At 31.4% G+C, this 121,896-nt stretch overlaps 3 protein-coding genes and 1 long non-coding RNA gene across 7 annotated transcripts; 3 read left to right on the forward strand and 1 right to left on the reverse strand.

Moving 5' to 3' along the window:
• Positions 1–44,873: 44,873 nt before the first annotated feature.
• On the forward strand, positions 44,874–49,747 carry LOC134681108 (uncharacterized). The gene is made up of 3 exons (XR_010100568.1): positions 44,874–45,059; positions 46,684–46,710; positions 49,674–49,747. It is a non-coding gene; the product is annotated as an uncharacterized LOC134681108 (long non-coding RNA).
• A 1,900-nt stretch (positions 49,748–51,647) lies between these two features.
• Positions 51,648–64,442, forward strand: LOC134685031 (uncharacterized). The gene is made up of 10 exons (XM_063544431.1): positions 51,648–51,810; positions 53,256–53,430; positions 54,858–55,097; positions 55,375–55,479; positions 56,524–56,631; positions 57,629–57,880; positions 58,988–59,154; positions 59,534–59,686; positions 60,032–60,179; positions 64,132–64,442. Exons 1-10 carry the CDS (start codon positions 51,652–51,654, stop codon positions 64,440–64,442), a joined length of 1,818 nt encoding a protein of 605 aa, XP_063400501.1. The 5' UTR covers positions 51,648–51,651.
• A 714-nt stretch (positions 64,443–65,156) lies between these two features.
• On the forward strand, positions 65,157–84,692 carry LOC134681098 (G-protein coupled receptor GRL101-like). Its single transcript, XM_063540528.1, has 18 exons — positions 65,157–65,258; positions 65,672–65,885; positions 68,429–68,842; positions 69,799–70,005; positions 70,850–70,928; positions 71,623–71,795; positions 72,314–72,457; positions 73,060–73,173; positions 73,738–73,854; positions 75,101–75,307; positions 76,222–76,540; positions 77,298–77,467; positions 78,865–78,999; positions 79,563–79,679; positions 80,106–81,668; positions 82,097–82,221; positions 83,278–83,335; positions 84,505–84,692. Exons 1-18 carry the CDS (start codon positions 65,190–65,192, stop codon positions 84,690–84,692), a joined length of 4,413 nt encoding a protein of 1,470 aa, XP_063396598.1. The 5' UTR covers positions 65,157–65,189.
• A 3,139-nt stretch (positions 84,693–87,831) lies between these two features.
• Positions 87,832–113,264, reverse strand: LOC134681113 (serine/threonine-protein kinase TBK1-like). 4 transcript variants are annotated; one of them, XM_063540557.1, is made up of 19 exons: positions 112,963–113,047; positions 109,862–110,137; positions 108,739–108,870; positions 108,005–108,134; positions 105,401–105,491; positions 105,003–105,102; positions 103,826–103,986; positions 103,088–103,198; positions 101,676–101,855; positions 100,433–100,635; positions 99,382–99,532; positions 98,377–98,557; positions 97,413–97,519; positions 96,851–96,967; positions 95,563–95,664; positions 94,627–94,711; positions 91,812–91,876; positions 91,024–91,092; positions 87,832–88,567 (listed from the first exon to the last, which is right to left on the reverse strand). In XM_063540557.1, the coding sequence occupies exons 2-19, from the start codon at positions 109,955–109,957 to the stop codon at positions 88,504–88,506; spliced, it is 2,145 nt and encodes a 714-aa protein (XP_063396627.1). In that variant the 5' UTR covers positions 109,958–110,137; positions 112,963–113,047; the 3' UTR covers positions 87,832–88,503. The 4 variants fall into 4 exon arrangements, with proteins under 4 accessions (XP_063396627.1, XP_063396645.1, XP_063396617.1 ...); XM_063540547.1 differs by lacking the exon at positions 112,963–113,047 and adding an exon at positions 113,128–113,264 and having other exon boundaries at positions 87,833–88,567; positions 109,862–109,994; XM_063540565.1 differs by having other exon boundaries at positions 87,833–88,567; positions 109,862–109,994; positions 112,963–113,074.
• Positions 113,265–121,896: the final 8,632 nt, after the last annotated feature.

The following is a 121,896-nucleotide window of genomic DNA, read 5'->3' on the forward strand; positions in this document are numbered from 1 at the left end:
CAAGAGTAAACTTCACTTCATCTTAATAAATTATTTTGCCTAAACCAGTTTAAAGGACTTTAAATCAGTGTCGAACTAAATATACCATGCAGACTGATTACGGTCAAGGAACGATAAACTGAAGGAAAAAATCTTTGATATGAATTCGTTGACTTTGCAAATATGCTATAAGTATCTAGTAATAAAGACAACTGACAACTGCCTGCATCATACAAAGTAGCCCTCCATATTATATATGTGCATGTCCAAAGTCAAGAGCCATTAATGAAGTTATTTCAGTTTGTTGCTTTATATCATATTTGTTTTTTGTTCATTTTATTGTTGTTGTTTTTTATATTATGTCGTTACAAACATTTGCACAGGTAAATCAAAATAAAAACTTGATTGAATTCGTTTTTACATGATTCTAGCTAAATTATAATAAAAAGTATATCGAATTCTTCGTTACGTAGCTTTATATAGAGTTGTAAAAGTGTTGACGCGCGCTATTAAAATGAAGCATTCAATTCTTTAATGAATTTCAAACTACAACTACATGCAGAAATGCGCTTGAAATAAAAGAAAATTTATATTTTAACTTAATCATTGATATGTTTGAATACAATTTTAGTCTCGCTTACACTAATTGTTTTCCAGAAAATAACCTTACCATGAAAACTTGACAAATAACATAGACTGAGGAGAAGTGTTCAGTGTCTAACTATACATTCAATTAATCAGTTTTTAATATACTAGATATTTTATTGGATCCATCTTTTACAGTGATAATCGGAAAAATTACATCAAAGCTTAACCTGATTGATATCTGTATGACATTTTACCATTTTTTGTAGAAAGTGCTTTGGTGGAATGCATATTCAAAAAGTTAAACGATCAAATCCATGTGACAACCATCGTTCATCATGATAATGAGGAAACTATTTTTCAAATAATGGACGGATTCGATATAAGGCCTAAGTACTCTGCCAGTGATGCCCATATTATTGAGTTAAAGAAAATGGAAAAATGTCAACAGGCCATTGAAGTCACATGTCATTTCTCACAAAACAGGGTATATAGATCATCTCTAGATGGAAGCGAGATACACAATAAACAAACTCAAGATAACTGTGGATGTCCATTTGTCGAAAATTGTCATTCTCATACCGACAAGTAAAATATTTTTTTTTATAATTTAAGATTTAGAAAGAAAAGGGATAAATATACAACGGGAAAAACATTATTAGATGACTAAACTAACAAAGCCTTGCACATACTTATATCTATTCCATTGCTTACTATCAAATATTTTTAACTGATGTTTGCATAGTGTGTACTTGTTTTTTTGTGAAATGTCATTTATTAATGTTAGAGGAGGGTTGATGCGCCCTAAAATCATGTTCACCTCTTTCCCTCATATTGTATTGGCATGTCCTAAGTTAGAAGTGTGTATTCATTAGGTTGGGATCGGTTGCTGTATATTCCATAATTAATTATCATGTTTATGGTACTGGTAGTTATTTGTCTCCTTAATCATACCAAATAATCTTATTTCATATTGCATCAAAACCAAATAAGCAACACAAACCCCAACATTAACTGCAATAAAATCGTTAACTTTGGTGGGGATAACAGTTATTACTCTATCTTGATGGAGCATCCCGTTTGAGGTTTTATAGAAATATTTGTGAAGTTGAAATAAGGGACTGATTTGTCTTATTTTAAATACTTAGTTAACATCTAAATTTTACAAAAAAAAATGTTAAAAAGATTGATTCGCATAATTTTTATATTCTTAAACATATCCGTCATTTGAAAAAAAGCTTGACAAACGTATAGAATATAAAAATATGGTCAGAAAATACCAAAGAGAAAAAAACATCTTTAGTTGATGAAAAAATATACAACCAAAATGTCGAAGACCGAAACAAATGAATAAATGGGAAAGTCCATACGGATGATACAGTAAGTTACAAACATGACACACGAAGAAAACCCGAACAAGCTACATATCATTCCTTCCTACCAGAAAAAAACAAGACTGGACAAAAGAAACCCCAGCGCAAAACGGACAAAATTACATGTGTTTCGTAAGTCAGCGAAGAGCGTTCCTTGCTGTTCATATCCGTCATCTTGTTCATGACGATAATAATTTAACATGGGTAACATGTCAAAATTTAGGAGTTTAAAATCCAGAACAATATAAGGGAATATGACCATTTTGAACCGGCTAAACAGGCAAAAAATATGTTCTATTTAGAAAACCAACAGTCGTACTTTTTAAAAGACATTTTATGTTAATTTTAACATGTTTAATTATACATAAGTAAATGTTTTTTCAAAGGATGTTTTTTTAACCACACACTCGTTTGCTTCCACAGTTTTTACAATCCATAGATATATCTTCCTATCCTGATTTAAATGTATGTTTTGTTAGATTATATATGCTTTTAAAGATGTAACTGTGGTAATGAACTATATGATTGGTACTCAGCTGATGATAATGAAGTAAGATCAGACAGTGGTGTTCTAAAAAACAACAAAGATCTACCGGTTAAAAGGATACGTGCAGAATGGACAGCAAGTTTTGATTCTTTCGTGAAAGTTAATCTAGGGCCATTAGTATGCGAGGAAGGTATTTTAAAATTTAAATGATATACTTTCAACGTTAACAGTAGTCAGTTTGTTTTCGGCAATATTATGATTTAATTCAAATTTCAATGATATTGCAAAAATATGAATTTATTATTATGATACTATTCTTATATACGTCAAAGATGGGAGAAAAATACCAGAGGTACATTCAAACTCATAAGAAAAAAACCGCAGAATAAACAAACACAAGTTGTATCCTTTAACTCTTTTCGATATTCAAATTTAAAAAAATAGTCCTAACAAAAAAAATATCACAATTTTTGTTTTCCCCAATTTAATTAAGAAATGAAAAAATGTTGACGGGATTGTAGTAACGACAATGTAAACATATCCGTTATTATCTGTGAAACGTATATTCCATAAACGTCAACCAACTCGTAATGGCGTCCATAAAATGTTCGTACCCAAACGAAATCAACTACAAACATGATATCGTTTTCAAAAGCTTTACAATGTTCAATATATTTCAGATGTTGCAATAGTGTCAACTGTTTTTTTATGCAGTAGAGGACAAAGTGTACCATCACATGTACTTTGTCTATTAGATTATGACGAAAAAGGAGAATTGATTGGCTGTAGAGATCTGTCACATCTCTCTAACTGTGGTAAAGTATCTGATTCAACATTTCCAACTATTTAAAAAGACCCATTTGAAAACGTTACGCGTTCATGTCGATAAGGTAAACGTTTTAAAAACTATAAGTTGGTTACTGCTTGTAAAGAAAGGTCAAGTAGACTACATATATCAAGTAACCATTGTTCAGTATTAAAATGAGTCTATAGGTACATCGTATTTGTAAATAAAATTGAGAATGGAAATGGGGAATGTGTCAAAGAGACAACAACCCGACCATAGAAAAAACAAAAGCAAGAGTCACCAACAGGTCTTCAATGTATTTGTAATATTGTTTATTTCAGAAATCATGTAATTGTATAACAACCTTAGTCTATATGTTCCTTGAAATCAATATATACGCGTGTTAAACATGTGTGTTGTCTTAAGTCGTTATTAATATTTGCCTGTTAGATTGTTCAGTTTTGTTTTCTACAGAAAATGACGAAAACTTGTACCATCACTGTTTGTCAGGTCTGTTATGTACAACCATGGAACGTTTTGTAGTATATCAATTTAATATTTGCGTTTCTATATCACTTGAAAATAAATCATGACAGTATCTTGTTTCAGCTTTCAAACTTTTGTATCTGGGCGTCACTATTAAGTCTTGTGTGGACAAAATGCATTTCTGGCGTATTTAAATTTTGAACTTATTGCCTTTTGTCGGCTGTTGTTCGTGTGATTCTTTGTCAATTGTGTTCTCCAATTTATTTATATTGTAGCCTGTGGTGTTGTGTTGTCATTTTGATGTTATATTACACATTGCCATAAAAGTGCGAGGTTTGGCGTGCCACAAAACCAGGTTCAACCCACCATTTTTTCTTTTAACTATGCCCTGTACCAAGTCATGAATATGGCCATTGTTATATTATAGTTCGTTCTTGTGTGTATTATATTTTAACGTTGTGTCGTTTGTTTTCTCTTATTTTCGAGTGTTAATTCACATTGCGATAAGACGTGGCACGGTACTTGTCTATCCCAAATTCATGTATTTGGTTTTGATGTTATATTTGTTATTCTCGTGGGATTTGTCTGATGTTCGGTCCGTTTCAGGGTATGTTACATTTTAGTGTTATGTCGTTGTTCTTTTATATATAATGTGTTTCCCTCGGTTTTAGTTTGTTACCTTGAATCTGTTTTTGTCCATGGAGTTATGAGTTTTGAACAGCGGTATACTACTGTTGCCTTTATTAATGTTTTTTTCATAAATAATTAGAAGGTACAAAATGCTTACCATTTTTAAGAAATTCTAACGAATTTGCAATCTGGTACTCACAAACTCAAGACAAAAGGTGACTTTTAAGCTTTGTTTGATTTCAATATGTTTTGATCATTGTTCAACATCGCACGGGGACTTTTAGTTGCTATGTTCGAAGTTATCTGGTCTCTGGTGCAAAAGGAGTAGGTCCGGTAAGACCCCTTTTTGGCCCCAAAATATAGCAGTTGTACAAAATTGTTACAATGTAAACTGTTTGTTATTTATTGTACAGTAGAATGTTTCTGCTACATGAATATGGACTGTTTTTAACAATACAATGCACATATATCAGGTACTAGCACCATATAGTCAAGCTAAATTACTTAAATCTTCATAATTCCATCATTTTAGTTAAATTTTAGACAGTTTTCGTGTAAAACGAAAGTGGCCGCATTCGTGTTTATCCCTAATATTGGAATTTAAGTTGTATTTTATGATAAGTCATAACATATATAAAGGTTAAGGATAAATTTGTGACAATAAACATCTGAAAAGTGACATTTTCCGGCAAATTTGGTAGATTTTTCATATTTGAGCTTGAATCGGGTCGTTCTTGATGACATAATCAGTTAAAATCTTTCACATAAACTAATTGATTCAACTGAAATAGACACTTTTAAAGTGTTTAAAAAGTGGTCAAAATCTTTCGTCAGATGAACCTGAAAATTGAGGCCAGAATCGGTCCTAACCGGACCTCCTCCTTTCCTCATTGGCAATTATACGATATCTTTTCTTTTTCATATTGTTGAATTTTAGCAGAAAAATGTTTCAAAAATATCTGTTTTCTTTTTCTCAGAAGAAACATTGTAAAAATCCTTTCTGATAAGTTTTTTGGTAAACGAAACGCGCGTCTTTCGTAAATATAAAATTTAATCCTGGTATCTATGATGATTTTATTTCCGAGCGTATATTTTTTTTCAAGTTATGTGTTCGTTAAAATGACACTTATTGGGACTATTTTTCTTTACATCTTAAAATGAACCAAGTTATTTTGCAGAACAGTTCCTTTGTCCCCCAGGATATTTAAAATGTCAAAACAATTACTGCATTCCTCCAAAACTGTTATGCAATGGAATTCAGGATTGCCCAAGCGGTGAAGATGAATATAAATGCAGTAAGTTTAGACTATAATAAAAAGATATGCTGACAAAATAATAATGATCTAATACAACACATTTTGCATATGCATGCATGAGCTAAACCATTAAAAAGTATTTTATTTTTCGAGCAGACGTAGTGTTTGCAAGTATGGACTACGTTAACGTTAATTGTCTTCGTCTATGGAACGCCACGACTGCCTTATGTTAATAATCAGCATTATACGCAGTGTTCACAGCATTATATGAAGTGATCTCGGCATTATATGTAGTGCTCACAACATTATATGAAGTGATCACAGCATTATATGCAGTGCTCACAGCATTATATGCAGTGTTCACAACATTATATGAAGTGCTCACAACATTATATTAAGTGCTCACAACATTATATTAAGTGCTCACAACATTATATTAAGTGTTCACAACATTATACGTTTTTTGTTGTATGATGAGATTGATGTATGATGAGATTTATGAATGATGAGATCATTCGGTAAACTTCGTTTTATAGCGGAAATTACCGAATCCATAATTGGTAAATTACGGTAATGCCCAGCAAACATATTTAAAAAGTTATTAAAATCATGTTATCATAAGGTAGCATACAATATTTAAAACTGATTGAAATAAGTAAGGAAAAGATGAAACTGAGAGGTGAATGATTGAAGTAGTTCTGTTCGTCGTAAGAAATACGAATGGCAAAATGTAAGTTAAATAATAAAAAGTTTATTTAATGGAAATATCGAAGGAAAATTTGTATGATATATTCTCGAGTTCATTTCCTACTGAAGAAATTTAGCAAGGTGCCACTTTATAGTCCGTACTCAGTTTTAAAAAGCTTAATTACCTTTTAAATAAAACAGTCAGCTTTCTATAACACATAGGTGCCATATTACGCTAGCTTATATATGTCATGATAGACCCATTTTTGGTATCGATTTTCAGAATTTGGCATTTTTACATGAATAAGTATCTAACAGATATGGAAAATGCAGTTTAAAGCATTTCACTGTAGGTGTTAAACATAACTTTACATCAATTATTCCATTTTTTTACAAGCTTTTTAGCACGGCAAGTACTAAGATTGTCTTAAGCTTTTAAATATGATCAGCAGTCTTATATAGAAATTTAAACTTTCATAGAAAAATTTACCCTTTCAAGACCCTGTTTAACATTTTCATTTAAAGTTATCATCTCTTATGAAAATTGAGTTTGTGGGGATGAATAAAACATTTACTACGTTTGTTCGTCAGTTTGCACGGTACATACATGTATATATATAAAAGTGGTATGCTTGCCAATGAAACAACTTTCCACAAGAGACAAAATGACATCACAGAAATTTTAAACAGCTAAACGGCCACAGTACGACCTTCAACAATGAGGAAAGCCCATACCGGATAGTCAGCTATAGAAGGCCCCGAAATGATAAACGAAAAATATTCCTAATTTATGTACAAACAAACGATCGAAAAACTAACATGTATATAACACATTAATTAACAAACGACAACCACTGAAATAAAGGCTCCTCCTGACTTGGGACGGCCACATATATGCAAAATGTGGCGGGCTTTAACATGTTAGCGGGATGTTGGTATCCTCCCTCTAACCTGGGACAGTGGCGTAACAGAACAACATAAGAACGAACTATGAAAATCAGTCGTAAAAGGCTTTTTAGTTTTCTCGTTTGAATTGTTTTACATGGTCGTATCGGGGCCTTTTATAGCTGACTATGCGGTATGGGCTTTGCTCATTGTTGAAGACCGTTCAGTGGCCTATAGTTGTTAATGTTTGTGTCATTTTGGTATTTTGTGGATAGTTTTCTCATTGACAATCATACCACATCTTCTTTTTTATATTAACTCATTAGATGGGTACAAAGGGTCTACAAATATAAATACATATGATCTAACAAGAAAATAGAGTGAACGTGCATGTGGGCGGGTACTTGTATATCCCAACAATAAAAAGACACTATAAGTACTGATCTGAGAGTATATAACTAATATAGTACCATGTTGTTGATGAAAAATAACATCACTCCAGACCCTTTTGTTTTCCACATAATTAATATTGCCAATAATTAAGAAGTTCCGGGTCGAATCGATACCAATAATATATTCACCTGTTAACTATTACATTATCTGTACGTTCCGCATCTGACAGGAGTACCACGAAACGCTGTATTTAAGATTTTGCTATATACACGGGTCATAATCACAGGGTTAAAAATACTTAATTCAATCATTGTCACATTGTTCCCGATTGTAGTACTTTAATCAGTATGACTTTCTAAGATGACAATACGAATAATAAAAATCTGGACTTAAAATAAGGCGTATAGGTACAGCATGTACAGTTTTCAATTTGTTAGACGTAAAACAGCGAATCAAAGATTCAATTTTATTCATAACTCATAAAGGACAAAACTGTTGATTAAAAAATACTCCTTTCCAGAGACTTTTGTTTTCCAAACAAAATCAATAATACCAATATTAAATTGACAAGTTCCAGGTCGACGGGTTCAAACAGAAAGATGTTAAAAGCAGAGAAAACTTCATCTTATAATCGGCATGACTTTATCAGATGACAATACCAATACTAAAATAAGGCTTACGCATAGTTATATTCTTTAATTCAGTCACAGACCCGCGATATCACGGATGTGTTCTAGTAAATATATATACATATTAAGTTGTAAATATGGTGAAACTAATCCTCAAAATAAGTTTAAAATGCCCTGGTGTGGAATAAACTTGGGTTAAATTGATCATACTTCTTAATTTACTTATTTCAATCCGTTTTAAATATTGTATACTGCCTTAATGATCACATACATGTATGATAATAACTGTTTAAATTTGTTTGCTGGGCATTAATTTACCGTAATTTACCAATTATGGATTCGGTAATTTCCGCTAAAAAACGAAGTTTACCGAATGATCTCATCATTCATAAATCTCATCATACATCAATCTCATCATACAACAAAAAACGTATGATGTTGTGAACACTTAATATAATGTTGTGAGCACTTAATATAATGTTGTGAGCACTTAATATAATGTTGTGAGGACTTCATATAATGTTGTGAACACTGCATATAATGCTGTGAGCACTGCATATAATGCTGTGGTCACTTCATATAATATTGTGAGCACTACATATAATGCTGTGATCACTTCATATAATGCTGTGAACACTTCGTATAATGCTGATTATTAACATAAGGCAGTCGTGGCGTTCCATATTCGTCCATGCCTGCATGGAATACGCTTAGTTTTCAAATTTTCATTTTTACATTATATTAAAAGGTTCAGCAATATTATCAAGTGTTTGTTATATGTTTAACAAGATAAGTTATAATGCACAATATTTCTTTAAATGATTTTTAGTTTGAATTTGGGAAAAGAGGAGAGAAACAAATGATAGTAACATGAAATAAAAAAAATAATCGAACTAACATCATGCAATAAAGCGGTAAGGAGTAATACAGTTTTTCTTACCTTGATGTTGGTTTCCAGTTTTATGTTATGCTTTTTTTTTTATTGAAATTCCAAACAAACTACATTGGTAAAGTTGTAAAACATTTTAGAGAGAATTTACTGCTTACTCTGCATGTTTTAAAATAGATATACGAGTTACATCTATTCAGTATATACTGGTCAATGCGTTCTTAATTTTTAATGTAAATACTTTGTGTATTTCACAGGCAAACCGTCGTGCAGTGGTCTTTTTAGATGTCAAAGTAGTAATGTGTGTTTAAATCCAGAAAAACGTTGTAATGGATATGCTGATTGCCCACAATTTGATGACGAACTAGTCTGTCAAACAGAATGTATAGAAAATTGTAAATGCAACGGTTTATCAAGAAAATGTATATTTGAAAACTCCGTAGAAATATATTTTCATTCTGAAATTCGAAAAATTGACCTGAGTCTGTCAAATTTATCATCGTCTAGTTTAAAATTGAAAGAGAATATCCTTTTGGCAGAATTGAATGTATCTTGGACAGAGCTGAATGATCTTGAAAGGTTAGAGTTTGGTGAACTTCATAACCTGTTTTTATTGGACATATCTTTTAACATGTTGACAGCTATTCCAAGAAATGTTTTCAAAGGATTAATTCATTTAAAAAGTCTCCTTCTATTTGGAAATCATTTCCTTGAAAATATTTATCCCGAATCGTTTTCTGGATTACAAAGTTTGCCGATGATATCGTTTCAACAAAGTAATCTTCAATTATTAACAGAAAATACTTTTACTGGTTTAAAAAGGTTAAAAATACTTAATATCACAGCCAATAACATACAAATGGTTGAAGATTTGCAGGTTTACCAAAATTGAGAATTCTAGACATAAGAGGAAACAAAATAATGAAATTTCAGAAAAGTATATTTGAAGGTCTTACCAATCTAAAGAAACTATACTCAGATGCTTTCGTATTTTGTTGCCTTAGACCGGATTCTGTAAAAGAAGAAGATTGTTTACCAGCCAGAGATGAGTTCTCATCATGCTCTGACATGATGAGAAACGATATACTAAGAACGTGCTTATGGATTATCGGTATATGTGGTTTGTTTGGAAACTTGCTTGTTCTTGCTTACCGAATTTTCTATGACCGAAAATCGTTGTCAAAGAGTTACGGGATATTTATAACTAGTCTTGGAATTTCAGACTGTTTAATGGGTATATATATGTTGACAATAGCTTCGGCTGATGTAATGTTTCGTGGAAATTACGTGTGGAATGACCTGTCATGGCGGTTTGGAGTCCGTTGTAAAATAGCTGGAATTTTATCTACAGTGTCTAGTGAATGTTCGGTAGTATTTCTCTTTCTAATAACAATCGATCGATTTATTGCAGTCAAATATCCATTCGGGGAAAAAAGATTCGGAAAAAAATCAGCAATACGTTTATCCGTTTTTGTTTTTGTGACCTCCCTCATCCTAGCTGTTGTTCCATTACTTCCTGGATCATACTTCGACGGAAGTTTTTATTCACGGTCTGCAGTTTGTCTTGCATTTCCACTTACTAGAGATAAAGCAAATGGCTGGGAATATTCATTTGGAATTTTTATTGTGTTCAATTTCATCTTATTCGTGATAATTGCTGTTACACAGTTAGTTATATATAAGGAGGCTACAAATCCGATTCATATAAGATCAACCAAGAAAAACCAGGACTTAACCATTGCAAGAAAGCTTTTCCTTGTTGTATTCAGCGACTTTTTATGTTGGTTTCCAGTTGGCGTAATGGGTAAGAAATGCTGCATAGACGAATGTGGTTTGTATGTTAACATCTTTCTTTAATATTTATCTCTGTTATCTCAAGTTGACTGAATTATACATTAAGGAAACAAGTTTCTAACATAAAAACAACAGCAGTATACCGCTGTTAGAAACTCATAAATCGATTGGGTAAAATCAAATCCCTGTTACAAACTATACCTGAGGGTTACACATCAAATATAAGAGGAGAACAACGACACAACAGAAGCACTAAAATACAACACACACAGAAATTAACCATAAGATGTTTTACAACAACTGCATTTTCTTCTGATAATATCCAGATCCTGCTCAATGAATGAGCAACTAGAAAGATAAAAGGACAACCAATAATAGAAATAAAAAAAATCTTACTTTGAACGACAAGTTTGGACACTACAAAATCAGATATTTATATATTCGTGAGCGATAACCCTATACTTCTTCATTTACGATTCGCGTTATTATGCCAAGAGGTCAAAAGTACATCGGTAAAAAACTTTAGTTAAAAATAGTTTAAAAATATTTTGAATTACTTACTGTTAAACGGATTGCTTGATATTACTAAATTGGAAATAAATCATACGCAACGGGATGTTTACTCCAAATCTCATAAATCTGTTAAAAAGATCAAGTTGTTAAGACCAAAAATTAGGGAATTGCCTTTTCTAAAAAAGAGCAAGTATTTGCGTCGACAATATACATGTTTCTTGCAATACATGCACCCCTCACCAAGCTTGTTTAATCAAGTAACCATGGTTGAGGTACAATGGAAATCCGGATATGTCACTGTTAAACGTCAAATATGTATTCATGGGATTGATAATATGAAAATATCAGAAATGTTTATAAATTTCCACAGTTGAGTAAAGTCAAAAGCAAATACTGTCAAACTTATTCAAGTAAGACGTTATCGAGTAAAAACTCTTGCTTTGTTCTTCTTACTGATTTTTTTTTGGTAGGGGTGCGGGTATTTTCAAATGAATCGAAATGAATGATGTCGGTGACATATATTTTCAACTTTATACATGTATTTATAAGATCCTTTCTTTTTTTAATGATAACGCAATATAGAAATATACAGTATACTTTGCATGCCTTATGACTAAAAGTCAAGGAATAGTAAATAGGCTATGTTGTAGAACTTGGTAAACATTTTGCATACAACTTTAGCTCGTTGAATAACGTCTAAAAATTTAAATAAAAAATGCCTTTATCTTTTATATTTCTGAAATGTTACTCCTTGAATCTTTTTAATATACATGAATATTTGTTTAAAAGGCATAATAAGTTGTTGAAAATGTGATTGTCTTAGAATATAAAATTTCCTATTTTTTATACACAGACATTCTTTTAAAAAACTTTATGTTGTTGGTATAAAAGTTTTCGTTTTAATGATGATAAATTATAATTTATGTTACATTTATAAGTATACTTGTCCCTTTTCTTATATTTTACTTGCAGGATTTATGGCATTAGGAGGACATGTCATTCCTGCCGAGGTTTATGCATGGACTGCTGTATTTGTCTTGCCAATTAACTCTGCCTTGAATCCTTTCCTGTTTACGTTTGCGTCTATCAAAGAAAACGTATGTATTTATAATGTTATATTGCTTCTCTGATATCTTCATTCCTTTCAAATACATTTTAGGTTGTAATCTAGCATAACAAAATGAAAATTTCTTTGCACTTTTAAAAATTTAATATGGAAACAAAGATGGATCTAGTAAGTACCACCTTATATTTTGGTTCTCATACGAATAAGTTTATGAATATAGTTTATTTTAACAAGCTTGAACACTTAGGCTCATAATATATTGAAACAAATTATTAATCAAACAGATGACAGAAATACAACTATCTGTCATAAACCTCTCCCTATGTTGTGGTGATTTTCTATTTTTAACAAAAACATGATATACAAATCCTTATCAAACCATACAGAACTTTAATACTGTTTTACATACATTTCTTTTCAGAGGCGTTCGCAAAAAAAGAAAACATACCAAACTGGGTCTTCGAACTCGAAAAGATCAAACGGTAAATTTTTAAACTATAAGCAGGCAAAATATACAACGAATTTAACAAAAGTAAAGCTTTGTTAGATTTAATTTAGTTGCTGTTATAAAAAAAATGATATATGTGAAATACATCAGCAAAAAGAAAAAACGACACATTACCTGCCTCATCCAGGTTTTTTTTAAATTCTAGTTATATTTACTCTTTCGAAGAAGTCATACACATACATTATCGTAATGATGGTTATGAACAACTTTTGTTATAAGATATTTGCGGAAACAGTCATATACCTCCGGTTATGATTATGATTACACTTATATATTTACAGTTAGCATATCAATGGTGGGTCGTCTCAAAGTGTAAATATACTCATATGAGTTTTTTTTCTTTAGTTGAATAACATGATTTAAAAAAAAAAATATGTGTATGGATTAAGTTTTATAAACGGTGATCATTTCTGGACATGATGTAAATCATACGGAGTATGATAAAACGGTAGAAAATCATTTTATCTGTTATGTATTATCATGTGTAAATTACATACTTATAAAAGTGTCTTTCTATAACATTATTGCCATGACAATTCTATGGGCGAGTATTGTGAACATATTGGAAAGGACTTTTGCAGTCAGTGCTCCCCCCCCCCCCCCATATGATTTGTTTTTTTTACACATTGTGATAATGATGTAGAATGTATCAATGGCACTCATACCATTTCCTTTCATTTCTATTCACATCATATTATATAAAAGAGGAGAGAATTAAAAAAAAATGGTTAAGTATTAGTAATGGGGATTGGTGACATCCAATAATGCGATATGAATATGCGCTGCTTGAATTTGTCACCGACAACACCTATTTACAATGGAACAAACATCATTTGGTTTTACTATGTATCGAATTTTTTTTTTGTTAATTTGACATGACCCCTTGTTTTTCGTCAACTGTAACAATAATTCAAAGTATAATTCTAGGTACAGACCTACTGTACGCAAAAAAAGATGTCTACTGTTGAGTCACAATTGTTTGATTGAAATGCATTTGCTACAGGCACAATAACAGCTTATTTGGACAATCTACGAGGCAAAAGCAGAAGTTTCAACGATGAACCTACAAACGATGATGATACGGTGGATACCATCTTGACAATGGTAGAAAAATTGCTCCAGGAGAATAAAATCAATGAAGATGACGTGCAGTATATCATTAGAAATCTCACCAATAGCATCGACAACAGCAGCATAACTAGGAAAAGGGTATGATGATAGCTGCACTTTTCATACATGTTTTGCATGTGTATACGTAGTTAATGGTCTATCATATATAAACATTTGAAGAAACGACTTACGTTTTCATAATATTTATAAAAAGAAAAAAAAACTCGAACAGTCAAATAAAAAACTGTCAAATAAAAATTAATTCGTATCTTAATGCTTATACAACAGTATTCAAAAAGAAACTATTAAGATAAATGATACAACTTTTATCACCAGGAAACCAAAGCAGATCTCAATTACAAATAAAAACATTTCTAGGAATGCCTATCATGTGATATGAACAAAAGCATCAAAACCAGACAATAAATTCTGTAAAAGTAATAAATAATGTGTCCAAGTTAAACTTCATTGTCATAAATAAAATATGTGAAAAACAAACGGAGAGAGATGAGCTGCACTAAACCTTTCATATATAACCAATAGTGATATTTTTAATCTTTAATACTTATGTCAGTACATTAAAAAGATGGCTTTACTATAAAATTGAGAATGGAAATTGGGAATGTGTCAAAGAGACAACAACCCGACCGTAGATAAAAACAACAGCAGAAGGTCACCAACAGGTCTTCAATGAAGCGAGAAATTCCCGCACCCGGAGGCGTCCTTCAGCTGGCCCCTAAACAAATATATACTAGTTCAGTGATAAGGAACGCCATACTAATTTCCAAATTGTACACAAGAAACTAAAATTAAAATAATACAAGACTGACAAAGGCCAGAGGCTCCTGACAGGCACAAAAATGCGGCGGGGTTAAACATGTTTGTGAGATCTCAACCCTCCCCCTATACCTCTAGCCAATGTAGAAAAGTGAACGCATAACAACACGCACATTAACATTCAGTTCAAGAGAAGTCCGAGTCTGATGTCAGAAGATATTACCAACAAAAAAAATGACAATAATTCATAAATAGCAACAGACTACTAGCAGTTAACTGACATGCCAGCTCCAGTCTTCGATTAAACTGACTGAAAGATTATGATTTCATCATATGAACATCAGGCACAATCCTTCCCGTTAGGGGTTTAGTATCATACCATCATAACATATACGCGAAGAACATAACCCGTGTCATGAATGTGTTTAGTTCCGATGCAAAGACCCTATAAGTGAATCAATATTAACGCCAAAATATGCAATCTTTAATGACCTGACAACAGTATCGTAACTATATTCCTTCTTAATAAGTCTTTTCAAAGGTTTTGTTAGTTTCTGAGGTGAATACTGACACCTTTGTACTATGTCTTCTTAATGCATTAATGTCGCTCGTCACTCATAGTGACGTAAAACTGTGTTTATTTACAATTTTGAAACAAAAACGGCAAATAAGTATAATGCGTAATCAAAATATATTCGAGAATGATACCGCAATCTAAAAACCAATAACAACATTTAGAGGCAGTCATATAAATTTAACAATTGAAAAGTGTCTAGACTCGATATCAACTTCTTAATTGAATCAGTCAAAACCAGGTGTGAAATTTTGGACAAAACTTATTAAATCAACAAATGCATATCAATATTTCTCTTATTCTTAAAGGATTTATCATTTTCCTGACCTCTTGGTTATTTGTAATTAATCAACGTATGGTTCGTTTGATCACATTTTTGCATGAGTCAAAATGTTATAATGGCGTCTAGTTTTCTACCTAACCTCTGTTTTCTATTATTGTGATGTCATGACAAAAGTGACCAACCATGTCTGATGACGGTAAGTAGAAAAAACACTGCGTTTCGCAGATTATTTCGAATGGAAGGATTGGGTCTATCTGCATATTCACTATTGTTTAAACCCCATTAGAAAAATCAAATTTTACAACCAACTATTGCGCAATGTGATATTTATCCACTCTCGACTATAAGAGAAAGGTTATCATATCACACTCAGTACAGTGTTATAGTCTATATTTTAAAGACTATGTTCAAATTGTCTATGTTTCTATGAATATGATAATTTTAGTATAAAATGCATAAATGGAAACACAGAAATATTGTATACCTTTATAAGATAGACTGTTATATTTATTTTTTAAAAAAAGTTCGCGTATATCACATATTAACAGACATTAAGAAAAAAATATTAAATTTTAATTTGAAAAAAATATTTTTAAATTGCTTAATTTCTGCAAATGTATAAAAGTCATATAAATAATATTATATTTTATTTTCAGTACTCAAAAGAAAAAAGACAACAACAATGAACACGAAATAAGATATTAACTACTCAACATAACACAACAGATATTTAATAATCGAATACTGAATAATTAAAGCAGAACTTTTCGAAGAATTCAAATAGAGAAAAATATTCAACGAGTGTCCGAATAACACATCAAATCACGAATGGGCGTAGTAAATAATCAGTGTTGTGCGGCCACGTGTATCTTGCATGTGACATTATCAGTTTGTATTTCACTGGGAAATCGTTGTAATGCATCACAGCCAATGTAATAAATGTATATAATTTAATAAGAATATCTGAATCAGATGCTCTATTGTACATGTTGTAATCTCGTGGTTATATGTTTTTCATGTCTTATGTTGTCTTGAAAACAGATTAAACAAGAATGTGTCCATAATACACTCGCACTATCATTTTCTGTGTTCAGTGGACCGTGAAATTGTGGTCTTAACTTTAATTTGAAATCAAAATTAAAAAAATCATATCTTAGGGAACATGTCGACTAAGTACAAGTTGATGTGACGACAACTTCATCAAAAACTACCTTGACCAAAAACTTTAACCTGAAGCGGGACGAATGGACGGATGAATTGATGGACGAACGAACGAACGAACGAACGAAAGACCCACAGATCATAAAACATTATGCCCCTCTAGTATCGTAGGTTGGGCATAAAAATACCACTATTATGTCTCTTGTTCCTTGTTAATTCACCGTGAAGATTAGAATCCATTGCAACAAATATTTATAATATTCTTTGTAATTTCGAATTCAGCAAAAAAAGTTAAAAAAAAATATAAAAACTTTAAAAATATTTTCTTTACAAACATGCTTACATCGATCGTTATAAGATACTAACCAAATGTTGTACGCATTAACGTTATAAACTATTGTTATCACACATCAAATTATAGCTTTTAACCTTATGACACAAACTAAAAAACATGAATACAGCTTTCCTTGGTGAATACATAGTATCACTTTCAAATTGATGCTATCTCTGTTTTTCTGAGGGATTATTTAAATGTATCTCTATAATACTTTTTTTATATTCATGTCACATTCAATGATGAATTTATAATTAGAATTTAATGCTTTCATTATTTTTTTCCAAAGGTTTTTTTCAAATGTTCTCTAGTATATAATGTTGTACATTTCTGTCGCTTTGTAAACTTTAAAGACAGATCAATATAATTTTTTTTTGTTATAAATTGTAGACTGCAAATGCACTTCGTACTTCATTCAGCCTTTTTTTACTTATTTATTCGAGCGTCACTAATAAGTCTTTTGAAGACGAAACGCCCGTCTGGTACAAAAATAAAATTTCAATCCTGGTATCTATAAAGAGTTTATTTCGATGATTTATGAATTTTTAGACTGCGACACATGCTGAGTACATCATCATTGATCATTTCTAATAACTTCTATAGAAAGTAAGAAAAGTAGTATAACAAAATAATTGAACCCTAAAGCAATGTCAAAAAGGGGAAGTTAATGAAAACAGACAGAATAAAAAGCTCTCAATTATCGGAATAAGTGACATGTATGAAAATATATTTACATTTACACACTTACTTAAGCACTTCTGTAGAAACAATACATCTAACACAGAACATCAAAATCATATTCTAATACAACTACGTTTGTAACGTTTATTTTGTTTGGATAACGTCACTTATTTACATGGCATTAATTGACAATTGATGCCTTGGGACATACGCGCAAGCGCAGACGGCAAATGGCAGATTTTAAATACATGTTTTAACGTTGTTTTCTGTCAGTTTCATTAGAATGGAGATAACAATATTGTATTTTAAGCTCCGACGGCATCAATTGGGGATTTGATGGTCGCAAATACCCGTTTACTGTCTCCGCTAACGCGTCGCCAGTAAACTTAATTCGTGACCATCAAATCCCCAATTGATGCCGTCGGAGCTTAAAACACAATACAGTTATCTCCTAATTGTTACTAAGTCTCGTGAACTTGACACGGATCAGAAAACAGTTTCTTTCTAGGCAAATACAAATGGAATAATTGTACAGACTATGTGCAATAGCTATCAATAATAAATATTTTTTTCAAAATATGCTTTAGCGCATTCATGAGGAAGAAAGGGAAGAAATCGACGCTACCTCAGCTTTACAGTCTCGATCACGTACTTATACAACGATAGTTTCATAATTTGAAAATAGGCTAGCCATGCCATGGCAAAATTAAAAAAAGACCAAAAGACAAACAACAGTATATAATACAAAGCAAAACAAAAAGCGCCACGAACCCACCCAAAACCTGTTGGTGATATCAACTTCTCCAGAAGGGTAGGCAGTTCCTGTTCCACATCGATTGAATCATGTGTTTGCGGTCTTTGATCTTTAGATACGTCAAAGGTCGTCTGATTTACAATTTCTGACAAGTTCGGATTAGGATGACGTGTGATGACTTTAGCCCAGAAGATGCTTATAATCCTGTGGATTTTTTAACAAGTTGTATGTGCAATGTTGATGCTATATTTGTCAATACGCTTGAGTTTTACCAAACGATACTTTGAAGAGAAGAAACGTTTTTAATTTTTTTTTGGCAAACTTTATCATGAGTATAGTAGGAGTAAGTATATATAAAAAAGAAGAAATTTCGTATTGTTGAATCATCAAGCTAATAAAACTCAATTTAGTAGACTATTTTCAAACATTACTAGAAAATACATCTCGCACTATTTTTATCTTTTTAATCAGAGAAAAATAACATTTCTTATTATAAATACTTTAAATCTGACAATCCCGTTATTTAGGTAACTGTCTTCATCGGGCATAGATTACCTTAGCATTTGGCAAAACTTTTAGGAATTTCGGTCCTCAATGCTCTACAACTTCATACTTTGTTTTGCCTTTTTTTTAACTTTTTTGGATTCGAGCGTCACTGATGAGTCTTTTGTAGACGAAACATGCGTCTGGCGTATATACAAAATTTAGTCCTGGTATCTATGATGAGTTTATTTACAGATAACTATGCAAAAATATTGTTTTAATTTTTGTACTAAACTGGCTGATATGTAAAATATTAAACTTGTGTTGAAATGATTTTGGTATTGTGTTAAACTACTATATGTAACTTTCCGGTGAATTTTTATTGTACATACTTGAATGAAATTTTATCAAAACGATAAAAGTTGTTCAACTATATCACTATTTTGTTAACACTGAGGTTGTGAGTTCGAATCTCACTTCAATCTTTAAGTTGATAAGCTAGGATTGTCAGTTTTCCTGGCAAAGATATGTGGTTCTGTCCACGAAATACCACAATAGTGTTGAAAGTGGCGTTAACCACAAATCAATCAATCAATCATACAAGATCGACAATAGAAGTTAAGTTTATTACACCATAGTATAATGTCTCAAGCATAGTAAAAAAAAATGAACAGTCTGATCTAAGAGAACTTCAAACAATACTTTGAAAAGCTTGTTATTGAAGAGATAGTTATTTTGCCAGTTTACAGTAATTGTTGCCGTACGGAGATCTATGAGAGTCATTTTGGTCTCTAGTGGATAGTTGTTTCATTGTCAATCATACCACATCTGAATATTCATATTTAATTCCGTGGTTGTACAATGCAATATAATGGTAGTTTTTCTGTCACCTTTTTTTAAACACACACACGCACGCATATCTTTCCCCTTTCCTCAAATTTGATTATTACAAAATTGACCATTTAATCTATAAAGCCAATTATTTTAATGTGTCAGAAGTGAAGTTTTGTTTGAAATTATGATATGTAGTATTGGCATATGACAGGCGACCTTAATGTCAGTGATTACACTGTTAGTTGTTAAAGCTACCGAAAACCCAAATTTATTATTACAAATTTATCACAAATTTGCATTTTTCTTTCACTTTAAAACTTAAACCAGTAGTGGCAATTGGTTATAGATAAATGAGAAGAGTTCACTGCTCGAAACATTTGAAAATATATTTTAGCTAATTGTAATCACCATTTGTTAAAAAAAAAAGAGAAACGAAATACTAGTATACCAAATGACAATCAAAAGTTCATGAGAAACTATCGAAGTCATGACAAACTATCGAAGTCATGGCAAACTATCGAAGTCATGGCAAACTATCGAAGTCATGGCAAAGGAAAAGAAATACGACGACAAGACAAACAGCAGTCCACAAAACATATTGAATCAAAGATTGATCGAGCAAAATAAAGACTGATCGAGTAAAACAAAGACTGATCGAGCAAAACAAAGAATGATCGAGCAAAACAAACCCACAAAAATCATTCGGGATAATTTTATTATAAATATTGTTTTTAAGAATTGGAACTTCTAAAATATTGAACAAAAGTGTGTACCGTAAATGACGATTCATTCGCTCATCCTAGTTATAATAACTACGAACTTTTATTTGGAAAGACATGTATCGCCGCACCGCCCGCTTCCGCAACTGTCAATTAATTATAGTTTCTGATTGATGATGCTTAAAAACTTGGCCAAGACAAATGTTGGTGAAAGAGGATTGAATCGCTCACCACGGTTGCATTTACAAGTATTTGAAAGTGTATTTTATATCAGCATGACCGCAATCATGGCAATTTATTTTTGTTGATGCTTTACAATTTAGTCCTGGGTATTTCTTGTATACAAACAAGAGAAAATTATTTTAGAAAAAAGGTTGGTAAATTTAATTATAACCATTATACATTTTCAGATATCTCCTTATAGCTTTACACTTTATAGTGTAAGACCTGTTGGTGAACTTCCGCTGTTGTTTTTTTCTATGGTCGGGTTGTTGTCTCTTTGATACATTCCCCATGTCCATTCTCAATTTTAGATTTCAACGATTGTGTCTGTTAACTTTGAATGAAAATAAGGTGGTGTGGTAATATGCTTGCCAATACATTGGTGTGCTCTTCTCAAAAGTCTTTTTGACAAAAGCTGACAACTGGAATTTGTCAGGATAAGCTTGCATTTTATTAAATTCAAAAAAGTATATCACTTGTTTTGGATTCCTCTTCTAATGTACATAAAGAGGTTATTAGGCCATCTAAAGCTTTGGATAATTATATGCATTATAACTGCGGGTAGTCAATGATCTTTATCAAAGGCCTATCTCCAACAATAAACATTTTGAAAAGCTTAATATTTCACGTGTAGTTTTTTGGTATAATAATTCTTTTCTAAATATATTCAGAATTTTCCCACAATTGATATTCAATAGTGGGCGCCTCTTTTATTTGAATGTCTGCCAATAGTTTACACCCGTTCAATACACGATGGGGACTACCGTTTACTGCTTACTGGTATGAGAAAGCAATACTGGTATCCGTTCTGTAATTGTATTACAGATTAAATAGAAATTTAAAATTGAGAACAAAATTGGGAATGTGTCATAGAGAAAACAACATGACCAAAGAGTAAAAAAAACAAAGGCAAGTAATGGCTCTTTAACATAGCGAAAAAATCCCGCATCCGAAGGTGTGCTTCAGCTGGCCTCTTAAAAAAAATTAGTACTAGTTCAGTGATAATGGAGACCATACTAAACTCCAAAACATATAAATGAACTTATCGAAAACAACGTTTGGCCAAATGACATACAAATATAAAGTAAGAAATATTTTATTTGGCAAAAGTACAAAATTGAACGGCCACCGCTTGACAAAGAATTGGACTGCCGAAACCATTATTGGCAAGTCCGTAGTACATGTATATAATATTATTAAACCTTATTGTCCATTCCTTATTCCCTATTTCCACATTATTGTCCATTCCTTATTGCTTATTTCCACCTTATTGTTATTCCTTGTAATTTCATTTTTCTTATATTTCAACATAATATCCTTATTAACGTTATCGCTTCCAAAATATATCGGATGATGGCCCTGGGAAACAGAAGCTCAGCGGATACATAATTCCATTATGGGAAAAAACATACAGTGGAGATCACTTCTAACCTCTCATTAGAACTGTCAGAATAATCTGTCATAGAACTGTTCTAACCTGTCCTAGAACAGTTCTAGCTAGAACAGTTCTACCCTAGAACTGTTCTAGGTAGAACTGTCAGGATCAGTTCTAGATAGAACTGACTAAATCAGTTCTAGGTAGAACTGTCAGGATCAGTTCTAGGGTAGAACTGTCTAAAACTGTTCTAGGTAGAACTGACCAAATCAGTTCTAACCGTAGAACTGTCAGCAGAACTGACCAAATCAGTCAGGACTGAAGAACAGTTCTAAATGACGTCACTGCAGAAAGGGCACTTTAGAATTTAGAAGAAAAATCAGTTCCAATTACTTTACTATATATAATAGCAGATTTTCTATATTTTTTACTGATCAAAATTTACATGTACATTTGTACATGTACAAATATCGAAGTGGATAGGAGGTTATCCAACTCATTGGAGAAATATTATTATAAGATTGCAAATGAAACATCATTGTTTACGTTTTTTCGTTCCCCGTTTTTAACAGGCTCTTCGTAAATATAACTGCATTTGATATTCAAGGACATTTAATCTTAATTTACCTTGTTTGCCTTGGATTTAAATTACATTTATGATTTAGGATTCTGTTTTGACAAATGTTCAAACAAAAATTGTACAGTGGATGAATTATGGGATTAATGAAAACAGTGTTGTTAACGTAAAAAAAACTATGTACATTTGCATTATCTCGTTGCCAAACTTATCCATGAACGATTATGAATATAAATATCTTGGAGTCTGGAACGTCAGAAAAATAGACTCGATCTGAACATGAATGAAATATTTGCCACTGGACGTTAGGCTACAAACAAAACCAATCATTGTCCTTCTTCAAATTATATTAACAGTTTAGTCAGTATAATATCCCAAGAAGAGAACTTCTCATACATGTACTTTTCATAAAATAAAGTATATGAATCAGTCATGTGAGTGTTGGATGATGCCGTTAAATAGTTTTGTTTACAAAAAAAACCATCATTAACTACATTTTTTTGTACTGTCTTAAAAAGTCACTTTTGTGACGGTTCATTATTTAATTATTTAAGTTTGGATGTAACGGGTCTTCTGACGTTATTATGTTATCAGCACCCATAGACATAAGCTAGTCATGTGACCGTAACGTCATCAACGTTTTTTCATGGTTTGCCAAGGTTTTAACATTTTGTTAAAACATGTAAAATGGAATTTAGAATTAAATTATAAGAAATGACTGTAATACTTTTTTCTATTAATTCGAAATAACGTAAAAAATGTGGTGCACACTGTTAAAAAAACGACTACGCGCATTTTTCAGTGTGCACTAAATTTTTTATGTTATTTCGTCATAGACAGAAAAAATATTACAGTCATTCCTTAAATAATAATATTGTTGATACAGAGGAGAAATAATGGCGCTCTGAATTGATGTGGTGTCCTCTTTATCATACAATATCTGTCCTGACATAGAAATATTATTGGTTTACAATGAGGCCATATTTACATGATAAAGAATATATGTTAAGTTTTGGTTGATGAGGTCAAATAATTTTGTTATTAAAATGACTCAGTCTGATATATCAAAACTACTGAAATTTGTTAACAATTCAATATTTTGAATAAAAAGAGGACACACTGTCATTTGAATTATACAATCCATCGTGATCGGTTGTTGTCTGCTCTATGGTGGGGTTGTTGTTGCTCAGACACATATTTTTTGTTGCTCAGACACATATTTTTGTTACATGAGTCAGTCTGAGGTATGAAAACTAACTGATGTTTGTTTCTGATGCGATATTTTGAATAAAAGTAGGAAATGCTGGCACTCTCAATCGATGCGATTTCTTTTTTGTGGTTGTTGATTTCCAATATTGAAGTTATTTATAAACTACAGTCCCTCTTTACCTAGAATTATAACTGAAGTACTGTCCAACTATATCATGTATATAGACTTGCATAAAAAAAAAAGCAAATATGGTCAGTTTTGGTTGATGCGGTCAAAACATTTTATTACAATACTCAGTCTGAAGTATGAAAACTACTGATATTTGTTTACGTTTCAATACTTTGAATAAAAACGGGATATGCTGGCACTATAAATTCATGCGAACAAAATTTTGAGGTCATTGTTTTCCAATATTGCTGTAACTTGTATATTATAGTCCCTCTTGACTTAAAATTATAACTTAATTACTGTGCAGCGATATAGATTTGCAGAAAGAAAGAGCAAATAATGTCAGTTTAAATTAATGCGGTCAAAATATTTTATTACACGACTCGGTCTGAAGTATGAAAACTACTGATATTTGTTTACGATTCAATACTTTGAATAAAAAGAGGAAATGCTGGCACTATGAATTCATGCGAACAAAATTTTGAGGTCATTGTTTTCCAATATTGCTGTAACTTGTATATTATAGTCCCTCTTGACTTAAAATTATAACTTAATTACTGTGCAGCGATATAGATTTGCAGAAAGAAAGAGCAAATAAGGTCAGTTTAAATTAATGCGGTCAAAATATTTTATTACACGACTCGGTCTGAAGTATGAAAACTACTGATATTTGTTTACGATTCAATACTTTGAATAAAAAGAGGAAATGCTGGCACTATAAATTCATGCGAACAAAATTTTGAGGTCATTGTTTTCCAATATTGCTGTAACTTGTATATTACAGTCCCTCTTGACCTAAAATTATAACTGAATTACTGTACAGCTATATAGATTTGCAGGAAGAAAGAGCAAATAAGGTCAGTTTAGAGTGATGTGGTCAAAAGATTTTTGTATAACAGGTCCGTTCGAGGTATGAAAACTACTCGTAAACGGATATTCACATTTGTTTACAATTCAATATTTTAAATAAAAAGAGGACATGCTAGTACTATAAATTGAGTGCAAATAAAATTTTGAAATCATTAATGTTTTCCAATATAATTGGTATCCTTGCCTAAAAATAAACTGGATTCCTACAGTGTGCAGCTAAATGTATATAGATTTATATGATGAAATCAATTATGATCAGTTTTAGTGGATCAATGGCAGACCCCCCTTTTTTGACGGTCAATGCATTTGAATGAGGACATTTAGTTGGACCCTCCCCCTTTTTCCTGGGTTGGGACCCCCCTTTTAAAACTATTGGATCCGTCCGTGGAGGTCTGGGCAGGAATAACGTATTACATTAAGGTCAGATACTTTTGTTATGTACAACGAGTCATCATGACTCCCCGAATGACAAATGTAAAACAATTGAATAAAAATGCCCCCCCCCCCCTCCCAATATTAACGGCTTAATTTATGTTCAAAAAATGGAAGAAAACAAATAATTTATGTAACACATCAACAAAAGAAAATCACTTAATTACATGCTCCTGACTTGGAACAGTCACATACATGCAGAATTTGGCGGGTTAACTGACATGTTCTCTTGCCGGCGAAAAATTTGAAATAAAACCGGCAAAATAGCAAAACTCTTTATAATATTAATCGCTATTTTGCCGAAGCCTTTATATTTAGACAAAGAGTTCTTAAAACTTATAAATCAATTTTAGACGTAGAATATATAAATCAATTTTAGCCGTAGGATTTATAAATCAATTCTAGCCGTAGAATTTATAAATCAAAATCTAGCCGTAGAATTTATAAATCAATTCTAGCCGTAGAATTTGTAATCAATTCTAACCGCAGAACTTTTCTAGAAGTAGAACTGATTAAAACTGTTCTAGGGTAGAACTGTCCAAATCAGTTCTAGGGTAGAACTGTCAGGATCAGTTCTAGGTAGAACTGTCCAAATCAGTTCTAGGTAGAACTGTCCAAATCAGTTCTAGGTAGAACTGACCAAATCAGTTCTAGCTAGAACAGTTCTAACCTAAAAGGTGTCAGGCTGACAGTTCTACATACTGTTCTCCTGACAGATTCTGGCAGATTTAACGAGAGGTTAGAAGTGATCTCCACTGTACTTCATACGTACAGTAAAACTCAGTTTAAAAGAAGTGCGAATCGGGTGTAAGAATAGATAACAAAAGAAACCTTGTAAGTGTCTGCCTACACGTAATATTACCAATTCGGTCACTTTCATTATAGTGCTTTCGAAATCAATTCTTTTGCTGTAAGTCAATTATACAATAACAACAAAAAGTATCTATACATTAAAATGATTCCATTAAATAGGCGCATTCAACAAATATTTAACAGACCATTTGAAAATATTTGAGAAATATCTAAACATTAAACTAATTAATTAGAAATAATAACGTTGTGACTAATTATTTATTAATCAACTTAATCAATTACAAATATTCATAATTGACATTTTAGATAAAATAATACAAATTCTTTTGTAGATTGAAATAATATCCCATTTTCCAATAGTTTACATATGAATGCAAGAACGCATTTAAGTACAACGTTTGGCTTCATTATTATATTTCAAACTTTTGTTCTTTTGTTACGAAAATCCTTGCAGCGACTATAAAGTCACTAATGATTTTGTTAGCTACGATTGTTATCACTAAACAATATGTGCTTACATCTGTAAATGTTTAACTTTTAAGTTGAAAAATCATTAACTATTAATTTAGTCTGCAGGGTAAATATTTTATTTGATAATGTTCAGGCATAACGACCTTGATGCTGTAATCATTTAGTGACACAATTTACATTTATATCCGATCCTAGAAAATGAATTAACGTTCGTCTGTATGATATGGATGGGCGAACTGGAGCAATTATTATACTTTAAATCGCGAGTATTCACACATAAAAATAATGATCTATTTATAGTCAGATTCTCGGATGGTTTATTACAGTATCTATTTGATTTATTCATAATTTAAAATACAACTAGAGAGTGTTCGATATAGCCAGGAATTCCGCTTTAACAGATCTGCAGAAGCCGTCTTAAACTTTCTGTTTCGTATACAGTTTTCTGCAAATAAAAAAACAAATTAGCGGTGTAAAATGCAATATCACGGCTTTATATTAAAGTCAGCCGCGCGGAAGTTTTACGGCTGCAATCCGTTTTAAGTTGACCGTTATGTTACATGTATATATGTGCCTCGAAGGACTACGGGTAATAATTATCAATTATTTAAAACATATATATTATATGTTACACTTACCGTTGTGACAAATTTGTCCGTGTCTTTCAATTCTGACATTTATTTGCTTAAATACTATGAACTTTGAACAAGCTTCATTGAATTGCGAGAACTCTGAGGTATGATTTGTGCTTAGTGGGTTTTTTGTTGCAGGGGTGTATAAAATTAATACCCTGTCACGTCTACTCTGTGTTTTAGATGCTTTTGTTTTTTTGTATTATCGACCTGATGAGTTAAGGACTTTTCAACATATTTAGTTCTTTTGTTGTACTATAATTTCACTATCCAATTCAAGGTTATGGGAAGGATTGTACGCCCGCAAAAATGTTTATCCGCGACACTTAACTTCTATGCATTTGATGTCTGGTGGAGAGTTTTCTCATTGGCAATTCTATGATATCTCTTTTTGTTTACATCAGCAAATGAAATTATCAGTAGGCTTTACCTACCTTGAGCAACTAAACACGACGGAAGCCCCTCGTGAAACATTTGAAACAACATACAATGTACATGTACATGTACTCTTCCGGAGCACTTGACTTCGATCTATTTTTTATGTGGGGCTCATTATGCTCAAACTCTGTGTCTTAGTAATTTTGTGTAAATTGTGTAGATCGTCATTTTTCATGTTCGAAGGTACATGTGGTAATATGTGTTCTCTTCGCTGTCTGATTTTGATTTCCCCCCTTTTTTTTATCCTATCACTATTTTTACAAATTGCTCCAAATCTCAAGAGGTTTTTACACAAGATTTGTTTACGGAAAATAGTGTGTCTATCCAACATCGAAGGTTGCATAACACAGAATTATTTATATATAAAATGGAGGGCGCATTACTGCAAGAGTGTTGCTGTGAAAATAAAGGCGATGTAAATTTTGCGAGTTACTGTTCATGTTCTTCTAACTTCTATTCCTATATATAGTGTAACTTGCGGCAATTGTTATGTCTCAGTCAAATATTTAAGATATACCGCTTTAAAACTTTCATTCAAATTTGTATCACTATAATCAAATCGGAAATGCATTAATACAATAAAGATTCACATGATGTGTTAACAGGATTTTCAAATCTTTCGTGAAAATATTTTCCTGGTTATGTTAAATGGACTTAAACCTGTAAACAATCTTTTTTTGTTAAAAGGTATATTGAATAACTGACACATACTATCATCTTCTAATATATGACAATATAAACTGTAAGAGAAACGTCCATATTAATGTATTTTCAATGAATTTATGTGTAACAAAACGTTATATGTTTATAGAGATAGCTTCAAGTTCGTTTACATCTTGGATTAAATTCATAAAACTATGCTCAGTGCTCTAATTGAATTTTCAATTATAACGCATTGAGATATTTTCAAATGTTTTTTTCAGAAGAAAAGAAAAAAAATGAAAATGAAACTATTCATGCATATCCCATAAAAATACAAATAATAATAATAATAATTTATTTTATTAAAGTGTCACATACTTACGGGGCGCCGAATGGGACTCTTGTGGTTTTGTACTCAAAATTCAATTTTGTACGGACAAAAGTGACTTTTGTTCAACAAAAATGAGTTCAGTTTAACAAAATTTGTATCATACTACAAATTTGAAATTTTGTCATACAAAATTATCTATCAGCGGACAAAAGTCACTTTTGTCATGACAAAATTCATTTTTGTTACACAGACTTGACTTTTGTTACCTAATTTGAAAATTGAGCGACAAAAGTCAATTTTGTATTTAAATTAGTTTAGTTTGGTTTCTGTGAACTAATTTGCATACAAAATCGACTTTTGTTACACAAAATCGACTTTTGTTACACAAAATTGACTTTTGTTACACAAAATTGACTTTTGTTACACAAAATTGACTTTTGTTACACAAAAATTACTTTTGTTACACAAAATTGACTTTTGTGAGACAAAATTGACAAAATTGACTTTTGTCTCAACAAAATTGACAAAATTGAATTTTGTCTCAACAAAATTGACAAAATTGAATTTTGTCTCAACAAAATTGACAAAATTGAATTTTGTTACACAAAATTGACTTTTGTTACACAAAAATTACTTTTGTTACACAAAATTGACTTTTGTGAGACAAAATTGACAAAATTGACTTTTGTCTCAACAAAATTGACAAAATTGAATTTTGTCTCAACAAAATTGACAAAATTGAATTTTGTCTCAACAAAATTGACAAAATTGATTTTGTCTCAACAAAATTGACAAAATTGAATTTTGTCTCAACAAAATTAACAAAATTGAATTTTGTCTCAACAAAATTGATTTTTGTCTCACGAAAGTCAATTTTGTCTCACGAAAGTCAATTTTGTCTCATAAAAGTCAATTTTGTTGTTACAAAATTGAATTTTGTTGTTACAAAATTGAATTTTGTCATCACAAAAATGAATTTTGTCGTCACAAAATTGACTTTTGTCTCAACAAAATTGACTTTTGTCTCAACAAAATTGACAAAATTGACTTTTGTCTCAACAAAATTGACAAAATTCACTTTTGTCTCAACAAAATTAACAAAATTCACTTTTGTCTCAACAAAATTGACAAAATTGACTTTTGTCTCAACAAAATTAACAAAATTGACTTTTGTCTCAACAAAATTTACAAAATTGACTTTTGTCTCAACAAAATTAACAAAATTGACTTTTGTCTCAACAAAAATGACAAAAATGAATTTTGTCTCAACAAAAATGACAAAATTGAATTTTGTCTCAACAAAAATGACAAAATTGAATTTTGTCTCACAAAAGTCAATTTTGTCTCACAAAAGTCAATTTTGTCTCACAAAAGTTAATTTTGTTTCACAAAAGTCAATTTTGTCTCACAAAATTGAATCTTACCGTACACAATTGACTTTTGTGATTTAATTTCCATATCAGGTAACAAAAGTCAATTTTGTATGCAAATATGTTTATATTTGCATACCTTTAAGACAAAATTCACTTTTGTCATGACAAATATGAATTTTGTCTACAAAAATGAATTTTGTCATGACAAAAATGAATTTTGTCTACACAAATGAATTTTGTCATCACAAAATTGAAGTTCTCTCAAAACAAGTCTGTTGTACATAGTTTTGTAAGACAAAAATGATTTTGTTATGACAGAATTGAATTTTGTACAAAACCACAAGAGTCCCATTCGGCGCCCCGTAATACTTGTCTACAGATTGTTTATACAGTTTATATAATATACATTGCACAATAATAAAATAAGACAAATACCCAGCCTAGAAAGGCTTATGAGACACTATATATACAAATATATATCTATTTAACAAATACAAAATAAAAACATAATAAAATGTTAAAAATGTTTAAAATTATCCGGATATTACACATCATAAAAAAAAAAAAAATTATTAACATAAGTAGTTAAAAAAAAAAAAAACCGAAAAAAACACCAAAAACATATCTTTTAAAAATAGATATGACAAAATTAAGTATGACGTAAAAAATAAATAAATGATATGTGATAAAAGAATATATTTTAAAGAGGTTATACAAACAGATTGCGAAGAATAAAACGAAGTGATCTTGTTTTATTAAAACCCTCTCAGTAAAATAGTCAATAAAAGAATATGATTGAAATGAATTAAAAAAAAAAAAAAAAAATAAAAAATAACTGTTACTTTGACTTTTACAGAAATATACAATCATGAATTAAAAAATAAATAAATTAAATATAACTTTGACTTTTACAAAAATATACAATTAAGACTGTAGATTACTTTTCAGAGCGCGACGTCTTCTTATCATATTATGCACCAAGATAGATAACTCGTATTGTAATTCAGCATTTTGAATTAAAAATACAAATTGATTAAAATCTGACTTTGTACAAAAAGAATTATCCATGACCATAGCTCTGTGAAACAAATTAAACCTTAAGTCACTGTAAATGTCACAATTAATCAAAAAGTGTATTTCATCTTCTACAGCATTATTACAAAATGGACAAATTCTTTCTCCTAACGGTATTGGTGGTTTCGTATAACGACCCGTCTCGACAGACAGAGGTAAAGTTCCACATCTAAGTTTACATAAATTACTTCGTAAGTGGCGTGGCATTGCGTTAGTAACATAGTGTTCAGGTTGAAGGTCCTTCTTATAACGTCTATATAGCCTCAATTTGTTTCCATTCACATTCGAATTGTCATTCCAAAGTTTGGTAAACCACAACTGTTCGTCTAGTTTTCGTAATTTACTTTTAATCACTTTAAAAAATAGTTCTTTGCTAATTCCGGGCTGCATTAAGTGTTCTACAGACATGTTGCGAAATAACTTAATCACATTACAGTTCCAGGATCTACGTTTTCGTTTCGACCATAAATGTATCTTATAGAAAGTACGAGAATTATCTGAATTTTCAAGTTTATAAAAGAATCTCAAAACTTCCAGTCTTTGTTTAGCATGACATGACAGCCATCCTAAATCACCCTGTACTGCCGTATTGCTAGTCAATTTAGTCACTCCAAGGAATATTTTACTAGCCCTATTTTGTACGTTATTAATGAGTCTATGTTCAGTAAGTCCCCATATCGATGCACCATATAACAATATTGGTTGTACCAAACTTTCATACAGTTTTGTGAACACTTGATATGTCATACCACCATAAGCGTAAAATTTCACAGTCAAACAGCTCAAAGCTCGCGGCTGGCAGATTTAGAGAGTTCTTTGACGGTTTTATTCCATGTTACATGTTCACTGAACCAAATGCCTAAATATTTGTATGAATCTACATATACTAAACTATGACTTCCACAGAAAAAATTGAAAGTAGAACGTTCAACAGAGCTAGGCCTAAAATGTATGACATTTGATTTACTACAATTAATACTTAATCTCCATTTATGGCACCATGCATTAACACAATCAAGCATACATTGTAAACTTGCCTCACTTGGACCTAGTAAGACGATATCGTCTGCATATAGTAAGATGCTTACATTTATACTATCAATATCAATACCCTTATTCAAAGACTTAATTTCTGTAGCTAAATCATTGATATACAAAGCAAAAAGTGTCGGAGAAATCAGACACCCTTGTTTCTCACCACATGAAACCGGAAACATTGACGTAAAGACGTTGTTAACACGTACAGAACATGTTGTGTTGTCATACAAAGATTTAACAGCATTCAAGATTTTTCCGTTAACACCAAACGTTTGTAATTTAAACCATAAACAGTCCCGATTCACATTGTCGAACGCCTTCTTCAGGTCAATAAAGCAGGCAAAAGTTGACAGACGTGACAATTTACGGTCATTGATGATAGAGTACAGACTATATATTTGATCTAGGCAGCTTCGCTTTCTACGAAATCCACATTGTTCATCAACCAATACACCCGAATCTTCAATCCAATCTCCAAATCTAGAATTAAGAATGTCACAGTAAACTTTACATGGCACCGACAAAAGTGTTATCCCACGATATGACAAAGGAAGCCGAACGTCTGTACTATTTGGTTTCACTATTGGATTTATAATTCCTTGTTTCCACTCAAGTGGCGAAACACCGTTTTCAAAACAAAAATTTATAATATTTTGTAACATATCGATACAGGTTTTGTTTTTTAGAACTTCTGCTGGGATATTGTCTATGCCAGCTGCCTTTCTTAATTTTAATCTGCTCACCGCTTTCTCAACTTCGCAACGAGTGATAGGTTCGTTTAAACAAGATGTATCAACGTGCTCCGGGTCTGATGAAATTTCCCCCTTCTTTATTCCGTCTAGGTGACATTCATCATATAACATGCTGTCAGTTTGATCGTTGAACAATGTTTGATAGTCCGTTTTCCACTTTTGTAATTCACGTTCTTTGTCCGTAGTAACTTCGCCATTATCATCAATAACCTCCCACGGTATCTGATCCCGCCTGTCATTTGAAATTCCAATTTTGCCAATTTGTTTCCAAAAATCTCGAGAGTTCGTTTTTTCAAGTTCAGTCATCAAATCCATTTGAAGTTTATTTTGATAAGTTCGTTTTGCTTTCCGTAAATGTTTGTCAAAATCGTTTCGGGCAGCACAATACTCTTGTTTTAATTTACGTTTAATGTTTGTGTGGTCACTACATTTTAGCCATAACTTTTCCTTTTTGCTTGCTGCGTCCCACTTCTGTTGTAGTAAGTCACTCCAATAAGGCTTTAAGAAAGTCTTTGCCTTACTTTGCTTCGATTTACATTCATATTTGATAGGACTGGTTACAGTAAGGCCGGCTAGATCCATTTCGTTCATTAAAAAGTTAGTGAATGAACCATATACTTCGTTGATACATCTATTTGATGAAAGTTCATTTTCAATACGGTTGACAGTTTCGTTGATTCTTTTAACACCATCTTCCGAATTCAAGAATTCTGTTGTTAACCTTGACGTATCATATCTTTTATTTCCCTTGAATTGAGTTTCAAATGCTGGTTCATCATTCGGACGTTTGTTCATAACAGCTAATTTCCATTCAAGAATCGAATGATCCGGTGTTTTATCTGGCACGTCCATGTTGTATCGGTCGATCAGGTCGGATATCATATTCACTTTAAAATCGCTCACTGAAGGTATAGATTCATGCGGTACCATAACATAATCCACAACAGACTTTCCTTTCTTTGAAACGCATGTATAATTGTTTTCGTTTCCTATACGGCCGTTCAAAACACAAAAATTACTATCGACTAAGAAATCCACAAACAAATCTCCATCGTGATTCTCGGTTTTATCGATTACCTCACGAGAAGGGATGCGATCAACACCTTCAATAAAGTCAGTATTATATCCGATACGTGAGTTGAAGTCGCCAGATATACACACTGTTCCTTCATTTTGATACATATAAACCTGATAGAGAAGGTCGGCAAAAAAGGTTTCTGGGTCACACCGTCTTGAAGAACCTTCCGGTGGTAAATAACAGACACACAAACAGAAACATAAAGTTGATCCCTTTTCTTGTAATTTAAGGTGGTATGGGAGTCTAAAATAAAAATGATAGAATTTGTTCATACTTTGCCAAAATGTAGTATCTATTGATATATGTTAAAAAATATTATAAAAATGATAGGTCACCGTGCATTTTTTCAAGCTACGGGTCGTGACAAAATGACACATTTTGTATGGATTATACAGGAAAAAACACCATTTTGTGAATAGAAACTAAACGAAATGATAGAATTGTAAAATAAATTAGGAAAATATAGCTTTCAAACAATGCTTTGATAATATCAAAAGAAAAGATAGGGTCACCGTACGTATTTTCCGGCTAAAATACAAAGTAGGAAAATTCCATGAACAATCCAACAGAAAATGCACTGTTTTAGAGTTATCTCCCCTTAAAATGACAATTTCAAAATATTTAAAAACAACCAAAAATAATCTACACTTGTACATATATTTATATTTATAAGTTATATTCTTATAAATTGGATCTTTTGAATGTAAAAACACATGAAATATCTGCATTCTTGCATCAAATTTTGCTAATTTGATAGAAAATATGGACCTTAGATTCTCTGTTTTTTACAATCCAAGATGGCGAAAGACACCCATACCACCTTAATCCATAGAATATCCTCTTTTGAACAATCTAGCAAGGTCACATCAAAAAATTTATATACGCTATCTTTGATAAGAAAACATACACCGCCTGAGCCTCTCTTAGCATTGCGATGCAACAACGAACGGTTATTCCCTACAAATCTATATCCAGGTACGCTTATGGTATCAGAATTTCTTAAGAATGTTTCACATAAAGCTATAACATCATAATCGCCACATAGAAGAACGCTTTTCCTAAACGCTGAATTATCATTGTCATATATAGACCACCCATTTACATTCCAAGAACTTATACAACTCTCAAAACACATCAAATTTTAAATGTCTGCATGTACGCAAGTAATAAAATCGAGAACACATTTAACCCATTTGTATGAACCGAAAAATCGATAGTCTCTAAATTTGGTGTACACATTGACACCTAAGAGCATACACACCCCTTCTCGTCCGATGAAAAGTCAGTTTTTTCCCTCTAATTTTCATAGTACTCATGGCTTTCCATGCACTATGAAATGCTATACATGAATGACTTTTCATTGTCAGTTAATTATGAAAGTGAACTCTTTTAAAATTAGCTGCACTAACGAAGTGTACAATCCCCTTAAGGCACTTTTCCTTGGAAAAATATCCTACTGATTGAAGATGAAAGAGCAAAGATTAAAATAAAAACATTTTGAATTTTGCCAATTTTCATGCATTTTCTAACGGTACACATAATATAGAATACCCACACAAAAAATTGGTAAGGATAAAAAAAAATGCTATTTATTTAATTTATATACCTTACATTTGAGGGAATTATTTTCTTTTTCTTAAAAAAACAAAAACACAATGCCAGACTACTGATATATAAAACAAAGGTTTGTTTTGGGAGAAACACAATACATTCAAATTTATCAATAAAAGTTAAGAATTTAATGGTGAATGGTCTGAATTTAAATATCCATACAGAGAGTTTTATATTTATAAAAAAAAATCAAATTTCAAAAAGAGGATTTATATAAAATTGTGTTGCTTTTTTAAAATAAACAAAATCTAAAGATATATAAGTATTAAATCTTACCTTAAGCAGAAGCTAAACAATCTATCCTTCACATACTATTCCATTGCTATTTCATTTCATCCATTGAAATGATCATTACTTAATATTTTTTGTATTTAGTTCATTATAAAAAGTGAACTTGTATTTAGGTTTGAATATTACAATGGGAAAGGATAGTTTTGTAAGGTGTATCGAAAGTGTGAATATGTTCTAAATTAGTCAGACAATACTTGGTCATGTTTTATGAAGATTAAAGTCCTCGGCTTCGCCTTAGGCTAAAATCTCCATAAAACATGACCAAGTATTGTCTAACCTATAATACAATTGCCGTGTGAATTCATTTACTCATTGTTCAATGAAAAAAGAGTACATGACATGGTCAACTTGATTGGTTTAAATATGATAACCCTTACCTCATAGGAATTCACTATGTATGTGTCGGTTAGTGTATAGAATGGTATATATTATGAAATTTAGAGCGAATGGCTTGCCCCAAGCTCTTAGTTTCATAGCATATACATTTCTATACACTATCCAATTTAGCACATATTTACAACTTGAGTAATCCAGTAATAATTCTGTTGATATATGTTTTGGCTGACAAGGTGTTAGTAGCTCATTTACGTAAAATATGTGATTTCAAAAGAACATTGACTCCAGAATGAAAAGATTGTAGCTGCTGGTGTAAGTATGTTTATTGATATAAAGCTGCATTTTTTTTATACATGTACTTATTTACATGGTAAGATGACAAAATAAACTGACCCAAAGCATGCAATTCTTAAATTGCAGTGGAAGCTTTAAAGTGGAAGTTGCAAAGTGTTTTCAATATCATTCAAAAAGTAAAACTATGAAGTGAAGTTTTCTATCTCCAGAGAAAGGGATGCCTTTTTTTTTTATCTATTTTACTTTTCTATGAATATAAAAACAATGAAACAAGGACCTAAAGTATACATATATATATGGTCCCAAATTGGGTTTCCCCAATAGGGCATGTTTTTTTCTTCGCCAAAACAATATATTTTTCGCCACTTTATTACTTTTTACGCCAAATAACATACAAATTTTCCTTTTTTTCTAACTCACCCCACACCGAAACCGTTAGTTGTCCCGTTTGAATGGTTTTGAACTAATTGTTTTGGGGCCCTTTATAGCATGTTGGTCGGTGTTGAAGGCCATACCTTGACCTATAATGGTTTACTTTTATAAATTGTTATTCGGATTGAGAGTTGTCTCATTGGCACTCAGACTACATCTTCCCATATCTATCATATGGTCCGACCATACGCGTGCGGTCCTAATACTCATAAGCATACTAGACAATTCGAATTCAGACGTACATACATGTACATATATTGTATAAGATGAGATGTATGTTTGTTCTTAAAAGAGTATACATCTAAGATATTTTATTATCTGTTTTTCTTGTATCTTGTATTATTTGTTTTATTGTTTAAGAATTGGAAACCGAACATGGCTAAATGCTACATCTGTGAGGAGGAGTCTGATTATGCAAATATAATAATTGATCATACAGCAACTAAACACATGATAACTTCCTTCCAATCAAAGTAAAGTGTCTAAAAAGTGGAAAATATGAATATTTAAATCAAGGCATTACAATGTTGTTCCTGGTGTCGTTCGAAGCACTGGCCAATCTATATGGTGATAGCATATAGTATACATATTTTGTATTCGTCTATCATTCCTAAAGGATCATAGTTAGGCTAATGAACTGTTCATTTCATCGTTGATTTTATCAAGTTATTTCTAAATGAACAATGGAAAATAGTTGTATAACGCTCTCCAAACAGAATATTTGCATTAAATTGAAAAAAATATTCATTTTGATGTGTTCTTGATGACTTATTGGGAATATATGATATATTGTCCTTCACTTAATTACAGTCATAAACTAGAAAAAAGTCATTTTTTAAAGTCTAAAATACCTTCAAATTTTCTGTAAAAAAACCGGACTATTTGTCTAAAAACCCGGACGATTTCACAGTTGCTCTCGAAAAAACCCGGACAATAACAAACACAGATATTTGTTTTTAATTGAATACAAGGAAATTGAGCTTCTTTGTTGATCAAAACATATACAGTATTCAATAGAAGCTGGGTAGTAATGTTAAGAAATGTTATAATTACGAAATATCCGTTAATAGAACTTAATATCGCATGTTGTATCACTCGAAAAAGCCCGAATTACACTAAAAAAAATGGACCAAATCACTCGAAAAACCACGATCCTAGCCTGACACTATACCTACCGTGGATATAATAAATAACTGATACATATTATCATCTTCTAATTTGTGACAATAATATTATCATATAAACTTTAAGAGAAACGTCCATAGGTACATGTAATTCAATAAATGCATATGTCGTAATGGTAATTAAATACGATGAAGAGCCCGTAAATGCTGATACATGCTTAACAAAACTGAGTCTCTCGTTTCGTCTACTGTCAAACTTAATAAGTAAACATAATTATCGTTAGCCTGGCATCCCGGCCCGATATCTAGCTGATATAAGTTGACCTTTTCTTTATTTAGTCAAATTATGGCGACATTTGATGTTCAGCTATATTGCAATGGAATATTTGTTGAGAAAAGGGCAATGCCCACCTGGACGTTAATCCCTTATACTCAAGAGGTTATTCATGGTTGTTTTGGATACAAAATGTATCTGCCAGGTACAACTGTACGTATATAAAGCGACTTTAAGTCCACGAATGCAAGATGCCACGCTCTCTGTGCGTAAACATGTAAAAGGGGACTGGCAACAACCTTTTTAAGTGGTCCGTATGCGCCTTTTTTCAATACAAAATTTCATTACTCACAAATCATACCATCTTTTATCACTGCATATTCATCGCCCTTCGTCCAATTTTACGAAACCTGCCTTGTGACATTTTTGTAATTTTTTATCAGAACTTTTTTTTAATTTTTCAATTTGTTTTAACAAATTAATTTAAGTATTCCCCTCCTCATTTTTTTCTTTTATTTTTCATGAAACATTTGCCAAATGACGCAAAGCAAACGTAAACAACAAAACTGCAATCAAGCTACTCAGTCAATATAGATGTAGTGATTTGAATGCAACAGTGAACGGCCGATCCTTTATATACAGTTTATAGCTTTCTTATGGCATTTTAAATTTTCATCATGGTCAAAGCCTTTTATCTTTAACACAATGGTTTCATAGATTTTTTTTGATTTCCGTGTGGACATAAGTTGTAAAGATATAAAAACTCTTCGCTTTTTCAGAATATATTCTAAACATAATAATTCGAATTGAATCAAATTTAATGGGCTAATAATTTCAATTGAAACGATTATAAATATGTCCCAGTAGTTTTACTGGATAATGATGTAGTCTATTATGTACCGTTAAATTGCCTATAATTTCGTGTTGAAATTAATAATTAAATACCCACGTGATTTTGTAATATTCTGGAATTATATTAGATCTTATACTGTCAGTGTCAAGATGCACCAATTATTAGTGTTGATGAGGATTACAGCAGACAGCTGATTACACCATGTCTATCATCACCAATATTTTTATTTCATCTATATTTTTTAGATATTGTTTATCTTTCATTATGCCACTTGAAGACTTTAAAGGTAAGCAATTCATAATTATACTGACTATTTGCATTATTGATGTAACAGTTGCATAGATAATTTTATTATCTGCCGGACGTACCATCGAGAACATTTTGATACATTTAAAAAAAAAATGTATTTGTTTATTGTCCTGATTTTCCAATTGCACATTTGTGTTTCTTATGGAGAATGGACGTATTGGATAATATACATCGAATGAAATAGAAATACAAAAAAACATATACTATTACCTTTTTTATAATTCTGCTTATTATTTTTTTAAGTCTCAATGACTATACTAAGTTCATTATTAAGTGTTTTGATATAGAGGTATTAAAGGCCAATTTACCTAAATGAAATTTAAAATTTTACACAAGGGTCAATTAAAAGTTTTATAATGTTTTGAATTTCACAATATCTCATCTCCATGGAATTTCAATTTACTAAATTATGTCTTATTTTTGAAAAGATGATTGAATCAGAAACGCCTGCTGATCGACCTTAACACTTATTTGACAACTTTTGAAAATTTTAAGTGTTTATCCCAAATATTTATAGAAACAACATTATAAACCGGACAATAAAATATGTTTGGAGGAAGGTATAGAGACAATAACTGGTTTGTCTTTAGTTGTCGGCTCGAAACAAGAGAAATAGCTCAAATACAGCTGATATACTAAATAGTTGTTGTCTTTATCCTGTGGAATTAATTTTGTACATTTTGTTTCCCATCCGAATCGTTGAATTTGTTTTTGGATGAAATTGACATGACATATACACGGACCGCAAAAATGACCCCAAATTTAACCATCATGATGTACATGTAAATAGTAATTTGACATATAATAGCCTTTCGCTCACAACATCAGCAGAATACCAAGAGGCTATCAACGTTTAGTAAACATGTACATTTATCGTGTTTATAAATCTGTGTACCTGTATTTGTATTTATGTGTAGTAGAAAGGTCGATTGCAGAATAACTGTTGTTTCGTCATTCGAGGGAAATGTTACGTTTACACACAATACATACATCAAAATGCCATTATGACCAAAGAGATGTAGCGCTAAGATATACTTTGAACTTATTAAAATGTGTAATATAAAAAAGAAGATGTGGTATGATTGCCAATGAGACAACTATCCACAAAAGACCAAAATGACACAGACATTAACAACCATAGGTCACCGTAAAAAAAAAATTAGCATATGATACAGATTCTTTGATATAAGAATTTTGATATATAATATTTTGACTGTGTGAGTAAAATAATCACAGAAGGAATTAGCCCTACCTTTTTTAAAATTGTGAATTCCCGGTTTTTTTATGAATAACTAAAATTGAGGACAGAAAGTATTCGTAATTTTGACAGTATATAAAGATTCAACCTTATTTCTTGCACACAAAAAAAGAAATTATAATAATACGTTAATAACAAAACCATGTTAGAGATCATAGCAACAGATAAGATATCATAACTGGAACGAAAAACCATCAGGGTTACAATGTTATAGGACATTGACCCATTTAAATCAAATCAAATGAAACTCAAACATATCATATTTGCTATAATTATCGAGTATATATGTTCTTACTCTAACTTCATAAAAGGGTCCGTATCAAATAATTTTAAAAGCAAAAGATGTACAAATATATGGGGAGGAATGTAATCAAAGAATCTAAATAGAATAACAAAAGAACTGTATACGGTCAATTGTGCATGATACCCTTGGGATATCAGTTTCAGTTAAATCTACAAACTATAAAGTAAAACATAATTATATTTGTTTACATTTATATTCTAAGCATTCAAAATCTGGAAGCTTTAATCAAGTATACAAATGATATATATTGTCTAGCTTCATTATTGACATATTATAATAATATGGATTTCTTTCAAATTCTTGAATATTTCATCACTTAGTACATTTGACTATTTTCTAGCAATTTTATTTTTCATGTCTGTTTTTTTTTTGTTTTGTCGACTAATCGTACAATTATGGTCATATTCAAAACAAATTAAAAAAATTACAGCTGTAACACGTGAAAGTGTTATTATAAGTAAATAAGAAGCAACTAACAAAATAAAGTTATAGATTTCAAACTCGGAATGTCCAGAAGGAATTACAGTAGTTAGTTAACTAATGACCAGGTTATTCAAATACTATTAAATCAAAGTTCATCTGTAGCATATATGTTGATTTTTAGAGATCAAATAATTGGACGAATAGGCGTTTGCAACAACAAAATAAAACAATCCTTAAATAAATGTATATATGATCCTAAGGGAAGCATAAATTGCGAAATGATCGATTTTCGTTTATTCCGCCAACGAATCCAATCGTATTTTGCATACTTTATTAATGAAGTGACAGAGAAAATTATTATTATTTTTTCTGCATCTATCTTTCAAAACATGAGACCAGGTATCAGCTTTGAAAAAGCTTCAGTCACACTCAAAACGTCTACACCAGTCCGTAAAAAAAATTGAGTGGATGTGGCCTATATAGAACTTTTAGCTCTGACCAGATTTATAAAATGGATCATAATGCGATCCTATTTTGAGTAGTTATTTCTTAGCCCTTTCTCTTTACGCCAATATCGACTTTATACCGTCTGCAGCCCATTTACTTTATTTCAGATCGGGTAAAACTACACGTTCATCTCATGAGGACACTTTTTTCATGTAGTCAAAGCGTTGTAGGACGTTCAAAGTACATCAGTTCCGTTCATGGCATACCGTTGAGCACCATTCCCGATCAAACCCGTCTGTAAAGTTCGTAAACAGACCGTTAATATATAGATGTTACTACGCATAGTCCGTTTACACAGCTGGGGCGGATCCAGCCATTTTTGAGGGTGGCGGAACCCAGGAAAAAGTGGGGTTCTAACATATATCTCTATTCGAATCAATTGAACGTCCAAAAAAGGGGGATTCAACCCCCGGACGCTCTCCCTCCTCCTGGATCTGCCACTGTTGAATACAGTCTAAAAACGTTCGGCATCATTTCTCAGAACTAAGTGAAAACGAGTTTAGTTTGACGGCAACAATAGACAAATGACATACAAATGTAACGCCGAAAGGCTGTGTATTTATCCCTTTCAAATCTTAACAAAAAAAACCTGTTAAACGTTTGAAAAAAAATCAGGAAACTCCTATCTTTTAGTAGATATATGTTTCATTATGAAATGCACAATTTTTAAGAATTTTTAATTAGTTTACTGAACTGGTCAATTGTGTGTGCTACAATTTACAAAAAGAAAGTAAAATCACAAAAATTCTGAACTCCGAGGAAAACTTAAAACTGGTAGTCCCTAATCAAATGGCAAAATCAAATTATAAAACGCATCAAACGAATGGACAATTCAGCAACAGCTGTCATATTTCTGACTTGGTACAAGATACAGATAGTATTAACAATTAATCTAACAGTTTTAGATACAAAACTATTAATTTGCGGACACTTGGAATTTTCGAACGAACAAAATATTCAAATTTTCAAACATGTTCAAAATTTCTTAAAAAGGTCTAACAGATTTCTTATGCCTTGATAGAGCGTTATTATTACTTACACGGAACGTCATCGTTGTCATCAATTCCGTGACAAGTCATCGTCACAGAATTATACGATTTTTCAAACTTTCTTTTTCTGTTTTCATTTTCTCTCCTCTTTACTTATGAAAACCAGTATTATATTGTATAAACTGTTTGTTTTATATGCATACCCATTATAGTATACTATTATTGTAATTTTATATTGTATTATGGAGAAGACTTCATATGTATGCATTTTACATGTGTCTAATCCATTTTGCCTTAATTCAGCAAATAAAATATGTTTAAACTAAACTTTTAACAGTTCTTAAATAAAACACATCCATATTGAATTGATTGACATGTTCTTCACATTTTTTTAACTTTATCTAATTCTAAGAAGAACGTAGTTGATGATTGTAACGTTAGCATAATCTTAACTTGGTTGTTGTATAGAATTTTCGCTAGGTATTTTCAGATTCCGGAAAGCGTTGTCCAGTGTTTTTTCATCACATTTATCATCTTTTGTTATAAAAATATCATATTGCATTTTACTGTTTTTGTCAATAAATAGACAATTCATCAAGTATTACGTCTGTGGGTGAATCTGCTTACTTATTGGCATGGGTACAGCGAGTAAACGTCCCTCTTTCTTCGTACATGTGAAGTGCGATACTATTTTAAAAAGAATGGCGAGGACAAAAACACAACTCAAGCAGAAAAGATGTGATAGAAAAAATCCTTTGATTTTAGGGGCCAGGAGTATTTTGAAAATGATTAATGTAAATGTATACAAAAGAGAAAATAAATGTTCGCGCGGCAAAAAGAAATAAAATTATAAATCCGTAGAAAAATCCCATTGCCTCTTTTCCCCCTTAAAAGCAAATGGCCGTCCCCAATGTTCATATCAACTGGACAAAGTCCCAGTAACGTACATTGGACCTGTCGATGTAACTGTACGCCTTGTTTGGTCATATGGACATATAAAAAAGTAGATGTGGTATGATGGCAAATGAGACAACTGTCCACATGAGACCAAAGATACAGGCATTATCAACATATGTCACCGTATTTTGGAAGTGACTCGGTACTTATTTATCCCGCCATTGTGTTTTGATTGTTCTATGATAATTTTTGTATTCTTGTCTTTCTTTCATTTTTTGCTAGTGTGCTTTGTCTGTGTATGCCTTTTCGTGTTTCTTTGATAAATTTGACTTGGATCTGTGCTTGTGCATACCGTCTTTATGTGGTTGTGCTTTTGTATTGTTTTTTGTATTCTTGTCTTATATGTTATAGAACAATGTTGACTGCCTACCCCTGTTTTAACATTTTTATCCATTGTTTCTATTTGTTTTGTTCACACAAAGTTGTCTATATGGTAGAATTTGATGTGACTGTCATGCAAATGACAGATTTAGCTAGCCATATAAACCCCCATTTTCTACATAAGAAAATGCCTATACCAAGCCAGGTTATCCAATCGTTTGATGTGTTTGCACTTTTGATTTTGACATTAAATTAGAGACTTTCCGATTTGAATTTTCCTCGGAGTTCATCATTTTTGTGATTTTACTTTTTGTTATCCTATACAATTATTGTATGTATTCGAAGCTATCAATAATATAAAATCTTTAAACAACATCTTCGTGGTTCTACAGGTGCAGATTGTATAACTGATGGAATGAACAGTGTATATAGCGGGACAATAAATACTACCAAAAGTGGGCGAATTTGTCAGAAATGGTCTTTACAAATTCCTCATACACACGATAAAACATGGTTAGGAGATAATAACTATTGTCGTAATCCACACTTGTTTCCTGGAGGACCATGGTGTTTCACTACAGACGAGAATGTACCATTCGAGTATTGTGACATCCCAGTATGTGGTAAGATAACTACTTTTGTTCCAGTAAATAAAAAAAAAAGATAAATTATGATTGCAAATGAGACAACTCTCCACAAAAGACCAAATGACACAGCAATGAACACATATAGGTCACCGTACGGCCTTTAACAACGAGCAAAGGCAATACTACATAATCAACTATGAAAGGCCCCGAGATGACAAATGTAAAATAATTCAAACGAGAAAACTAATGGTCTAATTCATGTACAAAAAATGAACGAAAAACAAATATGTAATAAATCAACAAATGACAACCACCGAGTTACAGGCTCCTGACTTGGGACAGGTACATACATACAAAATGTGGAGGGGTTAAGCATGTTAGCGGAATCTCAACCCTCTCTCTTACATGTACCTGGAACAGTGGTGTACTAGTACAACGTAACAACGAACTATAAGTTGAAAAGGGCTTAACTCATAAGATGGATACAAATGGAAATACTACACAGAGTAGACGTGGTCGGTTATCTGTATATCCCAACAACAAAAAGACACTAAGTACAGATCTGAGAGTACTCGCTGTAACTGACAGATAGTTCAAAGCCACTAACAACTATACTGAACGACTTTAGAAACGCAACACTCATTTTGTTGATTTTTTTTACCAAATCTTTTTTGATTCTCTTACAACTACTTTTCATGCTTATCATGCTTCTTTCTTCTTACAAAAAATCAAAATCTGACTTACCTGTGGTTATTGAACATACCAAATTTTTGAAGTCGCACGAATTTCTTAAAGCGAAATTTTGGTCCCATGAAAGATTGTTTCAGTTTTTTGCTTTGTGAAACAGTTCTTTCAATCCTTTGCCTGATTTACTTTTTTTTTAAATGTTGCATCTCCATTTCGCCAAGTCTGAGAAAAAAAAACAAACAAAGAACTGAATTAACCCTTAAGAATACTGCAAACATGAAAACATAAACATAAATGTGCTGCAACCATACCGTATGACTTCAGAAACTTGTTCTACTGTCCTTCCGACAACGATACAAGTAGACAAGATTTGTTGCTGGCCATCAATGAACAGATCAACGTGTAGTGACAACGAAACATCAACAGAATTTGAGTATGCAACGTCATTTGCCAATCATGTTTACGGCCGCAACGTCAATTGCTAACCAAATTGCCGAGTCCCATTTAGTACAGATTCATACCATAAATGTTTCCAATGAACTGCATTGCCAAAGAATTGACCGAAGGAAAACTTGTAAAGCCCTCAAATTCCAACAGCATTATTGCCAAAACCAATTAATGGGTTGAACAAATGCAAAATCAGAAGGTTTAAAACAGAACCCAAAAAATGTCAGGCAGAATTTGTTGACCTTTCTGACAATCATTTTGGCGTTATTAACAGAATAATTTACCAAATTGTCGTGCTATATTACACTATTTACTGAATTTAACAATCATCGTATAATGTACATTAAGCTGTCAGTCCACACGAACATCGCTCCCTATTATACGTGTTTAACAAGGAGCCTTGAATGTTTTAAATATTTACTTCCTGTACTCGTTATTTATTTTTCTGAATAAAATATGATTATTAATGATATCAATGTCGGAAACTTTCCTTGAATTGACTATTAATCATATGGTTTGATTGCAGAAAAACGTCCAAACGAAAGATCAATCGGTAAGTAGTTGTATACTGCATGGCTGAATCATTAATTGTTCGTTTGGAATTCGTCTAAATTTGCTTATTCATCTGAAACATTTTTAACGATTTTAGTAAAAGAACAACATTCAGAACATCTCCAAGACTATCGTACAAAATGTAACCAGTCAATGTGTTTCTTTTATTATTTTTGTGAACCTACTTACATTGTAAACTTTATTTTATGCGTATTTGACTGCCTATGTTGAATTTATCCAATCATACTAATGTTGAATTTATCCAATCATACTAATGTTGAATTTATCCAATCATACTAATGTTGAATTTATCCAATCATACTAATGTTGAATTTATCCAATCATACTAGTTCTTCATAAATCCTTTAAGCTCTGTGCCATGCGGAGGAAGCGCAAATACCAAAATTTAAAATCTTTGCTTTGTCCAGACCGATATGTCCAGGACTACTAACACTCAATATATATGTTGTAAGCACTAGCACACGGAGGTGGATTATTCAATATACATGTTTGAGTGTAAAACGTAATTTCTAATACGTCTAGTAAATGACAATGACCGTTTGTTTACACAGTATTACTATGATAAAATACATAATGATATCTGGGTTTTTTTTTACATGATTTAGAATTTTCTATTCATCTGTTCAGTCACTTTAGTGTTTAAGAATAAATCATTCCACTAAATGTAAGGATATTTTTTATAAACACCTGATTGAGTAGTTTTTGCATTACTGTGCCCCTCTCCAGTCGTGGACCTCTGGTTTTCTTAGTCTTGTTTGTTTTTATAATTTTAGGTTTTTTTTTTTATTTTGAGTTATGTGTGTCGTCCATTTTTTCTGAACTAGTATACACTGTTTTAAGGGGCCAGCTGAAGTCCGCCTCCGGTTACTAGATTTTCTAGCTGTGTTAAAGACTCATTAGTTACTGGCCTTCGGCTGTTTTCTGTTCTTTGATCGGAACCGAACCGAAAGAGTAACCTAGAAATATAGCCACATTTGTCTTTTTCTGACCTGTAGTAAAAACCTTACCAAAGTGAGACCTCCGCTATTGTTGAGTGGGATATATAAATTCCTAGCAATGTGCAATCAGAACGAAGTAAAATCGATGTATCATGTTGAGAGTTAGGCACGCTCTCTGAATGTAAACAACACTTACAACAACTCATTTAATATTCCGGTAGCTGGTATTTTCCATGGTAAAATTTCTGTTTTCATCCAACCTGCCCTCATTTCCAAGTAGAAATATAACTAGTCGTATCGTCCTGGTCGACTCGTACTTTTGCAGATTATACATATTGTATGCATTGTTTATTGGTTCATGTCTAGAACATGCATGTAATATTTGCCACTGAATCTTACGAAGAAAAAAATCAAATCGATCAATTTAAACCGTTTTTTTAACAGATTGAATAATGCTTCATATGTTTCGTTTTCTGTAGAGTTCTTGAACAACCATCCGATATATATTAATAAAAAAATTTAAGAGGTAAAAACATACAAGTGGTACGCGGAGTTGATGCAAAATCTCCAGGAATATTTGCTATGAAGGAGTTAATGAATTTTACAAGTGCATCTTAATTATGAACTTTTCGCCACATTTTACAATTTGACGTTGTATTTGACATGAAACCAACTGTACTTGTATGTAAGAATCATCCATTCAGCATTTCATATCTGTATTAAATTAACTTATGACAATTCATCTTCCACTAGATTTAATTAAACAATAATAAGTCAAATTAAATTATGTATCATGACTCTTTGTCCTTTTCACCATTGGTCACACATTTGGGAATTACACTGTGTTTCCCTTGTTCTTAATTCAAGTGAAATGATTTCATTATAATCTAGTGTTTACATATTATACGTTATTCAGCGGGCACATGGAACTGTAGTTCTTATAAACGATAGTTCAATGCTGCTACATGTAATTACTTCTCGAAGATCATCCCTTGATAATCCGAAACAAAAGAAACTGAAGTAGCTGTTAAAACCCTTGAATTATTAATTGATTCCAGGATTAACCTTATACCCCCGATGCGTATGTAAATGACTAGCTGCATAAATACATTTACAGTTAAAACAGTTGTCTAGACAGCAAACTATACTTGTTGTTTAAAGAAAACGTCGTTCTTAGTTTGTTTTTATTTTAAATGAAATCTGCAGATTACTCAATTTTTATTTTTTAACGTTAACATTTGACTTTTTTAAGACCGGAACCTTGAAACGTTTTTTTGATTTTTTTTTTTTTTACTTTTGAATTTGCAACTTGACTTTCCTTTATTTACATTTGTAAACACATATTACACTTCAGGCTAAGCATCTATATGTTAAAGTTCATGGTCATGAATAATGCTTTTAAATTATCACACATACATTTTACATTGGTAAAATGACATCGTAATAGCTTTCATGGTATATAATGTAGCATGAGCATGAACTTTTATCATTTTAAATGGGTTATACGAAGGAATTGTGCTTATTGAGTTGGAGGTTTTACGCCAGATTTTTGGACTCTTTGTTGGGCGCGAAGCTATATTATCAATCATTATCGGGATCATCATCCGATGGATGGGCGAATCAGATGGCAGCTCAAGTTGTTTCCGGTTCAAATCTGAGTGCAAGTGTACTTGATGCAGCCGTCTTCTAATATTCTATGTTGCACAAAGTTAAAAAGTTAAGAACTTCTCCTGGATAGATATGAATCAAAGTTTATTGTTAAACTTAGAAAATATCCTTCTTATTTCCATTTTATTAATTCAACAAAACTTACCTTTACTTTGATGATAATTTTGCGATAATTTACATCCCTAGAAATAATATGTTGTAATTATTCTTGACAGTACAGTTTACATCCATAGATTCGAAAATAATCAGTTTATATAGACAAGGATCAACGTGATTTTAAAATATGAAATTTTTTTAATCGATTTTGCAGGTTTTACATTTTATGATTGAATTTTAGATTGTCCTGCGGTGAAATGTTATAATGATGCAACACTCCTACTGGAAACATGTACTTGTAGCTGTTTATCACCCTTTTCTGGACTGTTCTGTGAAACAGGTATGGATTAGAGGTTACACATATTTGTATAATACCCGACTGCTTTATTGTAACTCTACAAAGTACTGTTATTTCGACCGATGCTGTACTGCCGCTTTGTTATACAGAATTTTGTGTAAAACAACTATTGTTTTGAAATGCACAATTGTGGTAGCATTAACACTAATATTGAATTAAGGTACATAACCTAATATGCAACACTTACCTATAGTCAAGAAGTGCCTTAATGCTATACTTGTCTACTGCACGTTATTAACTAAGAGGAAGTCGTGTAGACCATTTTTGTGTGAAAACCCCGGTGAATTACAATCACTCCTTTAGTTCTTTTGTACAATGCAATTAAACATTATAACTCAAAACTATGTAACTTCGAGCTTATCTAAATTAAAAATATTTAAGGGTGTGCAGATGTATTGTTTTATAAACCTTTACATATCAGTGAATATGATTTAGAAATGAAGCCAACACAGTGGCCTGGTGGAAATTATGCACTTCATACATCTATGTTTGGCTGTCCTGAAGACGTTGACTACGGATGGATGACGGGATATGTCAACATGACACTGCTGCCTAAATCAAGGAACATGTTTTGGAATGATCTTGACTGGTATACATTCGAACCCCATATTCTTGGTCCGTATACTCAGCAAGCAATACAGATTAATTTTTGCATTATGAACTCAACAGCTGATAATCCATGGCCAGCTGGAAATTATTGCATATACAAAGCTAATGACATATGTCCGATCGGTAATATTATTATTAAGTAACAATGTCATTCCTATTTAAAATTGCATCAGATAAAAAACCAAATGGGAAAATTATGTTTTTAAAATTTGTTTACTTTTGCTGAAAAAAAGCAACGCTATTGATAATGTTCTCTGTGGTCCCAGATATTATAAACGCTGAGTTCCATTCCTATTATAATGCAGCAATTTTTAAGGACCATGTCTTATTGAAACCAAGAGGATATTGAAAATACGTCACCGGGAAGAATGTAATTCACTACGTCTTTATGATTGTGTCACTTCATCCTCGATTTAGCATTGCAAAATTCTTCAAAACATCATATATTAACACAAACCTCCTTTGTATCTTTAGTTAGTTCAACTCGTTTTAATCGTATTTCCATAATACATATAAATAAGAAAAATACATTTACAATACAATTTAGTAACAATTCTTGCCGTTAATATAATCAATGTTGTATCCTCATGAAACGGTTTATAAATAAAATTGAGAAAGGAAATGGTGAATATGTCAAAGCGACAACCACCCGACCATAGAGCAAACAACAGCCGAAGGCAACCAATGGGTCTTCAATGTAGCGAGAATTCCTGCACCCGTAGGTGTCCTTCAGCTGGCCCCTAAAATATGCATAATAGTACAGTGATAATGGACGTCATACTAAACTTCGAATTATACACAAGAAACTAAAATTTAAAATCATACAAGACTAACAAAGGCCAGAGGCTCCTGACTTGGGACAGGCGCAAAATTGCGGCGGGGGATAAACATGTTTATGAGATCTCAACCCTCCCCCTATTTCTCTAGCCAATGTAGAAAAGGAAAAGAATAACAATACGCACATTAAAATTCAGTTCAAGAGAAGTCCGAGTCCGATGTCAAAAGATGTAACAAAAGAAAATAAATGTTCATATCATCTATAACCGGCTAATCTTCTGTGTTTGAACGATACTAAAATCATTCAAAAATGCTTTTAGACGCAAACAATTTAAAACGTTAAATATTCCATAGATCCGAATATTTATAATTTTTGTAGTTTGTTACATTGTAATTATAGTTATTGGTTCGACTGCATTACTCAAACAATTGTCTCATTTCCATTTATATTACGTCAGGTTTTAACGAAGGAAGTATGACAGTACGTGGTTATACCTACGAGTTAGGAGGAGATCTACCAGATTTAAAAATAGACAATTCTACAGACCTGACTTTAATGTATTGTTGTAGAGATGACGGAAACGCCGATGAACCTATACAATTGCCACACGACTTCCCTTTTATTTTGTTTTTGGTATGTATGAATTATAAATTTGATTTTTTTTTGTATCTATGGATAACAAAATGATTCTTATTAGAATGCAACAAGTGCTCAACCATTTGGTTTTTGTTATCATACTAATATTATAAAACGGTTGGCACATGGTGAAAACCACTTGCATGTGTCATGCCTGTATCATCTTTTCGTGTTTGGTGATTTCTACATATAAAAAATTAAAGCATTTTGTTAATCTTTGGTAGAATTTCAATGGAACCAATATCAATTTAAACAAAGATTGCTTGTGCATTATGCTATTTAAAGAAACCATTTTTATTTTCATGTTTAAATACACCTGTCAAAATCTCTGGAACCAATGAGTTAATTATTATTTTGAATAATATTTGTGATGTATGTCGTTGATGGAATATGTTCGTTGTTGTGTTGTGGATTGCATGTTGTGTCGGAATATCATATTATTTGTTTGTGCGTTTCTCTGTACGTGTGGTGAACGTTCTCGGGTGTCCATTTGCTATTTTTCTGTCACGTAGTACAATAGTGTTATGATTATAGCAATACTTTTTAACATTGTCATTCAGCATTAAACCAGGTTTAACGCATCATTTGTTTTAAAATGTGCCCATCCAAGTCAGGAACATGAATAGTTTGTTTCTATGTAATGTTTGTTGGCGTAGGTTTTTGTTGCACTTCAGTGTCCATGTTGTTCCTCTTATAGTTGATGTGATTCCCTCGGTTTTAGTTTGTAACCCGGTTTTTTTCTCTCTCTATCGATTTATGACTTTTGAACATCTGTATACTACTGTTGCCTTTATTTGCAAAATTTATTTTCCTAATACAAAAAGAGTTACACTAACAAGATCCGTAACAATGTGCATATGGTGGACGTCTTCAAAACGTTAGGTCATTTTTAATATATGGAAAGTTAAATCGTATACTAGTTTAATGGTATTTGAAATATTTTTAAGAAATCTAATTTTTTGCTTGACATTAATTCTGGGATGATGTTCTACTAACCAGTGCAATGACTGTTTGTGGAACACAAGCAAAATTGTCTTGATATTCAGGCTAGCATTGGAACTATTAAAACACACGTTGGTTCATATGATATCTTCATTTCGTTTGTCCATATTACAAGAGCCCGTCTTGCAATAAAGTATGCCTGTACTTTCTTTTCTGTTTTTATAGATTAAGTTTACGTTTTCCGTTTTGTTAATATGTTTTCCACAAAAACATCGAAGTTACGAATCGTTTCATCGTTTAAATTCGTCACTATTTTTCGTGAAAGCACAACGTTGCTGACATAAAGAAATTTCTACTATGGAATATACTGAAGAAGGTGGGGAATACGACAAGGATTTTCAACTGACATATAAGATGTATTCTGTCAACAACAAAAACGCGTGTTTTGAAACCCATTAAAAGTTTAAAAAGAAAACGCTATACACCTATTGTTATTTTAGGGGCCAACTACCGACACGTGCCAAGAAGTGGATAATATGAAATGGACATTGGATGGATTTTACCTGGTCAACGAACATCTTAACTTTGAATATGATGGATTGCATCCTAATTTTACTGGCCATGCTGTTTATCATAGACATGTAGGCATACCGTTGTGCTACTATGAGCCATTAAGTACGTAGTTATTTCATTTCAAAAACATTAGTCAAATGAAAAAATCGTTTTTTTTATATACTAGTATATCCAATTTATAATGACTTATCCCAAAACCTTTGATTCTAATCTGCAGTCACAATTCTGCGGTAATTTCAAAATAAACTTCCGTGTTTTACACTTCATCATACCGTATAGCGGGTTATTTTCGCGGGTGTAAAATTTCGCGGTTTTCATTGAATAAGGTATACGAAAAATTTTGGCGGTTATTATTTTGGCGGATTCAACATTTTTAACATTACCTTTGCATGCACATATTTAAATTGGCGGAATTTATTTTGGCGATTTTGTTCTATCCGCGAAAATAAGCGAAAATTTACACCCCGCGAAAATAACCCGCTATACGGTATCATTTTAAATATTGTAATGAATTTCTCATGTTATCATTAAACGTGTGCCATCATTTAAGGTAGACATAAGTTTTCTCGAATTAAATATAACTGCATATATACATATGAACAGTATTTAAAAAAAACATTAATACAAAAAGCACACATTATATACGAATGTATCATTTAACTGAAGGCCATTCAAAGTTGATGTATATATGAACATGTACTTACAAATGAATCACACATACTTTAACTAAAATTTTGATAGGTGTATTTCTTCTTTAGAGAATCATGAGAGATTTGTTTGGTCAATTTACATTTTCTCTGATCAAAACTTTAATCAGTGTCAAATAAAATGAAATATTTTTGGAACAAAGGAGGTGTAGATATATGAGACAATATCTGAAAAAGTAGAATGTTTGGCAATAAGAAAAAAACAAAACAAATGTCTTTAGACGCGGTATTTTAACAGCAGAATTCGAAGGACGCACATTGAGGATCTAGGGACTGTTGTCTGTAATTCAAACATTGTTAAATTGGGTAACAATGGCAATTTATAAAAATGGTCCAAAAAATAAAGTTCTTTCAAGTTACCAAAGTGAATCAATTTAAAAAAGTTTCTAATGGGATTAAGGAATAAGTTTAAGACACTAATTGTGGTTTTCTAGTATATACTGCAATAATGTATCCAATGCCAATTATTGACTTTAACATTTGCTATACGAAAGAATTAGAAATATATTAAAATATAGTCAGATATGTCGGTAACATGAAAGACTAATGAGTAACATGACAACGGTAGCAGGACGGAGTTGGCAACAGAAAGGATTTTTTTTGTGAAAAATAGGACATGGAAATAAGAATTTTTCAGATATTGTCTCATATACAGGTGGTCATTGAGAAACCGAACATGACAATGAAAAAGAAAAACACTTCAAAAGTCAGTCGTATATCTGAAAATTCTATTAAGATTATGAGCAAAAGCTTTCTTCAAATGTCAGGTGGGTCAAATTTACTTGTGTTGCAAAGATTAAAATGACCATTATCATGATACAGGTAAACGAGAGTGTGTCTTTAAGACTGACTTCGGAGCTTCATATAAAGGTCACGAAAATATTACGAAATCAGGGAGGCACTGCAGCTTATGGAAGGATAATAGCCTTGAGTTTACTACAAGTACCAGATGGATAGGGGAATTTGAAGAAAATTACTGTAGGAAAATCGATATGGGATTGAAAACTCCCCCTGGTTGCTATATTGGTGGTGAATTTGAAAGCTGTGATATTCCAGAATGCGGTAATCTAGTTACAATTATGATAATAAGTTGTATAATCTGGACTGCTTTTAAATCAGATAAATGTTCTCTGTTCTTTTTCAATGGTACAGTCCGATATCTTTTTGTCAACAGTCTCAATAATTTTCGCTTTAAAGTGTGTTCAATATGCGTTAACTGGAATGAACATATTTTCGTCAGTTTAAATGTCTAACATCATTATTACAGTTTTTTTGTTTTAATTTGTAAAAGATGTCTTATCGGAAGACAGGAGATACCTAAATGAAACCTTTATTTCAGAGGACGACCCAGAATATTTGGAAATATTTGGAAAGGGGAGAAGCTACAACTCAGCACCATCACTTAGCAGCACACCTGCTTCTTATGCAGTGGATGGTTTAATTGGTAACACATAAAAATTATTTCCTTTTCTGAGAAACCAAAGGTTACTTTACATTGCAATTTGTCAGGTCATCCCTCTGATCGTCTTTTAATCTGTTTGTCCAAGAATTATTTTGAACTTTATACTTATAAAATTTCATTTTTTTTTTTTTTTTTTATTATCATATCTTATTGCAGCAGTTGTTGTCAAAGGACACAATCCTTGAATAATCAATTTTTGAGTAATCAGATATTTAGCATAAAGAAAAATGATGAGACTACCAATACAATCAAAGAAACGATCCGGTTGACATTTTGCGAATTTGAAATCAATAGGATCTTCCTTAATTATACAAAGGTGGTCGTCTGTATGCATATGTCAGCATTGAATATTCAATCTTATTTTATTCGTCGTTTCTTTACTATACTCACAAAATATTTGTTTTAGGTGTATATGACTCGATTTTAATGTATATCTGAAGAAATTCATTCAAACATTAATATCTTTGTATAGAAATTTAGACAAAAGAAGATACCGATAGCAAAAATATCGGGATTTATATTCTATATAGAACAATGTAAATTTCATAAAAGTTTTATAATATGTTTGTCTTACTATATATAGTAATGTACGAAAGTAATGATGTCAAATAGTACACGTAAACGACATTCAATCGGCGAAACATTGCTATCAAAGCAATTTCAATCCGTATAATCGTTTTCATTATAAAACTTCATTGATGTCAACTTATGTAAATTTAAAAACGAGTCTATGATTTTTTTTTCAAACCAAGTGAAACGAATTTGCTTATATCAAGAAGAATATGTAAGGTTATGGAATCAGACAGGAACCAACAGAAGAGTAGAAACTAACAAAACCTTCAGCAAATCGACTTTTCCAATATCAAATACAAGCAGGAACATTTAATGAATACTTCGTCATCAAATAATACCTACTTTAGGTCGTGAATTTAAAGGTGATCAATCAAAACTTTGGAATATATTGAAGATGGACGTCTTTCGATAGATCTGTTGTTTTTATAGTGTAACAGTTATTTTTATCAACAGGTGCAGGACTAACTTTTAGAAATTCCAGATCGTATTCTAAGCCATGGTATTTACTTAATTTACAAGAGTATGTTGAAGTTCATGCAATCGTTCTTTACCGAATGCAAAGTAAGATATTGATAATCGTACACATACATTTTACATAAACTTATGTCGCATGCTATGAGACGAAATGAAAGATGTCATCATATCAGGAAAATATCTTCAGCAAACTTATTGCTTTTGATGATGCAATTGTCAATTCGTTGGAAACTATCAACAATTGCCTGACAAAGAATGCGATTACAATATTAAACACACAGTTTTAGATCCAAAAAAATACTGAGTTAAATTAGAATAAAAATTTACAGGTATTAGAATAATTAACATAGATTGACTACAAAAACTCGTACTTTAGAAATCAAACATTCTGCTTATACAAACAATGACAGAAGTATGACTGTGACGACTATAATGAATATAGATTTTTTTTAAATGCCAATATAAAAAAGGAGATGTGGTATGATTGCCAATGAGACAACTATCCACAATGTTTACATATAAATAAACAGATATGGTATGATTGCCAATGAGACATCTCTACATAAGTAACCAAATGTCACAGAAATTAACTACTATAGGTCACCGTACGCTCTTTAATAATGAGCAAAGTCAATACCGAATAGTCAGCAATAAACGATACCAAAACTATCAATGTTAAACCATTCAAACGAGAAAAACAACGGCCTTATTTATTAGCCTGATATATATTTATATATATATATATATATATATAGACATAGTTTTCAATTTAGACTTGTATATAGAAATAGGAAGATGTGGTGTGAGTGCCAATTAGACAACTCTCCATCCAAATAACAATTTAAAAAGTAAACCATTATAGGTTAAAGTACGGCCTTCAACACGGAGCCTTGTCTCACACCGAACAACCAGCGTATATGTATAAGGTTGAGAAGTAATTGTTTAAATGAAAGCCGTTATTGATACAACAAAAAGCACAAATTGATAAGGAAACTAATAAATCGTGAAAAGTATAAACTCTGCAAGTTTTTTTTTGCAATAGCGAAAAAAGGATAAAATGGACTTATAATGTCTGTATTTTCAGTTTGGTTCCCAGTAAGCCACAGATATGTAGGAACGTATGTTAGTAAAAATAGATGGGATTTCCTGACATATGGAGCATACAGATGTGAGGAAAACCGAAATCCTAGGAAAAATGCAATATTTCGATATCAGTGTAAACGTCCTATTGTCGGACAATATGTCAGTGTGACAAATTTTGACTTTACTAATGAAAACGCTAGACAGGGCTACTACCATTTCTTTGAAATAGAAGAGATTCAAGTGATAGGAAAATGTAAGTTTAAACACAATTGGGTTTTTTTTCTCAATATTTTTGCATCAAGTACATTTAAGAGACATTGATTGTCGAATTGCGTAACTGGTGCAGTAAATAAGAAGCAACAGTAGTTTACAGCTGTTCGAAAGTCGTAAATTGATTGAGACTAAACAAACCCTGGTTACAAACTAAAACCGAGGGAAACACATCAACTATAAGATGAAAACAACGAAACATCAGAATTCGAAAGACTGGAGGGTAACAAAAAAACAAACGACATTGCAACACACAGAAACGAGCTATAAGATAACAACTGCCATTCTTCCTAACTAGGTACAGGACATTTTAAAACACAAAATGATGGGTTGAACCTTGTTTTGTGGCTAGCCAAACCTAGCGCATTACAGGACAGGAATACTAGTACAGTACACACAAATGAAAAACATTCAGGACAGAGAAAATATCAATTGACAATACAATAGTACGTTCCGACATGCTAACCACCGAATAAAAAAGAAAATTGAAACTGTTCATGATGTTACTTTTGAACTGAACGATATATTTGCGTTGATGAATTCTGGGTTCTAATAATAAGTAATGGCTCAGAGGCTGCAGAGAACATTTACTCTGCTAGGTATTTGTGATACCAGAATATGAAATTTAAAACGAAACATTGACCATGTTAACGAAGTAAAAAGTTTTTAAACTAATCTTCAACCATGTATATATTATTTATAATTATTAAAAGAACTTGTACCGATTTAGACTTAGATAGAGTTGATCAATGTCACATGATTCTATAAAAATGCTTGTTATATGTGTCCTAAACATTGTCAGTGTAAACAACGCTGTACCAATTTCATTGAGGCTTGAACTAAAGTTGTTCTCTATTTCATCAGCAAAATAGAATAGCCAATTTCAAAATTCAACATAATCTCAGTTAAATCTCTTTTATATAAGTAGTGTGCTGTGTTCTTGAGACAGACATAAAATATCCACACACAGCGAATTCGTTATGTCAAAAAGATTTCTGTCAGGTCTCAAAATTCTTCTTTTAAAATATCTGTGAGTCGGATTTGATGTGTATGCTCAATGATGCTGACCAATTTTTGTCTTTTTTCAAAGCAACAATGTGTGGACGACAATTAGGTCTCATATCCGGTGATGTTTACGATTACCAGTTAGAATCGTCCTCGAGGAAAGACAAAGATCATCTATCAAACTATGGTCGTTTATTCTTCCCAGAAACTGGCTGGTGTTCTAGTTCTGATGATGTTTCTCCATGGTTTATAGTATGTTTGTCTTTAATAAGAGAATCCCCATGGTTTATGGTACATTATTTTGAAATGAATTAATACCTTTTGTAATCTTATTAACAATATTTGAAATATAAGAGGTTTAATCTATTTAATTGAATTGTGCTTCCTTACAGATGCAAGTTAACGTCACTCATTGGGTGACATTAAAGAGAGACGAAATATAACAGAGGTACATTCAAACTCATAAGTAGAAAGTAAAATGATGACGCCATGTCAAAAAAACAAAATATACATCACTTAACAACACGCAACAATTTCATTTAATATTTTCAATAAATATATTGTACATACATACATGTACATCATATTAAACTTAGAATTTGCTAAACTCTTCAGGAACTGTATTTTTAAGGTTGATTTTATTGTGCCTTTAAAACTCCAAGGTGTTGAGCTACAGGGAATAAAAGACGGTTCAAATGCACAATTTATTGACTCGTTTAAAATAATGTATGGTAATGACAGGAGCAACCTAACTTTTTACGAGGACCCGATCGGAACAGTGAAGGTTTGCTAAAAACTTTTATTTTTCATCATTAAAACCGAAATTTATGAACCAACAAAATATATAATTTTTCAAGAAATATTTATAGAGACAAATTTGAGATTTTGATTTTGAGACACATTTAAGAACGTTTTTCTAATTTTTGTATATGCTCTCTATACATGCTATACAAATATTCAGTTACTTTCTATGTCTTCAGTTTGTTATATTTTAGAAATTAAAAAAGATAAATGCATTCCTTCTTCGATTTTCAAAGATGTATGCAAAATTTTACCAAAATCTGTGACATAGCCTATTTACTGTCACTTTACCTTAAATGCTACTGACATAATACATATTTTTTTTTAGATATTTATAATCAATCCGATGATAAGCCCACTGTCTATTCATCAGTTTATTTTTAATAAAGAAATTTATGGCAGATACCTTAAAGTGGTTCCAGTGGATTACAAAGAAGCATGTTTAAAACTTGAAGTCATTGGTTGTCCAAAACAAGGTATGAGAAAAAAAAACGATACATAGACGGCACACGTAGATGAATTTTAGTCTTAAGCAGACTTTTTGAATTTAACATTATCTGAAAAGTCTGAGCATTAAAGTATTTACTCATTTTCATTCTTTTAATTAACCTTCAAACGTTACCATACGATCACATATAGTACTGTTCATAAAATTGAAAATAATCTGAATGGATACGGATAAATAAACACTATTGACCAGTCTATATAAAGCCTTAACAGATTCAACTGGCTTTAAATAAGAACAATAATCAATTCATCGCAGTGGAACACTCTGAAAAGGAACTAAACTCATTGCAACTTTGAGATAAAGGACAGTAATACAATCGCTGTTTATTTGCTGATTGTGTGTTATTTTGTTGTGCACGTACTGATTGTGTGTCAAGAATGGATACCACTTATCCTTTGTTGTATTATCATGACGTTATTTATGACATTAATTTAGAAAAACATTAAGAAGGTCTTTTATTTCTGTTGTTATAAGTCTCTAGCGTGGACATTTTATAACTTTCTTTTTAATTTAAGACATTTCTCAAATTTATACAATTAGTTCATAGGTTTCTCTAAAGTAGTACATTACATTAATAGCAATACTCATATATGAAGACCCTAATTCAATACTGAACGAATAACAATGAGATGAAAAACAACGATCCAGAGTTGTTGACGCTTTTTCTAAACATATTAAAACTTAATCGAGAGTTGTCTCCCTTTGTCTGTTGTGAATTATAATTCACAAATACCAAATACTAACTAAAGACTTTCTGTATATAATACTCATTTGTGTAGAGGTTCCATCCTCTGTATTTCATATACAACTTATACAAAAACAATCATTTGAATTAAACATACATTTTATTACACCAACTTGTATTTACATTTTCATGACTAGAATATACATTTTTTACTTTGTGGCATTACTTTTGCTACAGAGTATTCTTTAATATTTTGTTGAGGCGCCAGGGTGACTACTGATTACCTATACACAATGGCTATCAGCTGACCTATGTTGACATAGTGTCATAAAACCCCTGGTAGTTAAATACGGTTACACCACCACCTACCATGGGGAGTGCCCGGGGAAAACACTCGTATTACCAATGCTCCAGTTAGCGCCCCACCTGTTGGCAGGTGTAGGCCTCCCTTCTATAAGATGAGGTGGAGGAGGTCCCAGAGTCACCCATCTGTAGACCACACCGTTACCACTAACCACATTTTCCAAACCTGCAAATTTTATAACTTGTCAGGCCCAGAGCAAGGGCCGAATGAAATAATCCCCTAATCACTACCAGTCTCCCTGGACCTCCCCCCATTCAAAATTGACTCTGCGCCTTAGAATAAAAGAAGATAATCGATTTTTTTTTAAATGTCTTGTTTTCGTTCCAATTAATATAATTGTTAATTAATAAAAACTAAAATTAATGCTGGATGCACAAATCACAATAGTCCATAATATGTTAATAAAGTGCTTAATAACGGAAATGTCCAATTCATAGAAACGCAAGTTTATTCGAAATTATCCTGTATTGGTCCAATACTATGAAGGTCCTGCTTGGATACTGGTAACCATAATATGCCAATCAAATACAGCAAACAGATGCCTGAAAATATAAAACAAAAACAGCAGCAACTATTCTCATAGGGAGGGCGGGCGGGTTTTAAAGTTTAACTAATTTGTGTAACACCTGCTTTCTAGTCGACAGCAAATTAACAAGTGCCCGATTCGGGAATTCCAAAATTCTAATTCAAGCTGACACGGGAATTCCAAAATTCTGATTCAAGCTGAAAGCGCCCTCAATGGCCATACCGAATATGGCAATGAGCTACAGGCTGCAACACCCACACACCCACACAAATATTTGATTGAATTAAACCAGATTATTGAAAATATGAAATTTTTATAATCTCTATTAGTGTAAATCTTAATGAAATAGAATAAGATCGTGTTTTAAATTGAAATAAATACACTACTACGAGGTAAACGTGTTCTCGGTCAATCAATTAGGAAATTATATAAAAAATAACACTCCACCTCTCACAGGCAGAATTGATCTTAGATTAATTTGTCTATAATATTGTATCTCCCTATTTATCATACAGTTTGTAACGCTTTAATGGATATCTATAGTCTTCAAATGTTTTGTTTTAACTAAATCAGAAAAAACGGATAAAAAATTTAAAGTTATTCAATAAATGGAAAACTATAGTTTTTCATGAATAGGTCAAAGACGCCGGTAAAGATACACCTATGTCATGTAATTTCAGTAATTCAGAAAACACTTATGGTCTCATTTCCCATGTCATAACAGGAGACCTTAACATCGTTAGCGACCGAGAGTTAAAATCATCCCTCTGTAAAGGACCTAAATATCGTCCCCCGTCAATTATTAATCTGAATGAGTGTCTTAATATCATCCACGACTCACTCCGTACCTACTGTTCGAGATGGGTAAAACGGGGAAACAGCTGACAAAAAATCTTTGGGTATATAAAAAAGAAGATGTGGTATGATTGCCAATGAGACAACTATCCACAAAAGACCAAAAATGACACAAACATTAACAATTATAGGTCACCGTACGGCCTTTTGGACTATTTTTAATTCAGTATTGAAGATAGTTGATATTCGAATACAACATTTTACTCTTAACAACAACCATAAAAACCCTATTTAGCGTATCAAATATAAACTAAAAGAACTAGCCAAGGAATTTGTTATTGTCCCGGCTGATAAAGCTGCTCACAATATCATTATTGTTTGACGTAAATTGTATATTGAGGTTCTGCAAAAGGAAATCACGAATTCACCAACATTCCAACTGACTTCATGTGGTCATTATATACATTTCCTGTTTACAAAACTTTGAATTTATCGAAAAACTAAGGATTTTTTTATCCCAGGAATAGATTACCTTAGCCATATTTGGCACAACTTTTTGGAATTTTGGATCCTCAATGCTCTTCAACTTCGTATTTGTTTGGCTTGATAAATATTTTGATATGAGCGTCACTAATGACTCTTATGTAGATGAAACGCGCGTCTGGTGTACTAAATTATAATCCTGGAACATTTGATAACTATTCATTTTCAGAAAACGACATCTGTAACAAACACAAACGTGTAGCTACTTCTGTTCAAGCAGAACCAAATACAATGACATACCAACTATGTACTGGCTTCCGAAGCTACAGAGAAAAACTTACTACTATAGATTTATTTCAACTTCAAGCCATTGTTCCACTACTTAATTGTCTATTCTACTTACTGGTACACTTGGTACAATAAAAAACCTGATAATAAATTGTTTCACGCGTCAGTAGTGCACCAGCTGAGGACTTTTGGCGCGTTTCCCATTTTCATGCAGACGGAGTATCTAGCTTCCAGAGTTGATATGGCTGATGAGATCCTGAGACGATCAGAACTTTGACGATCAACTGTACAATCTGATTGCTGTTATCATTGTGAAAGTCTGAAATTCGTGCTCTTTGGAACAATATAAAGTATCTTGGTTGCTTATGAAATTAACGGGCCTAGACACGACCAACATCGATGTCGCAGTTCGCTGTGTTTATTTTTGCATATCTAATCTGGTTTGCAAAACAATTAAATGACTTAATTCAATTAGACAGTTAATGATCCTTTGTATGCTTACCCTATAAACCCGCTGAAAAAGGCATGGATCGTAGGTGAAACTGCATTAATTATTCAGCAACATAGCCCATTTACTGTTCCTAGACATTACGTTATACATAATATACATTCGTTAAACGAACAGAAATAACATTCTGAACAAAAAGTCAGAAAATACATGAAAACATTCGCATTTAGAATAATTTTTTTGATTTTATATCATAAAAACTGGGAGATGAACGTTAAAACAAACGTGTATCAAAAAAGCCACTGTTTATATTTTGATGTGTTATTTGTAGTGAGACGTGACTTGTGGTGTAGAGATACAAAATTCGACTTTGGTTTTGAAGTCCTCAGATATCATTCGTTTTGGATGGCCGAGCATCATGATATAGAACGTATGGGCAAAACAGGAATAGATTTGAAACAATGTTTTGAACGCTGTCAAAATATATCTTGCACTTCCTTCTCATCTGAGTACCCGAACAGTCGTTGTACACTACATTTTGGACACAAATATACTCCGGAGTATCATAGATGGTGGATTGAGGGTGTCGATCCTGGAAATGTCTACTATCAAAGACTGTGTTTTAAAGGTTTGAATTATTGATATTTATGTAAAGGATTGCGTTTTATCAAAGCCTGAATATGAATTTAAATCGCATTATTAGTTACGGCAAAATAAAAAAAAAATGCAAACTACAAACAAGGGAACAGAGATAAAACGAAATATTATTTAGAATTTGAAATTCAAACACATGAATATGACATCAAATTGACCGTTGTAACAAAATTACTGTTGATTTATTTATTTTCAATGTTCGTGGTATGAGGAAAACTTACATATTCGTGGAAATTTCATTTCGTTGATTTAGCAAAGTCGGCACTTATTTCTATAGAAAATGTGTAATTCATTGAACATTAAAATTCGAGTTTCTCCTGTACCCACGAATAACACGACAATTGATAACCTACGAATATTAATGAATCCACTGTATAATCTTTTTGAGATTATCTTATCAAAACTCTTTTAAAGTACATTGCAGGTCATAAAATGCATTGTTCAATGATTTGAGCGCTATCACCTCTTTTACATTTTAGTTAGTTGTGTCGATTGGTCAAAGACCAATTCGTGTACTAGTTATAACTTTCCGACTATTTATAATGTTAACCAAAAATAAAATTAAAACTTTCAAAACATCAACAACAAGTTTGTTTTTCAGACTTTTTAGAGTTCAACACTTGTGGTGGTGATGTATTTTTGAAGAATGATAATGATGAATCAACTATTTTATCTCCAAACTTCCCCTTCAATTATGGTCAAGGATTAACTTGTGTTTGGTCTATTCATTCCACCATGTTTATTGAAATAGAAATTTTGTCTATTTCACTTCAGAGGAAAATTCTATTAAGTGAAATGCAAAAGGTATGTATGATAATCGCTTTAAAGGTCAAAACTTTTACAGCTGTTTAACATTTGTCTTCAATGAAAAGCAAACAAGGAAATCAGTAGAAATAATTGTAAGATAACAAATATGTTTTCTCAAAAACGTGTGTCGAAAGTTGCCTTGTTATGTTGATATGTCATTTCAGTAGTAGTTGGTTTATTTTTCAACGAAATCTCATCCCCTTGATTAACCCACCTACAGAACAAAAATAATGTGTTGCGATCAAATTATCCTTGCAAAACACAGTTGCGTATCTCTTATCAGTTCTGTAACTTGTATATATGGCAACGTTATTTCATCTGAGATCAGCATTGATAATCGTTACCGTTTTACCTTTTGACAATGATTTTAACATGTTTAATTAACAATTATTTCTTTTTCTTTTATTCAGATGAGTATATATGACATTAACCCAGGGCAATGTGAAGACTCACTGAGCATTATAGATCACGACGGATATGGAAAAACTATTCTACCAAATGAAGATCAACTAAATGGAGTCAAGCTGTTATCTGCGTCCAATAAAATCAAGATACAACTAACATCCTGTTATCAATATCAAAGGAATAATCAAAAGAGTTTCGAATTAAAAGTATCCACGATTGGTGTGTATCATTCAACAATAATATTCAGTATAAAGTATGAAGGGAACTTTTGAAGCGTGCATTCAAATAGTATACTTTTATATAATAATAATATTTCCATTTGCAATTTTAGATACGCATAGTATATCTTTTAAGGACAAGGATTATGCTCACAATTTAAACTTAAGTAGTTAGTCAGTTATGATTCTTTTTATATTTCGGGTTATATATTCTGCAGATCGTTGATATCAAACAGATATATCATGTTATGGAGGGGTATTTGCGAAAAATTCCTGTCAAGGGACTATAAAATTTCCCGAGCCGGTAGGCGAGGCAAATTCGGTCCCAAGACTAGTATTTTTCGCAAATACCCCTCCATAACATCATATAATTATAGGTTTAATTAAACTGAATAAATTTTGATTGAAACTCTTTGTAAAGGTGAGGATAATTTTGTTTTACTTGAAAGCTGTAATTCATTAACATGTTTATCCATAATTTTGAGGATAAGAGAATATTATCAAAGAACCGCGTGAACTATACATGGTGTAATACGCGTTATCTTTCTTCTTTTATGTAACGTCGTATCCGAAAAATATTGGCGGGAAAAAACTCGAGAGGGTCAAAAATGAATATCCAAAATGGCCAATACCATGGTATTAGCAAAAAATTCGCCGACAGTGGTGAACAACAGGTAAAATCGTTTGAAATGAGGAAACATATAAGAATACGCGAAAAATACAATGGCTATCAACCAATCAAAATCTGGCTTTTTTATATAAGGTGTAATTAAACAAAATATATATTGAGCTCCACCTATCCTTCTTATTTTGTACAAGATAATATGGTACGTTATTTCAGAGATAAAACTATTCACATGAACAACAATTAACTTGTAGAATACCCGAATGTGTTCAATCCTTCTATTGCAGCCTTTTATATTTGCAACAGTAAATGTTAAAGGTTATTCGCTATATCAAACGAACAAAATTACATTCTGTTTTACATTTAGTGTAAATTAAATAATTAATATTGTCAATTTCTCTATGTAATTTGATTTTTTTTTTATCCTCACATGGTATCTTCATCTTTCTACTATACAAATATATGGTTGAAATAGGGAGTTCAGTGGGAAGCAAGACTCAATGTTATGCATTTTATTGATGCATGATTTAAATAACTATCGTTCATAATCTTATTTTTACATCTAGCATTGTGAATATGGGTGATAAAAATTATGAGGTTGTTTTAACATTAAGTAATATTTGGTATATGCTTCAATGTACAAGCGCATGCAAATGAGTTAAGGATCGCCATTTGATGAATTTCAATTGTGTGTTAACTAGACACATTGCGATAATAGGAGGGTCGTAATATGTGAGCCGTCATGGCGTTATGGCAAATAACGTTATTAATCTGGTCAAGTAATTTTTATGAAACTCGATGCGACATTAATGATAGATTATGGGTGTGAAAATCCATTTTCAAAAATGTCGATATAACCATTTAGATTACATCAAATTGCAGGATAAATTCAATATTCGTACATAGACAGATTATAAAATGTATTTGTAGTTGTTATGTGTTTGTTTTGTTTTTGTCATAGATCTGTTATCGCAACTAGAATGATTGCATTTTGTAAAAGACCACATTACAACCTTTTAACATCGATTTATGTGTTTGAAAGAGTGTGTATATCATTGGAACATGTCTCATATGCGTATATATATATATCCCAAAAAGATCTGTTTATTTAAGGATGTACACCTCTGAGGAGCTAACAATTTCTAGAATACATTTTTTTCTAAACCTGATTTTTGGGTTTCTAAGACAGTAAAAAGATAATTGGTGAAGAAAAAATCATATGGTGGTGCGCTTCTTTTTTTGCTAGGGCCCTCTGAACATGCTGAAAGTACCCAATTTTGTTGATTTTTCCATTTTTCATCAATTTTTACCAATTTTTGGGCTATTATTGTGAAAAAAAATCAAAATTCCACAATTGAACTTGTTTTCATACTCTCAATAAAGATGAAGTGGACCAATCTGAATAAATTCAACTAACAAAATATAAATAGGTGTAAGTATAAGATGGTTTTATCATATTTTAATGCTTTTTCGTGTCAAATTTACCATGTTGTCAATTTTGAAATTTTGTGATTTTTCTCTGTTTAAAGAGAAAAATGCATATTATTTCAACTTCCTTGTCATAAATGATTGAAAAAATTACTTATCTAAGAAATTTGAAAAAAAAAGTTATATGGGATGCTTAAGTTTCTGGTAAAATCATTATTTGTTCCCTTCACCCATTTTCTACAAAATAAATTTCACTTAAAAAGACTGACTTGATTAAAAATAAAATTTGAAAATTTAATTTCTCAAAAACTACTTATGGGAAATACACAATTCTTCACAGATAAGTTTGATTATGATAATTATCAAATTCATTGCTATTTTCCACTTGTATCACATGTTTCGGAAATAATTCCGGAATGAGATTTCAATGAGACTGAATGAGACTGAAATGTCAGAAGATTACATCCTTAAACTTTAAACAAATATTTTAGATTTACCAGGATGTGGCGGACTAGACAGTTGCTTTAAAACATGTAACCAGCCTTCAGCCTACATTTATACACCAGGATTTCCTATAGCTTATCAACCAGGCGAGGCATGCTTCTGGAAGATCGAAGGCGTATATGGTCAATTTGTAAAACTCACTATTATCAACTTAGATGTTACAGATGACTCATCATGTGAAAAATCCTTTATTTCTGTTTATGATATAGACATACAAGGACAAGCAAAATCCTTAGGAAAATTTTGTAAAGATAATCGGCCATACGAAACATTTATATCAAGTTGGGAAAGACTTCAAATTGAATTTAAAGCTGCTACTGATATACCGGGAAGTGGAGGATTTCTGGGAAAATATGTCATGAAAACTTTTATACAAGAATCATTCGATGTATCAAATGACAGTAAGGAAACAGTAAAATCACAAAAATGCTGAATTTAGAAGAAAATCTAATCGGAAAGTCCATAATTACATAGCAAAATCAAATAACAAAACACATAAAAAACGAATGGACAAAAACTGTCATATTCCTGACTTGGTATAGGCATTTTCAAATGTAGAAAATGGTGGATTAAACCGGGTTTTATAGCGCTAAGTCTCTCACTTTGATGACAGTCTCATCAAATTCCGTTATATTTACAATGTATTTGTACTCGTAATGTGTTTGTTCTTTTTCCCCTTTATTAAGTTCCATTGTGAGACAGTATTACGTAGTTTAAACAAATGTTACAATGTATTATAATGTTTTATAAACTTGTTGTTAAAATTATTAAGTTGAAATTTCTATTTTTAAAATAACGAATAAAATGGGATAAGGTTTAGAACACCATTGTCTTATATACAAGAAACGCGCGTCTTAAATTATAAGTTTGCAATCTTATTCTAGTTTTTGTATAAAAAATATAACAAAGATTCTACACTCCGAGAATAATAATTTTAAACGGAATAATTCTTTTTTCGAATGACAATCAAAACTTTAAACACATAACACGAATGAAAAACAAATATATTCCTGACTTGGTACAGGTATTTAGTTATGTAAACAATTGTTGGGTAAACCTGGTTTGAATTAATTTTATTAATATGTTGACGTTTTTACATCGAAAAAACAAAACACCACGTTAAATTATTTCTATGCGTTCGAAACTATTTTCTCGTCTACCTGCAATTGAACCGTCATCAAACAAATGTTTTGCAAACACCTGAAGGACTCATCTGATTCTGTTAAATTAATTCATTGGACATAGTTTACACATTTATCTTACCTAGACGTATATAGAGTATGCATGTATATATATTGAGACATAGAGACGTTAGTTTCTTATATTTTAAGAATAAAAAGTTATATAATATCAATAGGTTGCCCAGACAACTGGCATGCATTTAGGAACAGTTGTTATAGTTTACAGAAGAAAAACTTTGGCATTACATGGATTGAAGCCGAAAATGAATGCAAGATTAACAACGGTCATCTTGTTAGCATAGCTGACATTTCTGAAATGAAATTTATTCATTACCTCATTACTGCTTATAAAGATTATCTAGAAGGTGATCGTGCATATATAGGTAGGTCATTCATTAGATATAGGAATATATAATATATATATATACATGAACGTAATAAAATGTACTCCACTGCAAAACACCTACGAGTAAAAACATATGACAGTATATAAAATTGCTATAAGCAGTAACAATTTTAATTAACAAAAAACCTTCCTGGGTACTATTTATTTCATAAGAATTAGCATATATTGTCAAGACTGCAAATGTTGTCGCAATGCGAGACATAGCGATCCTTCATTTCTTCGTAGACATGTTTATGATCAAAAGCTAGTATGTAGTAAGAAATTTTGTGAAAAAAATATTTCCTGTTTTTCCGCATATTACTTATAAATGGACTTAAAATTTCTTCCATTTAACTTTATATCCAGTCTGTAGGTAGCGTTCTTAAAACATTTATTAGACTCATAACAAAAGGCGAGACACTAGGTTCCGCGGAACCCTTACAAATTTATTAATGTTCTATGTAATGTTCCAAAAGACTGCGCCAAGTAGGGATCTTGAGGTTTTTTCTATGCTGTTAACATTTATCTAAACTAGTGTGAGAACATTTATAAATAGTATTCAAGTACAATGCATGTGACTAACATCTGAAAAATAACACGAACATGAAAGTTTCTTTTATCAATATATTACTGTATAATAACGACACTTGTTTTGGGTTAACAGTCCTACAGTAGAGTGAAGCTTTTTTTGTGATTTTCAGACGGGATAACTGAAGATCAACGTCAATGTTTTATAATGAAGCTCACAATATTTTTCAAAATAAAACAAAGTGTTTACGTTTAGTAGTCGTATCTGCTGTTTAATTTTTCAAATTAATTCTTTCAAAAATTTCACAACAAAGGCCTGAAGAAGAAGACTAATGGTTATTCTATGAGGGACTATATTTGGTCGGATGAAAAACCTTTGACGTTCACTGCATGGTAGGTATAATAATTACCATTAACACACACATAGTTGTTTGTCCAAAATGGAATGGTTGGCCAAGTTTAACAGATGTCCTCCATCATGTCATGCACAACTGCTGAAAAAAAAATTAGACATGAGTTATCACGGGAACATATTATCAGGACGAAAGATACTTGATAAGAATGATCTGCATACCATTTAACGGGTTTTTCGTGGGGTTCGTGTTGCTTAGTTTTTATTTCTATGTAATATTTTATAGAATTGTTTGTTTTTTGGATTCACATGTGTCAGAATATTGTTTACACATACATAACTGTCCGAACAGTCTCTGGAATGACAAGCTCTATACTGGTCATTTGATATAAATATCAGCAAAGATAAATCGTAGCATTGAACACGTCTCATAAATGGCGTTTAATGAAACTTTGCGGAATGTACAGTATTTGTAATTAAGGTTTGTTGGATATAACTTTTAACTTTAAGCTTTTTCAAACCGAAATGTACAATATTACTTCTTCTATATATGTATTCCCTTTCTTTAATCGTTGTTTTGGTCTTTTATCAAATAATTAACCCCGATCATCACTAAATATACATACATTGTGGGAATGTTCGCATGATGCAATGTACTTTTTTTTTATCTTTAAATGCATATTTAAATGGATTTTAATTTTTGTTAAACAAATTTTTTTTCCATTCTTTAAACAGGTTTTTTGATAAAAGTACAGGATTTGCACAACCAGATGGCTTAGAGAATGAACAATGCTCAATAATTCAGCTGTTTAGTATACACAATATAAATGCATGGCATGATGTTGCTTGCGCCTACAACAAAATATCAAACTTCATTTGTGAGACAGAAACTGTTCCAAATGTTAATGGTAAGTCATTCTTCACTCCAAACAGATTAATGGCTGTTTCCAAATCGTGCTTTTTTCAACATTTATCTTCTCAAATGTATGCTTATTTGACACAAAATAGTGTCTCCATGTATATTTATCATTTCCTTCATAAATTTGAAATGTCTGTTGCAAACGAATAAACACTTTTATCAGTTGCATAGAAATTTTTTTTGACGTTTTTATCTTGCTTTTCGTGGTTCAATGGATATCAATCAATAATGGGGTTATGATTTTTTTGGCATGCGATCACGAAGTGTTATTTTCTGTCTCCAATTAACTAATTATCAAATAAGTACACTACACGATGTTAACCCTAAAAGCTACAAATTTTAATTGTCATTAATTAATTAATTAATCAGAGACAACAGGGATATCATCTTAAATCTTTTTCCACTAAATATTATAATAAAATACTATCGTTTATGTTAATTAAAATGATAGGGTTTTCATGGAAACAGAATTAGACAAGTTGATTCTCTTATTTTGATTAAATGCAGATTATATCAGAAATTCAATAAATCAAGTAACAGCACAACCCGATGAGATCCTGTACCTATGTTACTCTGGTGAATATATTCTTAATATATTTCAATGTGATGCGGTGATAGATTGCATTTCTGGCGATGATGAACAGAATTGTTGTAAGTATTTTGTTTTATTTTCAATGTTCTTTTTTGTATATACATTTTATGAGTATTGTTTTTAGCAAGTAATACCACTGACATATCTTAAATGATTCCCTTTCTATTATTCATATAAGAACTTAGGGTAACAATAAATAATTAGTTCACACGCAAGCCTATGGAATGATATGTTTAAGTTGTGAAAAAGGCTATATTTCGAACAAAGATGGCGTCAAGTTAGATTGGTCTACAATTATAAAAAGGAGACGATTTTGTTTCAATCAATGCTGATACGTATATAACTTGCAGTGTCACAGTTGAATTAACGTATGAATCAAAATTAGTTGTAATTCATTTCCTCGGAGTTCAGTATTTTTGTGATTTTACTTTTTTCATATCATTTTCAAAATTTATCTGTTTTTTTTTTTTTTTTGCTTCTTTATCACAATAAGACGTTGTTTACCAGATAAATTAGATTAATAATGAATTCTTAAAGTATAACCATGTATTTGATGCAAAGATTTATGTTATTATCGTATTTAAAATGAATTGTCAATTTTTGTACCGGAATCCTTACTATTTAATCTACTATGAACGTTGTTTTTTTTTATTTATTCCAGCATCTTCCTGTTCCAATGACCAGTTTACCTGTGAAGATGGCAGCTGTATATCAATTAGTTTACATTGTGACTTTATTCAGCATTGTCAGGATGGATCGGATGAAAAATTTTGTGGTAGTAAAATTTATTTTTTAAGGAAGTATAGAATCAATTATATTGAACCGGTATGTGTCATGTGTGTTTTCATGATTCGAGGTTCGCAATACTTTTATATTTAAAGCTTACATTTGTGTATTAATTTTTATTAATTTAATTTTGTGTAGGTATTTGTATTCCTGCAGTTGTCACTGAAAACTTTTGTTAACATTTAGAACAGTTCCCCTTTATAAGCCTTTATAAAGATTCGTGGGTTGGTTTGTATTCTTCATCTGCAAACTCTTCAAAGGCAAATAAATCTATAACATAACCTTTTTAATGTTGATGAAGAATCAAATGTTTGTGCGTTGGCTTAAAATACACCGTTTTATTGTATTTGAGAAGACTACACAATATTTATTCCTTGGTTAGGTAAGCATAAGTGTGGTTTATAATGTATGGTTATGCATGTATAGCAGAATATGTTTATCCTGTTGAGGAACCGGTCATTTTGAATTCCGTTAGACTCTTTTTTGCCTTTATATCTTTTTTTTGTCATTATTCAATTCATAGACTACTTAAGATGTGTTTTTTTAACATTAGAAAGACGATCATGTTCAACAAACGAGTGGCAGTGCAAAAATATGCAATGTATTCCTGTACATCAAAGATGTGATTTTGTTCCTAATTGTTATGACAAATCTGATGAGATATTGTGTGGTGAGAACACTAGCGTATATTAATTCATACATGTTTGCTTTATAAATGTACATTTTGTTGTAGATGAATATAAATGTCTATCAGTATATTTCGTGTTTTTTCAAACTCTTTAAAATTCGCTCTGAGCAAAAATCTTTCAATATGCAATAAATATCATTTAAAAAAATATGTCAAACTGTGCCAGATTTATCAAAAAAAAATAATTTTTAAATACTACTCATGATGCAATGAAATTAAGTAATTGGTTACTGAGGGAAATTATGACAACGGGATATCTCGCAATGCCTTTCGATTTCGTAACTAAAATAAATTTTCTTATGATTGAGACGAAGAAGTGTTAAGGTCTGAATTTATTCAAACTTATTAAAAACCGATCTCTCATCGCTCCCGTTTTCGTACGCGACATATCTGAAAATGGGAGCGATGAGAGATCGGTTTTTAATTAGATTGAAATTCATCTTTACAAAAAGCATATGTATAAAAAGAGTTTATAAATAATCATCTTCGTTTTGCTTAATATTTTGATAATATCCGATGAGAATCCGTATTCAACTTTCTTTTTGTTATTTGAACTAACAAATTTAGCTCATGGTTTTCTTACCATGATGAATGCTATATAACCTACTTATTAAGTTAAAATCATACCTTTGCGTTAAAACTGGCTCGATCATTATTGATTTACTATGATCGAATATCTGTTTTCCATGTAATTACACACTGATATGTTCTTTTTGAAGCCACGAACTTTTTTTTTCTAATTTCGCCTCACTGAATACGACTTATCATCGATTGTTTAAAATGTCATGGGACACGAATTGCTATTGCTTACAGAGCACTCGAGTTTAAGTATGATTTTAAATATATTTGTTTTTCTCTAGGTAGTGTTGTGACTTTATATTGTCCCCTTAATATTTTTGCATCTTTTTAAAATTAATAAGGGATTTTTTTCCAATAATGCATTATGTATGAACCTAATGAAATGAAGTTATCCTTTAATACAATACGATGTATGCTCTGATTGGTGTTGTATAATGTGAATTTGATTTAATAATAAATACACGGTTGGCTTTTGTTTTACTAATTTGGTTAAAATCTAATCAAGGTCTGAACATTCAAGAGCATCAAAAACCTGTCAAATTTTACTGTGTCGATTTTCTTGTATGTTTAAACACAGTTGGTGTGGTTGTCTTTCAATTTTATGTCATGTTATTATTTGGTAAATCATTTATAAAATCATGTATTATAGAAATTTGTGGATCAAACAGTTTCCAATGCTACGACCAGACCTGTATACCGTTTTCGAGAGTTTGTGATGGAGTAATTGATTGTAGCGGGCTTTTCCATGAAGATGAATCTGAAGACTGTCTGAAGAAAACACAACACACTTGCAAAGATTGGTACGCCAGTGGTTCGAAGGAAAATGGAGTATATCTTATTGATTTATATCTAAACGGTATTATTTTTAAGTTATAGTTGTAAAATGCATGTTATTTATCTACCATGCCTAGTTCAATTAAAGATAAATAGTGTGAGGTGAAAGGAAAAACACGACAAACCAAGTAATGCACACAATTTTATTATCATTATACATGTTATATGAATGTAAAAGGTATGTAACTGATGTCTGTAGGTAGACTTTTGATCGAAATTATTCTCCATTTAGATACGCATGCCTATAGGGACGGAAAGCAAAGCATAACAAATTATTAAGTTGTATATGGACAAAATGCTAAATAAACAACGCGTTCAAAACAATTAAAGGTTAAATTTTGAATTATTATATATTTTTAACAAACGAGGAGTTCTCGATGGCCTAGTGTTCGTATTAATCGTACTTATGTAATAATGTTTTTCAACACTGAGATTGTGAGTTCGAATCTGGCAGGTAGAAAGTGATTTGAACGTACGTTTTCCGGCCAAAGGTGTATGGTTCTCTCTGCTTGTTCCTGTATCCTTTACTAATACAAACTGACGTCCAAGAAATAGCACAATAGCGTTAAAATGGCTTAAAACACCAAATAATCAATCAATTTAACAACGCAATTTATAAACTGGAACTTAACGCAGAAGTATATTACAGGTCTGATGGTATCCTCCATGATGAGAAGTCGACCATAATATCCTATTAGTGGTACAAAACGGAACAATTTGGTTTTCTGGAAGTTTGTCTAAGATAGTATTATGTGTTTTATTCACAAAACAAAACATTATATATTGATACTAATATAAGAAATTCAACGTTAATGCATATAATCAAGTTTTCTTATGAAAATTGTATGGAAGGAAACAAATAAATAAAGATAGTTATAACAAGTTGCACGTATATTTATATTTCTTTGGAATTTCTTCAATTTGTTCATATTTTAGATAGTGCATCAGTAGAATGCATATTTGATGAATGGGAAAACTATACCCAAATAACAACGATAGTCCACCATGATAATGAGGAGACAGTTACGGCCACCCTAGACGGATATGATATAATACCTGTCTATTTTGCAAGTGACGCACATATTGAAATCCTAAAGGGTATTGGCAAATGCAGCCAATCAATAGGCGTGTATTGCCATTTTTCAGAAAATCGAGTGTACAGATCATCCCTAATCGCAGGCATCATTGACAACAAAACGCCTCAGAATGATTGTGGGTGCCCATTCGTTGGAAATTGTGATTCTGATATTAAAAGGTATTTTCTTCTTGTAATAATTACCAAATGTATCATGGTAATCATTGTATGTTTCAGTATGTCTCCTTATCTCTACCTTTGTTAATTGGTCTATCAGAATAAAAGGATTTAAAATATATTGTTATATTTTTAAAACATTGTTAAAGAGAGATCTTTGAAACTTGTTTTATTCCTATACTTTTGTACCTAAAATACCAGTAGTATAGGTCATCACATCTGATATACAAGCAATGTCTAAATTCCTTCCATTATTTTTATAATCACAGTTTTCGAAATATCTCACATCTTTATTCTGCAATCATGGAAAGAAATTCTAACATTGTATATATTTTTTGCAATTAATGGCAAACACTGATTTGATTTCATAACTGTAGCAAAATAAAAACGTATGTGATGTGTACCTTGAGTATAAATTGGGTCTCTGTTAACATCCCCAATTCGAAAACAAAAATATGATATACATAGAAACTTGTTTTCATTAATAAATAATTTAATTTTGGATGTAACGTGTCTTCTGATTGGCTGACGTTATTTTGTTTTGAGCCCATAGACATAATTTAGTCATGTGACCGTGACGTCATCAACGTTTTCATGGTTTTCTACGGTTTAAAATGGAATTTATAATTAAATTATAAGAAATGACTGTAATACATTTCTGTCTTTTCGAAATAATATAAAAAATGTGGTGCACACTTTTTAAATAACCCGCTACGTAATAAATAAGTAACATTGATATATACTTTACATTTTGATTCAGATGTAACTGTGGTAATGAGCCATACGACTGGTACACAGCTGATAATAATGAAATACGATCAGACATCGGAGTTATATACAATGAAACACAACTTCCTGTAAAACATGCCTATACACTGCCAACGACGACTTACAATAAATTGAATCTTGGACCTTTAAAATGCATTGAAGGTATTTTATATAAGATTCGTAAAATTATTTGTTTGTTACTGGGGTATGAAGAATACACATTTTAGTAGTTCGCATAAATTAAGGTGTTATTCGAATGTACATGTTGATAAAAAAAAAACAATGAGAACTACATGTACTAACTTTTATCTGATTTCTTAAATCATTTTATTTTGGTTTTTTTTTTTGCCTGTACCCTTATAGATATAGGAAAATGTGGTTTGAGTGCCAATGACACAACTCTTCATCCAAATAACAATTTATAATAGTAAACCATTACAGGTCAAGGTACGACCTTCAACACGGAGCCTTGGCTCACACCGAACAACAAGCTATAAAGGGCCCAAAAATTACTAGTGTAAAACAATTTAAACGGGAAAACCAACGGTCTACTCTGAATAAAAATACGAGAAACACGTAAAAATTAAATAAACAAACGACAACTACTGTACGTCATATTCATGACTTGGGACAGGTGCAAACATTTGCAGCGGGATTAAACGTGTTAATGGTGTCAAACCTTCTCCCTGAAACAATACTACAACATCTCAACATAGAAAAACACACAATAAAATATCAATTGTAAGGTTTAACTCAATCAGAAAACGTAAATCTGGGAACAGTATATCTAAGATACTAATATTAATATATATGTTCCTGTTAATATATAATTTATTATGTTCGTGCGTAAAATAACACACTATGAACGAATAAATTTGATCTGCGATACCTGAATGCAAATACATTTTTAATAAAATTATTAGGGATAAATATCTAAGGTCAAAAGTAAATAAATAGATTAAAACAAAGCTATGGTAGGATACCACTGTGAAATATTTAATAATATTTAAAAAATCATCACTTTTGAAAATAAACCGGTTTTATATTCTACACAGGTAAATGAAAAAATAATTTTGTCGTTAAGTATACTACTTAATTCGTCATAAAATCTTCCGATAAGGAATACCAAGAAAGTTCTGTGATATAAATAAAACTCATCTAACGCTTGGTACATATGGGGTGAATATCAACATTAAAACTATACAATTGGAGCTATATAAAAGTTCCTGTAATGATGCTAGAACAATATTTACTGAGAAATTGAATAATGGTGATGTTCATAGTACGAAGAAGTGAAAGTTCAGATATTTCAAATAATCAAACTGGTATATAGACAAGATAGTATAAATACTCATTTTCTTTTAACCGCTTGAAGTATTATTAGACCATTTATTTATTTTAATTTGATATAAATCTTAAATTCAAAAATTCCATAACGGTCTCATTCTACATTTTTTACAGAACAAAAAGTCTTATTGTTTAAAATTAAATTCCATACCAATTTCTTTTTTCAATAATTGTTTGATGTTTATAAAGTAAATTCCATTTGCTAATTGTAGATTTTCAAATATCATCGAACATATTTCGGTGTAGCGGAGGGCAAACTGTATCATCAGATGTTTTGTGTATATTAGATTATGATGAAAAGAAGGAAATTATTGGTTGCAGAGATTTGTCACATCTAACAAGCTGTGGTAATATAATTTTGCACCTTAAACACACCAAAACATTTTTATTCCAGCTATTTCAAAAATCACGTCTCTTTTGGGTTGATATATAACATTTAGAGATATTTATTTTAAGGGTTCCAAATTACTATCTCTATGTTACATTCCATAGAGAAATAATAAAAGGTAATGTTATCAGTATAGGTAAACATTGAAGCAGTGACCATGAATTCGTATGAAGGCCTAACGTGAAGGGAAGGGGTAGTAAAGAAGTTTAGTATAAGATTTAACTCTAAGAAATTCGGGGCATATTAATGTTGAAAATATGTTGCACACCACCATTTTTCACCTTTGAATGAAATTATTATACTAGTTTACATAAATTTTTCATTATAACGTTTATTTTTTTCCCTAATCTTCATAGTAAAAGTGGCGTAGTTTAAGCCGTTTATGGGGAATGTTTATTTAAATAAACTTCATTTAATTTTTTGCTTGAATTACATGCCCATTAACATCCATTGTAATTACGTATAATATTTTAAAATTGTCCTGTCCAATATGTTACGGCGTTTGATGTTTATACATTTTAGAAACGTCCCATTGTCCTCTGGGGCATCTTAAGTGCCAAGACAGTTATTGTATTCCACCAAAACTTTTGTGTAATGGAGTTCAAGATTGTCCAGCCGGAGAGGACGAGAGCGATTGCAGTGAGTACAATAACTGGAATTTCTCATTGTTGTTGTGATACACCAAACCGTGTTTAATAGAAATTGTTATAATATATTGTCTTTTAAATTATATTGATACGTAAATTTATTCCTATATTTGGTTACTGTATTGTTTGTCTGTCTAAAAGTAAATTTTTTAAGGGTTTAAATCTCCTTATCATCATCAGTGTGATTTCTGGTAACACAATTGTGTTTTCAAATTTGCCATAACACTAAGCTATGTAAGATATATCTCTAGATAGGCCAGCCAATAAGTTAAGAAATATGTTATTCACAAATGAAAATGAATATATTAATGTTGATTTTGATCTAAGCGAATTTTGTTGAATACCACTCTAATTGTCACCGTGTCATTGCCACAGATTATGTTAATTATATATGAATCCAATTCCTTTTTTATTTAAGGAAAACCTGAGTGTGATGGACTTTTTCGATGCCATGAAAGTGATATATGTTTAAGCCTAGACAAACGTTGTAATGGATTTGCTGAATGTCCACAGTTTGATGATGAACTGCTCTGTGAGATAAATTGCACATCAACATGTAAATGTGCTGGTTTGTCAAGTAAATGTGTGCTTGAAAACATGTCAGTTATTTCGTTTCCTCCAGAAACCAGAAAAATAGACCTGAGTATGTCTAATTTATCAGCTGTTGATATCGTATTGGAAAATAACTTTCTTTTAGCTGAACTAAATCTATCATCAACCAGACTTCGTGATCTTGAACTCATACATTTTGGAAAATTCCACAATAACCTGTATTTATTGGACCTATCACTAAATCAGATATCAACAATACCTAGATATACATTTGAAAGAATGGTCCATCTAAAAATACTTCTGTTCGCAGGAAACACATTACTTGAAAACGTCTATCCACAATCGTTTGCAGGATTACCCAGTGTATCGATGATGTCACTTGTACAATCTAACATTTGGTTGTTACGAAGTAATAATTTTATGGGCGTTGAAAATTTAATAGCACTAAACCTCTCACATAATAAAATCGGAAAGGTTGAAGATCGCACTTTTATAGGATTGAACCAATTGAAAAGTCTTGACATAAGAGGAAATAGTATGACTGAATTTCAAGAGGACATTTTTGAAGGTCTAACAAGTCTTGAAAAACTTTACTCGGACGCCTACGTATTTTGTTGCCTAAGACCAGGTTCTGTAAAGGAGGAAGATTGTTTACCAGCAAGAGATGAATTCTCATCGTGCTCAGATATGATGAGAAACGATATACTTAGAACTTGCTTATGGGTAATTGGATTATGTGCACTGATTGGAAACTTGATCGTTCTTATATACCGTGTTATTTATGACCGTGGTTCATTGTCAAAAAGCTATGGTATTTTCATCACAAGTTTAGGTACTTCAGATTTCATGATGGGTGTTTATATGTTAACTATAGCATCTGCCGATGTTATGTTTCGAGGGAACTATGTTTGGAATGATCTTTCGTGGCGGTATGGAGTCCCTTGTAAAATAGCTGGAATTATATCAACGGTCTCCAGTGAAAGTTCGGTATGCTTTCTCTTTCTGATAACTATCGATCGTTTTATCGCAATCAAATATCCTTTTGGTGAGATACGATTTGGGAAAAGATCAGCTGGGTGTATTTCATGTTCTGTTTTCATGATAAGCTTCATAATAGCAGTCGTACCGTTAATTTTACCTGGTTCATACTTTGACGGAAATTTCTATTCACGATCAGCAGTTTGCCTTGCGTTGCCGCTCACCCGCGACAAACCGAACGGCTGGGAGTACTCATTCGGAATTTTCATTGTGTTTAATTTTATGCTGTTCTTGATAATAGCTGGTATGCAGCTAATAATTTATCGAGAAGTCACAAATACTATGAATAGTGTTAGATCTACAAAGAAAAACCAAGACTTGACAATTGCAAGGAATCTCTTTATTGTTGTGTTTAGTGACTTCCTATGTTGGTTTCCTGTTGGTGTAATGGGTAAGCATCTGGTCTCGTTCATATTATTTATACATAATTAACTAATCGTAATAATGTATAATGATAATAATTGTTTTAAATTTGAATATATGCAAGAGAAAAAATAAATAAATGAATAAGCAAGTAATTTAAAAGTTTTAGACGAACTGTGTTTAAATGGTATAATGTTATCATCTTTTTTATTCGGAGGTGTTCTTTTGAATAATTAATTGTTTATATAAGTAAAGCAGTAAGAGGTTTGGTTTATTATGATTTAAGACGTTTTCTTGTTGCTGTGTCAATTATCGATGGTGTATTTGGTAAGTGTATTCAAACACAAGTTATGTTACCTTTGATAACTAGACTAAGTATGTATCTATGAATAGCAATACTGCGTGTCTTTTGAAGAAAATAAGACTTTATTATAATTTAGAATATCCTTTTCACAGGTTTGATGGCACTAAATGGACATTTGATTCCTGCTGAGGTTTATGCATGGACTGCTGTATTCATTTTGCCTATTAATTCCGCTCTGAATCCTTTTCTGTATACGTTTTCGGCTATAATTCGAACAGTAAGTTAAAAAATAAATATGGCATGGTATTTTAAATTCACTCATCATTGGTACAAGGATTGAAATTTCATATTTACGCCAGACTCGCGTTTCGTCTACAAAAGACTCATTAGTGACGATTGAATCAAAAATTTTAAAAAGGCAAAATAAGGTACGTAAGAAACAATAAAGGGTAAACGGTTTCCAAGTTACTTTTTTATGTCTTGATTCCCTATATTTGGAAATTGACTTGTAGCTTATGTCAAACATGATGAAATATTGCATTTTACATTAGGCTTCAACCAGTTGATTGCCAAGAAAGGAACCCGAAGGAAATGAAATCTAGAATCAGCGTACTGTAGTCTGTTATACAAATGTCTACTCATTGTGAAAAAAAAATATTCATAGGATAGAAATTAAAATATTAGTCACTATATCAATTATTCAAAATGCAATGTATTTAAAAATGATAATCTACTCTTAACTGACTTTTTGTGGAAGTTGCAGATAAACAAAAACAGACAAAACTATTTGAACAGTTAGCTATTTTAATCTTGTGTACACATGTGCCATATGAGTGTTTTCCTGTTTCGCCGTTATTTCAGTTCAACGCTTTAGTTGTGTAAATCAATACGATGCAATACAATGAGGTTTTTTTTAAAGTCAATGCACATCAATCTTTATATACTTCGAAAATCTTTCACATTTGGATTTGCACCATATCATGTTCAGTACGGTTTAGTATGTAACATATGTTTACTAATGTTTAAAATTGTTTTGTTTAGGGTAAAATCGAAAAAGTGCAAACTGTTATAGTTTGTTTTACTATTTTCGTATTAAGTAACTCATTTTTTGTGACATATTCCTTAATGAAATTTCAAACAATAAAAATTATCAAGTAAGTATATTTTTATTTTTTAATTACCTTCACAGTTTAAATTACCTTTATTGTTCATGAATTGATCATTATATGTTTGAATCGAAAACTGTTTTATACTGACTAACATTCTATGAAATGTCTATTGAAATTATGTGTTCAAAACAGTCAGTAAACCTTTTGTTTATATAATGTTTTAGAAACGTGTGCGGAGAAGAGCATCCAGTCAGAAGTGCCTGACAAATCAGATGTCAATCGGTAATATCAATTATCTTTTTTTATTCAAATCAAACAAACTCTTAGTGCTGCATTACTATAATTTATTGAATGTCTCTCATTATATCAATCTAACGCAGTTGTAAGAAAAACAACGGGGGGTGTCTTTGAACGATAAAGTCAAGTTTTTCATTTAAACATTTTCAATATTATGTCTTTGTAAGGGACGACATCAAAAGTTCAATGAAGGATAGAAAACTTAATTCACATAGTTTTTTCACTGACCCCCCTACCCCCCTCTTAACTTAATTTGGGAAAAATTGATTGACCCATATGTATATATGTAAAAATCGATGTCGGATAATCAAATCTTGCAGCAGTTCCACCCCCACCCCCAAACTATTTGAATTGAGTTTTTTTTATCTTACATTGATCTTTTGATGTCGTCCCTAAAATGTAATATTTTTATGAACTGCTTACATATATATAGGAAAATATGTTGGTGTTGGTCAAGTGATTGTAAAACGGGGGAAATAAACTCATCACGAATACCAGGACTAAATTTAGTATATACGCCAGACGCGCGTTTCGTCTACAAAAGACTCATCGGTGACGCTCGAATCCAAAAAAGTTAAAAAGTTTCAGTAAAAATAGATTTACTTCTTTGATCATGGATACATGTATATTTTCCTTTACATACAATGGAAAGTGATTTTTACAGTGTTTTTAATTTTTTATATGAGTTGAAATATGAATATATATAAGTCAAACATGAAGAAGAAAAATCAGATTTTAGTGAAAGCAGGTGCACAATTATGTTAAAGAATCTCTTGCAATGCATTCATGCTGAATTGGCTGTCTGTACTAAGTCAAGAATATGACACTTGTTTTCCATTCGTTATTTATGTGTTTTGTCATTTGAATTTGCCATGTGATTAGGGACTTGTCGATTGACATTTCCTCGGAACTCAGCATTTTGTGATTTTACTTTTTGAACTTTCGAAATAGTTCAAAACAAATATCTCTTCACAATGCATGAATTTTATTACTCTTTTGTGGATATTTGTAAACATATTAACCGATACAAGATCTATTTCGAATGTGTTCGAATTCGCGTTCAAATCAAAGAAGACGACGAAACATATTACTAAAACCAGGAAATAACTATTATTCTGTTTATTTTTATTTTTATTTTTTCGTTTTGTAAATAGTTTCTAATGGTAATACCAATGAAAACAGCAGGGACTCGTTTGATAACATAACAAGTAAAGAAGGTCTTTTTAAGAAGATCGTCAAAGCTGTAGAACATTCCCTCCAAAATTCTACTTTGGATGCAGATGACATAGAAACACTCGTATCGCAACTGAACAGTGCCACAGAATCACTTACGAAGACATGAGCTGGTAATTTTAAAAGTATACCTAACCCATTTTCATGAAGACAATTAAAATATTGCAAAGAAATAATATGCTGCTTAATTGTTCATGACTAGTCATGGACCTGATGATTTTCAGCTGTATGCCTTTTTACTTGTTTGTTGAATATAATTGCACGGATTCGTGTTTTACCTTATAAATCGCATTAAGTTCCAAATTTATCTAACGTCCATCGGCAAGTAATAGACAATCTGTATTTCATTCAGTGATAGTGTTCCAGCTGTTATTTCAATGCAACAGTTCTAGAAAAGCACTGCATTACATGTACGTGAAAAAAAGTGAAATGCTCAAAACCGGTAGACCTTCAACAGTCCACTTGTCCTGTCGTGTTATCGTATACAATAGTATCTGTTTAACGGCCTGTGCAAATTGTAAAAGGGTTACTACGGATTTTGTTTACTTTAATGTGTTTGCTCGACTATCGGTTGGTTTATACACATACACTTGTCAACAAAATAACAATGTATAGATATAAAAAGATGCGTGCATATGAGACAACTTTCCATCCAAGTCACAATATGTAAAAGAAAATTACAATAGGTTGCAGTTTGGCCTTCAACACGAAGCCCTGACTCACATCGAATAGCAAGCTTTTAAGGACCACAAACATTACTAGTGAAAACCATTCAAACAGGAAAACCAACGTTCTATTCTATATAAAAAAAAAGGCGATGAACACTTATGAACCATATCAACAAAAACGGCAACCACTGAATATCAGGTTCCTGACTTAGGACTGATATAATAGAAAAATATGACATGAAATAGAATACGTATGTAAATCAACTATAATGAGACGAAATCGGCACTGTCTTTCAAAGATTAGAATGCTTTCCGAAATTATATTTGAATTTAATCACGGTCTTTATTGCTGTTTTGTGGTGAACTGAATAAAATTTCGACTGACGAAATAACTAAAACATGTGAAATCTCTACAAATTAGTAATTCTCTGTATAAGTAAAACAAATTTGTACATATGTAAGCTAGATACTGTGTGTTAAGGGCATACGATACAGTTTTGATCCTGTATTTACAAGTTCGTGAAAATTTGCATATAGGCTATTTTTTACCTGATTAAATCAAATATGTAATAAAAAATATACCTTCATGTGCTACTTTTTGAGTAAAATGAGGTCGAAATTTTGTACATTTGCTCAAAATTCAGATTTGTGGCCGTAATTTCTTTTTAGAAAGAAGGACATAACTTTTTTGTTATAAAAGATAAACACAAATTGTTTTTTGTTAAATAATCGGTAATTTCTGTATTTTATAAGTATCCTTAAAAATTATGCATTTTTTATTCAGAAATAACTCATATTTATCAAATGTTCTTGAATTGAGGAAAGTACGTCATTTTTTGCTGCATGTTTATCAAAATTAAAAAAAATCCTCTATTTACAGTTTTATAAAATTTGGGTCACATAATCTCCCTGCAAAATGAAACAAATTGCTGTTTTGAAAAATAGGGGTCCATGAACTCGTTTTCAAATTTAATCAGTTTGAATGATAAAAATCAGTCGAAAAATTCATCTTTTCCCGATATGTCACAGTTTGACGTCGCGAAAATAACATTTTACGTTAGCAACGTCATTACCTCCCCTGTAACTGTATCGTATGCCCTTAAGTTATTTTATTATATATTGACAATGCATTTCCTAGTATAGCTTATTTAGTTGACCTGTTTATTACTGAATAATTGAAAACCAATATTGAAGCATTAGTCTTGTGCGGATAAATATCCTATATCATAATGTCGTTCGTGCTAGTACATGTATGTTATCATGAACTTTTTACGTTTTCAATAACAAACACTACAATAGGTGCAATACAGTTTTGCCACATCTCTGTTAGATCGCTGTCATGTTATGATCATATTTTTTAATACAAAACAGATTTTCAAAATACTAAGTAGAAACACACTTAGCAACAAAATATATACTATATTTTTTTATTTTTTTTGACAGATCGATGTATAATTTAAGAAATAGGCAATTAAGAACACTACAGAAGATACACACAAGATATGTTTATTATACTGCATATAATAACATCTAAGTACATCCGATTTGTATATAGAAAGACGTTTTGTTGTTATGGATTTCTAAAAAACTCGCACCATTTTCCAAATGTTGATAAACTATGAAATTGTTTATAATATTTATAAATTCTAGTCCTGTTATTTTGTTCAATAAATATTTGAAAAAAACATATCTTCCTGGTATCATTAAATTAATCATATTTAGCCGGAAACGGTTAAAATCAGGAGATGCGGTATGATTGAAAATTAAACAACCATTGATAAACACTAAATAACAAAGATGTGAACAAAAAATGAATGTTTTCTTTTATCCGATTCTATGAGTGGTGTATAAATAAAGACGGCAGTAGCATACCGCTGTTTGATAGTCATAACTCGATAACCTATTCGGTTAACAAACACCGCGGGAAAAACATCAACTATTAGAAACACACGACGGAAAAACAGAAACACTGAACAACATAAAAAGAAACGGACGGTAGATAACAACTGTCATATTCCTAACTTAAACATGACACTTTAAGAAACAATGGAGGGTGGAACCTGGTTTTGTGGGTGGACAAACCTCCTGTATACATCAATGTTAAAAATACCGATAAAAGTACAACACCACGTTAGAAGAATATAGTTGTAACTAAACCAAGTACACTCAGAACAGAGAAATACGTAAATGAATAATATATAATCATTAAAATATGTAAACTGCAGAATAACAATGGACGCCTCAAATGAGTTTACGACAGCACAAAAAGCAACCACAAACAATTAAAATTTGCGATGAATCATATAACATAACACTAACCTCTACATTGGATTAACATGGCGGTTTACATGCACAACACGAAACATCCTTTAACCTAACGTCACATCCGGTCGCGCTCCTTTTTAGAAATAATGCGATTATCTCAGTTTTTCTTTGTTGTCCTGATGATTTATGTAATTTTTACATCAATAAACTAGTGTTGCATGAATGTTCATTATTACAAGGTAACGTTGTTAACAATTTACTTACAATGTTAGTATGTTTCAGTATGTACAAAAAATGGCTTATTACATATACTTGTTATAAATGAACAACAATAATTGTTATCCTAATATTTTTTAATTCTGAAGTTGTATTTTAAATTATCACAGTTCAAACACAATGGCAGCAGCATAATGCAATGACAACCTGTACGAAATCACCGTCCATTAAATATACAATAAAATGTCTGATCCAATGCTAATGACGTCAAATTGAAAATGAATGTTTTAAATACATGACGAGAATATCAAATAAATATTTCAAATATTTACAGTGAATTTACAATGAACACAAATTGTATAACCAATAAATATAATAATTTAAATAATAATGTGTGTCTTTCTGCATTGAAATTGCGTGTGAAGTGGAAAACTATAAGATATGTTGTATTGTAACAAATGTTCTTCCAGAAAATGATTCTGAACACATGTGTCAATTCAAAAGCCAATAAAGTTTATGAGATTCACGTAAACGTTGTATGATTTTAATGAGTAGTGGTGGTTCTCAAATCGTTTTATATATCTTTATGTGTAGAATCCATCTTATTAATTCAGCTAATTAGTAAATTGACAACATTTCTTTCGGATATTGAACTCATAAAAACATGTGTTAATATGTTATGAAACAACCGCTGTATATACTAGTTTTATAGCTGAATTACAAGAGAACATTTGGTGATTGACAAATTCTTTATTCGCAGATTTAATGCCACTACGAATCATGTGTCGTCATACTTTCTAGTAGGCTTTCAAAATCATCGGACTCCTTCATGAATCTGTAATAAAAAAAACATCATTCATATATTTTTCAACAAATTCAAGCTACAAATTTCTAAATGTTTATTTTATAACTCACGAAGGCTTGAAGGCTTCCTGGAAGTGCTTTCTTTATTTTGTTCACATGATCATAATATTTTTTTTATTATTATTTTTTTTTTCATAAAACAAAGTAAAATAAGTAATTTAAGAATAAGGGCGTAGATTTTTCTTATTTTTTTTTCTTTGTTCAAAAACTGAAAGCCTTTCATTCAGGGTTTCCGCTGGCGGTCGCCATTTTCGCAATTTGCAAAAAATAATAATTGTGGCGATTAAAATTCGTCATTGGCGACAGAATTTGGCGAAAGAAAAATATATTACGATTTATTTTCAGCCATCTTGTTTATTTACTTTTTTCGGGTTTCTCTGACTTTTCCGATCAGACAATACTCGGAATTCACCTTGAACTCGTTAAGATTTTGACAGAAAATCAATAATCAGCTGATTGCATTCATAGCTATCGACATCAAAGGACGAATTAATAAAGGTGTTGATTGTATGATGTGACAAAATGATATGATTAAATGGCTTCTTTCACATGTCACAAAAGGATTTATTGACCACTTTGCGACGCACATGTTTGAAGCAAAATTTTTACGCTTCCTCTCCTTCTTTTAATGATAGTGCAGAAAAGAAAATTGTTGTTATGACGAAAAATGTCCAAAAGCAAGAAAGGTCTCTGATTTAAAACTTTATCATTTAACTTTCATGTAGATCATTGATTTGAGTGGGTACTTCAAAGTTGTTTCAGTTCAAACGTGTTTCAAAGCATATAGTTTTACTTATGTACGATGGTCTAGAAAAGAAAACTGTCGTTATGAAAAAATCTATTCAAAAGGTTGGCATGAGAGTAACCCTTCAATGTAATGACTGCACCTTACTCAAGGGATCAAGTCCAAGTGATAAGATTCATCGTTTTGTTGTAAAAAACACTTCTTATTAAGGGGGGGGGGCTGGAAAAAAAGAAAATTTTAAATGAAAAATATATTTGTGTTACTTGGCGAAAAAAATAATAAAGTGGCGAAAAATATATTGTTTTGGCGAAAGAGGTGGCGAAAAAAATAATTGACCCAGGGGAAACCCTGCTTTCATTCATACGTTTATATGGTAACTTATCGATAGGGAAACGTGGGTTATCGTTTCAGAATATTTTTCATCGTGGGTTATTGTTTTTTTTTAAATCGTAAAAATATAAAAATGTATAACAAGAATACCAAACTCAAAGGTAAATTCAAAAAAGTGGGAAGTCTATAAAAACTGGCAAAATCAAACGTCTTCAAACCACTTAAGGAGGTAGACCTAGAATAAGGGAAGTAACTCTTAAAATAATCAGTACGTTTGTGTTAACCATTTTCATAAATATACTCTAAGCTTCTATGTTACATAGATTATTTCCAATCTGTTTCAGGTAAATGCTTAAAATACATTGATGATACTTGACTTTTAAAAAACGCATAACTGATTTAAAGAGTTAACTCCCTGAACCAAGGTCTACCCCCTTAACGATTGAAAAACTACTGTCGTAATTCTGGGTTGGTGAAGGCATTTTCTGAAAACAAAATGTATGCTTAACACTGGTTTTATAGCTAGCAAAACCACCCAGTTATATTACAGTTTTTAATAGTTCTAATTTATTGTCAAATTGGGTATTTATCATATTTATAAAGTTCTGCTGGTCGAATAACGTGCAATACAATGGCTATTCACTAATGCAAACAATGTAATTGTCAATATTATATTGTATTCTGCAATGAGTGATTGTTGAAATGAAAGAATTCGTACAACAGCTATTTCGAAAAGAGCTCGGGGATATATACTGTGCGAAGTATTTTAGATAAGTTGCCTGATGTTAACTTCATTTTGACCAAAAACAGAAAACATTCATTTTACATTAACATTACAATGGTATGCTCACAGGTTGTCTTTAACGTGTTTCAATAGCAAATTACATTCTAAATACCCTTCTGAACATCTGAGATCACCCCCGGTCTTAGTGTGTGTACCGATTTTACAATTCTTTATTTTTATGTGTTTTTTAGTGTAGCTTTTTGTTCGTCTTTTCGTTGTTTATATACTTTAAAGGCATGCTTGTGTCTGTCAAGATCTTTTTATGTTTCCTGATAGCACGTTGGTTTCATTAGTTCCTTTTTAAGGTACAAATTAATCGTATTTTCCTGTGTATAATAAAGACACTAGGAGACAAGATAAAAAAAAACTAAATGCCGTTTGTTTCCTTTTGAATGAAATTTATATGGATCTTTAAGCACCAAATTGTATATGTATCTTGGCAAGTCGATAAAAACAATCTAATAAGTATTGTAACACACGATTACCTATGTGTCATTAAGATGCCAGATTATAAAATATGTATAGCATGTAGTAATATCAACGAACTGCTAGTAAACCATAATCCTACCTGTGTAATGATTCTTTGCTTGAATTTATTAATCCGTCTGTTTCTAATTGTGTCTTTTCTTTAAATATTCTAAAAATAAACGCAAATCCAATTATATTATCAATATACAGAAGAAAGCAATTTAGACTGTCATATAAGTGGAAGGATTAGCTAGCTGTCAAACAAGTTTTTTTAGTCCACCATTTTCTACCAAAGGATATGCATGTACCAAGTCAGGAATAAAATAACTGTTTTCCATTCGATTGGTGGCTTTTGATTTTGCCATTTGATTATAGACATTCCGTTTTAAATTTTCTTTTGGGTTATGCTTCTTTCCTCCTTTACCTTTTGTAATGTTAATGATTCATTATTAGACAACTATTTGTTTTAGTTTCTTGGTTTGCAATCGTGACACAGGTAACACTTCTCTTTAGTACAAACGTTTTCATTGGACTGTTCGTGTATAGGAAGTTTAGGACGCGTACGCAAAAAGTTTACCTTTCTACATGTATTTGATGGGGACAAAAAATTCTGTTTTTGTTCTTGTTTTTTCTTTTAATGAACATGCATGCGTTCGTGTCGCAATTCAATCATTCTAGCTTAAACTAAACTATTATATGTCGTTTCTTCGAAAACAACTATTAAATACTAAATATCATATTTATTATATTGGATGTAATAAAAATTGGTGTTTTTTCTTTTAAAGAAATACGATTAGTATAGGAAAGGTTTTTCAAGTAATCATGATTTTATAACTAGTTAGTTCGTTCAATGGTCCAAACTATCACTTGCAGAAAGAAAATACGTACGATTCTAAATCTTCTGAACAACTGATAGACATCTTTGGGGTGCATGTATCTCGATATAACGGCTGCTGAAATGTATATATTTTATCGTTCATTTCGGTATCTTATTGTTGTGGAAATAAATAAGTATACATTTTCGTAATAAATAAATAATAAATACAATATTTATAGAACGCATTATATAATAACAAAAATTACTCTAAGCGCTTCACATTAAAAAATATATAAAATACAAAAATACATAAATCATAGATTGTTATACCAATTTAGGTTTTTTTATTGATATATAAATTCATTAAACATTCTTTTTTCAACTTTAAATTTCTAATTCATGGATATCTATAACAACAAGTGATTATACATATTGCTGTTAACTAAATCGTATCCATGGCTTTAATGCATGAATGTGAGTATTTTTGTTAACTCTTTACCATTCGGCAAAAAATGCACTATTTTTGCCGCAGAGGAACGATCAAATTTCAATCATTCATAACTTTCTTATTACTGTTAGTAGTCTTATCAACTAAGACTTTTTATAGAAAATAAGTTTTTCAGTAATTTTAACGACAAGTTTGTAATTTTTTTATCATGTTTGATCAACCACAAAACAACAACAACAAAATCGGAAAATAGTAAAATTTCGATTCAAAATGTCCTTTTTTGAAGTTTATTTATGGAAATAGTATCAACAGATCATTTAAATACAATGTTAGGAATAACATTTCCACGAAAAAGAACCCTTAATGGTCTATTTATATGAGAAACAGCAATTGTTATAGCCAAACATGCTATGTGGTGATTTGGGTCAAAATTGCTATTTTCGAGCTTTCTGGGTAAAAACGTAGCTAAACTGTGCAACTGAAGTGCATCCACACTTTTATCCCTACAATCATTTAAAAGACAGAAAACCCTAAGTCTGGCAGCCTCAGCAACTATTTCTTAGAATTTGTGCCCATACCAGTAAAAACGTGCATAATGTGGTTCCAGAGGCCAAATAGTATAATTAAAATGCATTTCTTACTACTTGTGTTACTTGGTTTTGACATTAAATCATAAGTACCTCCGCCTCGTTTCCAACCTCTCCCCTAATAGAAACCAAACACAATGTTTTGATAATTCAAGATTTACACAATTCTAAACATTTTTCTATTAAATGTTAGCTGATTTTTTTAAAAACGATGATAGTTTAATTGCTTTATTTTACCATAAAGATCAACCTAAAATACACAACTTGCGTTTTAACGTGTAGCTTAATCTCACAGATTTCATTTAAGCCCTTGGTGAAATCTGTTGATAGTCAAATGACGGAGAACTTAATCCAAATTTTACGCCAAAAAGTGCTTTTGACCCGAATTCGGGTCATAGGAACGGTCAAGAGTTAATATAATTTTGCAGTAATCTTTAGGTGAAATTTTGTCTTTCTTTCAATTGCAGATATTGTTTTTTATATGACGTTGTTATCGTGAATATACAATATCCATTTGCTTCAATTTATTACAATTTAAAGTGTTATCTTCTGTAGATATTGCCTGAATGTTACCACATTGATTTTAATGGTGAAAAGGTTTAAGATAGAACTTTAAAACGAGCTTCTTTAATTAAATGTAGGAGGTTTCATATTTATGAGTATTAGCCAATCGGTTTTTTTAAAGGTGGAGATTGACTGGTGGTTTCTTATAACGGTTTTTTAAAGGTGGAAATTGACTGGTGGTTTCTTATAACGGTTTTTTAAAGGTGGAGATTGACTGGTGGTTTCTTATAACGGTTTTTTAAAGGTGGAGATTGACTAGTGGTTTCTGATGACGGTTTTTTTAAAGGTGGAGATTGACTGGTGGTTTCTGATGACGGTTTTTTTAAAGGTCGAGATTGACTGGAGGTTTCTGATGACGGTTTTTTTAAAGGTCGAGATTGACTGGAGGTTTCTGATGACGGTTTTTTAAAGGTCGAGATTGACTGGAGGTTTCTGATGACGGTTTTTTAAAGGTCGAGATTGACTGGAGGTTTCTGATGACGGTTTTTTAAAGGTGGAGATTGACTGGTGGTTTCTTATAACGGTTTTTTAAAGGTGGAAATTGACTGGTGGTTTCTTATAACGGTTTTTTAAAGGTGGAGATTGACTGGTGGTTTCTTATAACGTTTTTTTAAAGGGGGAGATTGACTGGTGGTTTCTTATAACGGTTTTTTTAAAGGTGGAGATTGACTGGTGGTTTCTTATAACGGTTTTTTAAAGGTGGAGATTGACTGGTGGTTTCTTATAACGTTTTTTTAAAGGTGGAGATTGACTGGTGGTTTCTTATAATGGTTTTTTAAAGGTGGAGATTGACTGGTGGTTTCTTATAACGGTTTTGTAAAGGTGGAGATTGACTGGTGGTTTCTGATGACGGTTTTTTTAAAGGTCGAGATTGACTGGAGGTTTCTGATGACGGTTTTTTAAAGGTCGAGATTGACTGGAGGTTTCTGATGACGGTTTTTTAAAGGTCGAGATTGACTGAAGGTTTCTGATGACGGTTTTTTAAAGGTGGAGATTGACTGGTGGTTTCTTATAACGGTTTTTTAAAGGTGGAGATTGACTGGTGGTTTCTTATAACGGTTTTTTAATAAAGGTGGAGATTGACTGGTGGTTTCTTATAACGGTTTTTTAAAGGTGGAGATTGATTGGTGGTTTCTTATAACGTTTTTTTAAAGGTGGAGATTGACTGGTGGTTTCTTATAACGGTTTTTTTAAAGGTGGAGATTGACTGGTGGTTTCTTATAACGGTTTTTTGAGAAAACACAAATCGCTAATATAACATATCTTTAATATAAAGCGTAAACTCACCGCTGATCCATCAGCAAGTATGTCTTTTAACTCTTCCATGTTTCTCGACAATTCTCGAAATTTTTCATTCAAATGTAGCTCATTTCTGAAATAAAAATGTACCATAATATGTCATCAATCGATTTTTAGATAAATAAAATTTCGGTATTTTTTAAGCAGTTGATATAACTGAATAGCAATTATTCTTTTAAAATATTAACCTGATTAATATGTGAACATTATTTGTTTTTTTGATGCGACAATGTCCACTGATATTTATGACACAAGCACCATTAATAACCCTTAATGACATACTCATGATTTTGATCTAAAATCTAATTTTGATCGTTATGCTTCCTAAGCAGATAAAAGTTATTGTCTGATATGATGAGAGATTTTTAAGTATTTTATACAGTTTCCTAAATTTCACCCTAGTAACAAGGTCGAAGCTTTTTGGTTGAGAGATACCATGAGTCTGCATCTAAACCCATTAGAGACATGTGGTTTGATCTCTGTTATGAATATGACAGAATAATATTCTTATGACTTATCTGACCATTTTACAATTATATCACAATCCGATGACGTGTTTGCCTGAATTGTTTGTGATATGTTTAGCAAAAGTCACATACAATGTCAACGCACGCGTTCTTAATGTGTGTGCAGTTTCTTTTATTTCAGAAATTGCAAATACATTTATGGACGGAGAACATCGGTATTTCTACCTGCTCTGATTTTTGTTCGGCATTTAAATTGCATTGTCGGTTTTGTCGTCGTTTTATATCGTAATTACCCAAGAATGACTTGATATTGCTTACGAATATTTTTTATTCATCGTTATAAAGGTTTCATTATAACTTTGATTTCTATTTACGTAACAATGACTTGGATATGTTTTTTTAAATATTTACTTATCTTAGTTACAGAGGGTAAGTTATCAATTCGTTTTCTAATTACCTTAAAATGTCTTGGATATTGTTAACGAATATTTTATTATCACAATCACAATGGTTTACCCAATGGTTTCTGGCTTTGTATACTAAATTCAAAATACTGTCTCTGAAAATATAAAAACAAATAATGTGAAAGATAAAAAATCAGAACAAAAAGACTAAGATTACTGAATTTTTTATTTGTTACATTTCCATTTTCATTTATAATGCATTTCCAAAAAAGGGTTATCTTGTTTTCATATACAGTCGCCAAAAGTTCAAGTCGGGTTTTTATATATATATATTTATGAATAGTTATCAAAAGTACCAGGATTATAATTTAGTACGCCAGACGCGCGTTTCGTCTACACAAGACTCATCAGTTACGCTCATATCAAAATATTTATAAAGCCACACAAGTACAAAGTTGAAGAGCATTGAGGATCAAAAATTTTAAAAAGTTGTGCCAAATACGGCTAAGGTAATCTTTGCCTGGGATAAGAAAATCCTTAGTTTTACGAAAAATTCAAAGTTTTGTAAACAGGAAATTTATAAAAATGACCACATTATTGCTATCATGTCAACACCGAAGTGTTGACTACTGGGCTGGTGATACCCACGGGGACGAAACGTCCACCAGCAGTGGCATCGACCCAGTGGTGTTAATAGTTATCAAAAGTACCAGGATTATAATTTAGTAAGCCAGACGCGCGTTTCGTTTACACAAGACTCATCAGTGACGCTCATATCAAAATATTTATAAAGACAAACAAGTACAAAGTTGAAGAGCTTTGAGGATCCAAAATAGTCCTCCATCCTAATATCAAGGGAATAATATCGTACATTTTATAAAAAAAAAGTCCTTGTTTATTTCTATGAAAAAGATAAAAATCTAGCTTCAAGTAAGGTTTCTTTAAAGTTATTTCCTTTGAAAATCGTAAAAATGTGACACTTTTGTTCATTTAAATATTACGAAGATGGTTAAGTACAAGCCACTGTTATGTTTAAAAGTAAAATTACAAAATTACAGAACTTCTAACTTAAGCACGTTTAAGGAAAAATTGAAATGTTTCATACCTTAAGTTTTTATTACGAACTAAATCTAGAGGTGTTTACTTCAAGTAAGGTTTCTTTAAAGTTATTTCCTTTGAAAATCGTAAAAATGTGACACTTTTGTTCATTTAAATATTACGAAGATGGTTAAGTACAAGCCACTGTTATGTTTAAAAGTAAAATTACAAAATTACAAAAATTACAAAATTACAGAACTTCTAACTTAAGCACGTTTAAGGAAAAATTGAAATGTTTCATACCTTAAGTTTTTATTACGAACTAAATCTAGAGGTGTTTTCTCCCGCACGACAGAATACTTCAGAATATCTGATAATGTATCTTTTGATGTCTTTAAATAGCTTTTTAATGTTCCAATACTGTAAAAAAAAAGAATTAAAACATATAAACAGCTTAGACTAATCGTGAATTTTACTTACTTAAACACAAAGGGTGTTTTTCAATGTTGATTTTTTTTATTAGACTTATGTGATTAGAAATACAAGTTTAAATCATATACAACTCAAAAGCTTAAACATTTCAATTGAATGAAAAACATCTGTCCTATTCCTAACTTAGTACAGTCATTTCCTTGTGTAGACAATGGTGGATATAATCTGGTTTCATAACTAGTAATAAACTGCTCACTTGTATAACAGTTGAAGTTAATTTCCGTAATATAATCAACAAATGGGAAAACTATTTTACTAATATCTATTGACAATAAAAAAAAAAGTTGAAATAATCCTCTATATGAATGAACTAGTTATACAGATAATATTGGATTCAATTTTGATTAGTTTAGTATTTAATAATATAACTTACCATTCATCAGTACATAAAGACGTAAAATCTTTCGAATTCAAATTTCTTTCCAGAATACTTGACACATCATGTATTCTCTCTGTTATGTATTCTGTGACTTGTGTGATCTTTAAAAGGAAAGGAAAATATGAAATATATAATAAGACTAATAATTGGTCGTATAAATTCTTATACATCTTTTATTTTACATCTTTATATGAAGAATATTTATGCTCATGTATTGGCGTTTAACATCCAGTTGTCCAAAATAAAACTAAAACAGTCAAGTTGTTGGTTTGACATGGCTGAAAATCAAACCAACGACCTCCCACACTCGAAATGAGCACGCTACCACATGCGGTTAAAAAGACATGGGATAAGAAATAACTGAAAAACGATTATCATAATGTTTCTTCATTCTACGGTGATGATAACGGATCCTTCTTTACTTATATCTTAATTTCAAGGTAGTTACAAACAAACATTCTTTGTTTGAACAATAATGTTATTAATAACAGACTTTCATATTCCTAACCGGTAACCGGCATTTTTAAATGAACTGTTATGTTGATCTAGGTTTCGCAACTCATGAAACTTCACATGAGTATGAAATTTAAACTAATTGACTTCACATCTTGACCAAGCTAGCACAGGTATAAGACTTAACATATGTATCATAGTCAGTCAATAAAAATTATGTTCAAGTATTGTCGATAACAATATGAGACTAAGGGTCAAATCATCATTTGTTTTTCAGTTTGATAAAATTATCAATAAGCAAACATGGTTTGAGTATCTCCTGGTATGCAAACAACATTTTAATATAACTAATCAAAGTAGCGGTAGCAAATATCAAGTTCAGAAACATGAGGGATGTAGACCAGAGTAAATATGGCATGTCTTTGACATATGATAATAGAACACTTTATAATAAATGCAAAAAATATAAGAAATTCTTCAGTCAGCAGATATGTGGTAAACGTACCTCCATGGTTGATTGGTGCATTGAACTGTTCTGTGTTCCTCTTGCTCTTAATGGACTGTCTGTTTGTATTGAATACATTTGTGAACTACACGGTTTTGATCGAGAAAGTCTTTCATTTGAAATCATTTTTAATAACTCAAATTCTTTTTGTAAATCCTTTAACTTTATTTCATTACTATTTCTGAAAAAAACATCAATATAATCATATGAAAAACGTGTACAGAATATTAATATTTATAGTTTTTGTACGGACATTTTTGGTATTTTATTTAACATATCATGTAGTTGATGGGTCTTCTTTAAACAAACACTTTTTGTTATTTTACTTTAAAAATATGTATCCAACTATGACTGTTTGGGATGCTCACCTAATTTTGTCGATAAAATGGCACTAAAAAAACAACTGTCATACAAGTTGAAGGGTAAAGTATGTAATGAATGGAATATAACACATGTTTTCATTCCTTTCAATGATGACTTATATAGTCGAGAGTTAATCTAAAAAGATTTGATGGTATCGATTCTGACGATACATACCTGATTGCAAATTCAAACAGATCAGGGGAAAACCCAGAGGTTTGCACATACTGCTCAACACTCAAATATTCAATAAAAGGGTCTCAAAAATAAAAAAAAACAAAACAAAAATTAATATGGCTTGAGTCTCTTCCTCTCTTTTGAGTGCTTTGGAATCGACATACCGGTAATGTATTGCATACCTTTCATGAATTATCCGTTTATAAATTTCTAAAATATTCAGAATCTTATAGATTCAAATTATCTCAGGCAAAGTTTTAGCTATTTGTTGTCTCTTTACTATTAACACAGCCATTAAAACTTTGGGGTTAAGAGTTCCTGATTAAATTTTACCAAGACGGATCACAATTTAATTTTTCAATTCATGTATGTGTATCGTTACCCTAAGAGAAGCTCCTGTCACCTTCAAGTAAAGTGCATTTCAATCTCATAGTGTCTTACAAGAAGAACAATTAAGAGGTATCTTACCTTAAATCCGATCGAAAAGTTTGAACACATTGTTTAGCTCGATGAATGTCCTCTACGGTATTGCACAAATAAGCTATAATACAAGCTGCTTTCCGACCAACCTTTATTAGCATCTCATTTCGTAAATTCGCATTGTCCAGCGTTGAAATATCTATAAATGTACAAAACAACATGATTGATTGAATTTGTCCATAACATTTTTGAACTAGTTTTCTATTCCATCCAACTTTTTCTCAACTTATGAACTTTTTCTCTAAATCAGATTATAAAAGGTCAGACATAACGAATTTATTATAAATGGTTTTCAACTTTGCTACAGTGAATTATTTTGATTGACTTATTTTTTGCTTTTGAAATAAAAAAAAACGCTTTATTTTCAAAGTTTTATTAAGCTCAAACAGCTGTGGATTAATGCTGTGCGAATCTTTTTCATTTTTAGCCATGGCGTTGTCAGTTTGTTTTAGATTTATGATTTTGACTGTCCCTTTGGTATCTTTCGTCTCTCTTTTAAAATTGCCGTAATTTTTTTTTGCACTTTATTGTTCCTGTTGTCCTTTATTTTTCTCTATAGTTGATGTGTTTCCATCGGTCCTTGTTTGTAACCCGGGGTGTTTTCTCTCAATCTAGTTATGACTTTTTAACACCGGTATACTTCTGTTGTTGTTATTAAGAACATAGCATTTATCTTAATGAATCCACCAATGACAAATTCATGGTTATATAAGAATGCATTTACAACGCGAACGCGTGTTTGAATTTAGTTTATAACATATGGTCAAAGGATTGAAAGGGAAGGTTTCCGTGCATGTTATTGGTTTTTAAAACACACTTCATTTTGTGGTTATTTCACGTGAGGCTATCTGGACCATGTGGTGTGCGTCATTTTTTATCTTTTTAGTACGTTTGCCTTTACGGAGGTATCGATGATGTCTGTTTCACTGTCCTTGATCAGTGATCCTTGATATCTTCATTGCCAAACGGCATTACCATGACTGAATTACGGTAAATAATTTTGCTGCTAAGCCTGTCATAACACGAATAATAAACTCACCATTTTGAATTCGTGAAGAATTAAAAATATCAACATCAATAGTGGAAATTAATAATAAGGGATTTTCCCGTGATGTCACTGGTAAATCTTTTATTGTTGTGTCCAAACTAAGATGTTCAATATTTGTTTTCTCAAAATAAATTGTTTGGTAACGTCTATCAATATCAGTTTCGGTAGCAATCATTTCATAAAGCATCGATAACCTGCAATGTATTAAATTCGATTAATGAAATATATAGTTTTAGAATATCAGGCTGCTCATATAATCAGGCTACTTATATAACAACATAATATAATTTGCATATGTCTCAACTAGAAAACGAAAATATTAATATAAATTTTAAGATAAAAAAAAACTTTGCGTCAGATAACAATAATGAGATGCGGTTTTATTAACAAAGACACACAAAGCTAGCGAGCAAAGAACAAACGAATTCATCTCTTATTGATAGCTATATGAAAGAACCCAGCATTACAATATTTGAAATAAATCAAAAGAGAAAACAAATGGTATGATTAATACTACAACAGAACAAGAATGTGTCCTCAGTACACGAATGCCCCACTCGAACTATCATTTTCCATGTTCAGTGGACCGTGAAATTGGGATAAACACTCTAATTTGGCATTAAAATTAGAAAGATCATATCATAGGGAACATGTGTACTAAGTTTGAAGTCGATTGGACTTCAACTTCATCAAAAACTACCTTGACCAAAAACTTTAACCTGGAGCGGGACAGACGGACGAACAGACGGACGGACGGACGAACGGACGAACGGACGCACAGACCAGAAAACATAATGCCCCTCTACTATCGTAGGTGGGGCATAAAAAAGAAATGTTCGAGATGTCAGCAGACACAATGCTGGAAATGATTGTATTATCTTTTCTTTTTATAATTTTTTGCAGGCCAAAATATAAATATATCATTTATTGAGATGCCTTGATCTACTTTGTGCCTCACATTCCAGATGCAAGTTCAAAATTAAAAATACGACTTCGAAACACTTCTAAATTTTTCGGAAAAATCATATGATAATATTCATATTTTCTTGACGTACAACATAATATAAACGGTTCCATGTAGAACAATTATTAACTGTAATATTATATTTTGTTTCATGTTTGTTTTTTTTCTCCAAAAGAGGCAATTATTCTTAATGACAAAAGTGAAAACAATCTTAGTTTCACGAAAATCTGTGTGTTTTATTGAAATAATAGAAAAGTGTTTTTCGCATACCTTGCACTTTTATTCAAATAAACGGTTAAGTATTGACAATCACATATGTTCAAAATATGGATAGGCATCGCATTATTTAAGTTATATGCTTCCTGGAAAAAGGTTTCGTAGGACCACTGGTGTGCGTTGTTAGCTTCCAACAATCCGGACATCAAAGGTACCAATCTTGATTTAAGACCACTAAAAAATTCAAAAGCATTTTCAAGTTTAATTTGAGGTGTATAATCTTATTATATCGATTCAAAATAAGAAAAAAAAGGCTGAAATTGCTATAAATCTTTAAACTATCTTTACAGCATTTGTTGGACTCTTATTTTGAGAAATAATAGTGGTGTACCTGGTTAATAAATCATTGGTGTTCTCCGTCTTTCTTTTACTTTTCCTGTTAAATATCTTTTCATTGTTGAACAATGTTAACCAAACAATCGCACCAATGGTATTTTGAAGACAGGCAGTTGATACTCATAGTATATTTATTTAACATCAATATTGCAGTATTCATATATTTTTGTATTTTAGGTAGAGCTAATTTGAGATGATTTAAGCTGATCTGTTGATGCACTTTCTGCTTTTTTTTGTAAATTTGGGTGTACAAAATTGAAGTATTCATAAGGGTTATTGTTCTAAAATTTAGCATAAGATTCGTATTGTTCCATTTCGTGCACTTTCTTTTTTAATTTTTGTCTTTTAGTTCATTAAAAGAGTGTTCACTGTTCTGTCAATGAAGGGTCAGTCTATTTTAATGTTGATATACGTTTGGACTTAATATCAATAATTTCTGCATAAGTCATGATGACAATAGTTTTCTTAAGAAGGCGTGACTTCCAAGTAGTTTTCAAATTGTTTTTTCTTTTTTTTTTCCATCCTTAGTTTCAGATATTCTTTTGTACGAATACTTGCATGATCATTTGTCATGATCTATTTACAAAGGGCGTTACATTTCGAAATCATTACAATGACAAAGTGGTAATTTAAACAACAGTCCCATCAAAGGCAATATTTATAACTTTAAGATTAAAACGAAAATATTCCAATATCAAATAAACTATAGTTAAGTTCTGAATAAAGGTCATTTCCTTATGTGCTTAGATCCTTATCAAGATCATTGAGTATCTTTATATGCTATTAACTGAAAGTGTTCGATTTGAAAAGGTTTTGTTATAAATAAAAGCATTAAATATTTGTATCTTAATCTATCATATATATGTAGACCAAATTAAATATTTGTCATGGTCACATGCATTCAAATAAAAATTTCCCTATTCCTATTTTTACTTCCTGGGTATCGCCCTACATTTATTGATATGGTACTTGACACTAAACTTCCGGGTTGTTGTCTTTTTTTCAGTTGATATTTCACTTTCTATTGTTTCAGCCTTTTTAAGATCAGACAAGGGTATTTGAATAAATACCTTGATATGTTACATGATGTTGGAAACTCAGAACTCCATTGAATCTTTCCGTTTTCCGTTTCCTGTATACCACATATTTTTCCTCTTGGTTTTTGACTAATTATTAAAAACCTTAAAAGAATATTTCATTATGTTACTATTGCGTAAATTATATAAAAAAAAATAATTCCGATATTTCCTCATTGCATAATTTGAGAAAATTTGATACTTCTGAAATTTGACATTTTGCATTTCCTCCCGAAAGTTTCAATTGTCATGCTCTTCCGGTGTTGCATAAAATAAAAAATAAAGTCAAGTTAACGAGGAAAACTACCTCGCATTTCAATAGAACAAAACAGGATTTTTCCAAATTGCAGTACTGATATTCTTATTTATTTAAAGTTACAATGAGACACTTACAAACAATGGACTTTTTTTAAAACTAAAATGATTTACCAAATTTGTAAATATAACTCTAACGCGACAAAAGAAAACTTCCTTTTCTGTCCTTTTTTCATTATTCTATTCATAATCTCAGTACGGAAACGAAATGATTAAAGGTTCATATATGAAATTTATCAACTTAATTTTGACATTAGAACGATCAAAAACCCACTATCTGCTGCAATTAGCTTTCTTACTTCGTCAGAAAAAATAAATTAAAAAAATAAATATAAATATCCAACAATGCTAATTATTCAAATTTATTCATGAAGTTGATGCATTTTTTGTATTAATATGCAAATTATTATTACTTACATAGTTTGCCTATTCCTCCTTGCGCCGCCATAAGGCTTGAAAGGAACATTACCCGTAGCAGCATGAAACAACGTTACCCCTAATGCCCATTTATCAACACATGAGTTCACCTTTACATGACTAGATTTCTGTATAAAGGCTCCTTTATAAAGTAACGGGTGCTGGAAATAAAGATTTGTTATAATTAGTACTAGTTCTTGAAATCGGGTAAATTACAAATTAAAATGCTAATTATTTTTATGCTTTAATATACATATATACATGTAAGTATGTATTGTAAAATCGATTTGACAAAAATAAATTATAAGCAACAGAATGTTGGGTTTTGGATCTATTCAGACTCGTTTATATATATTAAGTATGTATATATATGTATGTGCACTTTAACAATATAATTTATCTATTCAAAATCTTCCAGTAAATAATGGTTTGTAGTCCAATCAACAGGAAATTACACTGGTCTGGTGATTACTGATGTTATTTTTAAGGGGAATCACAGATGCATTTAGTTTCCTCCTAAACACACCTATTTGACGTTAATCCCATGCAACCACATTGTATCTCTGACGTTTTTACTACAAGTATATGCATTGTTTAGGATTTGCAATCGGATTATGTTCTTACCGCAATGCATCCTGAATACATTCAGTATATAAGTTTCACCACATGCGAGAAAAACTGCAGTACAGATTTTTACTCTGAATGTATTGTTGTTTTACACTATCCCTTGGTTTGTGAGTTCAGTCGAGTATATCGTTTATATGTTAGAATGATTTCCAAATATATCTCATTTTAAGCATTTATTGCAAAATATGTTTATTCTAAATATTTCAGTACACTGTACTTGTTTGGCTATATTAAAGCTTATCAAAGTAAAATATTGATCTGTTGGGTTATCAAATTTATCTTTCTTTACAATTATACCGACTGCTTTGCAAAGTCATAGGTGTAGATGGTTAATAGAAAAGAAAATAATCTGTCAATAGCAATAACGATACCAATGTTTCTGCACCAGATGACCATTTCGAATGAATGTTAAATGAATAAAGAATGTACAAAAGTTTAAATGAAATATATAATACAGAAAAGAAGACATTTACTTACCCCCCCCCCCCCACCACCAACCCCACCATGACCCGTATTACTGTACAATTATATAGATATTAGAAATAATTACCAGATATTCTTCTGTACCCGCCAATGAAAGACACATTTCTTCGTCGTACTGGGAATGATTCTGTCTTGAGGATCCAAAATCAGATATTTTAAAGGTAATTCTGTTAAAAGAAAAAAATATTAAAATAAGAATAACAAAGTTGAAATGTGAAAATGATAAAAAAAAAAAAGTAGAGTAAATTGTTTGTTAGATTAAAATTTAAGATAACGTTGGATTGAAGATGATCATGATAGCAATAAATCTGAATATAAATTATACTAGTAACGTATTTTTTTTTATTCATTATCTTTGTATTTAAAGAGAATACCAATAGTTGAATCCAAATTATATTGTAAATTGTATGATTTCTAATTTACTTTCCCTCTAACATACTGAATGGGGTGGGGTGGTTTACTTACGTATTTGGCACGGTTTTAGTAATGAGTATATTTGCTGGTTTGATATCACGATGAACAAAGTCTTTGGAATGTAATTCTTGTAATCCGGAAGCTAAAACAGATATTATGAATAAAACAAATTGTTTAAAAGGCAAAACTACGAGTTGATTGGAACTTAATGCTGAGTCAAATGAGACAACTGATAATTGGTACAAAATACAAAGGGTCTTACACTATTTATTACATTACAATTTATTGCAAAACAGTGATACGACACAAAAGAAGTCCTGGTAGTGCGCTAGACAAAAGACAAAAAGACAACATATGTTATTTCCTCAGACACAGACGTGTACAAGAGGTCAAAACATAATAAAGTATACATATAAATCGACAGCACAGTAGTGAACGATAATAGAATAATAGTGGTAGAATGTGTCATTACAAAATGTATGTCAAGCTTTAAACTAATTGATAATGTTAAAATATTTTTATTCAAAATCTAAAGTGATTTTCGATTTTATCATAAGTATTTGAAATGTTTATTTTATTTTTGTTACATTTAAAACCCGTCATTAATTCGTCAGACACTTGACTATAAATAATCTATTATTACTCTCTATGAAATAGCGTAGTATACTTAGTAGTCAATTAAAATGTTAAATAATATATGACAGGCTAGATATACACTTTCCATATTCAAAGTATATTTATAAAATAAATTATATAATACAGAAAATACAAAAAATATTTATAAAAGAATTACATGATACAGAAAAAAGACCCTTCCTCACCCCCTTCCAACCCCATCATGATCCTAATATATGTAAAAAAAAAAAAAAAAAAAAAAAGGGGGGACAATTTATGTTTATGCTGTACACCTTCCACAAAAAGGAGTGTACGTTGTATACATACGTTTCAAATTCAAATTTTCACAAAACCATGATTTATAAATAACGAAAATTAAAAAGGGAGACATTACTTGGAAGAATTTATTTCAATGACAATATATTTGTGTATAAGACAAAGAAAGCTGTTTATAAAACTTCTCGTCTGTAGGTAGTAATCTTTTCTTTATTCTTCTGTTTTAAATAATATTTTTGGAAAGAAAAAGTCACCCCTGGATGACTTTTATTAAACTCCTCTCAGATAAAATTTTCACAAATTTGATTAATTATTTCATTATCAAGAGTCAAGAGAGTGGAAATTTATTTCAATTGTTGCTTTGGCGCGTTCCTGAGATATATCTATGATATTCAAAATTGAAAAAATACCCTCATCGAAGTGATGATTATCTGGACTAGTTTGTATCATTACCATAAATTGTTTTATCAATGGATAGATGAAGCAACAGATCAGTATATTACTAAATATGGTCAAATGATGCTCTATTTCTATTCTGGTCTATTTTAAAGACCACGTAGAGGTTTATTGAAGGGAAATCTAGAACTTATCTATATCGGATGTGCTATACAATTAATAAGGAAGTCATAAAGTATTTATTTTTAGTACCCTCTTGTTGTTAATCAGTGATTACCTTAGAGTCCAACATTTAATAGTGTAATTTAAAACATGTGATTTGAACCTATCCGGGTTTTTTTTAAACACTATACTTTTTTATCTGAATTTATTTTGTGCAATGCGTTTCCATTTCCTTTCTCGTGATTCTGTACTTGGTATTGCAAAACTAGTTTTTAGTATTGTCATGCAGACATAAACTTGTATTGGCCAGATAAATATTTCTACGGCTCCCTTTTTTTTACTATTTCCGTTCCCTTCCCGCTCTCATTTACATAATTAACTAAACCTTTTAAAACATAAAAAAAATATTGTAAGCTCATTAAATCGAATTTAAGAAAACTATATGTACTATAAAATACCAAACAATTGTTCTCTCAAGGAGTTAAACAAATAAACATAAATTAATTCCTTTGAAGTTTTCTGTTACAATTTTTTTCTACTTTTGTCGTTGAAATATATATTATAAAATATATGTCTGTGAATTCTTTACAGGAAAGCACGAAAATGTCGATATATATATATATAATTACTAAGTACGTCTGAGTCAGTGATAACCCTACAACAGATGTATCCATCGGATCGCCATCAATGATGGTAATACATGGCTGTGTACATAATGTATATACAACTCGTCTAAACATCAACCCAACAATGTTAGATCTGTAAATTTGCTTTCAATTTACAGATCTAACATTGTTGGGTTAATGTTTAGACGAGTTGTATATAATTACTAAGATAGACAAAGGCATGCTGATTGCAAGTTTTTTATAAATTGGAATATAAGTGAAGTCTTCCAAACATGAAGGGAAGGGAGACAGAACAGAATAGACAAGTCTAACAGATAACCAATCTCTAGAATAGACTACTTCGAAAGGAGGGTAGTATACCTGACCTAATCAATGAGTCGACTCTACGGTTCGGCTAACATGCAACTAATCAGAGCTATTACCTTTGCCTACACACTCAATGAAATCGGCTGTAATTATAGGACAAATAATTATAAATGAGATAATAACATTTTCGTATTCGTATTCGTAATGAGGCGTATTCGTACAGGAACAATAATTTCTACACATGCAATACAATATGCCCTGATCTATTTCATACCTAAATGGGTTAGTAATAATGTGAAGAGAATATCGGGTAATCCGTTCATATATTCTGGTTCCTGTAACATGGTTTGTAAACTTCCGCCGGAACAAAATTCCATAACAATTACCGTTTTATTTGAAACCATCTGAAAATAGATTACAACAATTTATCAAAGTTTGATTTAATATTTTAAGATAGTAGTTGTACAATTAGAATTCAATATTTCAGCTCTAGTAAATACCATTATTTGTGATCGGGAGGACATACCCGTGACTGCTGAACAACTATTAAAAATCGTGTAATTATAATCTTGTTTCTTGCCTTTTCTGTTCTTTTCGTTTTGTTATTGACTTTCATATAAAATTAAATATTTGAATATTTGAATATTTCCTATTTATATCTTCCACATGTATAACTAATTCCTTTTACGGGTTTAGCTCTACACTTTCTGTTATTTTTTTTCCAGCTCCTCCAAGTTTGTACTAGGTTTTGGATTTTCAAATATTTGACATCGAGCATCCCTAATATGACATTAATGTTGGAAATACACATTTGTTGCTATAAATCTGTACCATTAATATATTCATAAACTGCAAGTATCATTTATATTCAAAGATTCAATCATGTTTATATATTTAATCCATTTTGATCATGTACCGTGTTCAGGGTATGTGAAAGAAAATCTGTATGTTTTATTATTTTTGAATGTCCTATACCGAGTTATATCTTAATGTTTGTATGATGTATACCTCATCTTCAATGCCAAACAGCTGAACAATATTTTTATGTCGGAAAGACAGCAGAGCGTCTGTTTCCCGTTGAGTTGCTTTATCGGCTCCTGTACGTTTCGGTACTTTCAAAGCTCTTTTTTCACCAGTCACCTGTAAGTAAACAATAAAAACATTCAGATTGGAACTATAAAACAACAACAACAACAACAACAACAACAACAACAACAACAAAATATGAACATATGTTTTGTAAAAGTTTACCAACTATGAATTATATCTGCCGAACAAGATTTCCATTGAAACATCTGTACGCAGAGACAAAATGCATAGAGAGTACATGTACAAATATTAATTCAAACATTTGTGTCATTTGAGTAAATTATCTTCTCTATTGTCAATCTTCCTTTCCTATATATTTGAATGCTACTTTCCATTGCCTCCTTCTTATGCTTTTCAAATATCACATAAGTCGATATCTGTATTATCAATTTAAGTTTAGCTGCAATTGATCCATAATCGAGTCTCCTTGTATGGCACTCTTTATTATAGTTTTTCGTATGCGTAAGGTTGTGTTGCTTACCATATTTGTATAAAAGAGTTAGGTGTTGTTTTTTGTGTTCTAGTAAAAAGGTTAGTGCCCAGGTTCATTTTAGTTCACAAACTCAATTTCTTCACTTTCACTCTTGTATTTTTATCATTTATATTCCCTTCAACTAAGATCTATAATTGCTGATTTTCAAGCATCTAAAAAAATGTCTTTATTTTACTCAAATATTTTTTTTCAGGATGTTCCTCTTGTATTTTGAATTTTTGCCATATTTTTGGAATCCTCTGGTTTTATCCATGTCTTTCCCAAATTAAAAATTGTCCAATAACCCCTACTTTTCTTTTCATAATTCTATTTCATATAGTTTGAAAGAAAAAACATATTTAAAAACTCTTGAAAGACTTATTTCCCGCCATATGTTCAATGGCTTATATCTCAAAATCTACCACACATTTTTTCTTCTATTTTAGTTGCTTTAAATGTATATACTTTCACTTTAAACTGTCTTTTTAAAAGCTTGGAATTTTGATATAGAGTGGCGAACATATTTGCTTCGGTTGTTTCATTTTTAAGGCAATTGTAACACCAGCATACCTTATTGTATCCGAGAAATACACAAGAGAATGCTCCTTGTCCCAATCTATCCTTCAAGCTGTAAAAATGGTTAACAGTTTCTCCTACATATTCCATTCCTTGCTTTGTAAATTGCCATTTCCTTGGTTACAGTCTTAAAATAAAATTTGAACGTAAATAATCATCTCCTTGGTAACAGTCTTAGGTAGAATTTGTCCATAAATTGCCAAACCCTTTGATTACAATCTTAGAATAAAAACTGTGCATAAATCAACACCTCCTTGGTAACAGTATAAGCTAGAAAACAAATTGTACGTAAATCTACATGGTTACAGTCTTAGTCAAAAATTGTCCGTAAATTGCCAAACCCTTTGGTTACTTAGAATAAAATTTGTACAAAAAGATTTAAAATATGTAATGTATTTAATGAGTTCTACCTTATAAACTTTCTAAACTGGTTTTTCAACAAACACTAAAGCTTATTTCAGTATAAATAGTTATTCTTATTACTTCTTCCGCGTTTTTTTTAACTTGTTCAATTGTATTAATAGATTCTAGGTATAAACAATGCTTTCATTCACGTGTTCACACTAATGATATTATTGTCTTTCCAGAAAAAAAATAACTTAATTTCCGTTTATGAATGAAAATTTTCAAAATGAAAGAAGCCGGCTACGTAATTTGTATATATAGGAGGCCGCAAATAGTGATCGATATTTCGTGGTTATCGAGTTTATTAAGTTGATCACAATTTATCATTATTAGCACTTTTAAGTGCCAAAAGTTAACTCATCTTGTGGAAGAATTAGTACATTTACATCAAAATGTGTGGTTGTTATTTAGATATGGCATACCCCCTCCCAACTAAAATGGTTTTTAAAACACACTTTCTAAAGTCTCAACTATATGGTATTTAAAGCTCCGTATACGTATTTTGCACTTTAAATTACTTATATGTATTGTGCTTTGAAGTGATAAAGAGGAAAGAAGGATACAATACAATATCATTTATATGTCTATTTATGGCTGTCGTATTGTGTATAAAATGCATTTTTGAAAGCTCTTCCGTGATTTTTCAAATTGTTGAATGTCAATTGAAATAGCATCCTGAAAGGAAATTCCTTTCATTCTACGAATTGTTAATTTAAAATGAAAACATTCATGGAAAACTAAATTTAGAAACTACCTTGCTCTTTGTAATTTTGAGCATAGTAAGAAACAGAATTATAACTAACACAGATCTAGTTGTTTTTCTATCGTCGCGGTCATACTAGTATAAGGCAACCGCGTGGAGAACGTGTACATTTAATATGGGGTTAGTAGGCGTGACTTAAGCAAGATAATGGTTCATGTTTTAAATAGTAGGAGTAGCACAATGCTGCTGTATACTTATAGAACCTGATCAATTGTTCAGACTAAAAAGCCAGAGGCTACTGACTTGGGAAAGGTGCTATAATGCGGCGGGGATAAACATGTTATTTGATATCTCAACCATACCCGTAGCCAGGGGGGTTCGGACCCCCCTTTTGAAAACAAGAAACCTCTGTTAAAGTCCACATTGAATTGAATTGTGACTGTTAAAGTTGAGTTCGCGAGTCCAAATAATCCCTCATAGAAATTCCTGGCCACAAGCCTGTCAAACCTCCCCTATACCTCTAGCCAATGTAGAAAAATCAAACACACAACAATACGCACAGTAAAACTCGGTTTAAAAGAAGTCCGAGTCCGATGTCAGAATAGGTACAAAGTAAAAAGCTTCTGTTATTTGTTTCTCTTATTTTTTTTTCAGAATATGATCCTCTCTGTTCAATCATTTATATAGAACACATATAAAGCTTTTTTTCTGCTTTGGTCGGGTTGTCTCTTTGACACATTCCTCATTTCCATTCTCTATTTTATTTACACATTACTATTTTCCCTAGCCGAAATACTTGCAGCTGAACGTAACGTGGTTAACCAATAATAACTGAACAACAATTTTATCAATTTCAACTTCTATTAACGAATCTTTTTTACCTTTTGCCACATATATTTGAACCTCTCCTTGCAATTTTCAATTGGTTGTTTCATTTGGCTCATCTTTCATCTCATTTTAAATAAACTGACATCTCCGCCTGTAATTGCGGTAATGATTTTTAAAGTATGTGTTCTTTCTGGGTTAACCTATTCGTGCGCTTACAACTGTTTCATACATGTATTTTTTCAGTATTACACGGACAATTACGATATTTTTTTATGTTTTATGTAACACTCTTTTGGCGCTTTTCCAGCTGTAACCATCAATTTTGGCAATTTGTCAGCAGGGAAAACCGACTAAAGATCATTCTACTTATTATATAAAGTACCCATCAAATTACATGTCTACAACTGAAAGACGACCCTCGACCTTATACATACATGGAGTATAAGGCAATAAATAACAAAAAAATACATCAAATGCATTATAACTACATGACTCGCTTGGATAACACTTCTGACATATATTTTTAAATAGGTAATGATGTCAAAGATGGGACATTGATATTTGTGACTTCTCAACGCTGCCAAAATGTTGGTCTGAGCAAAATGATACTGGATCCAACATGTAAAATTAACGATAACAACGATTTTACTGTTCATTTAAATTGTGTTTGTTTAAATATTCACAGTACACAATGGCAAATGAAAAATAACTTCAAAAAATAACATTAAAAAATAACTCTTCGCCTACTGCAATAAATACTGGTAAGTCATTGACAAGGCCAAAACAGAGATAAATATCGAACCCCCCCCCCCCCCCCCTCCCCTTTCTTTAACGCTAAACAACTAATGTAACGTGCAAGACAAGAAATGCAGTTCACCCTTATGTATATATATAACTTATATATACTGCCAAAACGCATCTTTCTTCTCCGTTTCTCCCGACAATCTACGGTCTGCGTTACACATGAACTGTTTCTTTGTTTGAATACTAATTATTATAGTTTTTTATCAGCGATAATGAAACGAAAGTATATCGCTGAACATTATATCATTATGGTATAAAATGTGAATGCATGCGGCAAATCTAGTTTCAATATTTCTTTGAAAATAAATAAGAAAACTACTAGAAGAGCGATTGCGTTTTCAAAATAATGTCTTACCTTTTTACATTACATCTGCTGTAGTACGTCAGCGGGCATTTTAAAATAAATTGGAAATCCAGATGACAACGCGGAAAATCCGCTTGTACTTTTAGAAATCAAATATTCAAAATATAAAGATAATATTACTCGAACACAAACCTAAAATACTTGATATATAATTACCTCTTTAACTCGTCCATGATAATTATTTATATAAATGTATTTGCATTGTCAATATTTTCTTTTCAATTTGATACTAAAAATAGAAACTGGTATTCCCCGGAAGTAAATCATATTGTAAACATAAACATGATAACCAAATCAATCGTAATATTGATTTTAATAGAAGATTATATAGAACATTATCTTTTCCAATTCATGATTGTCATTAAGTGTATGATAATTTAAATTATGATTGGATTGTACGTACAAATCTGAATGATCTGATAGTGTATTTTGAGCAAAATTCATGTAAAATAATATTGTAGGCCTTACATAAAGCCTACCTTTGTAAAATTACGGTAGATAAAGACTAGTTCCTTGTTCATTTCGTTTATTCTCGGGAAAAGGAATGACATTTATTTCATTGAACTTTGTGGTTTGAGGTTTCGACATGAAAAGATGTATTAATATGAAAATAAAATTCTGAGAAAAATGAATTGGCTTTAGGTACGGGGCGCCGAATGGGACTCTTGTGGTTTTGTACTCAAAATTCAATTTTGTACGGACAAAAGTGACTTTGGTTCAAAAAAAATGAGTTCAGTTTAACAAAATTTGTATCATACTACTAATTTAAAATTTTGTCGGACAAAAGTCACTTTTGTCATGACAAAATTCAGTTTTGTTACACAGACTTAACTTTTGTTACCTAATTTGAAAATTGGGCAACAAAAGTGAATTTTGTATTCAAATTAGTTTAGTTTGGTTTCTGTGAACTAATTTGCATACAAAATCGACTTTTGTTACACAAAATCGACTTTTGTTACACAAAATCGACTTTTGTTACACAAAATCGACTTTTGTTACACAAAATTGACTTTTGTTACACAAAATTGACTTTTGTTACACAAAATTGACTTTTTTTACACAAAATTGACTTTTGTCTCAACAAAATTGACAAAATTGACTTTTGTCTCAACAAAATTGACAAAATTGACTTTTGTGAGACAAAATTGACCAATGTGAGACAAAATTGAATTTTGTTTCAACAAAATTGATTTTTGTCTCACAAAAGTCAATTTTGTCTCACGAAAGTCAATTTTGTCATCACAAAAATGACTTTTGTCGTAACAAAATTGATAAAATTGACTTTTGTCTCAACAAAATTGACAAAATTGAATTTTGTCTCACAAAAGTTAATTTTGTCTCACAAAAGTTAATTTTGTCTCACAAAAGTTAATTTTGTCTCACAAAAGTTAATTTGTCTCACAAAAGTTTATTTTGTCTCACAAAAGTGAATCTTACCTCACACAATTGACTTTTGTGATTTAATTTCCATATCAGGTAACAAAAGTCTTTTGTATGCAAATATGTTTATATTTGCATACCTTTTAGACAAAATTGACTTTTGTTATGACAAATATGAATTTTGTCTACAAAAATGAATTTTGTCATGACAAAAATTAATTTTGTCTACACAAATGAATTTTGTCATCACAAAATTGAAGTTCTCACAAAACAAGTCTGTAGCACATAGTTTTGTAAGACAAAAAAGATTTTGTTATGACAAAATTGAATTTTGTACAAAACCATAAGAGTCCCATTCGGCGCCCCGTATTAGGTCAAACTAATATTAAATACATGTATAGGTAAGCAATTAAGTAAGAAAGCTAAACATTTTAACAATTGCAAATTTTGACTTATGATATATAATTGATATTTTATAAACTCTTATATAAAAACATAAAATAGCAAAAAGCAGATCACACTTTGACTTTTTAATATTTATTGTCCTTAAACTTTGTTATTACATGTATACTGCTTATTGGCCTCTGGAAGACGAAACGCTCGTCTTGTCACGTACAAACAATAGACGGATCCAAGGGGAGGGGGGTTTGGTTTAAAATATAGGGAACCACTGCTGCAGGACTGAAGCGCCACCCCTTTTGTTTTATGCCAGTCAGTACACCACTTTTCACCCTTTGTAATCAAAATTTGGTTCTCAAATTTTTATGAGTTCGAAATGAGTTTCGAGATCATTTATAAATTTTTCAGTTTTGGGCTATTGCCTTTAAAAACTATATTTTAATATAAAGTAAGCAGAGAGAAAATTTTAAAATTCAAATTTGATTATAGATACATTTATCAATATATATATCTTTTAAAATCTTCATTGGTAATTGTCAATGTTTATAATAATAGCTATTAGGGCTCTTTTCAGAATAACGAATATTCGACATGTTCATTTACATGCACTCTCGTACAACTCGTTTGCACTTGTCTCACTCTGATTATGATAATTAGGTACAGCACACTTGGATAGTAAAATTTACATGATCTGATGTGAAAGAGAGAATATATTCTGTTTGGGTAAAGAGAGATAACTCCGTATTAATATTTTTGCCAAGTAGATAATGGTTAAATATTAGTATTCAAAATTGCTAGGTGTTTTTTTTTTCTCTCAGAAAAATAGAGTTTTAAAAAATCACACATTAGAGAAAACATTTGGTTTCAATTGTCTTAGTTTCTCGCCCATATCAACAGTTTTACATTGAAAAAAGGATGAACATTCCTGAATGTATACTGACTGATCTTAAAAACGCAACACTCGTTTTGAAGATTTTATTTACCAAATCATGTTTGATCCGCGTACAGCTACTATTTATGCTTAGCATAATTCTTTCTCTTTCAAAAAAATCAACATCTGACTAACCTGTGGTTATTGAAAATACCGGATTATTGAGATGGCACAATTTCAGAAAGCGAAATTTCGAACCAATAATTTTTTTTTCTTCATTTTTTCTCACTTTGCGAAACAGTACTTTCAATCCTTGGCCACACTTAAATCAGTTGAAAAATGATGCATCTCCATATTGCTAAGACTGAGGAATAAAAAAATAAATCAACCCGTTAGAATACAGCAAACACGATAATGTGAACGTGCTGCAACCAAGCCTCATGGTCATAAAACTTTCGAGTATGATTTTTGTACTCAGACTCGAAAATCAACCAATTAAATTGCTGGATTTCATGTTTCGAGCATGATTTTTGTGCTCCGAGCACTGAGCAAAGTTTTATGCCTTCAAGGCCTGACAACTTGATGTCAGAAACTCGTCTTACTGTCCTTCCTACAATGATACTGGTAGACGGGATTTGTTTAAGCCATCAATGGCCAGTGAGAATGCACCGTAGATAGAATTTTATTACGCAACGTCGTTTGTGACATAGGTCTACGGCCGCAACATCAACTGCTTATCAAATTGCTGAATGCCATTGTGCACACATTTGTGCCATAGATATAGGAAGATGTGGTGTGAGTGCCAATGAGACAACTCTCCATCCAAATAACAATTTAAAAAGTAAACCATTATAGGTTAAAGTACGGCCTTCAACACGGAGCCTTGGCTCACACCGAACAACAAGCTATAAAGGGCCCCAAAATTACTAGTGTAAAACCATTCAAACGGGAAAACCAACGGTCTAATCTATATAAACAAAACGAGAAACGAGAAACACGTAATATAGTACATAAACAAACGACAATTACTGCACATCAGATTCCTGACTTAGGACAGGTGCAAACATGTTTCCCATTAACTAAACTGCCAAAGAATCGACTGCAGAAAAACATGTAAAGGCTTAAAGTTTCAACCGCATAATTGCCAAAACCAATTATTAAGGGTGGAACAACGGCAAAACAAGAAGTTGAAAACATAACCCATTTTGAAACGTTACAAGCAGAATTGGTTGACCTTTCTGGCAATGATGTTGGCGTGTGTTACAAGCAGTTATTGCTTTTAACGGTGACAAGTTTATTGGTAAGAGAAAAACCAGGGTTTCAGTGTATTCCACAATATTTGAACATTGAAAATGACGTGATCAATTCAACTTTCAAACTGGCATTTTTTTTAAAAACATTGAAGTAATGATTCAGAAATAACTTTCTGTTTGTTTACCAAAAAATGCATATTTTAAAATGGGAATTAAAAAGAATAATCAAGTGTTGCGCTTCTAAAGCCGGTCAGTATATATATATATATATGTGTGTGTAATCAAGAATGATATAAATACTTTTTTCAATTCAATTATGACTTTTTTTTGTACTCTTAATGACATTGTACATGTATACCGGATAATGAGTAATCGTTAAATTTTTTGCAAGTGAAATATTTATTTATGGTAAAATTATATTTTAAGATATGACATTGACAATGTTTAACGATTGAAAAATGGCAAAAAATAATGCTTTTTTGTTTAAAAAGAAATCATATCTTAAACTAGTTGTTCCCCTCTACATTGTGCTTCTAAAGTTTTTGTATTTAAGGATTATATTATTATGGGCATCAATTAGGCGATATGAATGTTGAAAATTAAATTTTATGGCGACGCGTTGACCGTTTTTCTTCTTTAGTTTTATATTATTATTTCATATCCAACAGCCTATTTATTGGGGTAACCTTAGGGTAAATATCTGGTCTAAGGATAAATTGTTCATGACGCATGAAGAAATTATTATGTAATCTTAATATATACTTTAAGATGAATTACAAATTATTTGTTTTTTTTTTTTTTCTGTTTTGGGAGGAGAATATTCTAATGTGTTCACTTGTCAATACTATTATATCTTGCAAACATAGTACAAAAATTACGTGCAGCATCTGATAGTTATGTTCGTTTTCAAGATCATGGTTCCACTTTAACAATTTTAAAGGCAGATTAATTTTATTTAGCCTGGTATGTAAAAGGCAACTGTAATTGATAAAACAAAGAAAGATATAATAAAAATTTCCATTTGATTTCATGAACATATTTTTAAGAACATTTATTTGTTATATCAGCATCTTTTGTCAACGTGAGAAATATGTATCAGTAAAAGTTCATGAATATCTGTGTGCTCGAATAATTCTTGATTTGATTGCGCATGCTTACCAGACAAATCTTAACTTGAAGGTTGAGAAGAAAAATTACATATATAACTAGAAAAACAGTCGAAAAAACTCATCATAGATACCAGGATTATATTTGTATTTACGGCAGACGCGGGTTTCGTCTACAAAAGACTCATCAGTGACGCTCGAATCCAAAAAAAGTTAAAAAGGCCAAATAAAGTACAAAGTTCTATACGTAATTCATAAAAAACATATTAATTAATTGTTATTGGTTTTGAACGGTCGAGTACTCTCAGATCTGTACTTATTGTCTTTTTGTTGGTTGGATGTACTAGAACCCGTCCATGTCCAATCTGTGCTTTTGTAGAGTAGAGATCACTTCTAACCTCTCATTAAATCTGTCAGAATCTGTCAGGAGAACTGTTCTAGGACAGTACGTAGAACTGTCAGCCTGACACCTTTTAGTCAGTTCTAGCTAGAACAGTTCTACGACAGATTATTCTGACAGTTCTAATGAGAGGTTAGAAGTGATCTTCACTGTATGTCTACTTGTATCCATATGATAAGTTTAGCCTTTTTCAACTGATTTATATAGGTTATTCTAAAGTTATACTGGTATAACACTGTCCCAGGTTATGGGAGGGTTTGTGTCTCCATACTAATTTAACCCCGCAACATTCTATATGTGCTTGTCCCAAGTCAGGACCCTGTCATGATTCTGCAGTTGTCGTTTGTTGTTGCTTTACATAATTATTTGCTTTTTTTTATTATGTACATAAAGTAGGCTGTTAATGTATGTATTGTTATTCGTTTACTTTTCTACATTGGCTACATGCATAGGGGGAGGTTTGAGATCTCACAAACATTTTTGTTTTTTTACTGTAACAAAATCAAGTAATGAAAAACATATTCATACTCACATCACATCTTCCTATATCTATTAACCCCGCCGCATTTTTGCGCCTGTCCCAAGTCAGGAGCCTCTGGCCTTTGTTAGTCTTGTATTATTTTTATTTTAGTTTCTTGTGTATAATTTGGAAATTAGTATGGCGTTCATTATCACTGAACTAGTATATATATGTTTAGGGGCCAGCTGGAGGACGCCTCCAGGTGCGAGAATTTCTCGCTACATTGAAGACATGCTGGTGACCTTCTGCTGTTTTTTTTTTTTTTTTTTTTTTTTCTATGGTCGGGTTGTTGTCTCTTTGACACATTCCCTATTTCCATTCTCAATTTTATCGTTCGAATTGTTTTACATTTGTCATTTATATAGTTGACTATGCGGTATGCATGGGCTTTACTACTTATTGAAGGCCTCACGGTGACCTATAGTTATCCAATTATGTGTCATAGTCTCTTGTGGAAAGTTTTCTCATTAGAAATCATACCACATCTTCCTGTCGAAAGGAGAAACCAAGTTGAATCCACCATTTTCTACATAAGAATTTGCCCGTACCAATTCAGAAATATGACAGTTGTTATCCATTTCTTTGATGTTTTTGAACTCTTGAGTTTGCCATTTGATTAGCGACTTTCTGTTTTGACTTTTCCTCAGAGTTCCATATTTTTGTTATTTTACTGTAACAAAATCAAGTAATGAAAAACATATTCATACTGTAAAAAATATTATGAGAATGAAGAGAAAATAATCTCAATGTTTAACAGATACCAGAAAAGTGAGTAAGATACCAAAGAAACTCCATTTCTCCTGGAAGAGAGAATGCCAGGCAACAATGAAGAGGAAAGGCGAAAGACTTTTAGGAATTTTTCAACAAGATTGTAGAAACAGATATTTAGCAACCATGAGGAGCTTAACTAATGCTGACAAGCTAAATAACCACAGAAATATTTCAGATAGCACACAAATATGAACAAGCAGTATCATAAACCTGTTCGTTAGAATAATTCTATGTGACTTGAGGAACAAGAATATGTCAATCAAATACAATATCTAAAAAAAAAGATAGCAACTACAGAAACTTTATGTAAGCCTGAATATCAAGCAGAAACTATTTTTATCAATAACATTCTTCCAATACATAAGGAATAGAGACGAATACAATCAGTTTACCTGTATCGAAACTCTATGATCACACAAAGGATAAAACCACATGAAACTATTGGATTACTCATTAACAGTTTTCAACTTTCTCGCAATAGTTTCAACCGTGGCCAATGAACTGTGATGCAGTATCTAACTCGTTTGTACATTTTTTGTATTCACGGTAAGACTTTTGTTATTACTTGTTTTGTTTCCAATATTTCATTATCTAGAATGCTCGTCTTCAATTAATCTACTCAGATAAGTATAATGTGCCGGCTAATATTAGATAAATGAACTGACCATTTTATTGTTTTCAGGATTATCTGGTACAAAAAAAATAGACAACAAACATTTGATTTTAAGGAGGTGGTATGTTTTTCTAAATAAAAAAAAAATATCCTCAATTTGATTAAAAAAAATTATCTGGCCAAGGAGATGACAAAAAAAAATATTCTGAATCTAGATTATCCCTATACCTTATAGTGTTAAATATTGAAAAAAATAATTTATTGATAGCGTTTGCGCATTAAAATTTTTTTTGATTGAAAACAAAAAAACATAGAACTCCCTTTTTATGCCCCTTTTAAGGGCATTATGTTTTCTGGTCTGTGCGTTCGCTCGTTCGTTCGTTCGTTGTACCTTTAATCCGTCTGTCTCGCTTCAGGTTAAAGTTTTTGGTCGAGGTTGTTTTTGATGAAGTTGAAGTCCAATCAACTTGAAATTTAGTAAACATGTTCCCTGATATGATCTTTCTGATTTTAATGCCAAATTAGGGTTTTACCCCATTTTAACGATCATAGAAAATGATAGTGTGGATGGGGCATTCGTGTACTTGGGACACATTCTTGTTTGGAAGTAAAATGGTTGCTCCCTTATCAAATAGTTTTGACAGAAGAGTTTATACAATTGGAATTGTGATAAGTTAGATATGATGGGAAGTAACTTACATGTACAACTGTATTCTTATTATTTGATTGATTTATCTTTACTTAAAAACAATCTGAAGGAAAAAAATATTCTAAGAGTTCACAACTTAAGAACCGTGTTATCGAAAGCTTAACATGAACAATTACAGTAAAGAGATATGTTTCAGATGTAGATAAAAGTTACTTTTCAACAAATTGCTTAAATCCATCAAACTAAGTGGGAATGATATCAATATTAAGAGTTCAAGTGAAGCATGTCAATGTTTATGTCTGATGGAAAGATACAAGTTGAAATGAAAATGTAAAACATATTGTAATAAAAAATTATCAATTCGTAAATAATAGAAGCTTCTGTGGTGCATGGTAATACAGGAATCCATATTCAAATATGTATCACTCGTTTAAGATGACAGTGGCAAATATTTCATGAATGTTTAGGACGATACAGATCGACCAATTGAACTTAATTGTATGGAATTCTTATTGGACAAATGTTGAAATGTTTTTGTATGTATTGACTCAGTAAACATTTGAAATGAAACTTATTGTTAATTTTTTTCAACTCATTTTATTTCAAATGTCTTTTTTTTAATTATTATTTCATTATGTCGGGGAACTGTCTTAATAATTGCCTTTAATTTTTTTAACTGTTCAAAACTTCAATCTAATTCCTGTTTGTATTTTATCTGGATATTTGAAATAAGTATTCTTCCTTTTAAAAGTTTCGGGGTAGTTGTATCTCATTTATAAAAACTCTTTGTTTTGATTGTAAATAGACCCAAATAATAAGATTTTCTTACAAAATGATTTATATTAATAATTTCATTCATCATAATTAAGAGTTAAGAAATTCTACAATTGCATTAATGGTCGGGAGAACTTTGCTAAATTTGAGACGGTTTTCGTGTAAAACGTGTTTTCGTGTAAAACGTGT

The sequence above is a fragment of the Mytilus trossulus genome, chromosome 1 (assembly GCF_036588685.1).
Source record: "Mytilus trossulus isolate FHL-02 chromosome 1, PNRI_Mtr1.1.1.hap1, whole genome shotgun sequence".
In the NCBI taxonomy this organism is placed as follows: domain Eukaryota; kingdom Metazoa; phylum Mollusca; class Bivalvia; order Mytilida; family Mytilidae; genus Mytilus; species Mytilus trossulus.

Coding starts and splice junctions, on each gene's coding strand:
- LOC134685031 (XM_063544431.1), top strand. CDS start 51,652: ATGACAGTACGTGGTTATACCTACGAGTTAGGAGGAGATCTACCAGAT. Junction 55,480..56,523: donor TGCAGTGGATGGTTTAATTG/GTAACACATAAA, acceptor TTTTATCAACAG/GTGCAGGACTAACTTTTAGA. Junction 59,687..60,031: donor ACCCGATCGGAACAGTGAAG/GTTTGCTAAAAA, acceptor ATTTTTTTTTAG/ATATTTATAATCAATCCGAT.
- LOC134681098 (XM_063540528.1), top strand. CDS start 65,190: ATGTTTATTGAAATAGAAATTTTGTCTATTTCACTTCAGAGGAAAATT. Junction 79,680..80,105: donor AGAGGACGAGAGCGATTGCA/GTGAGTACAATA, acceptor TTTTTATTTAAG/GAAAACCTGAGTGTGATGGA. Junction 82,222..83,277: donor TTTCGGCTATAATTCGAACA/GTAAGTTAAAAA, acceptor ATAATGTTTTAG/AAACGTGTGCGGAGAAGAGC.
- LOC134681113 (XM_063540557.1), bottom strand. CDS start 109,957: ATGGAATATGTAGGAGAAACTGTTAACCATTTTTACAGCTTGAAGGAT. Junction 105,103..105,400: donor ACTAAAACCGTGCCAAATAC/GTAAGTAAACCA, acceptor TTCTTTTAACAG/AATTACCTTTAAAATATCTG. Junction 88,568..91,023: donor AGCAAAGAATCATTACACAG/GTAGGATTATGG, acceptor TTTTTATTACAG/ATTCATGAAGGAGTCCGATG.